The following is a 144,179-nucleotide window of genomic DNA, read 5'->3' as shown; positions in this document are numbered from 1 at the left end:
TATCACCCCCATACCCCCAGAGATGTGCAAAGATCTTGAGACAAAGGGTCTTCCAGCTACAATACTCACACCATGACAATAATGTAGAACTGAAAAAAGATTACTGAATTAAGATCACATATATCTCCCTGCTGTTAGCTAAAAGTCACTTCACATATGACATTTACCCCACAGAAGCATACAAATATATGGGATGCAAACACAACATGCATACAGTATAGTGTATCAAAACTGAGTGAGAGGATAACTGGATTTTTTTTAAAAAAAAAATCACATCCAGACTTTTGACCCAGAACAGCTTACATTTTTGAAACAAAACACATTAGCTAATATAAAACTACAAAATAAAAACACAAAGAAACGCAGCAGATTATAATAAGACCAGCATTACAATTTGTAAAAAAACCCCTTAAACTTATAAGATCACTAGGCAAAAGGCTTTCCAAAAGAAAAAAGTATTTGAAGCTTCCTGAAGGTCCAAATACATTGAACCTGGAGGTCCTGCCTAGGAAGGGAATTGCATTTGGAGAGCATCACCACAAACAAAGGCCTGCTTCTTCGACTCAAAAGCCTAAAGGAAAAGATGGAGGCACCAGGACAACCTGAATACATGAAAGACACATTTGAAAGGCAATAATCTTCGTGACACCATAGAACTCACCCCCCACCCCCACCCTGAGAATGGCATAAATTAGAATACAAAAGTGGCTTTTATGAAGTGGCCTAAATGTATACTACGGCATCAATTACCCTATTTTCTAGTATTTTTCACAGCTAAACTGCCAAGCACCTTGTTTTTGATCCCTTGGTAATCTCTAGGAAAGACAGATTTCTTCAAACTTGGAAGGATAAAAAAGAAGAATTCCAGTTTGTTTATTTATTTGTTTGTTTAAACAGAACTAGTATTTCAGGCACCAGCAACGATAAAGAAATGTCACTTCAAAAAGTCTGAGATACAAGGATGTCAGTGCACAACATCCAAGATAAATAAAACCCACCTGCAGGACGTTTTATTTCCACATCCTGCAAATCATAAGGAACTCTTCAGAGAAAAGGGTGCTAGTTGACTTTGAGTGAATCTCCATGAAACAATGTGCGATGAAGTAATGATGGCACCAGATGCTCTTTTACAGCAATGATTTTGTTATAGCTCTGCACCACAAGCCAATGAACACACAGCCATTTATCCATTTGACTGGCAGTGTCATTTACAGCAGTCAAAGAGGGATTGTGCAGTTCCCAATGTGGTTTAATACACATGCTTTTAAAACAGAGACAGTTTGTGCTTCTGATCACATAGGAAATGTGTGCAAGTCTTTCACAAATCTAAGATTGGAAGAAGGCAGGCCAGTTCTGGTAGGACTAATCTGTTGAAGTGGATGTGGGGATTGTTGTACATCTCTAGATAAGCAAAGCGAATGCAGAAATAACAGAAGCAGATTGTTGCACAGACTTAAGCTGTATTGGGCATTGCTAAGCCATTAAACAGCAGCAGCCATGTAGGGTCAATGACCACTACCTGCTGTACAAGGAACTCATTAACCATAGTTTCAGTATTTATACACTACAATTCAGTATAGTGATCTGGAAATAATCTGCAAGACTTATTGCAATGCTCTCCCTGTCTCTCAAAAATGTCTTCTGTGAAAAATCTGAGATGCTGAGCTCATGAAAACCTCCCTTATAGTGCTGTACTTAAAACAGTCCTGCAGTATGTGATCTGCACAGGGTTGCCAACCTCCAGGTCATAGCTGGAGATGGCTGTCTTGAAGGTGCAGTCTATGGTATTGCATCCCTGTTGAGGTCCCTCCTGTCCCAAACCCCTTCCTCTCCAGGCTCCACCCCCAAAATCTCCAGGAATTTTCCAACCTGGACCTGGCAACCCTATTTCTGCAGTCTTGTTTACAAAGCAAGCACCAAAAAGGACAGTCTCGCATAAGGTTGATGTTACTGCACATAGCTGCATTACACCCTGAATGGGTTATGTTTAGAGCAATCTTAAGCAGATCTACTTAAAAGTAAGTCCAATTTTATTCAACGGTGTTTCCTCCAAAGAAACTGCTCTTAGGATTGCAGCTTTCATTACCTTACCCAAGCTGCCAAAAGACTCCAGAATCCCAAATATTCAAGCAAAATTTATACAATTCTTTCCCCACTTGTTCTAGTTTGCTAACAGTTGTGCACATTTTTCCTAAGCATACAACCTTTATTTTTGATGGCAGATCCAGATCTGTAACTGCTTCCTTACCTGCCCTGTCAACTATTTCATGGGCCACAAACAACTGCTCACAGATCACACAATCCCTGACCCAAAATGGTTATGGGGCAGCCATATTTATGAGAGGCCAAAAAGTAGGGCCTCTTCTTGCTGCAAAGGTTGCCAGGTATCTGATATGCACTAGGTATTCTTACAAACAGTCCAGGAAAAATTAAATTAAAGTACTGAACACCTGGTCTGAATGGCCGGCCTTGCTCTGGCTCTCCATCTCTCAGCGAGGCTAGTCGGGCTAGAGAAGGAAATGTCGCTACAGCCTGGATCAGCCTCACTCTGGTGCTCCACCTCTCATCCTGCAGAGCCACCCAGGTGGTGGGGGTGGTGGATGATGTCACTTCCAAAAGTGATGTCATCACACTGACCTGGAAGAGTGCGCACTGTGTGTATGTGTAAAAGGTTCTAAACCGGTAAGTCCTGTGTTTTTTTTTACTGTGCTATCTGGCAACCCTAGTTACTGCCTAATTTCTGCACAGGCAATATATCTTGGATTTCTATTCAAAAGGCCTAGTGAAATTACAATATGAGAAATTACCTCTCTTATTTGCCTCCACCACTATGATCCTATACAGAGAGTGCAAAATGGATTACAACAGAGCAAACCAGAAGAAACTTCCACAACTCTAGAGCGCAACCACAGGCACTTAGGCAAAGATTCCCTCCGTGCTTCTTATATTTGGCCATTCTCACATTCAGAAGCACACACACAGGGCTGGCGCACCCATTGAGGCCAGGTAGGTGGTGGCCTCGGGCGTGACGGCACTGGAGAGGTGCCAGAGGGGGTGCCGGGGGGCAGAGGCATGCACAGCGGAGCTGGTGTGACTGGGCTGCAGCTGCTGCTGCAGCCAGCCAGCCCCGTGCTGCCGCCACACGGCCCAGCCGGGTGCAGAAGCCATGAGCCACTGCTGGGGTGGCGCGCGGAGGCTGCTCCGTGCTCCGCACGCTGCCCCAGCAGCAGCCTGATGGCTTCTGCGCCCGGCTGGGGCATGTGGCGGCGGCAGCACAGGGCTGGCTGGCTGCAGCAGCAGCTGCAGCCAGCCACGCCGGCTCTGCTGCGCGCTCCTCTTCCCCCACACACCCCAGCCGGGCGCAGAAGCCATCAGGCTGCTGCTGGGGCGGCGTGCGGAGCATGGAGCAGCTTCCGCATGCCGCCCCAGCTATCCTGCACTGCGTGATGACGTGCACGAGTGGCCGTGCGTGCACGAGTGGCCGCAGGCACCAAAAACTCTGGCACCAGCCCTGCATACACATGAGAACAAGCATGCTGCATTGACATTTTCTAGCTCTCTGCAGTCCCAAGCGACTACCTCCCTCTCTCCAGCAGTCCTAGCAGTTTCCAGGAAATTAGAGTAAATCTAGAAATCAAGGTTTCCCTGCTCCCAGCTTTGTAATTATTTTATTCTCTGGCACGAGCCTTCTGTTCTCCTCTCCCAACCTGCGCTTATCTTTTTTTTTTTGAAAAATTTTTTATTGGGTTAGAATCCATTATTTTTACATTACATTCAATTTTCCCCAATTTTCCATTTCTAACCCCCTCCCTTTCCCCCCCTTTTGCTGACTTCCAACAGCTTTCCAACCCTTTGTCCCTTTTCCCTTACTTCTATTAGATTCCTCTATCTAAAACAAATATATATTCTCCTTTATTCTAAGCAGTACATCCTTAACTACTTTTGATATTCTATACCCAAACTGTAAGTCCTTATTTCCATCTTGGATAAACAATTTATCCCAATTTCTATAATTCAAATATTTCTATAGATCATAAACCATGTAAATCATACATTCATTTAAGTCAAACAATTTAACTTATGCTCCATATATTGCTCATTCTGTCTTCTTATAATAATTCAATATAACTCTCATCATATAGTCAATCAATTTGACTCATCTTTATCTTCAGACATTCAGTTTGGTGCATTATATAGATCTTACCAAAGAAAGAAAATATTATTGGTTACTCAATCCTTATATTTAATCCTTATGGTTAGTTATTTTCTATCAATGTCTATTTATTAGCCTTCATATATCTATATATATATCCATCTATTAATCTAACTGCTTATAGATTCACTTTTATCTCTTCTCCCCCCCGGTAAAGTCACCCTCCTCTACACTTTATTATACTTCAGTAGTTCTCAAACTGCCACAGTTTTCCTCCCACCTCCCATTTCTTCTCCAAATATTGTTTCAGCTTCTCCCAGTCTGTGTTAAACTGCCCTGAGTCCAGATTTCTCAATTTTCTTGTCATCTTGTCCATTTCAGCCATATACAGCAATTTGTAAATCCAGTCTTCAATGGTTGGCACTTCTTGTACTTTCCATTTTTGCGCATACAAAAGTCTAGCCGCTGTCGTCATATAAAATATCAATGTCCTATGATGGGCTGGAATTCCCTCCATTCCCAAGTTTAGTAGCAGGAGTTCTGGGTTCTTATTAATTTGAAATTGTAAAATTTCACTCATTTCCCTTATTATTTCCCCCCAGTACTGCCTAGCTACCTCACACGACCACCACATATGATAGAGGGAGCCCTCATGCTTCCTACATTTCCAGCATTTATTGGAAGTATTCAAATTCCCTAGCGCAATCTTCTTTGGTGTCATGTACCAACGATAGATCATTTTGTAAATGTTCTCTTTAATGCTAGTACATGTCGTTGTCTTCATTGTAGTCTTCCACAAGTATTCCCATGCCTCCATTGTTATTTCTTTGTTAAAATTTATAGCCCATTTCACCATTTGTGTTTTAACTGTCTCATCCTCAGTATACCATTTCAACAGTACTTGGTATACCTTAGATATTCTTTTCTTATCTTCTTTAAGAAGGGTCTGCTCTAGTTCCGAATTCTCTATTCGTATACCTCCCTTTACAGAGTCCGAATTATATAAGTCTCTGATCTGTCTATACTGGAACCAATCGTAATAAGGTGATAATTCCTCTTGCGTCTTTATTCTGAGTTTAGATACTTCAATTCTAGTTATTTCTTTGTAAGTTAAACATTGTTGTTCATTATCAACAGCTCTCGGGTCTATCACCTCATATGGAACTACCCACAAAGGAGTTCCTTCTTGTAGATAAATTCTGTACTTCTTCCAGATTGTATATAGACTTCTCCGTATGAAATGATGCAGGAACATCGAGTTGACCTTTACTTTATCGTGCCATAGGTATGCGTGCCATCCAAATATTTTTTTGTATCCCTCTAGGGCTAGTAATTTCTTGTTCTTTAATGTCATCCACTCTTTCAGCCACACTAGGCAGATTGCATCATGATAGAGTCTCAGATTGGGCAGTTGCATTCCGCCTCTTTCCTTTGCGTCTTGTAAAACTTTCATTTTCACTCGAGGCTTCTTACCTGCCCATACAAAATCTGATAATTTCCTCTGCCATTTTTCAAATTGTTTAGAGTCTCTGATGATTGGTATTGTCTGTAGCAAAAACATTACTCTTGGTAACACATTCATCTTAACTGCTGCAATCCTACCCAACCATGACAAATTCAGCCTATTCCATTTAATCAAGTCTCTCTCTATCTGAATCCATAGTTTTTCATAATTGTTTTTAAATAAGTCTATATTCTTTGCAGTCAGTTCAATTCCCAAATATTTCACCTTGCTTGTTACTTCACAGTCCGTTATTTCCATTAACAATTGTTGTTTCTGCTTAGTCATGTTTTTACATAATATCTTTGATTTCTTTCTGTTAATATAGAAACCTGCCAAGTCTCCAAACTCCTTGATCTTATCAATCACTCTTGGCATGTTCTCCAATGGGTCCTCTACAATTAACATTATATCATCCGCAAATGCTCTGACCTTGTATGAATAGTCCTTAATTTTTATTCCTCGAATTTCCTCGTCTTGTCGTATTTGTATCATCACGATCTCCAATACTAAAATGAACAACAGTGGAGACAACGGGCAACCTTGTCTTGTTCCTTTACTAATGTTCAATTTCTTAGTCAGTTCATCATTCACCACAATTGCTGCAGTCTGGTCTCTGTAGATTTCCTTAATTGCTCTGATGAATCTTTCTCCCAGTTGTAGCTTTTCCATAGTGGCAAACATAAAGTCCCAGTTTAAATTGTCAAACGCCTTTTCAGCATCAACAAAGAAGAAACCAACCTCCTTGTCACAACGCTTGTCATAATATTCAATAGCATTAATCACTATCCTTAAATTGTCTCTGATTTGTCTGTCTGGCAAAAAGCCTGCTTGTTCCTCCTCTATGACTTCCGAGAGCCACCCCTTCAATCTCTCCGCCAATATCTTCGCAAAGATTTTATAGTCATTATTAAGTAACGATATAGGTCTGTAATTTTTCACATTAGTCAGGTCTTGGCCCTCTTTTGGGATCAATGATATGTTCGCCTCCGACCAAGTGTCTGGAATCCTTTGATCCCTTAAAACTCCATTGATCACCTCCTTTAGGAATGGTGCCAGCTCATTGGCCATTGTCTTATAAAATTTAGCCGTAAGTCCATCTGGCCCTGGCGCCTTTCCTAGATTTGCAGATTGTATTGCCTTACTTATTTCCTCATCCGTTACTTCACTGTTCAATCTATTTCTCCAAACTTCCGAGATTTCTGGAAGTTTCATTTTCTCCAAATATGACGCTATTGATTCTTTGTTTACTTCTTTCTTATTATACAGCTTAGCGTAGAATTTATAAAAGGCTCTACTAATGGTAGTCTGTTCCAAATACGTTTTATTATCTTCACAGATTTTATTTATTGTTTTCTTTTCCCTTCTCTTCTTCAATTGCCATGCCAGGTACTTCCCAGGTTTATTTGCACCCTCAAACGCTTTCTGATTCAGCCTTTTAAGGTTCCACTCCAGTTCTTTATTACTCATTGCTGTTAGCTGTTCTTGAAGTATTTTAATTTCCTGATATAATTTCTTTTTCCCTGGTCTCTTTTTTAGCTGTATTTCTTTGGCTTTTATTTTCTCCTCAATCTCTAGTCTCTTCTCCTCTTTCTTCTTTCTTGCTCTACCATTTAAGTCCATTAGTATGCCCCTTATGACCGCCTTATAAGCATCCCAAACTTTATCAGTTGGTACTTCTTTATTCACGTTGTATTGTATAAAAAACTTTGTCTCTCTTCTCAGTGTTTCCATGTTCTCTCTTTCCTGTAGCAAGTCCTCATTTATTCTCCATGCTTTCCTTTTTCTCCTTTTCCCTAATTTCCACATAATTGGATTGTGATCTGAGCCTACCATCGGCATTATTTCTACCTCCTTAGTCCATAACGCCAAGTCTTTTGAGGCCCAGATCATATCAGTTCTTGATAATGTAGAGTGCCTTGCAGAATAGAAAGTAAACTGTCTACTTTTAGGATATTCTCTTCTCCATACATCTTCAAGAGTCTCTTGTTGAATCAGCTCAAAAAAGAGCTTTGGTAGTAATCCTCTTTTCTTTTGTGCCATTGTGGTCTTTTTATCCAGTTCCAAGTCTGTCACTCCATTGAAGTCTCCAGCAAGAATTATCTGATCATTTGGAGACTTGGCAGGTTTCTTCATTAACAAAAAGAAGTCAAAGATACTATGCAAAAACATGACTAAGCAGAAACAACAATTGTTAATGGAAACAACGGATTGTGAAGTAACAAGTAAAGTGAAATATTTGGGAGTCGAATTAACTGCAAAGAACATAGACCTATTCAAAAACAATTATGAAAAACTATGGACTCAGATAGAGAGAGACTTGATTAAATGGAATAGATTGAATTTGTCATGGTTGGGCAGGATTGCAGCAGTTAAGATGAATGTGTTATCAAGAGTAATGTTTTTGCTACAGACAATACCAATCATCAGAGACTCCAAACAATTTGAAAAATGGCAGAGGAAAATATCAGATTTTGTTTGGGCAGGCAAGAAGCCTCGAGTGAAAGTGAAAGTTTTACAAGATGCAAAGGAAAGAGGCGGAATGCAACTGCCCAATCTGAGACTTTATCATGATGCAATCTGCCTAGTTTGGTTGAAAGAATGGATGACATTAAGGAACAAGAAACTATTAGCCCTAGAGGGATATAAAAAAATATTTGGATGGCACGCATATTTATGGCATGACAAAGTAAAGGTCAACTCGATGTTCCTGCATCACTTTGTTCGGAGAAGTCTATACATAATCTGGAAGAAGTACAGAATTTATCTACAAGAAGGAACTCCTTTGTGGGTGGTTCCATATGAGGTGATAGACCCGAGAGCTGTTGATAATGAACAACAATGTTTAACGTACAAAGAAATAACTAAAACTGAAGCATCCAAACTCAGAATAAAGACACAAGAGGAACTATCACCTAACTACGACTGGTTCCAGTATAGACAGATCAGAGACTTATATAATTCGGACTCTGTAAAGGGAGGTATACGAATAGAGAATTCGGAACTAGAGCAGACCCTTCTTAAAGAAGATAAGAAAAGAATATCCAAGGTATACCAAGTACTGTTGAAGTGGTATACCGAGGATGAGATAGTTAAAACACAAATGGTGAAATGGGCTATAAACTTTAATAAAGAAATAACAATGGAGGCATGGGAATACTTGTGGAAAACTACAATGAAGACAACGACATGTACTAATATCAAAGAGAACATCTACAAAATGATCTATCGTTGGTACATGACACCAAAGAAGATTGCGCTAGGGAATTTGAATACTTCTAATAAATGCTGGAAATGTAAGAAGCATGAGGGCTCCCTCTATCATATGTGGTGGTCGTGTGAGGTAGCTAGGCAGTACTGGGGGGAAATAATAAGGGAAATGAGTGAAATTTTACAATTTCAAATTAATAAGAACCCAGAACTCCTGCTACTGAACTTGGGAATGGAGGGAATTCCAGCCCAATACAGGACGTTGATATTTTATATGACAGCAGCAGCTAGACTTTTGTACGCGCAAAAATGGAAAGTACAAGAAGTGCCAACTATTGAAGATTGGATTTACAAATTGCTGTATATGGCTGAAATGGATAAGATGACAAGAAAACTGAGAGATCTGGACTCAGGGCAGTTCAACACAGACTGGGAGAAGCTGAAACAATACCTGGAGAAGAAATGGGAGGTGGGAGGAAAACTGTGGCAGTTTGAGAACTACTGAAGCATTGAAGTAGAGGGGGGAGACTTTACCGGGGGGAGAAGAGATAAATGCGAATTAATAAGCAGTCAGATTAATAGATTGATATATATATAGATATATATAGGTTAACAAACAGAACATAGAGAAAATAATTAACTATAAGGACTAAATATAAGGATTGATTAATTAACAATATTTTCCTTCTTTCTGGTACCAAACTGAATGTCTGAAGATATAGATGGGTCAAATTGATTGACTACGTGAGGAGAGATATATAGAATTATTATAAAAAGATAGGATGAGTAATATATAGAGAATAAGTCAAATTGTTTGATATAAACGAATGTATGATCTATATGGTTTATGATATATAGAAATATTTGAAATTGAAAAATGGGATAAATTGTTTATCTAAGATGGAAACAAAGACTTACAGTTTGGGCATACAATGTTAAAAATAGTTAAGGATGTACTGCTTAGAATAGTGGAGAATATATATTTGTTTTAGATAGAGGAAGCTAATAAAAGTAAGGGAAAGGGGACAAAGGGTTGGAAAGCTGTTGGAAGTCAACAAAAAGGGGGGGAAAGGGAGGGGGTTAGAGATGAAAAAATTGGGGAAAATTGAATGTAAATGTGAAAATAATTGATTCTAACCCAATAAAAATTTTTCAAAAAAAAAAAAGAATTATCTGATCATATGAAAGGTCGTCTAACTGCTTCCTCAAGTCCTCAAAGAAGCTTTCTTTTGCACCATTAGGTGCATAAATTCCGACTACCAACACTCTCTTTAAGTTCCAAGTACATTCCACTGCTACAAATCTAGCTTCCACATCTTTCATTATGAATTTTGGTTGTAGCTCCTCATTTACATACAACACCACTCCTCTTTTTTTCTTACTTGAGGCCGCTACAAAGTCCTTGCCCAATTTTCCCAATTTTAAATATTTTACATCCTGTTTTCGAATATGAGTCTCTTGCAAACAAACAATATCACATTTTTGTTTTAATAACCAGTGGAAGATATTTTTCCTCTTATTCGGTGAATTTAGTCCATTTACATTCCAAGATAATACTTTACATTCCATACTCATAATCTTGTTGGTAAGTCTTTTTCATTGTCCCTTATAAATCGCTCCATTTCCCGCTCAGATCTGATACGCTTTTTGGCACCTCCAGATTCAAAGGACAAACCCTCTGGAAGCTCCCATCTGTACCTGATTTTCATGTCCTTCAACATCTGGATTAGCGCTTTATATTTTTTCCGATCTAGTAACACTGATCTGGGTAATTCCTTCATTATAATGATTGTCTTGCCATCGATCTCCAATGGATCTTGAAACTGTTTAGTCACAATCTTCTCTTTCATGTTTCGTGTTGTAAATTGTACAATCACGTCTCTTGGTATTTTCCTCTGGGTTGCAATTCTCGAATTCACACGATATGCCACATCTAGGATAGCCACAACTTCCTCCTCCTCCTTCCCCAGGTATTCAGCTAACACCTCAGTCATCTGTTCTTGCGCTGTCTTTCCTTCCATTTCTGGCAGACCGCGAAATCTCAGCTGCTTCTCCATGTGTCTACTTTCCGCAACCGCCATCCTTCCCCTCATCAGTCTCATCTCTGTTTGTTGCGTATCTGCTAAGTTCTCCATCGCTCCTTCTACTGTTTTAACTCTCTGCTGCGTCCCTTGTAATTCGTTTTGTATTGTTTCCATACCTTTCTTCACCTCTGACAGCTCCAATTTTACTTCTGACAGCTCCGATTTTACTGTCTGTTTAACCTCTTTAATCAACTCCAATTTCATGTCTTTAAATTCCTTGATCACCTCTAAAAGTTTTTTGTCCAGGTTTTCTATTGCCGATTGCCACTCTTTTTTCGACATCGTGGGGCTTGCTTTAGCTCGCTCCCACGAGTCCGCTCTCTTCCTTAACTCCGTGGCGTTAAATTTAGTACCTTTTTTATTTCAAATGTCCCGGTCTTCTTGCGTAAATTAATTTTTAAAGGGTCCAAAATGTCGGGCGTCTTTTCTCTATGGTCTCTCTATGATTTTGTAATCCAAAATGGCCTACTTCCTTTTCCGCTGAGGCCGCGACCCTTCCCCTCTCAAAGATGGTGATTCCCTTCTTCCTGCCCGCCAGCAAGGGCCGCTTCTCTCCAGCCACTCTATTGTTGTTACGCACTTCCTGTCTCCCGTCTTCCCACAGCAGATCTCGTGATGGTGTCTTTTTCTCACAGCTCCAAAACCACAGGTATTCAAAACAATAGTCCAATTTCTTTAATAACTTCTTTAAACTTAGTCTCTTTTCAAATACAACTCCTGCCGAGTCTTCCCCTCCTTTTCACTAGTCTGTTGCAGTTTAAAAATCTACTTTTTTTCCTCTCTCTTTTTATCAATCTGTCCCGTATCGGAAGATAGTGATCTTTACCTTCCCTTCACTTTTCTCGGGTTGTAATCGCTGTTTCGATTTTAAGTTCTCCTCTCCGCTTCTTCTCCCAATCGAAGCTTGGGTATGTAGGTCTTATGCCAGCCGAATTGGCCCCAAAACTGCCGCAGAGATTGTAGCCGACCCGTCGCAGGGTGGGACCTCAAGGATCGGGAGGGGACCCGTTGCGCAGAGCCCCCCCTCGTCTGAGATCTAACTCACCCTAGGGTCTTGAGCGTTCTTTGCCTGCTCTCCGCCTGAGAGCAGTCGGCCGCGGGCTATTTTCACCCCGCCGGCCGCTTAAAACGGCAGTCCGGTCAGCTCCGCAAATGGAGCTGCGTTAGACCTCCATGGATCCCAAACCGGAAGTCCCAACCTGCGCTTATCTATCTGCATTTTGTTGTTTCTTTAAACAGCATTGAGTTCTTCAGAGCATTGTGTTTATTCAGCACTGACCACAATCAGGTCCCGCTCTACTAGGCTGAAGCTTTCAAGTTGTACAATAGTACACAAAATTAAAAAGAATTGTTGATGGGACAGGAGGAATAAACACATGGCCTGTGGCTTTACTCTAGGCAACTTGCCAACCGACTGTTTGGAAGGACCCCCCCCCCAACCCCAAGTTCATATTTGGCAGAAGCAAGCATTCAGCTTCCCTTTATCTTAGGTGAGTGCTGAACAACAGGGAAATTAAATTTAATATTTTAGTTTTAATTTTTTTTTAAGTAAGCACATTTCCAGCTTTCCTTCAGAGGCACCAGGTAGGGACAAGTTGTAATGTTTCAGAACACATGTGATTACCCACCACAAGCAGAACTCTTGTGTTCTATGTGAGATATTAAAAAGTAGTACAACAGATGCTCTTAACATACACTGCTGCTGCTTTTGCACTTTAATCTCAAATATACTCCAGACATCTGAAGTGTAGTTGTAATGTCTTGCCAACCAAGTAGTTTGTGTTTTGTTTCTGCTGGTTAACGTGGGGGGTTAAAGATTTGTTACTATGGCTTGAAATGCAGGCATCTGAAGAACAAAGGGGGGGGGCTGGGTGGGTGAATGGCGTCTGCTCTGGTTGAATGGTAGCTGTACTCAAACAGGGCAGAGAGGCCAAGTCCTTCCCCTGATGTTGCTACCTAAGACTGCTGTTCAGAGGTTTGCTGCCTCTGTAGATGGAGTCTCCCTTCAGTCACCAAAGCTAGAAGCTGTTGATGTACCTCTCTTCCATAGACCTAACCCCCTTTTAAAGCTTTCTATGCTCATGGCCTTCACTACCTCCACTGGCAATGAATACCACAATTTAACTACTTGTCAAGTAAAAAATTTCCTTTTGTTTGTCCTGAACCCACTTCCCAATAATCAAATTGGGTGCCCCCAAGTTCTAGCATTATGGTAGAAGGAGAAGAAGCATAATTTTATAAACCTCTATAGCTTCTTGTTTTTAGACTGAAAAGTCCCAGTTTCTCCACCCTTTTCTCATAGAAAGGCACTCCAACCCCCAAATCATCTCGTTTGCCTTGCTTTGTACTTTTTCCAGCTCTATAATATCCTTTTTGAGATACAGCAATCAAAGCAGCACACAGTATTCCAAACAGGCTGCCAGTTCCCCGGTGGGGGCAGGAGATCCCCCACTCCTGGCCTCTGCTGCCCCCCTCCCCCCTCTGACATGCATGCCAGCGAAGGGGAAAGGCCCTGTGGAATGGACTCAAAAGGCAAAAAACCTCATGGGCTAGCACACAGCAGGTGCATTCTAGAAGTGATGTCATCACGTCACAATGGGAGTATGCATGCGCAAGGTGTCCCCCCCACACACACACACACACTGGGAGAGTAAGGCGACTTGATGACCTTAATTCCAAATGAGGTCAGACTATGGCCATACAGCAATGTTACAATATTGGCTGTTTTATTTTCAATCCCTTCCCTAACAACTCTTAGCGTGGAGTTTGCCTTTTCACCGCTCTGCACTCTGTTTTGACATTTTCATCAGGCTTTCTATGACAACACGAAGATCTCTTTCAATCAGTTTCAGCTAGTTCGGACCTCATCAGTATATACTTAAAATCAGGATTTTTTGTACCACATTACATATATATTCTTTATTGAATAGTCATGTAATCCTCTTACAGAGTAAAACAAACATAGCAATATACATATATGCACACCCATTTAATTCCCCTAAATGTGCAAATATTAGCTAAAATAATGCCAACTTAACGGTTACGCCCAAAGAATAGTCACCCAGTGGCAAGATACTCTGATATACTATTGGTACCCCCCCCCCCCCATTCTAAATATTACATGAATTGTTATTAGGATGTATTTTAAATGGCTAGAATTCCAGTCTGGATGGAATGCCATTTGAAGATAACGCGAACACAGTTCCAACACAGTGGACAGAAGGTGACTACAAAAGAAGTAGAAGTAGTTTCATTCCCCCTGCTCTATAGTAAACAATAGAACCAAATTTCTACCTGAAAGAGGAAACAAGGGAGTGTAGTTGCCAACCTCCAGGGGGAGTCTCAGAGATCTCCCAGAATTACAACTGATCTCCAGAGATCAGTTCCCCCAGAAAAAATGGCTATTTGGAGGTTGGACTCTATGGCCTTATCCTTCACTGAGGTCCCTCCCCTCTCCAAACTCTGCCCTCCTCAGGCTCCAGCCTCCAGGAATTTCCCAATCCAGAGCTGGCAATCCTACGAGAGAGCAATTGTGTCTATTGCCCCTAAGTGCCTAGTACTCCACAGCTCCACAAGGGCCTTGGCAGAATCAGCATTAAGTTTCTCAAAATCCCCTCAAATGTTCAGTAATTCTAAGACACTCATCAATCCCCAAGGGCAAATCTTGTAACCACTTCAACAACCTCACAGAAAGGAGGTACCACAATCATTTGTACCTAGTCCTGCCATGGCATCAACTGTAAATCTAGCCTCCTCACCGTAACACCTTCTTAATACAAAAAAAGTCAATGTAGCAGCAGATTCAAAATTCTGAGGATAGTCTCTTTAGATTCCTTCTACCTGGATACTGGTCCTTCAGAATTATCATCCTGGGAGTTTCCAATGCAAGGTTAGGGGGGAAATTCTCCTCAAGTTCAGACAGGGCTAGGCAGATAGTATGCCCCCAAATGACCTGTCCCTGAAATCCATTAACACACATGCACACACTCTAGACTGGTAAAAGCTGACTCAGGGATTTGGCAAAAGAATTCACGGAGAACTAAGGCAACCCCACCCACCCCCAATTCAGAGCTGAGGAAGGACTACATATCTAGCTGTACTTAAGACAGAGTAACATTGTTTTAATCAAACATCCAGCTATCAGTCAGCATGGAAATCTTATTCCTTATGGACCTGGCAATATACAACATCCAGACTGAACTATGGAGTTGGTCACTGAGACACATCACATCTGCATACCCAAGAAAGGGGCAGAATTTATACTGAATGCCCTTATACTGTATCCATCACCAGAATGCATGACTACTGATTACTCTGATGCAGCTTCTCCCACAGGGCTGGATTCTATCAAGGCACTTTCCTACCTCTCTTTCCCCAGCAACAGAGCTCCATATTGCACAAATGGAACCATTAATGGCAGACAAGGAAAATGGGAATGATTTCACCTGAATCCCTCTGCTCACAGCATACCTGAGCTGCATAGGTTTCCCCCCCCCTACTTTTCCACAAGCTCCAGCTTCAACTTTTCTGATGTCTCAGGAGGACTCAGGAGTTGCTGGGGAAAGGGGGGTGGGTAGGAAAGATGATGATGACAATGACGATGACAACAATGACAACGACAACAAGCTTGTGTTTATATATCGCTTCTAAGGACAGATTAGGGCAACACTCAGAGCGATGTATTGTCGAAGGCTTTCACGGCCAGAGAACGATGGTAGTTGTGGATTTTCCGGGCTGTATAGCCATGGTCTTGGCATTGTAGTGCCTGATGTTTGGCCAGCAGCTGTGACTGGCATCTTCAGAGGTGTAGCACCAAAAGACAGAGATCTCTCAGTGTCACAGTATGGAAAAGAAGTTGGCAGGTAATTTATATCTACTCAGGAAGGTAGGGTTGGGCCGAGTCATCCTGTAAGAGTTTCCCAGGGTGTGGAATGCTAATGGAGGGAGGCTTCACTGTATCCTGAGGAGGTTCTTTTGCGTATGGATTGGTGCTTGATATGCTAATCTTCTCTGCAGGGCTATTGTCGGGTATAGAGGATTTTGTTAGCCTGGTGTTTTTCAGGACTGGAAACCATGCTCTATTCATTCTTAAGGTCTCTTCTTTTCTGTTGAAATTGTGCTTATGCTTATGAATTTCAATGGCTTCCCTGTGCAATCTGACGAAGTAGTTTGAAGTGTTGTCCAGTATTTTAGTGTCCTGGAATAGGATACTGTGTCCTGTTTGAGTTAGGCTATGTTCAGCCACTGCTGATTTTTCCGGATGGCCAAGTCTGCAGTGTCTTTCATGTTCTTTTATTCTTGTCTGGATGCTACACTGTATGGTCCCGATGTAAACTTGTCCACAGCTGCAGGGTATACGGTATACTCCTGCAGAGGCGAGGGGGTCTCTACTGTCTTTTGCTGATCGTAGCATCTGTTGTATTTTTCTGGTGGGTCCGAATACTGCTTGAAGGTTGTGCTTTTTCATAAGCTTTCCCATCTGATCAGTGATTCCTTTGATATACGGCAAAAATACTTTTCCTGTGGGAGATTGTTTTTCCTTGGTTGTTTGATTTATCCTTGGTTTAATTGCTATTCTGATTTCATTTCTGGAGTAGCCATTTGCTTGAAGTGCATGGTTTAGATGATTAGTTTCCTCGTTGAGAAAGTGCGGTTCACATATCCGTCTTGCACAGTCTACTAATGTTTTTATTATGCCTCTTTTCTGTTGAGGGTGGTGATTGGAGTTTTTGTGTAAGTACCGATATGTGTGAGTTGGTTTCCTGTAGACCTTGTGACCTAACTGAAAGTTTGCTTTGCGGATGACCAAGGTATCTAGAAATGGAAGTTTACCCCCGATTTTTTTCTCCATGGTGAATTGTATGTTCAGGTGGATATTGTTGAGGTGGTTTAAAAACTCCATCAATTCTTCCTCACCATGGCTCCAAATGATAAAGCTATCATCTACAAACCGGAACCAGACTGTAGGTTTGTGGGGTGCTGATTCTAGAGCTGTTTTTTCAAAATGTTCCATGTAGAAGTTTGCTATAACTGGGCTGAGAGGGCTTCCCACTCAGAGTGTTTAACCAGAGCCAGATATACAATCATCATTGCATTCACATTTTATAGGATCCACCCTACAGAACTCATGCTATTATTTTTGCAAAATTTCTGGTAATCCAGAAATCAGGGAACTTTTCTGTCAATTTAGCCAAAATAATAATAATCCAGGTATGTTTACATAAAATTACTATTAAAATGCTGAGATTTTGATCCTCTCAATAGACAAATATTAACTAGTTTTGGTTTTGCTGGTTGCAAGGGCTTTGTAATGGAAAGTGAAGAACTAAATCTATTCCTCAACTAAAATCTTTATTTGTTCTTGTGGTTTGTAACACAATCATTTCTAGTTATACTAATAGAACAGCATTTATACACACGTATATAAAGAAAGGTTAGGGTGAGCAAATATTAGATAAAATAAAGAGTAGCTTATAGTTCCACCCAAAAGTAAAGCTTGTTCGTGTGAGATCCTATTGACATTGTACTAGGCTTTGATCAAGCTTTGAAATAAAATGAGCAGCATATTAATTCAGTAAAAATAGTAATAGTTGTTCTGTACCTTTTCCCCACTGTAATAATAATAATTCAAAATAGCTCCATAACCAACATTTTTTAAAAATTCTATATAAGGATAACAAAGACCCTAAAGGATTAAATTGTGCCAGTATCACAATCCGATATCTCTAAAAATGATCTTGTTTGAAGACACTGAAAATAATACAAAATCCTACACAGATCTATTGAATGGGCCTTATTCCCAGAAAAGCATTCTTGGGATTGCACTGTTGATCTGTCAAATGGAACCTCTGAGTTCAAAAGGACATCTCCTTATCATATGCTAAAGGCAAAGAATGAGAACAGGTATCTCCAGCATGCTCTGTGAGCCTTCTGTAGGAATCTGGCTGACCATTCATAGAAAAGGGGTACGGGACTAGATATTCATCATATAATCCCCTCTCACGCATTTGTATCTCAAACAAGATGTTGAAAGTACAATATTTAATCATTACTTGTCCTAATAATTCATATAGCATTTTCATGTGCATGGTGCTTTATTGTGTTTATTTTATTTGTCTCCAATATGATGTTAGATCACTATTACTCTATTAATGATAAGATACTGAAGCTAAGAAATAGTCTTTTGCCCAAACACTATACGAGTCCACAGCAAATATAGGTCTTTAATCAATATGCCACAGATCAAAGTTCCACTAGCTAGCCATTGTTAAAGTGATTTAACTAAGGGAATTTCCACATGCCAGACACATACATACACAAATACTATTGTATTTCCAGTCCCTAAAGATCAAATCTGGGGATGTGTCAGCTGGTGTTGATCTCTATAAGACCACATGCCTGACACAATATTGATTCAGCGCCAGCCTTAGAAAATGTTGAATCTAAAATGTCAAATTATACCCGTTCTTGGCTCACTGTGGTGATGATACAAGACAGACATTATAATCAGGAAAATGGTGCCTTCTCCAGAATATGATGCCCAAATAATCTGTTATATATCATTTCATGGTAAGACCACCCTACAGTGAGCTCTGAGGAAAACTATGGGAAAGGTATCCTTGGATGGTCTCTGCCTCTCTCATACCAGTTGTGTATGGCAGTGACCAAACAGGAGAATGGATACTGCCATCTGGACATGACCACTGAACAATGAGTCCTGGGCTGCCATAGTACCTGTGCTTTGTTCCTAGGTAGTTATATAACATTCCCCATGTTATGATCAGATGGATGAACAAGGAAGCAAGAAAAGTAAAGAGTGAGCAGGAGGGAGAATGAAGATGAAGCAGATGTGTGATTGGGCAGGGGGAGCTAGAGTGGTGGGAAGGGGGCAGGGCTTTTTTTCAGCTGGAACGCGGTGGAACGGAGTTCCAGAACCTCTTGAAAATGGTCACATGGCTGGTGGCCCAGCCCCCTGATCTCCAGACAGAGGGCAATCTAAACTTCCCTCTGTCTGGAGATCAGGGGGTGGGGCCACCAGCCATTTGACCATTTTCGCCGAGGGTGATTTAAACTTTTAAAAACTCCCCCCTTGTTCCAGCTTACCCAAAGTGACATCATTGGCCCTGGGAGCATGCATGCACTTTGCGCACGCACGTGGTACCAGGGGTACCACCTCCCACCAAGAGTTGCCCCCTGTGCTGGCAACCCGCTGAGTTCCACCACCTCTTTTCCCAGAAAAAAAGCCCTGGAAGGGGGTAAGTCAAGGGAAAGTGGAACAAGAGGGATGGAGGGAGGAAAAGCAGAGCTGGAGGCAGGGTACCAAATGCCAGTATGGAAATTGAATTGCCTCTCCCCTGTGACTTCTTTCGAGCCCCCATTTTGTATTATTATATTTGTTTTCTAATTTCCATTACGCACATATACCAGGAAAGTGATATTGCTACCATCTACAGTTCAAAAGAATGCAAGACTGGAAATGTATGGGAATGTAACAACAGCAATCATGGATAACTGCTGGGAGCCAGGAAACAAGGGTGTTCCGGATATTCTGTTAATACTGAATTAATTAGCATTTGTAGAAGTTTCCATTTGTCACAGGTATTCTACTCACAGGAGCGAGTTACAATGCATTCACCAGCTGTCCCTCAAGCTGGCCAGTTCAGCGAAAAGTTAATCACATCCGCTTACCTTCCTCTGGAACTTCTATGGGTTTGTAAAAAGGCACAGACAATGAAATTTCTCCAAAGTCTTTCTAGTCCTTCTATCTGTACAAAAGCCAGTTCCCAGGATTCCAGCTCAAATTCTACAGAATGGTTGTAATGTATTCTACATGCAGCTATTACCTTTCTGCCTCCCATTCCCCATGGTTGCCCAACAAATTATCATTTTGTGAGAAATAAATGATGACAAAAAGAATAGTGCATTGTCAGCATGAAGGATTCAGCATAACCGGCCCGGTCTTTTACAACTAGTCAAGTATGCACTGTCTACAAGGAGAGTAAGTCCACTGTGTTCCAAGTAAGCTATATGATGACTGAGGGCCAAGCTACAAGTGACGAATGACACTTGAACGGCAAGTGTATTTCTCCCTGTTCACTTGCGCTCCACTCAATCCACTTGCTGTTCAAGTGTCATTCGTCACTTGTAGCTTGGCCCTCACTTTCAGTCAGCTCCAACAAAAAATCTTTTGGAAAGATTTAGTTTATATGGGGGTAAAATGGGTGGGAGATGAAAAGCATTTATAAACTTAGCATTGTTTTTTTGTTAGGGCATGTACTCAAAATATTAAGCATTAATAATGGACAAATTTAGGGACAGAAATATGAAATATGAGCTGCTGTCTCCTCATGGTTAAGTGGTTGGGCTTCAAATCTTCACTCTGCTGGTTCAGATCCACTACTGCCATGAGCTTATTAAGTGGCCTTGGATAAGCCACTCCTCTCAGCCTCAGCTCCCCAGCTGTATTGTGGGGATAATAACATTGACTTTGTTCATGGTTCTGAGGTCTTTTCTTCATGGGGCTTTTTATTGGTTCTGGCCCCTTACTGCATTGATTTCTCTCCAGACTTCTGTACACACAGTCAAATTACCTTGATTCAGTCTCCAAAATGTTTCCTAGACTTTGTGCATTCTGCACAGAGAAAGGCTGCAGCTGCAGCAGAATTTATCGTTCCCCAGCTTTCTGCAACTTTTCTCCCTGCACACATACCCCAATTTTTTCCAGCAAAGTCTAGATACAATAAGTTCAGAAAGAAAATTGAGTATATCTAAATTAGACTCACTCCTCAAGTTGTCTTCCACTTCAGGAGAACACAGGAGCTCAAGGAAGAAGAGGGTCCACAGCAGGAGCAGAGCTCAGACTTCCTACCTCTTGCAAACACACACATGCCATGTGAGGATAAGCAGGTAAGCAAAAATAAGTTCTTAGCAGAATCCTCAGTTCTGCCTCTCCTTCACTGGCCCCATTTCTCATCAATATATGTCAGGGGCTTGGAGGACACAATCTGAATATTTTCTGGCACACAGGCTTATTTCCAAATGTCCATTCAATGGTACTACTGCTAATATAACATTTGAAGACCTGCACCCATAGCTTATCAGCTAGGTCTTTCCCATGGAATCAGCAGTCTATGCCAAAAGACTCATGCCATTGGCCTTGTCCATGTTGTTGCAACCCAACATTATATTGGTACTGTGGAATGAACTTATGGAAAGCCTCTACCACAGCATTAACACAATATATAACGGGCCAATACTCATATTTCTCATGAGTATTATTTATTTTATATTCATACAACAGGAGACAATCTTCTATCAATTTATTTGACTACTTTCACCCTCAATATTTCAAAACTTTCTATACATTTCCCAATAATTGCTGTGATATGCAAAGTTATCCATACACAATGATAAAGCCTAAACATTTAATATACTAAAAATGTAGATAAAATTTCCTAACCAGACATAATCTTCACTAAATTATTTATTTATTCAGAGAGCTTAACAAAGAGAATTAACAGTTAATGTATTAGCATTAAATAGAGTTGTCTCTTCATTTTATTTCTGTCCGTCATTTTGTTTTATTGAAAGGTGCCTACTTACTTTTAGTTTTTCACCATGACCAAGTATTTAAGGGTGGACCCAAGATTGTCTCTCTGTGTTTATTTGAGGTACAGTATTTAGCACAAATCAAGCTAGAGAGGGCAGGCAATTTACCTTGGCTAAAGGTATTACTTTCCTTATGAGATACTGGAACATGTTTTCACAATGCTTATTTTAGAAATAAGATGCTCGTATACTATGTGTATCTTCATAAGCAAAAGAGAAAGGGGGCTTTTATTAACCTGTTTTTCTGGCTGACCACATTTGCAAGACCAGTATATCTAGTTTCCCATATATATTCAGGAGCATTTCCTTCATTTTTGATCTATAATTCCACATAGGGACTTTGAACAGCTCAAATGTGGAAATCTTAGGGAAAGGATCTCTTTAAGGACTTGTGTGGTTTCCTTCAACATTGCAAAGATTTTTGCCATTTGATGTACAGTATGTAACTGATCATACAGACCTAATGAAAGTTCTGTAAATTCAGAGGAAACTTAAGATTGGTTGGGTTTCTGCACACAAATCCTCAAAGGATCAGGTCCCAAGTGCACTAATAAAGACAGAATCAACCATAGAGATCAACCTGTGATATTAAAATGTCAGGGCACCTACATCCATGCTTTGGAAAGAAAGCCACTCCCTGGACTTTTGGAGAAGGCTCTCAAAGGCATCTTAACTAGAGGTGGGCATGAACAGGGAAAACCCCATGGACCACTGTCCCATGGTCCATCAATTTTCATGGACCACAGACCATGAAATTTCCATGGACCAGCCCCATTCACAGACTGGTTTATTGGTCCACGGTTCGTCACTTCAGGCAGCCTGGCTCTGCCCCTTCACATCCAGAGAGCCCAAACTTGCAGAGAATCTTCAGCAGCCTCTCCTCCAGCCACCCTCCAAGTTTGGACAAGATTGCATTTCGGATGTCTGAGTTACAGATTCCAAAGCGGCTGCCCGCAGGAAACTTCCAGTAGATACTGGAGTCACAACTCGCAAGTCGCAAATGCCAATTGACTTGCATTGGGTGGCAGCACTAAAAAGTTGCAATGAGGCAAAATCAAACTGAAAAGGGTTGAGGAAGAGCCCCTTCACTCACCACACAGACACCTTCCCAGCTGTTGCCTAGGGAATTCATTCTTGCTCCTTGCTCACATAAAGAAGAATGTGAGCTCTCTTGTTGGCAGGCAGAGCTGCCTATCAAGGTTTTGAGGGCTAAGATTGGTGTTGCCATGGCTGCAGAACATCCACCCCTCCATTGCCTAGGAAATTCATTCTTGCTCCTTGCTCGCATAGAGCAGAATGGGAGCTCTCTGCTTGGCAGGCAGAGCTGCCTATTAAGTTTTTAAGGTCTGCAAAAGGTCTGCAGACGTCCTCTCCATTGTGAAGTGAATTGATAAATCAGCACCAGGATGTCTGGACTCATGGACCACAGACCAACGGACCAGCCCAAACAGACCAAAATTTGTGAAAAAGTGAGTCCCACAAACTGTGTGTTCGCGAACCACGAACCAGGCTGGACCATGCAAAAATTTAGTTTGTTTACCAGACCGTGCCCACCTCTCATCTTAGCTTGCCAGATATCCCCTCTATTTCATAGATGCAGAAGACTTGTCAGACATTAAACAGCAAAATAAAATAATATCATGATCGGCCCTTGATTGTTCCACATGCATTATCATGTTTCTCTGCAGTGCAAGTGGCAAAGTTTTAAATTCCTCATGCAAAAAGTATCCTTTTGCCAATGCTGATACTGATAGGGACAGGAATGCTCCCACCTGCCTGGCTTTCCACAGGCTATGCAAAAATTGATTATTCAGGTGGGCTTTTTTACACAGGAAGCAGGGCTGTACTGACAGGAAATGGTTCAGAAAGTGTTGGGGGAAAGTGGGTTAGAATAGTTAAATTCAGAGTTGCAATGGATCTTGAACAAAAGAGAGTCAGACACTTGTTTGCTTTTAAGAAAACATTTACTCTAAAGGGAAAAGGGTACATGGGATTCCTACAAAAACAAAGAACTCTATTTCCTACATCTTGACTCTGTGGAGTCCACACTAGCAATATGGAGATTCTGCTTCTTCTTGAACCTTAGAGAGGAAGTCACCTGACCTATTAACCAACAGTAGTTTCTCAGTTTCCCGGGCTTTCAGATAGATAAGGCTATTGGTTCTCTGCCAGGTTTCCTTCCAGGTCATTAAAAACAGAGAGTACGCTGAAAGTACATGAAAGATCATAACTCTCAGATACTAAGGTGGTACCTCTCTTTCTTCCCTTTAGCTTTACACTTCAGCACTGCCTGAGCTGAAGACATGCAAATGTGGACTACATGTCTTGGCTCCACAAGGACAACATCAGTGGGCCGTCAATGGGTTCCGGGGGGGGAGCTTCACCCCAACCCCCACCCCCATGCCGAGATGGAGCTGGGCTAGGACACTGACCCCTGGTGAGGGAAGCAGCAATGCTGGACCACATGGCAATGCAGTGGTGATGCAGTGGCGACCTACCAAGCAGCTAGGCTCCTCGACGGCGTGGCAAGACACAGGAGAGATGAGGATGCTGAGCCGTGGCTCTCGGGCTGTCTCAACACCACCACTGGAGCCTGCGGCATGAGCGGTGGAGAAAGAGCCCAGGACAGCTACCCTTAGCTCCAAGATGGCTGCACAACCCCGGGGCCCGCCCCAGGTCGGTCGGGCTCGGCTGGGGAGAAGGGTGGGGCTGTTGGACCGGGAGACAGGACTCGGAGCTGACCAAGACGGGCAGCTGATAGGGCACTTAACACGGAGGGAGGATGGACCTAAGACAGACTGGCAAGAGCAGAGCCAGTCCACAGGAGGGAGCACAGGTGGAGGTGAAGGGAAGCACTGGGAACGGGAGAAGAAGGAGGCAGATTGGCTGCCCTGGGAGGGGGTGGGCAGTTAGGGTGCTATAAAGGAGAGGGCTCCCCGAGATGCTGGGGTGAAGAAGGCTTGAGTGACTTGAGAGAGCTTCTGAGAGTGAGAGTGAGTGCTTATCCAGCAGGCAAGGGAGGACCCAGTGACTCAATCCCCCTCCCTGCCTATTTCTGAGGCTGCAGGAAGCCCTCCCCGAGGCACCCAAAAAGATGGCTGAGGGTGGGGGCAGTGGGACAGGTGGGGCAGTGGCTCACAGCTCTCATCCCAGCTCCTTAGTTCCTTATACCCAGACTTTAATTTCAGACTTTAATATCAATAATTTTTAATCAGTCATTTCTCCTGTTTTATCTTTATAACATAATTACCAGTCATATCTCCTGTTTTATCTTTATAACATAATTACCTGTGAGCCACCGCCCTGCCTGTCCCACTGGCCCCGCCCTCAGCTGTCTTCTTGGGTGCCTCAGGGAAGGTTCCCTCAGCCTCAGAACTAGGCAGGGAGGGGGTTTAAGTCACCTGGTCCTCTCTTTGCCTGCTGGACAATTGCTTTCTCTCTCTCGAGTCACTCCAGCCTTCTTCTCCTTGGCGTCACCCCGGGATCCCTCACCTTTATAGCACCCTTATTTCCCACCCCCTCCCAGGGCAGCCAATCTGCCTCCTCACCTCCCCATTCCCAGTGCTCCCCTCCACTGCCACCTGTGACTCCTCCTGCAGACTGGCTCTGCTCCTGCCAGTCCGCCTTGTTTCTCTCCCTCCCCCAAGGCTGTCGCCCTATGGCCGGCTCACCTCGGCCGGCCCCAAGTTCTGCCTCACTACCAGGCAGCCCCGCCCTTCAACCAGCCTGAGACAAGTCACCAGATTGCGCCACTGCCTTGGGGCTAAGGGCTGCAGCCCAGGGCTCTTCCTTCACCGCTTGCCCCGGCAGCTCCAGCTGCAGCAGCGGGACTGCCTGGGAACTCCAGTTTGGCTGCCCTGCCTTCTCCAAGGTCCGCTGCACCACCGACGAGTTTCCGTCGGGCTGCTACACAGCTCAGCTGTTCTTTGGGCCCTGCCTCTCTCCCCACCGTCATCTGCTGCTCCTTCCTCGTCACCCTGTCCTCAGGTAAGGGGGTCGGGGTTGGCAGCAGAGCTCTGCTCTCTCTCGGCGTGGGTGGGGCGGGAGTTGGTGCAAAGTCTGGAGCTGCTGAGAGATACTCCAGACATTACCTTAATTTATCTTCCTTTTAACCTAAGTAATCAAAGAAATCTCAATTTTTTCCAGAATTCCACTACTGGTTTATTGTGCACGTAAGAAGTTAATTTTGCCATTGATGCATATTTTTACATCTTGTCTTTCAGCTCTGGCATGTCAGGACACAAATCTGTTGTCCATTTCGCTGCATATAGTACTCTTGCAGCTGTCACCATGAACTGGAAAAGATCTCCCTGTTCATTTGTAACATTATTCAGGAAAAGGTTTAGTAGCATATTTTTAGGGTTTAGCTTGAAAATCTTCTGCATCTCCTCATGTATCATAATATAAAATCTTTGTGCTTTCTTACATGTCCACAGCATGTGATAAAATGTTGCATCCATGCATTGTCATTTCCAGCACTGGCTACTATAGTTCTTACTAATTCTTGCGATGTCTTTGGAGGTAGTATACCATCTAAAGAACATTTTATACCAGTTCTCTCTTAACACCTGACAATCTGTAAATTTAATATATTTAGTCCATAGACTTTCCCATTGATTCATGGGGATGATTTCTCTTAAGTTTTTCATCAATTTTATCATACAGATTTTGACTTGCTCCATTTCTGTGTGGTATTGCAGTAAAATTTTGTAAATTTTCCCTATTAAATGCTTCAGGTCACCCTTTTTAATGATTCAAATTCTGTTTTTTCTCTTAATCTGCCACCTTCTTTGAAAGTTTGTTCTTTAAACCTAGATACTGATTCATGATACATCAACCATGGAATATTTTTCCCTTGAGCTTGAATTTCTTTCCAAGTTTTCACATTTCCTTGCTTGTCTATCATAGATTCATAGCTAAACTGATCAATTCTATTTCTGGTGGCAGTGCCACAGTGAGCACTTATTAGCAACATCAATGTTGGTGGGCTCAATCTATTTCTGCACTGAAACCATATTTTAAATAGTCCATCTCTTAGTATATGGATCCTGTCCTGTCGAAGGCTTTCACGGCCAGAGAACGATGGTTGTTGTGGGTTTTCCGGGCTGTATTGCCGTGGTCTTGGCATTGTAGTTCCTGACGTTTCGCCAGCAGCTGTGGCTGGCATCTTCAGAGGTGTAACACCAAAAGACAGAGATCTCTCAGTGTCACAGTGTGGAAAAGATGTTGGCAGGTCATTTGTATCTATTCAGGAGGGGTGGGGTTGACCTGAGTCATCCTGTAAGAGTTTCCCAGGGTGTGGAATGCTAATGGCGGGAGGCTTCACTGTATCCTGAGGAGGTTCTTTTGCATATGGATTGGTGCTTGATGTGCTAATCTTTTCTGCAGGGCTATTGTCGAGTATAGAGTGTTTTGTTAGCCTGGTGTTTTTCAGAACTGGAAACCATGCTCTGTTCATTCTTAAGGTTTCTTCTTTCCTGTTGAAGTTTTGCTTATGCTTGTGAATTTCTTTTTTTTTTTTAGAGTTTTTATTTTTTAATATCTAACATAAAAAACTACAGAAGACTACAAAAGTATAAAGAGGAGGGGAAAGAAAAAAAAGGGGGGAAGGGAGAACTGGGGAAAGGGAAAATCAACATACAAACAACAAACACTACACTACATGTCTTGTATTCCCTTCATACTGCAATTTTTCTTAAAAGTTAACTTTCTAATATGCTATCAGATTGGTAGGTCTTATACAATACAGATTATATTCAGGATCAGAACTTCTTCCCCCCCCCCCTTGCGTCTCGGTCTTAATTCTCTCTGCACAGCTGGAGCAGGTGTGCCCGCTCTTTCCTCCCCCCACTTTCCCCTTCGACTTCGAACTTTCTTCCTGCTGAAACTCCTGATGGTTGAACAAAAAGTCTGTCAGCTGCACGTCCGATGTAATCTTGTAAGTTTGATCTTTATATCTGAACCAGACGCCTTCTGGAAACAGCCACTTATATTTTACATCACATTTCCTCAAGAAAGCCGCAAGTCCCTTATACTTGAATCTTCTTTTACGAGCCAAAAATGGAACATCCTTCAATATTTTAACCTTATTGCCCAAATAATCCAAGTCCACATTATACGAATTGTCTAAGATGGTGTCCCGAGTCTTCTTAGATGAAAAGTCAATAATAATCTCGCGAGGCAGCTCCCGCTTCATTGCATACTTTGAAGATGTCCGCCGGACTTCCAAAATATCGTTTTTTATCTCTTCTTTAGTTGCCTTTGCGAATGGCGCCAAAAGTCCAGACACCAAATCTTTTAAATTTTCACTTTGCTCTTCTTTTACATTTTGAAGACGCAATACTGTTTGGGCACAGTCCACTTGTAATCCTATTATTTGATTCTCCAAAAGCTTCACTTCCTTACTTGTTGCTTTCATGAGTACTGCGTTCTCGTGCGCAGACTGCTCTGCTCCGGTCGCTGTTTCTTTAATGGCTTTCACCTCGCTCTCCACTGAATCAACCTTTTGCCCCATTTCATTCAGTTTCGCTACAAAGGGCTGCACAGCATCGAAAACTGCTAGTCTCACCAGCTCTTCCAAAGTTTCCCCCTTCCCCTGTAACGTCGCCATCACCGATTTACTCATTGCTGGGCTCTGCTTTCTCGTCGCCATCTTAGGGGGGGGGGGGCGCCAACTAAGTTCCGAAACTCGGTGCAGGGGAAGAAGTCTGCGCCTTTTTAGCTTCAATTCCCACCGATCCTTCGCATACACTTAAAAATCAGAAGAGATTCGCTTACTTACAGGTCTTCACCTTAAATCTGCTTATTGCCATTCTCCATGGCCCGGCAGCACATGCGGTGCTGCGCAAGTCTGCTGGCCTCCGTTGGAGCAAGCGGGCAATTTACCCCCTGCACTACTTCCAGAAGGTTCTTCCCGCGGCGCCCTGGATCCAGGCTCCCTCCCTGGGAGTCCTGGAGGTTAACCCTCGTGGGTCAACCGCCCAGTCAGCCTGCTCAGACAGTTCCCCCCGGACCTGCGGAGAGGAACGTCCGACATGGCCGGGAAAACGAAACCGAATCCTTATGCTTGTGAATTTCAATGGCTTCCCTGTGCAGTCTGACAAAGTAGTTGGAAGTGTTGTCCAGTATTTTGGTGTCCTGGAATAAGATACTTTGCCCTGTTTGAGTTAGGCTATGTTCAGCCACTGCTGATTTTTCAGGTTGTCCAAGTCTGCAGTGTCTTTCATGTTCTTTTATTCTTGTCTGGATGCTACACTTTGTGGTCCCGATGTAAACTTGTCCACAGCTGCAGGGTATGCGGTATACTCCTGCAGAGGTGAGGGGGTCTCATCTAAACCACGCACTTCAGGCAAATGGCTACTCCAGAAATGAAATCCGAAGAGCAATCAAACCCAGGATGAATCAAACAACCAAGGAAAAACAGTCTCCTACAGGAAAAGTGTTTTTGCCATATATCAAAGGAATTACTGATCAGATGGGAAAGCTTATGAAAAAGCATAACCTTCAAGCAGTATTCGGACCCACCCGAAAAATACAACAGATGCTACGATCAGCAAAAGACAGTAGAGACCCCCTCACCTCTGCAGGAGTATACCGTATACCCTGCAGCTGTGGACAAGTTTACATCGGGACCACAAAGCGTAGCATCCAGACAAGAATAAAAGAACATGAAAGACACTGCAGACTTGGACAACCTGAAAAATCAGCAGTGGCTGAACATAGCCTAACTCAAACAGGGCACAGTATCTTATTCCAGGACACCAAAATACTGGACAACACTTCCAACTACTTTGTCAGACTGCACAGGGAAGCCATTGAAATTCACAAGCATAAGCAAAACTTCAACAGGAAAGAAGAAACCTTAAGAATGAACAGAGCATGGTTTCCAGTTCTGAAAAACACCAGGCTAACAAAACACTCTATACCTGAAAATAGCCCTGCAGAGAAGATTAGCACATCAAGCACCAATCCATATGCAAAAGAACCTCCTCACGATACAGTGAAGCCTCCCGCCATTAGCATTCCACACCCTGGGAAACTCTTACAGGATGACTCAGCTCAACCCCACCCCTCCTGAGTAGATATAAATGACCTGCCAACATCTTTTCCACACTGTGACACTGAGAGATCTCTGTCTTTTGGTGTTACACCTCTGAAGATGCCAGCCACAGCTGCTGGCAAAACATCAGGAACTACAATGCCAAGACCATGGCAATACAGCCCGGAAAACCCACAACAACCATTGATCCTGTCCTGTTTTTGAATAGATTTTAGTGGTTTCTTAAGCCATAAATAATTATGAATGCCGTCTTTAGCATCCATTGTCTCCAATGTGATGTGTCTTCTATTAGGATTTATAATCCAAGAAAGTTCTGATTTGGTCTTTCATTTCTTGCTTTTTGTAGATTACTTGATTGCCATTCCTCATTCCTGGTATCCTTCTTTTCTTTCTCTCTTTTCTCAAACAGAATGCCAAACAGTACACAGTAATTCCTGGTTTGTTTGCAGCTTCAAAATGTCTTTGTTTTAAATATTTTAATTTTTTCTGAGGTTCTTCTACCTCCAATAAATCCAATTGGTTCTTTAGCTGCTTGATTTCTTTACATTTATCTTTATCCCTTGTTATTTTGTGTTCTTGTTCCAGCTCCTTCAATTTTTTTATTAGATTATCCATAACTCCAAACTTTTTTCTTTTTGGATGCTATTGTTAACAAGGTCCCTCTTACGTAGGCTTTACTAGTTTCCCAAATTGTTATTGGATTAACATCCATTGTATTTTTTATCTTAAAATAGTCAATTAATTATTTCCTACATTTTTGTTATACATTTTCCTGTAGCAATAGAGTGTTATTTAATCTCCATCTTCTTTCTTTCTTGCCTCCACTATGACAAGTTACCTCTATCAGGTTATGGTCTGCTAGTGTCCTTGGGAGAATTTCTGCTTCGTCCCCTTTTGTCAAGAAGCTTTTGGGTATCCAACACATATCTATTCTGGAATACATTTGAAGTCTGTCTAAGAAGAATGTGTAGCCACTTACTTTTGCATGCAACCATCTCCATCCCTTAGGTTCTTAACTGAGTCTGCCAGGGTCAACTGAACCCCGTCAAAGGTCAGAAGCACAATATCCTTCATTGCATACTCAGAAGCCCTTGATAATGATTGGTAATGTAGTTATAGACATAAAAACTAGTTTCTGGATTCCCTCTTGAGTAGAGGGTATGCTGATGAAAGGATGGGCTATGTATATTAAAACATATATAGTTGCCATATACTAACAAACCAGGTTGCTCAGAATTGTCTACTTGGAGGCTGTGGATCATCATGGTCTCCAGTAGAAAAGAGTATTTCCTAAAATTTGCTGATACCTTTCTATTGGAGTTAGCAGGGACTGAGCCTGTTGCCATTGATAGTGAAAGCATGAGTTTTAACACTGAGTCACTGAGCCTATTCCTAAGGAATGGATTCATACAGTCTGAAAATCCAATGTAAAGTACAATGCTCAAGAACAATCTTGCATTATGTTCTAAGGCAGAGAAAAGCCCTGAGCTGTTGTGGAGGAGCAGAGCCTGCTCCCACTGGGTAAAACAAACAAAACTTTCTCCCATATAACTGACTGTCAATTACACCTGTGGAGAAAAAGATGTAAATCACAGGGCCATTGTCTAGACTTATTGTCCCAATGTGTGTATGGGAACAAAGCCTGAGGCAAGCCCCCGAAAGGGGTACAGTACCTGTGTCCACAGTAAACTGATGCATTACATTCTACCACTTTCTATCCCAGGATTCTGAATGACTGTCAATTACACCTGTGTGTGGGGGGGGGGGAAAGATGTACATCACAGGGCCATTGTCTAGACTTACTTTCACAGTGTGTGTATGGGAACAAAGACTGAGGCAAGCTCCCAAAAGGGGTGCAGTACCTGTGTCCACAGTAAACTGATGCATTGCATTCTACCACTTTCTATCCCTGGATTCTTCCTTTTATGGGCTTTCTGTCCCTGGACCATATAACTCAGAATATTTGAGAGAACTTTCCACAGCAGATGAAAATTCCAGAAGAGTAGCTTTGTTTACAGTTGTTAGATGCCAAATATATTTTTATTTAGATTCCAGTCCCCATATCCTTTTCTTCCCACCCACCATGCAACTTACCTTTTATCTCCCCCTCATTTTCAACTGTATTATTGGATTGATGGTTTAGAAGAGGACTGTGTTCTGTGCAGTTTGGGTGCCATTAAGTGCAAAAACTGCTGTCCCAAAGATCCTAGAATGGGGCCAATTCTCAGGATATCAACCCTCCTCTCCAGTGGATTAGATCCAAGCTGGCAATTTCCCATCTGGAAAAATCCAGTAACTGTATATAGCAACTGAAATGGAAATTTGTTCAGTGCACACTTCTAATTGCCATTTGGCAGTATAATCTACAGGGCCTCTGTGGACATTTTCTGTATTACTGGTTTCATTTTATGATGAACTGTTATAAACAAAGACAATACTTTTCTTCACAGGGGTAACTGAATGGCCTTTTGCCTTAAACTGGTTCACAGAAAGCATGTATATCACTTGTTGTACACTCATACATACTTCAGTCTAAGTCATTGGGCTTAGACTTGAGTTACTCTGCATAGGCTTGCACTGCATATTACTGAGCACCTGCTTATTCATGTTGTGAACTGACAGTGCAAAGCATCAAATAATGAACAAGATGTGAAAACTGGTCTTCAGTGTCTTATTTGGGGCAGGAATGATTTTGTTGTTGTCTTGATAGAGTATAGCTTTCACTAGCTTGCTTGCTATATTAATTTGAGGTGTTTGCTCCTGGCTTTGCTACATAATGTTATTGCACACTGGCTATTTTACACTGGATTGTGTAAGTGGATCAGTGAAACTGCTTTGTGGACAACGCTTTTTGGAGGTGGAGAACATTTCACTGGTTTGGAGGTGGAGAACATTTCACTGGTTTCAGGAGTCATGCCACTGAGGCGCCAGTTGCCTATTTCGTAGGTAAAGGTATTTGCATTCCTTTTTTGGGTACTAACACAAAAGAAAATGTTGTACAGGAAGGAAGTCCAGGCTTTTTTCCTTTCTTCATTCTATTTTCCAGATCTTATGAACCGTGAAGATGTAAACTTGAGTTGTGTAAATAGCTAACTACTGATTTAGAAGAGGTAGCTTCACCAAACATCCTGGACTGCTCAATAGGGATCATATAACATTGTATAATAAGAAGGCAATTGTGTTGACCTTCTGATTAACCCTGCTGGATTCAACCATTAGTGTTAGCACAAAACGGAAACTCCCAAAATGAGGCCAATTATTATGAGGATACAGGCAGCCACAGATGGTTCTATAACAGACATAAACCTTTAGACACATCATATAGATTATCAAACACAAAATATGCCATAACTTGCTATAGTTATAATAAAAATCATATTTGTCTTGCAATGAAAACATCAACAATAAAATCAGAATTAAAATAAACTCAATTTTTAATAAGTCTACAAAGCAGGAAATAACATCAAACATATTAACTCCTTATAGAAAGATAATAACTTTCACTCCATTGTCTGCCTATCAGTTACCCAGCTCAATTCATGGTATGGGCTATCACATAAAAAGCCCTTCATGGCCTTAGGCCCCCATATCTGCAGGGCTGCCTCTTCCCCTATTCTCTGCCACTACAACTTCGCTCATCTGAGCAGGTCCTTCTGCAATTACTGCTGTGTAAATGAGATCAACAACTGCCCATACCTGTATGTTTGCTGTTGCGGCCCTATGATGACACTCTGTTTCCAGGCCTAGAAACTAGGGAGTTGGGGGACCGCTTAGTATTCTAGACCTCCATTTTGATGAAATATGTTAAGGCACAGAGTTAAAACATCACCGCCATGAGCAAGTGTTTTGGCACCGGGAAGCTGAAACTCCAATGGCAACCCCATCTCTTAATACTATGGGTTTAGGGGGTACCCGGTACATGGTACCACCTCCCACAGGGGTGCAGTGCAGCCTGGGTCCACAGACCAAGACAGAACCACACAGCAATGGAGGAACTCTGGAAGCATGGCTTCCCCTCCCCCGGGTGCAAGGAAAAGCTCCAAGCCTTGGGAACAAAGGGATTCTGTTGGTCTCACTCTCTCTATCTCCTTACTTTATGGGCACTGGAATACCTGCTGTTCAGTATAGTTAGCCAAATCACTTTTAAATCATATTAATAGGATAGGTTCCCATGCAAAACCTATACTAAACTGGTAAATCTCCATGTCTGATAAAGATTGCAGTTCCCTGCAACTAAGACAGATGTTGCATTGTAATGCTCTGATCCGTTTTGTATATAAAAGCTTTCAAAGGTAGTACTTCCTTAGAATTTGCTCAGTACCCCATATCAAATACTGTGGTTTAGCAGAACCTTGTTAGCAGCCATCCAAGGTTTACATTTAAAGGAATCTGCACCTTTCCCCATGTATTTCTAATATGCTCTCAAATTGTCTTGTGCACCTCCAGGTATCCTGTCTCCTCTCAACCACTATACTCAATCACTCACCTCTTATTACCCTCTGCGTACTCAAGTACCCCAACTTCCAATTGCAGCCTGAATTAATCCACATTGCCCAATCTGAACGTATACATGTACCAAGTGTCCATATTAATTAGCTTCATTTACAGTTTGTATAGGTGAACCCAGAGTATTAAAAACAGCATCCTAACAGGTACGTAGGGGCGTTTGCAGGGGGGGTGCTTTTCCAGCTCTTCTTAAGCATCCCAGCAGGTGTTTTTCGGGAGGATGGGGGTTGGCTCATTTCCATGCCTCTAGTATCTTTTTTATGCACTTTCCCCCATGTATTTCTAATACGTTCCCAAATTGCTGTGTGCACCCTATGTACTTGTATATCAGGCACCTTTTTCAGCTTGTGACGTGAGTGCAGCTAAATGCAGTCCCTCGCATTTACAATTTTTGGGTTATTTAGGGAACCTTCCACCATGAAACCTTCCACCATGGAGACATCATATGTTTTAATCTTGCACCCACACCTACACATACACTAAAACACTTAGGAACATCTAAACATCGTTACAATCAAGAAATCTGTAGTATCTTGTTAGCTGTGTCTGTGTATGATTTATAACTGTTTATGATATGGAGTGTGTACAAGTGAATATCTCTTTGTTTTGCTATGTTTTTTTGTTGTATTCTTCCTAGTTTGTGCCTTCATAGCTATTCCATTGTTTGTCTGTTTAGTATTATTAAAAGCCCATTACTGAACTTGAGGGCTGAGTCATTAATTCCCCACAACTGCATTAGAAGAAGACAGCCCAGCACATGTCTTCCTCTCCCCTTGTCATTGAGTTACAGTGAGAGTTACTGCCATCCACTGGACCCTGATATAGGAATATGCCCTGGTTTATATGTTAACCCTTTTGGTGCCAGTCTGCACTCTGGACATGCTCAGAGGGATGTCTTTAAGGGATAGAGGATAGCCATTTGGGTAACAGGCAATGCTTGCACTCAGGGTGCCATCCACCATTCCCCTCAGCCAACAACTTCAAGTCAGCCAAATAAATAAACTTTATTTACAAGATGGAACATAGGAGTGAATGATTTTAAACTCATAAATATACAGGGGCTAAACAGGGAATGGTTCATTGTAACAGAACAGGTTTGTAAAAGCCAGCAATATCTCTGCTGCCTGCTCTCACCAGCTCCAAAGGCCTTCTCCCTTCCTCTCAAGGCCAAACTACAAGTGACGAATGACACAGGTTGGACACTTGTCAGCTTCCCCCAAGTTTTGATGGGAAATGTAGGCAGCTTGGTGGAATGTTGGACAAGTGACAATTGAAAAGTCCATTGGACAGCAGTCGGAGAGCCAAGCTGCAAGACCAGGATGCCTACATTTCCCATCAAAACTTGAGGGAAGCTGACAAGTGTCCAACCTGTGTCATTCGTCACTTGTAGCTTGGCCCTCACTCTCTCCTATGGACTCCAACTATCACTGGCCCAGCATTCCACCTGCTCTCATTGGTTGTTTCTCAGGAAAAGTGGAGCTGGGACCAGTTCTGTCCATCACAACACGTTTTTAACTTTTAACTGTTTTTGACAGGAACACCACCCAAATTCTACCTATCTTCAAAATATGTAAAGTACCTAATGTACTCCCTGCCTAACCAGCAGCCCTCCTAACCCTTCTCCATCCAAAATCCAACAACCCTCAACTCTGTCATTTGATCAGCAGTAGGGATCCGATTTCCCTTGGGGAGAGGGATCCCCTGCTCCCAGCCTCCACCATTTAGCCCTGCTTACCTGGCCATTGGTTTGGGGGGGGGGTTGAGGAATGATGTGTGGAATGGGTCTAAGAGCACTGGAGTGCACTCCTGCACTCTCCAGAGGACTTCCTTGTCATGCCCAGAATAACTTCATATCTAATACTTATGGTTTGTTTACAGATTTCTGTAATCCTAGTCCTACTAACTTCACTTATCAGATGGCTTGTTCTATTGATTGCACTGACTTGCATTTTGTAATCTGCCTTGAGTCTCAATGAGGAAGGTAGACTATAAATTTGTAAATAAATAAATAAATCCAATTATTTCCATCCACTCAGTGAGAAGTCTTCCTCCAGAAGAAAGAAGACTCTACCTATTGGAAGAAAATTCCTCACTTAGTGGAAACTAGAAGGTCCACTGATAGAGAGAGATGGGGGACAAAATTCCAGAGGCCCAGGTTAACAAGTTCTCTGAATTTCCTGTTTTCATTTTTTAAAAAGTAAATCTTTAGCTCTTTCTATTGCAAATATATGCCTTTCCCTTTCTGTTTCTGCCATGGAAAGAATTAGGTAGTTGCTATTTAAAATGTTGGGAATTCAGAGAACCTAGTACACACATTTATAATGTTATACCAGTATAATGATATTCTGGTGCCAATTAAACAACTTAAAGCCTTCTGTGGCAAGGGGAGGAAATGACCGTTATGGTGATAATCTCAGGGAAAATCCAGGGGACTCGGCTAATATGCCTCCTCTCCATGGAGAATCCAACTGACTTTTCACATCTCCCCAATTTTCCTTCACCATTAAGCATCTTTATGTTGTTGTGGCCTTCCTTTTTTGTTTTGGGTGAGTAGAAATATTTTAAAGTATTTTTTTCAGTTGAGTACTTTTTGAGAGAGATTGAAGTCTCACTTCATTCAGTGTGGCTTATTCCCAGGTAATTTGTGTCTCATGTGCTTAATGTACAATACGTTCCAGTATTCTAGATAGGTGGCTTAGCGGGGGAGTCTGATTATGTTTACTCATTTTTTTTGCACTGTATTCTCTTGCAAGATTGAAAAGTTAAATAAATATATTCTTTAGTAATCCTCTCCCTTTTGCTTTCCTATTTACTGTTTCTTACATAATGAAAAAAATTATTCTGTTCGTGATATCAGGATGCCAAGTGATTTGGTTTGTTATGAAATTTGGTTTGAATCAGGGTCATATTGAGGGGTGTGTGTATGTGAACTCTTTGTCTGGGGCCTCATTATATCACCACCATCACCATCATTATTGTATTCCACTCTCCCTGCAGAGCAGGCTCAGAATGGATTACGTTACAATATAAAAACAGGTAGCATAATAAAACCAGATTCAGTTTATAAAATCTAGTGGCACTCACATTGTCCTTCCCTCACTAAAACCTGTAGGGCAGGTGGTGAACTGACAGATGTTATACAAACTGGGGGGCAGTGTCTTCCCCGGCAAGAGTCTATCCCTACCCTCCCTTCCTGTTTCTCCTTCCTTGGGCTGAGTAGAAGGGCTCAGCTGATTGGGTGGGAGCATGCCTATCTCCCTTGCTCCTGCCCTCCTTTAGCCTGCCCCAGCTGTTGGCTGTTGGGCTCTGTGTTGCTTCCATGTCCTGGCATCCATGGGTCTGTTGCTAGCCTGGGGCATCCCAAAAGGCCCTCTTGGCTGGCTGTGCTTAACCCAACCAGGCTGGATGGGGCCCAGTCGTTGGTACAGCTGGAGGAATTCCCGTGCATGCTGACCTTGTCCCCTTATTGCTGGCTTCCATTTTGATTGCCGAGGGAGGGGAGGCTGCCTCTACTTGCTCCCAGCATGCCACTGCTAACCCAACCATCCCTGCCGCTGCTGGCCTCTGTGCTTCCTCCTCTGCCCAAGTGAACACCATGCGGGTGAAGGGGGGTTCCTCCTGCTGCTCCACCAGTGTTGGGCAGGGCCAACGATCCAAGGGTGCAGCAGCTGTCATGGTTCCCTCTTTGCTTCTCCTTGGTAAGGGGGCCATTCCCTAGGGCGCATAGTAGGCATCTCTTTGCTGCAAGGGCTTGGGGGCATTGTCCTTGAGTTTGGGTGTCCTGGAAACTTTTCTTGCTCTCTACTGCTTTAGGCTGCAGAGAGGTTGTGTCTTTGAATGGCATCTTTTATAAAAACTCCCTGCACATAGAAAACTAGCATGTTAAGGAGGATGAATTCTTTTCTTTAACATACTCATGTGAGAAATAAGATATTTTAGCAGGGTAGTTGTCACCACGTTATCTTGGAAGCAAATTTAACATAACGGGTAAAAGGATGAGGTATGCTCAGAAAACTCCCTAGTAGAAAATCTGTCATTGCCACAGATCACTAGGTGGCCTTAAGCAAACCATTCTCTCTCAGTTTCAGTGTTTAATCTACCATATATCACTGCTGTAAGAATTACGAGGGTATCATAAGTGTGAAGCTTTTTTTTTTGAAATATAATAAATTTTATTGAAACATTTGTTGCAACAAATAGCTTACAAGCAGTAAACATCATTACAAATCTGATTAAAAGATCAGTGTACACTACATAGTTAGTCTTGTATTCTTATTAGTTGTCATAAATATATCCATGTATTTACATTATTATACTATTAATTTAGTAGAAAGAGAGATATCCATTGTTTGTTATAACTTGTAAAATTTTTGATTTAGGTTGCAAATTATTCTCTTCTATGTATTCCAGAAATGGGAGCCATTTTTCAATAAAACCAGTATTTTCTGTGAAGTGTTCTGCATTTTGTATGTCATTGCTTATTTTTTCTAATATGAAATGGTTCCAGACTTTAGAAAACCAAGACTCAATGGTTGGTAATCTTTTTGATTTCCATACTGTCGCTATGGCACTCTTAGCTGCTATAAAGAATGAGGCAACAAGTTCCTTTCTGATTTTAGGGATGTGTACATTTTCCCACAGGTCTAAAAAGATCATTTTCGGGTCGAAGGGGAGTTTATAATTAGTGATTTCTTTAATTTTCATTAGTATCTCCTCCCAAAATTGTCTAATTCCATTGCATTCCCACCAGCAGTGAGCAAAGGTTCCCTCTTCACCACAATTTTTCCAGCATTTTGGGGATGATCTAGCTGATATTTGCGCTAGTTTTTTGGGTGTCAGGTACCATCTGTGAATCACTTTAAACGTTTGTAATTTAGTTACTATGATTTTTGAGGTGAATATTCTAGACGACCATATTTTCTTCCAATTCTCCAAGGATTGTTCAATTGCACAGTCCCTGCCCCAGCTAGATTGACAGCTTAATTTCTTGTTCACAGTGGTGCTTAGTAGTAAGTTATATATTTTAGCTATCATTCCTTTTTTTTGATGTAAAGGTGAGTTTAGAATTTGTTCAAATTCTGTCAAGGGTTCTTTCATGATGTTCCTTAGCTTTATTTTTTCTGCCATGTGTGTAAGTTGTAGGTACCTAAACCAATGTAGTTTCTGTTTCATTTTATTCTCTATATCCACTTTCTCTAGGAGACCCGATTTGGTGGCGATGTCAATTAATCTAGTCATTTTTGCTTGTTGTAAAGTTGTGATAAGTGATTGGTCCCAACCTGGCTTAAACCATTCTTGGTTAATAAACGTAGAGAATCTAGATATTTTTGGAACGATTTTGGTCTTGATTTGGTCCCATGTCTTTAAGATAGATGGGATCAAGAAGCTTTTTTTGAAGTTTTGTGGCCTGTTACTTGGTTTATTCCAAACCATATCTTTTATGTCACAGAGTTGTGAAGAAGGTTGTATGATCGTAACCCAATCTGGTTGAGGGGAGTTTGAGGTCATTTGCAAGAGGTTAACCAGTCTTGCTGCTGATTGATATAGATGTAAATCTGGATAATTAAGACCACCATTTACTGATTTCCTTCTCATAGTGGTGAATGCGATTCTCGGATGCTTGTTCTGCCAAAGAAATTTATTAATTAGTATTTGCCATTGAGCTATTTGAGTTCTGTTAATAGTGAGAGGGAGTGCTCTGAACATAAAAAGAAATTTTGGTAGTACAAATGCTTTTATTAAATGGAATCTGTCATACCACGTAAATTTTATCTTATTCCAATTGATAATATCTAATTTAATTTGATTTATTAATTTGAGGTGGTTCAATTTTATCAGATCTGTCAAGTTGGGGGTGATTTGAACTCCTAAGTATGTAAGATGTGTTGGGGACCATTGGAAACTATATATTTTATTAATTTGTTGGATCATTTCGCTGTGGGTGTTAATGGCAAGATAGTAAGATTTTGTTTGGTTGATTAGTAGTCCTGATATTTCTCCAAATTTTATGAGTAAGGATGAAAGATAGGACAATGAGTTTAGCGGTTTGGTCAAATATAACATCATGTCGTCTGCGAACAAGCTAATTTTAAATTTTGTGGAGTCAACATGTATTCCTTTTATCTGGCTGTGTTCTCTAAGGGCAGTCGCGAAGGGTTCTAGAGCTATTGCAAATAAGAGAGGGGATAGGGGACAGCCTTGCCTTGTACCTCTTTTAATAAAGATGTTTTCTGAGTGCATAGCATTTATTTTGATGTTTGCTATGGGTCGGCGGTATATAGCTCTTATTATATTCAAAAAATTTTCTCCAAATTGCATATGTCTCAATGTTTTAAATAGGTATGATGTTTCTACCGAATCGAAGGCTTTTTCGACATCTAGCGATAAAAAGATGGCTTCCGTATTGTTTTGGTTGCAATGGTCTATTAAGTTTAGTGATTTGAAAATATTATCTGTAATGTCTCTTTTTGGTATAAATCCTGATTGGTCTGTGTGAATATATTTGGATATGAATGTATTTAAACGATTTATTATAATGGAGGCAAAGATTTTATAATCATGGTTAAGCAATGAAATAGGACGATATGAAGGTGTGGAGCATTTTTAACACTCTATATGAATGCTAAGTATAAAGATGATTATATCCCCCACCAGCAGCCTGGAGTGATACACTCTTAAGAAAAATTGTACTACATAACTCTGCTGAACCAAGACTTTTGCATTGATACAGCATGTTGGTTATGGGGCTGTCCATCACTTTCTGCTTTTTGTATTCTGCTCTGTTTGTCCTCATTCTTGTTGAAAGATGGGGCTTCCTGCTGTGTACTTGTCTTGTCCTCCTCTCCACACACTCTTATTGACAGATGAACACAGACAAGTGCTACTTTATTATTATCTACATGTTACCATTTGGAAACCTATTTGGAGGCCTCTCTACTACTTGTTGAACCTATTGATTGTTGTCAGCCTACCAAACTGTAAGGAGAATTTTACTCCTGCATTTTGATCCAAAGTCTGCAGAAGCAGGGGAGTTATCTAGCAAAGACATCCACCTGTTATCACATGAATATGTTAAGAACATAAGAAGAGCCCTGCAGGATTAGCACAGTGGTCCCTCTAGTCCAGCACCCTGTTTCACTCAGCAGCCAAACAGTTGCCTTGGAGGGCAAACAGGGCATAGAGGCTGTGGTCCCACCCTGCTGCTGCCTCCCAACACTGGCATTCAGAAGTGTGCTGCCTTTAGATATGGATGCTCATCAGAGGTGGACTGAGAATGGAAAACCGCCCCAAAACAGGGCCCAATCCCTGCCCCGCACTGGGCCTGGCCCCACAAATGAGGGAGGGAGGGAGGGAGGGAGGGAGGGAGAGGCAGAGAGACAGCCTGCCTAACCAGTCAGCTGGGATCTGATTCCCTCCCCTGGTGCGGGGCTCAGGCAGGCTGGGTGCCACCTCCTCTGCCCTGCACAGGGCTTTAGCGGCCCAGCACGGCCTTTGGGCTCACCCTGTCACAGGGCTGGCCCTGCCTAGATGGGAGAGTAAACTACCAACCCATGGGGAGTTATCCTGGTGAGCTTAATGGCCAACCTGCCCCTGACACTCATGTTGTGTATGTTTATAAATATATACACAAACTTCTTGGTCAGACAGACCTGTTCACATTACAGGGAATGCACATACATCATGCATATATATCATGCATGTACATGTATACCTCTGCTTGTAAGAAAAAGCCAATGCATTTTCACTTTACAAATGAAAACAGGGACCAGTACCAGGATAAATGTGCAGCTTCAATCATTCGTTCAGTTTTACATACATTGACTGTAATGCCAGAATTAGTCAATTAGTCAACTACTCAGTTGTAACATCAGAATTACTCAATGCACATACAAAGAAAAATCAAGCATATACTGTATACAGATTGTATGTGCATTCACTGTAACTTGTAAATAGGCTTGATGTTTTTCTCTTAACACCAGACCTGCATGAGATGTAGGTTCAAATCCCCACTCAGCCCACACACTCTCAGAGCCAAACTAAAAGTGATGTCTTACACATGTTGGACACTAGTCGGCTTCCCTCAAGTTTTGATGGGAAATGTAGGCATCCTGGTCTTGCAGCTGTAATGGAGAGCCGAGCTGTAAAACCAGGGCGCCTACATTTCCCATCAAAACTTGAGGGAAGCCGACTAGTGTCCAACCTGTGTAAGACGTCACTTGTAGTTTGGCTCTCAGCCTAACCTATCTCACTGGGTTATTGTGGTCAAATGAAGGAAAGGTAGGGTTGCCAGCCAGAGACAACTGGTGGGAGTCAGGGGGTCAGCATGATGGTGTTCCATCACCTCCAGGGAAAACCACCAAGTTTCAGGCAATTGCTAGAGAGACATGATATCACTTCAGACATTTCCTGGAAGCAATGCAATTTTAAATTTTATTTTCTCATGCTGGCCAACAGCACAGTGGTGGTCATCGGGGTTGTCGGTGGGAGGTTATCTGCCATGATAAAGAGAGGAGAACAACAAGGGGTCCTCATCAGGGGGAAAGACCAGGTTTAATTAAGTAAATAAATAAACCCAGACAAGTGCTATAGTAGGTTCAAGGAACCATCAAAATATTCCTGTAGTCTTCCAGAATAATATACAACATTGTAATTGAAGTTCACTTAAACTAAATAAAGCACGCTTTGATGTTGGGCTAATGTACAACTCTGCTATGTGGAGGAACAGTGAGCAAAATGCTTCCTCTCCCAAGCAATTTTTCTTCACTCCTTTTCAGCCTCACAAGGAAATTTGTGAGTCATAAAGCTAAAATATTATATTTGCTTGTTCCTCATCCCAGTAAGCCTCTTCGGAATTCATATAACCTCCCAGCTACCCCAACAAATCTGTCAGAGTCTTCCTGGGAACATGCATTGTATTCTACATTGCAAACAAATTTAGATGCACAAATGTCACCAGAGTGCTTACCTGCGTATAATGCCATTTCCTAACTAGCCTGCTGCATTCATTTCAGGAAACACATAAAGGAACACATCTGCATCACCAGAGCAAGAATACTACAAGAGCAATACTACAAGAGCAATACAAGAGCAATATGCTGCTGGTTTAACAAGACCAGAGGAAATAACATGGTCAGATGCATTACATTTTTATTTGTTGTAAAGATCGTTTTTAAAAGAAATAGATACAATTCATATTTATTTAGTACATTTTAATCCCTTTTTTCCTCCATGGAACTCAGGGCAGCATACATTGTTCTCCCCTCTTCCATTTTTATCCTGTGAGGTAGGTTAGGACAAGGGTGGATGATTGGCTCAAGGACACCTAGCAAGCTTCCATGAGAGAGTGAGGATTTGAACCTTGGTCTCCTAGATCCTAGCATGACACTTTACCCACTACACAACATTGGCTGTCTCAATATATTGTGATCTGGGACATTAATCATCATTGGCGTGGTGTTCTGCATTCACATCAACCTTCCCACTGAAACCTTTCACATGCAATCTCCCTGAAAAGTCACAGGAGCTATATACAATGTGGAGAAGAGAAATCTAGGGGTGGAGTGGGGGTGGGTGGGGATCCATGTATATGTGATAGTGATTTTGTCCCACACATGGATAGTGGGCAATTAGCTTTTAATTCAGTACACTATTTATGGTAGGCTTTCTTCTAAAAGCAGCAGTTGTAGAAATGGTAGTGCAATCAAAGCATCTGATAAAAAAAGAACAATCACAAAGAGTCAGAATCCTAACTATATTATTTAGAGGTGCCAGGTCCCCCAGGGACCAAACCAGAGGGCAGGGTACTTACCCCCCTGCATGTGCACTCCAACAACTGTCCATCATACCAGAAAATGACATCATTTTCCAGTTCAACAAGGAAGCTACAGGTTGCACTGACAGATAATTCACTATAAATCTCTCCCAAACTTGGAGAGATTTGGGAGTGATTTTCCATTAATTATTCCCAGGGGTGACCTGTAGCTTCCATGTCACACCATAATGCAATGAGGAAGCTAGGGTTGTCAGGTCCCCTTACCGTCCCAATGGGGGCTGGGAACCTGGCATTTACATTGCAGATCATCTCCTGGAGGAATGTGATGATGTTACTGTAAAGCATAGGAGCATTCCTGCACTTCACGGGCCAATTTCACAGGGGCTTCATAGGAGCATGCCCACTGCCAGGCACGATGACATCACTTAAGGAGTGATGTCATTGGCCTTGGCAGGAACACGCCTGGTGCATGTTGGCCTGGGAGGCTTTTTGCCTCCTGGGCCTGTTCTCTGGGCCTCTCCTCTACCCCGCCAGCCAGGTGAATGGTGGGGGAGGGGGAAGAAGCTGGGAGTGGGGGATCCTCCGTGCCCAGTGGGGGACCTGGCAGCCTTAGAGAAAGCACATATGCACTTTGTGTTTTTGCCTCCCCCAGGTGCCTTCCCCCACCAGCCCAGTGAGCAGAGTCAGGGGTCAGGGCTTGGGACTGGCAACACTAATATTTTTCCATATTCCTCTAATGCAGGGGCTTCCAGAGGTATCTCATGAACTACCAGTATCTCTCAGGCTGCTAGCTCATGTATTCCCTAGTAGATAGGATAAGATCACAAAAAGATCTGCTCTAGGCATTTTTATTTTTAAAAGATTTTATTTCATAGGATTTTTCTCCTTTCTGCTATATGCTTTAATTTCCAGTGTTCTCTTCCTGCTCCATATTCTATTTCTAGGACAGAACAAAACTTTGTTATGTGCCAGGGGAGTAGTTTGGGATTTTTTTTACTACTCAGAATAGCTGTCAATAAAATTTGGAGACCTCTGATAGATTGTTACATCACTTTTGTTAATAATATCGTGCTTGCATTCCTTAATGGGCCTTCTCAGTTGTGGCAAAAAACCTACAGTATTCCCTCCCCAGGAATACTGTCCTCTTCTATCATCTCTTCTATCAGCAGGTGAAGGCTTTTCAGTTTTGTTTGATGTTCCTTTGCTGACTCTCACTAATCCTCCTTTCAGTTCATACTTCTATGTATTCATGTTTTTTATTGTATTGTGTGTGTGTTTTAAGCATGTTTTAATGGTTTTGATTGTTCACCACCTTGGGGACTCTAAAATGGGTAGAAAGTGGCTTAGAGTGTTTTAAATAAATATTTACATGTGTACTTTTATCTCACATCCCAAGGTAAGTAACATTTGAAAAAAAATAATCAAAACACCTAAATAACTCTTCCAGTAGCAATAACAGATATATTTATTCTTGCAAATATTTTGTAGTTGTTTGTGTGCATGCATGTTCAATTGTGTGTAATGATGAGGAGAGTCTTGTATAATGACATTCTATGCAAAATTTCTTCAGTCTAAGCCCCAAATTAGAAGGTCTAGACTGAAGTAACTGCATTATGAGTTTTTTTTCTAGAAACACATAATAGATTTGATAAAGGTACAGAGAAGGTCAGCTAAAGTGACCAAAGGGCACAGGAGTTCCTTCTCTACAACAAAAGTCTAAGGGAGGGCTTTTTTTTAAAGGCAGTTAAGGATGGCCCTTGTAGAGGTTTATAAATTATAGTGTAGCTGGAGCAGAAAGAATTTTTTTTAATTCTCTCAGATTACCAGAAACTAGGTTTACAAAACCAATTAAGATGATTTAACAGCATGTTTAAGACAAACAAAAGAAAGTACTTTATACAACTCCTAATCAATTCATGGAATACTAGTTAAATGGCTTTGAAATTAAGGTTATTTATTTCAATGACAGATTATCAACAACCAGAGCTTGTAGCTAATAGGCATTGAGGTAGTATCCCCGGCTTTTTGGGATTCGGGGTTGGTTGTGAAGGGTAAGGCTGTTCCCTAGTATCCATGGACTATTTTGAAGGGTGAGGCTACGGTTAAGCTATGGATCGCATTGTTATATGCGTATTTGGTGAAATGGATAAAGTCTGTCCAATTATCTTGTTGATAATTGATGTAGCAGCGTAAGAATTGCTCCAGCACAGGTGTGCCACCTGCGCCAACTCTCCCCTCATAGCTGCCACCTGGGTTTCCAATGCGGCGTATTGCGCCTCTTCGGCCTGGGCGGCCCGGCACTCCTCCTCCCCGCAGCCTGGACCTCCCGCGGTTTGGAGGGCTTCATGGCGGAGTTCTTCCCAGGCGTGCTGCATCTGTCACGCACGTTCCCACTCCTCCCGGGAAAAATCGGGCTCGGTGAGGGCCCCCGAGTCCTGCATCATACCTGCCCTGACAGGTGTCCCAGAGGCATCTTGATACTCACTCGAGCTGGAGGAGTGAGTCTCCTGGGACCCCTCGATTCTGAGTATTTCTACATCTGGCAGCACTGGTTGTGCTACATCCAGGGGGACCTGAGGGGGGTGCATGGGTGCACTGGCCCCCCCTTCCCCCTCCTTGGGAGCTGCAGGGTATAATCCAGGGTCCCCGATCTCAACAAACTTGTGGGGTGCTAGGGTTCTTTGGACACTGCGAGCGCTATCCACCCAGCCCTTCATTAGGCATGTCACTGCTAGTAGGTCATAGTGCATCACCTGGACTTGTTCCATGAGAGCATCCAAACGGTCCCCCTTGCTGTTCTGTGCCCTTGGTTGGCTTGGGCGCCCCCTGCTCCAGGTACACCCGTTCCACCGTTGGAGCTCCTGTGGTGGTACCCGGCTTGGGCCGGTCAGGGGTTGGAAAGGGGACTCCAGGCCTCTGGCAGCTGAGCTCTCGCGCAAACCAGGCGCCTCCACGTAATGGCCCGCCACCTCATCCCACCAGAACTCCTGTTCGCCACTGGCTATCACTGGGCACTCCGCTTCCACGGAGAGTTGGAACGTCTCCCAAGTGTAATCCACCCTGGCCTCTCGCCCCGGCTGGGTCTCCAGGATGGCTGATAATTGGGGGTCCAGACCACTGCTGAGCCCCATTCCCATGGAGTAGCGTGCAAATAAAGCCCTGCAGCGCCGCTCCTTCTCCTCCTTCAGCTGAGGAGCCCATTGTCTCGGGGTGGGCAAGGTGGACCATGACAGATGGGTGGCCCCACTCCGGGAATCGCCCCCGTGTCCGCAGAAGTCCTCCCAGCCATCGGCCCCGAGTCCAGGGGCCAGACCGGTTGGAGGGAAAGATCCTCCGCATCCATCCCTCCCAGGTCGAGTGGCTCAGTCGACAAAAAGCCGGTAGCCATCTCTCCGGGGTACGGGTTCAGAGGTAAAGAGGATTCTTAACAATATGTCAGTCTATGGAAGACAGGATACGTTGAAGGTGACTCCCAACCCTTGCAGCAAGAAATCCAAGCTCTCTTGAGTAAATGGGTCTTTACTGAGATATCATAGGCTTCGCCATACATATGTCCATAGGTTACACAGAAGCAATTAAAGGCGTCTGGCTGTACACAGGTCTCTTGTTAAGAATGACGCATTGAGTACATGATACATTATATCAACCCTTCCACATGTCCCCCTACCCCTCCAGTTCTCCCAGCCGAATATAATCAGTAGCGGGACAGGAAGGAGCTGTCCCAAGGCCGCTGCGGTGAGCCATCTGAGATAAGGGCTCGACCATCCTGGAATCTGGAAAGCAACAAGGGAACAGGTGCACGAGGCTATTGCAACATATCTTAAGCTGGGCAACAATATGGAGGGACAGTGGGCAACAATCCTGACATCTGTCTGAACTCCTGCTGTTGCCCTGGAAACCCCAATCTAAACCCAATTTAGCTGCATAGGCAGGTCTTCCTTTCAAGTGTGGAGCTTCAAATTTGTTACAAGGGAGCAAAGAGCAGGGGGGAGGGGGCTCCCAGCTCTGGCTTAGTTTGCAGACAGTGGAGAGGGAGAGAGTTGCTGTTGGCATTTTGATAGAGTGCATTGGAGCTTGAATTTTCTTTGTGTGTGGTGGGATAGGGATCTACCCCTTCAAGTTCCAGGGCTGCTGTCAGGCTCTGGGCCAAGCTATTATTTATTATTGGTACCTTTCCTGGTGCCTGCTTAGGTCAGGTTTCTGGGAGTGGTGCAGTAGGGATCTTGACTTGGATGATGGCCAGAGGAGAGCTTGCTGGCCTCCATGAACAGCCAACCATGAACATGTTTGTGAACAGGGCCATGTTTGTGGTTGTTCGTGAGTCCTGTTCGTGGATGGCAATGAACGACGAGCATCATGTTCATTTTTTTTTCTGTTCGTGCCCATCTCTAATTGTAAGTAATCAGGAGATACCTTTACTCTTAATAATAAACTGCTGCAACATATCAAGACATATACTGTAAAATGATATCAAATATTCCCTACAGTATAAACACCACATGTAATCACAGGGACAATATCATTACAAACTGAAAAATTGCAGCATCATAGAAATATTGAGTTTGAACTAAAAAAGCACCAGCATAAGGTACTTTCCAACACGGATCTTTCCTCCTTACCACAGCAAATCTTTGGGGCCTCGGAAAATATGATGCTGGTGATTTGTAAAACCCATGTGGGCCCCACCATCTGAAGAGCTGCTCTTAGGAGAAGAGTAGGCAAAATTGGTCACACATCATTCATGCACCAGCCGAACTTGTTGCTGCAAAATCAAGTAGGGGTGGGGACAGTTTTGCCCAGGCCCGCTCTTTGCTACCATGTTCTGGGATAAGTTGCTTCTGGCTACTTGGGTTCTATAACCAGCAGTATCAGCTTTTGGAGGGCTTGTGAGTTGCTGAAGGAAGAAAGAAAGGAGAAAAGCTCTGCACCTGCAAGCACTCCTGAACATCTTCTTCACTAGATCCAGGAAGACAATGTAACTTCAAATGCAATCATCCCTATTTATTCTCTAATAATGTACAAAGTAACAATATAGTCTTACTAAAGGACTTTAGACTATGTTTTGAGCATACTTAATACTTAAATACAACCCCTGCTACAAAATCAATCAGATGTAGGGGAGTTTCCCCCTTTCTCCTGATGCCTTGGTCATCTCTCTGTCTTTCTCTCCTTTATAATTCATTTTCCATCTGTAATAGATGCTTGCTCCACAAATCTTTTACAAATTTGACTGCAGTTCTTGGAGTTTCTACTTCCTATACAGGAAATTCACCATCCAAGGATGGGGCTCTAAAGAGTTCATCCAGGGAAAGAAAACGTTTACATACTCAGAAAGTCCTTTTTGTCCTCAGCACGTGATACAGTGAAGCCCAAACTAAACCCACTGTCCACCTTTCTCTTACCCACCTTGTCCCTAGGTACTCTGTCCTACAGCTTTCTACCTTCTGGGTCTTCTTTGTACCAAAATTCTCAGTACCACTGGCTCTAACCTTTGCACATGAAGTGTACATCACTTCAGTTACCGTTTAAATGTTTAAATCTTTCAATATGCATAAACACAGTCTGTATTTTTCTGGTACCAGTCATAAATGCAAAGTTGGAATGAATGCACTTTCAGCCATGTCATACAAACATGAAACATTGGAAAGGCTCTGCTGGTCCCTATTTTAAGCAACGCTTCTTGTTATATTCTGTCAGAAGTATTTTTCCTATTCAAACTGACTCTTTATTTCCTTTGTAATAGCTGCATGTTTTTAAAAATATTGTGTTGCTTACATATTACTCTAAACAGTAAGAATGTCTATGAATAATCCTTGATGATATAGCAATTCAGCCACTGGAAAATACAATAGCGCCAACTGTAAAAAAAAAAAGTGTGCAAGGAAGGGGGCGCCTTGAAGACTGATGCCAAAGAAATCAAGGGAATGAATTCCACTCTTCAACCTACCAAAACCTCCAGCTCCTTGTTCCACCACTGGACCCAGTCCACCCCAGATCAGATGGCTTAGCAGGCTAGGTCCCAGAGTATGTACCAGCATTTTTTATTTTAAGAGCTAGCAACTTTATAGCTAATGAAATATATATCAAAATATAAATGCATATTTCGTGTGTTCCCTATATGTTATTATTCAGCACCATTCTGACACACTCAGCGCTATAAGCCTCTCTTATAGAAAATTTGCTCAAGAGCACAGTTATAGTTCTCATATTATAGTGGTTTCCCATACATGAAAAGCTTTCACTCCAGCTGCGTGCTAACAAGGAAAGACAGGTTTTAGCCAGATGAGATGGGCATCACTTAACAGCAACCAGAATCCTAAACAGTGGCCTATCTGTCATTCAAAAAACCACATACTGACTCAAAAGATCCTTGATGGGTTTTTTGTTCCAGGATCTTTATTGCTTTAGATGGGGAAGAAATCTTACCTTTTTGTTATTCATTTCTAGTTTCCTTTATTAGATGGAACCTTGACAAAAAATAATATGCCTCCCAAAAGGCAAACATGCTTGGTCAGTCACCAAAGAACTGGAAGAGCATCCTCTGTTTACCTCTGCATCTACTAAGATCCTCACAGCCCCACCTTGTTAGGCCCTGTCAAACTAACTAGGACAGTTGCCAAAATTGTCTGCTATATAAGGCTTGGAGAGTACAGGTGAGGTAGTCTTTCTGACCAGAGGCTGTGTAAGTATCTTCCTGCCGAACTCCAGTCAAGATGGGGTTTGGTAGGGGGCTCCCATTATGGGCCCTAATGCTTATGATCTGCTGTATCCAACAAAAAGGTAAAAACTCTTTTGCTTTTTATTTCCTATTTAAAACACAACTGCAGTTAGACAGCATTATTAGTAACAGAATTATAACTCATTTTATTTTGTAAACCATATACGTTTGAATTTAAATTGGGGTTTTCCTCTAATATTATTTTAATTAAACATTTAATGCTTGTGTGCTAGCTGGGTATTTAATTCTATACTGCCTGCCTACAATGTTGCATGAAATCTTGATGAAAACAGCTTTGGGGACTAAATTTTAAAAGTATAATTGCCCCTTTCCTTGAAAAGTTGCTATTTCGCTATTAATATAAGCTTCTTAAAACATTTTAATTCTGTTACATTTCACATTATGAAAATACATGTCTCCTACTTAGAAGTCTGTAAGAATTTTAATAGACCAGATTAATTCAATTTTTTTTCAGTTCATTTGGATATAAAATCCCATCCTATGACAATAAGTAAACATATAGAAAAAACCACAAACGCCTCAGTCTAAAGCTTCACTGAAAAGGAACACGCAACCTGGCACCTCAAACTAGCAAGGCTAGGTGCCAGATGAACCTCCACTAGGAGGAAGTTCCCTTCACCCTCTTCTTGGTGACCATTCACCAGCAGGTACAAAAAGGGCCATTCACCAGCAGGTACAAAAAGGGCCTGTCTCGAAGATCCTACCTGACAGTTAAGATGATCCTTTAAGTATCCTGTTCTGCAGCAATTTAGGGCTTCAAAGGTACTAACTAGCACCTTGAGTTATGCCTGGAAGCAAATAGACAGCCGGTGGCATTTTTTCATGATGGGCATGGTATGACTGTAGCCAGCTTTGCACAGTAAAAATGGTTACAGCAATTTGTACCTACAGTAACTTCCAAACCAATTTAAAGAGCAGCTCCTCATAAAATGCAGTCCCTGATTGAGGGACTGTCTCTTTTGGGTGGTGGTGGTGGTCTATGTTTAATTACTACATCATAAATTAAAGCCCCTTTGACATCAGTGTGGATAAGGCACAACTATTTTTAGATCATGTTCTGCATCTTTTTGCTGAGCATATAGAGGGAAGAGCATTATTTCTTTTAAGTGTGAGATCACTTACAATTTAATGAGCAACAATTAACACTGATTATGAAATGGAAGGACCAGGTTAGGGTAAAAAGACCATGAGCAGAGTGGAACAGGGTTTTTTGAGCTGTCCTTTCCCACTACAGCCTCCCATATCCCCTGAAAAGCAGTTTCTGGAGGTCAAGGGACCCTCAGGAGCAGAGTGGAGTATGACACTACAGTCTGCAGTAGAAAAATTGGCATGAGTAAAAGTACTCTTCTCATGAAAGAGGGACTTTAGATATCACCTGATACCTTCATATTTCCTTTTTCATCTATTTTTAAATTTAAAACATAGAACAACATCTACTGTAGTAACCCACCACAATCAAATATGTTGATTTCCGTCAGTATCTTGGAAATTTCATACTTAAAAAATTGACACTGCCTGTTTAAGTCACCTCTCATATTCAGTGATAAAAAAAACCATGGTAATTAATACAGTCATAATCTATCCTGAGGGCACAGCTATGCTACAAGCTCAAATTAGTACATTTCTGCATTCCAAGAAACTTTACAAATTGTAGTTCCATAAGGGGTATAGGGAATCTTTAATGCACATTTCTCAGCATTTTACCAAAGTATAATTCCGAGAATGCTTTGGGGAGATGCTATGCTAGTTAGTGCTATAAATCTGATGTAAGTTTGTAGTGGTAACAAATCCTTCAAGTTAAACCCTATAAAATATCCTTGATTTCAACAGGATAGCTGAAACATGCTCTTAAATCAACAGGATTTTAAAACTTCCGCTGAACTGCACCCATTCAAAATAGATCTTAGTTTGAGATACAGACTAGAAGGAAAAGGCATCTCTGCATTTTTTGTGAAATCAAGAGGAGAGTTCCAAAGCTTCTCAGCAACTTGCATACTAGAATGCCCACCAGGCTGTGAGGCTTGATTGCTCGCAGCCTCTTACACTCTGAGAAGTGGGTAGCATGCTCCTGTATGGGCTTTGAGGAGCACCAACTGCCTTGGACTGCTATTTTTCTAAAAATCATTCCATGCGTGAGAACATGCACATGTTTGCCTCCTGGTCCCTAGGAGGCTGGATTGTGTTCACAACGTGCAATAAAAGCATCAGTTGATTTATCTACTAATTTAAAATATATACCCTGTCTTTCTTCTTTGGTAGCTTCTGGCACAGAAAGTCCTGAACCAGTTACCATCATCCCACCACAGACAGTGGCACCTGTTATAACTTGTAAGTTAGCAAATTAAGTCTCTCAATATACTCTTGTGGAGCAGATACGTTTATAAGTATGGCAGAACAAATAAGGAAGCAGGTTAGGCTGGTGATTCAACAAATTAGTAATAGGACAATTGCCATGGTAAATTTGGAATGCAACATGTTTGTTGATAAGCAGAGGGACAGAGGACATTATGGGAAGTCATTCTGGGTAGACATACAATAAATGAAATGGAAACCAGTTAATACAGTTGAATGTAGAAATTAAATAAATGGGCAAATGTACATATTAAAAGGCTGTGTGATCAAAGGTCATACTGAATACCCATATGCTAAACCATAGTGATTCCTCCAATGGCTATCATGAAGTGAGGCACCATTAGAAAGCTGGTCCACAGAGGTGCTACTACAGATTACTTGCATGAAGAGCTACAGGATAGTGAAGGGGATGAAAGCCTGCTCCTCACCAATCTGGGGGCGGGAGGATGAGTACCCTGGAGTAAGGGTTGCCAGCTTCCAGGTGGGGCATGGAGTTCTTGCAAAATTACAATTGATCTCCAGACTACAGAGATCAGTGTCCCTGGAGGACATGACAGCTTCGGGTGGAGTGGGGAGTCTATGGCATCACAGCCCTGCTGAGCTCCTTCCCCAAGCACCACTCCCAAATCTCCAGGAATTTCCCAAGATGGAGCTGGCAACCTGAATCTGGAGTTATTTCAGCTGCTTAACTAGAGGATTCTTTTCTGCATTTTCGCTGTTCAGCTAGTCTTGATCCCAAGTTCCCAACTCCTTCATATTACCAGAGCAGAGATAGGCTGATATTGCTACCAATATATACCAATATTGCTACCAATAATTCATGCCAAATGGAGAGAGGGGACATTGTACACCATCAAGAAGTACCCTACCCAACCTCTATTCTTATCTTGCATGCTCAACATGGAAAGGAGGTTGATTGGCATTTCTGCGAGACCTACTCTGGTCCATGCTGAGCAAGGGAGAATTGAGCCTTACCATTCTGTCCAATATCCTGGTGGACCATAGGCCTTCCTCTGTTTCCTCCACACACTTAGCTTGGATTAGAGATGGATAAATGGTAATATCAGCATGCCTCTGCTCTTAGTTGAGCACAAATGTCTATCTCTGGCCAGGCCAAAAGCGTGTTACCAGAACTGCTCTTTATTATAATGGGGAATTAGCTATAGCAGTCTGTAACTTAAAATTAAGCGCGGATCATAACCTATGTATACGGAGGTCCCGATCCCAGACACTCTAGTGACAAAGAGGCAGACTACAAATAAGTTCCAAACACGTGTATTTAGTGTGGCGTAAGCCTAAACTTGCACAAGCATACAAGAGAACATACAAGATCTAAGAAATACAGAGTATGAAATACAGAGACGTTCGCATTAGCTGGTTCCCAACGATGGTAGGGGGAATACTCACTTATCCTGAAGCGAAGCAGAGACACAACAGCGAGGGGGGTGGCCCAATGCCAGCACTGGAACCACAGACGGACAGCAAGGAGGTCTGGATGGGGAATGGCCTGAGCCACGGACAGCAAGGGGGGGGGGTCTGGATAGGGAATGGCCTGAGCACCGAGTGGTCTGGGAGACCAGCTTAAATACCCCAAAACGTACCCTGGGGCTGGTGCTGTACTTGGTGGTTCTCACAGATTAAAACAAAGGGTCTAATGGGCTACTGAATGGCTTGGATGGGCCACTTTGGTAATCTGATTGTGATAAGTGACACCTCAGGAAGAGGGGACAAAAGAGGGAGGGAGAAATCCAAGTGGGCTGAAAGGATGTTCCAGCGGACAGGGCTTGTCCTGATGTCATCAGCTTCTGGAATGCGGAGGTTTCTTTGAGATGCATTCTCTAAGTGCTTGGGATGGTCGGCACTTAGTTCTTCTCCGGGGCGGCTCCTAAGATATGCAGAGCGGGGCGAGGGGCTCTCGCTGCGGACGTGGTGTGCCCGCTTCGCCGAAATGGCTTCCCAAAGCAGTCTTCTTCCCAGGGTCTTCTGGCTGCCTGAGAACATGGATGCCGGCGGGGCATAGCTGGGGCTGGTTTGCAGGCTGCCCGGTAGCGAGGGCAAGCTCGGGGACCGGCCCGCGGGAGGCTCCAGGCGGGAACTGACCAGGGAGCGCCTAGCCAGGCTCGCTGGAGGTTTCCCCGGCAGGCGCCCGGCTGCTAGCAGAGCTTGGGCCCATATGAGGCAGGCTTCCATGGGGGCAGCGGGAACAACACTTTAAAACACAGTCCAAGGCAGGGAACAGGCACGGTCCGTGGCAGATGGCAATGCAGGCACGGGGCACACTTGTAATAAAGTCCAAACACACACTAGGAAGTCCAGATACAGGTCAGGGCAGGGCTGCCCAGAAATAGAGTCCTTTGTGCAGTTATCCAAACATGGAGTCAGTAAACTACACAGTCTATTGCAGCAGCAAGGTAATTGACACGCAGGCAGGAAACTGACACGTGCATTAACACACACACGTGTAAAGCAATCTTTGTGCAGCAGTGAAACAGTAACGCAGGAAACTTTAACACAGTTCATGGCAGGCCTTAAAGCAGGGGAGGGGGCCTGCTTGGCAACAAGCGGGCAAAGAAAAGAGAGCCCATTTTAGTATATGAAATGTTACTTACATATAACCAGAGGCATGAAATGAGTATAAGGAAGCAAAACATGGGTTAAAATGTAGATAATGATTTTTATGACACAGGAAGTATATAATTTTCCTTTACAACCTCTTGTGAATTCACAGCCTTCAATCCAGCTCACAATGGACGTGTATGTAGCACATGGGGCAACTTCTACTACAAGACGTTTGATGGTGACATCTATCATTTCCCTGGAGTCTGCAACTATGTCTTTGCCTCCCACTGCAATACCCCCTTTGAGGATTTCAACATCCAGATCAGGCACATTAGTGAGGAAAGGACTATCCACCAGATCACCATAATACTTGATGGGGTGCACATTGAAATGGAAATGGATGGCATTTCAGTTAACAATGAAAGGTAGAAACATATTCTTTTGCACCAAACAAAGCTGTTTCCTTAAACAGATTCATTCAAAGATATCAACAACTTTATCTAAGGGTTAATCCTTGTGATCCCCTAAACTCATGATAACTACTAGCAAACCCTGCATAAGTTAGTTTCCTGCTTGAAATATAAGACTGAAGTATAACTTTGGAAAACACTTCCTCATATTTTCCCATATCCCTGCATATGTCGTCTTCTTACTTGCAACAGCAGAATTAACACCTCTTCTAAAACCTGAAGAGGGTAACATGTGAGGCAATCTTCTGTTTCTTAGTAGAATATCTTTGCCCTTCTTTCCCACCCGAAGTGTCATGATGTAAGGTTCACAATGAAGCAAATCATACAAGAAGAAATGCCCTAATCTGTCAATGCAAATTGAAGACCTGCAAGGAATCATGGGGGGGGGGAGGGTTGGAAACCTCCCCTCCAGGATTCTGAGCTCTCAGCAGGTTGCAGGATGTTTTCTTTACCCTTCCTCATTGGTCCTTTTTGATTGACACTCTGCCAGTCTCAACAAATTTCTGTTCCTTCTGGATCATAGTCTTCATTTTTACCAAATTTTTCTTTTGGCTAGAATACAGAGTCCTATTTCTCTGAGTATCTGGAGTACCCTCTGAGTAGGAAAGGGCCTGCTGCCTTAACTATGGGTGGCCCAGATCTGCTATGTCTATAATTCACACAGGGACTTTACTATTAGATATAGTGACAAGATGAATATCCACTAAGATTCATAGGAAGAGGGAATAATGTGGAACTCCCTCCCTCTAAAAAACCTCTTCCATCAGATTCCTAAGAGCTTTCAGAGGATTGATTTCTTCCTCTCTTTTTAAGTTCAGTTTTTTAAATTTGAAATTGTAACACATGTACAACTGAAGGTGCTGAAATAAAGGAACATGACCTATTACATAAAGACATGGATCTTTTGCAATATTATTGTAAAGATGGAATGCAAGATCTTCAGTATTTGTCACTTTCAGGTGGGTATCCATGTTGATCTGCAGCAGATGAGCAAGATTTAGGTTCAGTAGCACCTTAAAGACTAGCTAGATTTCCAGTGTATGCGCTTTCAAGAGTCAAAATTATCTTTTTCAGATATATTAAGAAGTAGAAATATGTAGAATTTTATACAGCCAGAAGGTGTGAGGTATATTTAAAGTAAGGGTACAAGGTATAATAATCCTGTAATTAGCTTGATAGAGTTGGGGTTTGAAAAGCAGAAAATTAGCATTGGTAGCGCAAGCAGAATCCAATGTCCCTAGTAAGCTCTCTCTCTCTCTCTCTCTCTCTCTCTCTCTCTCTCTCTCTCTCTCTCTCTCTCTCTCTCTCTCTCTCTCTCTCTCTCTCTCTCTCTCGCTCTCGCTCTCGCTCTGTGTGTGTGTGTGTGTGTGTGTGTGTGTGTGTGTGTGTGTGTGTGTGTGTGTGTGAGAATTTGCAAATAAACTCAATTTCAGCAATCTTGTGTTATAATTTTCCTCTCTGCTTGAGAACTGCTACTCTTAGGCCAGCAACAGAATGTCCTGGAAGATCAAAATGTTCTTCCACCAGTTTTTGAATGCTGTTTGTTATCAGATTTATGCCTATATATTCTTTTGCAGAGACTGATGTGTTTGTCCAATATAGAGAGTTGAAGGGTATTGCTGACACTTGCTGATGGCATATATAACATTGGAAGATAAACAAGTGAATGAGCCTGAAATGGTATAGCTGGTGTTGTTAAGTCCAGTGATAATGTTGTTAGAATGAATATAGGAACAGAGTTGGTATCTTGGTTTATTGCAGGTCCTGGTTCCAGAGTTCGTGTCGGGAAGTGCACTGTTGTGAATGAGTTGTTGTTTAAGGTTGGGAGTAGACATGGGCACGAACCACAAAAAACCTGAACCATGCAGTTCGTGGTTCGTGGGGCTTCCACGAACCAGGAACCAGGAACTCCCACGAACTGGGGCAAATTCGCAAACCAGTTCATGGTTTGTGGCGTTTAAATGCCCCTTTCTGGCTGCTTAGCAGAGGTAGGAAAGGGGGCATTTAATCGTTTAAAGAGCCCTTTCCTGCCACTTGCAAGCGGCAGGGCCCTTTAAACGGCCCAAACTCCACAAACCCCAGCCCCAGCTTTGCAGCAGCAGGGAAAGGGGCATTGCCCTTTAATACAAACCAAGCGGAACCAGCAGACCAGTTCCGTGGAAGTTCATGGAAATGAGCTTCCACGAACCACTGGTTCCCGACCCATGAACCGGGCTGGTTCGTGGGGTTTTTTGGTTCGTATTCTGGTTTGTGCTCATCTCTAGTTGGGAGGCTTTCTGTGGGCAAGAACAGCTTTGCTTCCTAATGGCTGTGAGAGAGCAGTATCATTGCTGATAAAATCCACATACTTCTACTTTTGAATGAATATGAAGATGGGAGCTTTGACTTTTGAAAGCTCACACTCTCAAAATCCAGCTGGTCTTTAAGATGCTACTGGACCAGAATCTTGCTCCAGTATTTATCAGTTAATGAAACTCCTCTCCCTTTTATAAACTGACATTAAGCTGCTCTCAACATTCCACCGCTTTTGCAACATTTTCAGTCTTCAACAGGCTGGCTTCAAAATACTTTTTAAAGTTATCATTTTGATTATTTTAGTTAATTATTTCTTGTTATTAATCTTCTTTGCTAGTGTAAATATTATTCTGCATACCCAGGGACTCCCGTATGACCTGCTATGCAGCTTTCATCATCCACACAGGAGCCAATCATTTTATTAACTGATCTACAATAACAATAACAATAACAATAACAATAACAATAACAATAACAATAACAATAACAATAACAATAACAATAACAATAACAATAACAATAACAATAACAATAACAATAACAATAACAATAACAATAATAGCATTTGATTTATATACTGCCCTTCAGAACAACTTAATGCCTACTCAGATTGGTTTACAAAGTGTGTTGTTATTACCCCCACAACAAACACCCTGTGAGGTGGGTGGGGCTGAGAGAGCTCCGAGAAGCTGTGACTGACCCAAGGTCACCCAGCTGGCTTCAAGTGGAGGAGTGGGAAATCAAACCCGGCTCTCCAGATTAAAGAACTCTTAACCACTACACCAAATTGGCTCTCTAGTGATTAGAACAGTTTGAAAAAATCATGCAAAGAACCTGATGACTCAGAAGCACAGGCATTTTGCACTGCTTACACTTCATTTCTGAATGAAGATGGCAATAAGTACTACTGGTGCTTTTTCATCAGGGTTCAGCTGCCTTACAGTGGATCTGGATTTAGGATTGAAACAGCTGGCAACTACATGATGATGTCTGCCAAGATCCTACAATTCATGTGGAATAAAAAAGACAACATAATGGTAAGTATAAGCGCTAGAGGCAGGACTGGTATCATCCAGACACAGTGGCATATAAACCTCTGAAATAAAGTATTCTACAACTCTACCACTTGCAGGAGTAGACCAGTATATTCCTCATGGACTCACGTTTTGTATACACGTTCACTCAGTCCAAGTACAATACAGAAACTACCTAAATAACATTTGCTAATTTAAAGGCCCCAAGTGGGGCTTGAAATGAGTTAATTTGGGCCAGCACTGCAGACTTTAACACAGGCCAATGTGGGGATTTTCAAGGTCATATTAACGACATGTTCTTTGGTATGCTTGTGCCTGTTACTGGGTGTATATACATACCTATTATGTTTTTCTATTTGCAAGCAGTTCTCATTTTCCCTAGAAACATTTGCAGTCAGTACATACTTGAAGATAGCTACCAAAAGGATTATCAGTCTCCATGTGGTGGCTGGAGATCTCCTGGAATTACAACTGATTTCCAGGCCACTGAAATCAGTCCCCCTGGAGAAAATGGCTGCTTGGGAGAGTGAACTCTTATGACTTTAAAACCTGCTGAGATCCTGCCACTCCCCAAACCCCATCCTCTCCAGCTCCACCCCAAAATCTACAGGAATTTCCCAGCCTGGAACTGGCAACAGTAGTGACCAAGGTGTGTTTACATTTGACAGCTAATCTCCATTGCTAAAGGGGAGGGGAACACATTTGATTTCCAAATTTATCATACAAACTCCTTTGCTGGTTACACTTGTTACCCCAGATTTCCTTTCCTAATAAAATTTTACTTTGATAGGCAATAACTTGACTTGTAGGTTTTGGAGGAAGGGGGGCTCCAAATAAAAAGTGTGCAATGGGAAGAAAGAGAACAGCTTTTGTTACAGATCTTACAATGAAATTTAGATTTTAATGAATAGTATAGAGCTTCTGAATCACAAATGAAACCCAAATTTTCTGTCCACTAAATCTGAATTAGCTTCTTGAACCATTTACGTAACGTTGATGAAGTCTATTTTGGTGCATCCAATGCAGCTGCTTTCATTCAGTTTCAATACATATATCTGTGGAGGGAGGGTCTGTCTATCAATTAACTTTTATCAACTTTCTCCAATATACTTTCAGCTGGAACTAGACCCAAAATACGCCAATCAGACCTGTGGACTTTGTGGGGATTTTAATGGCATTCCAACTTACAATGAATTCTATTCAAACAGTAAGTATCAACCCTAGCTGTTTATTAGGGTTTTTTTTACACTGTATTGTTAAACTACAACCTCTTTAATGGCTTTGCTTTTTATCCTTTTTGAAATAAAAGAAGTGGCACATTAAGCTTCAGTATTAAAGTGCTGGTTTTTCCTCAAGCATATTACTCTTCAGTTTTTATTTCATTTAGTAAACATTTAAATGTGAGATGGATTTCAGTCTAAAATGTTTCAAATAAACAAGAAGCAATTTTTCAAATTCAAATATTGTTTCTGAAATGAAAGTGGAAGATTTTGAGTTGCCTTATACTCTATGGTCCATCTTGCTAGTGTAGTATAGTGGTTAATAGTGTCAGGCTAATGTCCTGGAGACCCAGGTTCAAATCTCTACCCTGCCAAAGATGTTTAGCAGGTGACTTTAGGTCACTCACAAATTCTTAGCCTAACCTACTTCACCAGCAGGGATCCCGTTCTCTCAGGGGGGGGGATCCCCCGCTCCCAGCTTCTGCCCCCTGCCACTTCTTTCCTGGCTGGCGGGGGCAGGGGAGGGCAGGGAATAGAACTGGGAGCTTCAGAGCGTGCTCCAGCACACTCCAGAGGATTTCCTTGTTGCATCGGGAATGACATCATTCCCAGTGTGACAAGGAACCAAAGGTCCCTGCATGGGGCTGATTTGATAAGCTCCCAAACTAGAGTTGGGGGGCTAATTTTTATCAAATCAGCCCCGCATGGGGACCTTCACTTTCTTGTTGTGTGGCGAGTGTGGCGAGGAAGTCCTCCAGGGGGAATTTCCCTCCGTGCACCCCCCCCCCAGAACTCCCTTGTCCCTGGTTTGGGCCTCAGGGTACCTGGCAACCCTAAAGGATTTGTGAGGATAAAATGGAGGAGAGGAGAACAATGTAAGCCACTTGGGGTCTTCCCTGAGGAAAATGGTAGCCTGTAAATGAAGTAAATAAATAAAATATATTGCAGGAACTATCCAATATGACTGGCAGCAACTCTATGAGTTCTTGGGGAAAATACTTCTCAGCCCTTTCTTTTATAGCTGGAATCTATTATATGCTCTGCCTTCCTATCCCATCTATCTCATATAAAGATATAAAAAATTCTGGAAAGTTTGAAGCCATAGAAGAATTTTTTTAAAAACTAACCGAACCTTGGGTAAAAACTGAGATATATAAAATGCTTATCAATCCTGAACTTGAAATATATAAATGCTTATCAACCCTAAACTTTTTTTACTGTGTTCACAATCTAAAAAGCACCATTTATAATTCAGTTAGCATATAAAATTGTACTATTTGGCATATTTATGCAACTGTATAAACAAAACTGCAAATATATCTACTATGAGAGGCACACCTACCAACTCCTGCAGTCTATGTTAGGAGTCCCCAGTGTTCTGTCCATGGACACCATATTGCCCGCCGACACTATTCCTGGCACCCACCACCAAGTGCTTTTAGAAAGTGGGCAGGGCTAGGTGGTGCTTTTGCCCAGCAGGGTTCTGATTGGCTATGCAGATTAAAAGACATCCTGTTAAACAGAGCTTCTAACTGAAATGGTGAAGAGTAACATTTTTGTGGTTGGCCCTGCCTCCTGTGGCAGCCATTTCATGCTTGCATCACCATCCTGTGTCGAATTCCAAAGGCGCCCAGAGGCTCAAAACCCTTGCTCTATGCTATTTGAGCATGGGTATTTTAGTTTTTGTCATCTGATAAGCAGGAAAAATAAAAACATAAAATATACTAAATAATTTTTGTAATAAACAAAATACAGTGTATAATTTAGGACAGAAATGGTCTTATGTAGTCACAATTTCACTAGCAGCATATCTTGATGTAGTATTAAACTTTACAAAAATGGAAAAACTTTCATTAATGTATTATACATATTATAGCATATTAATTGTGGACAAAATAACTCAGGTCTAAACAATAAATATATCTTCGAAAAATCTGTTGTATATGTCTACAGTTTATATAGGAATTATTCTCTAATATTGTCTCACATAACAATGTTCATATTATTCATTCTAAGTGAATAAATTTTTGATGTATTGTCGAAGGCTTTCACGGCCGGAGAACAATGGTTGTTGTGGGTTTTCCGGGCTGTATTGCCATGGTCTTGGTATTGTCGTTCCTGACGTTTCACCAGCAGCTGTGGCTGGCATCTTCAGAGGTGTAGCACCAAAAGACAGAGTTCTCTGAGAGAACTCTGTCTTTTGGTGCTACACCTCTGAAGATGCCAGCCACAGCTGCTGGCGAAACGTCAGGAACGACAATGCCAAGACCACGGCAATACAGCCCGGAAAACCCACAACAACCATCGAATAAATTTTTATCTAAAAAACATTTCACTCTTACAAAACAGAACATATTTAACTAGGGTTTTTTTTTTTAATCCCTCCCCAAATTTTCAATTTCTCCACTATTTTTTTTAAAGTACTTAGGGAAATGTTTTCTGTTTTACCCTGGTCCTTCACAGGCCTAATCTTATACAAACACATGGTACCATTTTTCATATATAGAAATGTTGCTTGTTTAAGAGCTCCCCAATACACACACACCTTCAAAATCAAGTGCCATATGAAAAGTTACATGTGAGAGAAACAGTTAGCTTTCTCAGATGAGGTACCCTAACCCTTGTACAGCACTTGATTATCTAGAACACTCAGGGCCAAGCTACAAGTGATGAATGACACAGGTTGGACACTTGTCAGCTTCCCTCAAGTTTTGATGGGAAATGTAGGCATCCTGGTCTTGCAGCTTGGCTCTCTGACTGCTGTCCAATGGACTTTTCAACTGTCATTTGTCCAACATTCCGCCAAGCTGCCTACATTTCCCATCAAAACTTGAGCGAAGCTGACAAGTGTCCAACCTGTGTCATTTGTCACTTGTAGTTTGGCCCTCAGTTAACTGTCATAGCAGAGAGGGTCAAGCTCATCCTCCACCATTGTGAGGGTTGTCAGGTCCCCTTACCCTTGAGGGGAAGGACTACCTAGCAGGGTGGGGGGACTACTTCTTTTCAGTCTTGCATGTGCCTGCTCCAGAGCCTCCACAGTGATGTCACTTTGGCTTAAATCAGAAGCCCGGCAGGAGATTGGCAACGGGTTTGCCTGGCTAAATTGTCCTGTTTCGCAAGGCTCACAGCTTCATCAAAAGCCACAAATGAATTCTTAGTGTAAAGCATATTCCTTTACTACAAAGTAACCTGCTGGACAAGAGTCAAGTTTCTTCTTAGTTTTAGTTCAACAATATTTCCTCTCTTGTTCCTCTTGGGAGGAAGAGAGGAAATATTGTTGAACTAAAACTAAGAAGAAACGTGACTCTTGTCCAGCAGGTTACTTTGTAGTAAAGGAATACGCTTTACACTAAGAATTCATTTGTGGCTTTTGATGAAGCTGTGAGCCTTGCGAAACGGGCCAATTTAGCCAGGCAAACCCGTTGCCAATCTCCTGCCGGGAGCAGCCGGAGAGAGTGGGCGCTCCCCCTTCCTTTTGATTTTGACCCTCGGCATTTATGAATAAAGCCTTGGATTGCAGCAGCGGTCTTTTGGCGTGTCCTTAGTGTGCCTTTGCTTTGGAGTTTGGGACCGTTCCCCCTGTCCTTTGTCTTAAATCAGAAGCAACAGAGTCTCAGTGTCTCAAAACAGCATTTTCACTGGTTTTGGCTGATTCCTAAAGAAATGGCCTGCTGAGACTCTGTCACTTCTAGTTTAAACTGGAAGCAATGTCATGGAGGGAGGACATGTAGTGTGAGCGCCCCATTTTGTCACACACTACTGTGGCTGGCAACCTAGCCACCATATACCCCTGAATTTTCTGACTGTACAAAGTCTGGGACTTATTTAATTTTTGCAGGTTCATGTTGTAGTGCTGATTTCTTCAGCCACCTGAGATGAAGGAGGTGGTGCTTTTATTTTAAAACCTTAATTCCCCCCTCCCTTTATATATTGACCTTTTCCTGTTATAATTAGGGCTGTGCACTTCAGTATTCGCGGAGCCGATCCAGAAAGATTCTGGATATCCGAGTCAAAGCTTTCTGAAACTTTTGGAAAGCTTCGGAAAACTTCGTGACTGAGTTTAAAGGGCCCCGCTGCTGCTTGCAAGCAGCAGCGGGGCCCTTTAAACATCATCCCACCCCCACTGACCCACCCACCTAGTTTGCAGCAGCTGCCGCCTGACCCTGCGGGGCATTGGAGAACACTGGAGCTGCCTCCTCCAGCCCTTCCTGCCCCTCAAATGGCCGCAGCGCCGGTGCCACAGCGGCCATTTGAGGGGCAGGAAGGGCCGAAGGAGGCAGAGAAAGCTCCTCCTGCCCCTGAAATGGCCTCTGCGGCGCCGGTGCACCATGGCCATTTGAGGGGCAGGAAGGGCCAGAGGAGGCAGCTCCTGCCTTCCCCAATGCCCCGGAGGCTCAGGTGGCGGCACGAGGTTGCGACAGCCTGGAACCTCCAGACTGTTGCAGCAGCCTCATGCTGCCACGGTGGCGGCAGCACAAGGCTGCTGTGATGGCCTGGAACTTCCAGGCCATTGCAGCCTTGTGCTGCTGCGGCGGCGGCGGCAGTGGCCCAAAGCACAGCTGACCCTCCTGCCAGGTAAGGTAAGTGGAGGGGAGGTGGAGGGGTTGCCCCAGGGGGGGTAGGAGTGGGGGAGTTGCCCCCCTCACTTCAGTATGCTCCAAATATTTATGGAGCATACCGAAGCGAGTAAATTTCCTTAATTCCGAAGCGGCAAGAATTAAGGTATTTCTGAATTCCCCCCCCCCCCGCTTCTGGTAAACCTGAAGCGGGAAACCCAAATCAACCCCCTCCTGCACACTCCTACTTATAATCCCACCTAACAATGGGGAGACATGAGTCTTTCATTTCTAATTTCAATTGCAGTTTGTATGTTCAAAAACACAGTACTTTAAGCTATTTGAGCACCAGCAACAAAGTATGTGTACCTTGTCTTCTGCTTTGATAAACTTCTATAATACCCAGTGGGACAATGTGCAAACTGTCCCTGCGTCTTAAATGCATTTATCTTCCATTAATTAATTCATTAATGGAAAAAATCAAAAGTTTAAGGCACATCTATTTGTAAATGCTTTTTCTAACCTCTGAAGTCAATTTCAGGAAGAAAAATCATTCTGTTACTCATACAGCATATGACTAATGCTATTCCAGGTTAATGGAAAAGCAGCAGCAGGTATTAAACATTCATTCAGGGGAAGTAGAGATGTTACCTATTCCTGTAGGAGCCACTTCACTGAGAGTGGCTGTTGCACAGCTATGATAACATCAGAATGGTCCCACCACATGAGCAGGAACCAATCATATAAGTCATTCTCAAGAACAATCCCCACAAGGATGCTAGTGTCATATTCAGGATCCACATGCACAGCCCCTGTCCATGTTATCAGGCCATTTTAAATTTCCCTTGGCCATAGGGAAGTTATTCATGGAAAAATACTTCCCACGCAGGTACAAAAATGTTTTGAGGGCTGAATGACAGAATTGAATTCAGGAGCATGTACTATTTCTATACATCTAGTATGCCCCCCTTCACTCCTGACACTGCATCATCCTGTGTTAATTTTCTACAGCCTGGGTGGTTTATAGGGATTCCCAACAGGAAAGTACCTACTTTTCAACAAGACATTTACTGCATTCCTAGTTTGTTGCAATGCTGTACAGAGAGCAGGGAAGCAGCTGTGTAGACATTCCTAAGAGTAACAGCACCCTTCTAAGAAAATTCCTGAAAGGAAATGTCTGTAACAGGTATTTTTCTTTCTATAAATCCCTTATGCCATATGGCTTTATTTATTGCAGATGCCAAGATAACTCCATTGCTGTTTGGGAATATGCAAAAGATGAATGGGCCAACAGAAGACTGTGAGGATCCTACATCATCATCCCTGATAAACTGCGCCAATGTTTCTGTAAGGATTTTTAAAATTCTTTTCATTAGTCTTATTTTCAAAAGCATATTCAGTGCTTTATTTTTTTAAAAAAAGGTGCAAGTACTCTCATATAAGTTTGGACCGATTCCCATCAACTCCCCTTTTAGGACTTGGGAGAATCCTGAGAAAAGGTGATAAAACTCAGTTCCTCCCTCACCAGAACCCCCATCCAACCTTCTGCCATCCTGCTGGCTTCCCAAGTAGGGTTGCCGGCTCTGGATTGGGAAATTCCTGGAGACTTGAGGGTGGAGCCTGGAGAGGGTGGGGTTTGAGAAGAGGAGGGCCCTCAGTGAGGCATAATGCCAGAGAGTCCATCCTCCAAAGCAGTCATTTTCTCCAGGGGAACTGATCTCTGTAGCCTGGAAATTAATTGTAATTCTGGGAGATCTTCAGCCACCCAAGACACCTCTCCTCCACCCTCACAGGAACATGTTTTTAAAGGATTCCCCCTTTCCCACCTTTCTGGGTTTCCTCCCAGTTCTCACCCAACCTCCCTGAGTGGTCCTTCTCACATTCTATCCATTGGGAGGGCTGGGTAGACTCTGCAATCTCCTGGACTTTCCTACTCCCTCTCAGCCCAGGGTGGACATTTACTCTGCTCTCTGCCTGGGCTGCACCTGCTGCTTCTGAACTTCTCCAGTGACTCCCTTGGCAGCCTCAGGCCTGTGCTTGCTCTCCTCAGGCTGCCAACAGCCTCCTATGAGCCTGGCTGATATTGAGCTGCCTGGGCTGCTGCAGGAGAAAGATGAGTTGGCTGCATGGCTGGGGGTTGCTGCCTAGGGGTGGACATGGGTGTTTACCGCTGCATTCCAATTGGAAAGGATATCTATAGAGGTGCCTGCCATTGAGGTGCTGACAGAGGAGACACTGGAGGGACAGTGTCTGCTGCTGCAAAGCCGGGGAGGGGGTAGAAATGAAGACAGCATTGCCAGACATATCCCAAATGTATTTATCAGAATTAAAACATGCTTTCTTGAAGTTGCAGACTATGTTGGTTTAATAAAGTATTTTTGTTTTTCTTTTCCATCTAGACTATTTGCCAGGAAATACTGATGGGCCCTGCATTCTCAGATTGTAATGATCTCGTGGGGGTGAATGAATACATTGAGTCTTGTGGGCAGGACTTATGCTTCTGTGACAAAAACACAACATTCTCCTGTCTCTGTGACACTTTTGCTGAATACTCCCGGCAATGTGCTCATGCTGGTGGGCACCCTCAGAACTGGAGAACCCCAGATTTATGCCGTAAGTATTTATCTAGTATAACTCATACCTAGTCAGTGATGAAAATGGTACGTTGTGATGTTTAATCTTTGTTTTTACTTCAATGGGTCATTTGATACCATTCCTCATGGTATTCAGTAATTAACCTGGAAGAATATGAATCAGAAGGTGCTATGAAAATGAGAGTTCACGCATAGGGTGTAGAGTTGCAAAATTGTAAAGGAGTAAACTAATGGATCATTGTCAAGCTGGCAGGTGGAGATATGTTCCATATGCCAGTAGCTGGAAACCATCAAGAATCTGGTGGGCCAGGGACATGGTGAGTGCCATCAGGGCGAGGTTATTACATCATTTCTGGGGAAAACCTGGAAGTGACATTGTGTCTTTCTAGGAATTTCTGGAAATTCAATGGCATTATGTTACTTCCAGGTTTTCCCCAAAAGTGACATAAAATGGCACACCAACAGCAATTTTTTCTTCATTTTCTTCCCACCAACCAACAGAGCAGTGGCAGGCTGTGGAGATTGCCAGTGGGTGGTTCCCTGCCATAGCGGGAGGCCTGGCAACCCTGGTAGTGGCATATGGTTATGTAGCAAGGCTGATAACATCTGAGAGTTGCGTTATCTGAAGCATTTGGTCTAATAGGTGGCACATAACAGTACTATTCTATTAATATTAATGCATGATCAGGCTTTTAATTTTTAAGAAGGGTATAGTATAAACCAAAAGCAGAAATTTGAATTCATATCCTTTCTTCCAGCAATGACATGCCCCTTCAACATGCAATATCAAGAATGTGGATCACCTTGTGCTGACACTTGCACCAACTCTGAAAGATCGCAGCTCTGTGAAGATCATTGTTTGGATGGCTGCTTCTGTCCTCCAGGTAAGCTTCCATCTTCACACTATCTCCAAAGAACCATTCTGGTTCTTTAAGATTACAGTGGCTGAAATGTCTTGCACACTTGCTCTTGTGAAGTGTCATTGATCTTAACAGGACTTAATCCCTTTATGGCTTTCACTATGCAGGTAATAAGATCTTCTTAAATTCAATAATTGCTTTCAAAGAATAATTAAAATATTAGTACAAACTTCTTTTCTCTAGGGAAGCAAACCATATTTTACATTAGTTGCAAATCTTGCCCTAGGACTGATTCATGTAGCTCAGTATAATTTCTTCAGTTGTGTTAAATATCCATTATACTTTATATATTATTTATTCTTATAGGAACAGTATATGATGACATCAACAACTCTGGCTGTGTCCCCATTCAGGAGTGTTCCTGTATTTACAATGGCAAAGCCTATGCTCCAGGAACAACTTATTCAGACCACTGCCGATCCTGGTAATTTACATCCTTTGATTGAATGAACTTGTATTTAGTACAGAAAAATAGCTTTTATTCATTATTTCAACATCAAAATGTTGTAGCATTTTTGCTGAACTTACTAAATTGCAAAATGCTGACACTTTTAACAACAAGCATCCATTCTTATGCTTTTGACATGTTTATTTCTGCATAAGACAATACAGTCTAATGCCAGTGGCAGATCACCTTTTCTAAAAACAGATACATCTTCACTTGGATTCCCTTTCTCTCCTTCCAGTTCTTGTAGTGGAGGCCAGTGGAGCTGCACAGAGATGCCATGCCCAGGTATTTGCTCAGTAGAAGGTGGATCACACATCTCCACTTATGATGAAAAACATTATAACGTGCATGGAGACTGTAGTTATGTTCTCTCTAAGGCAAGTATCCAGGATAAATCTTAGTAGAAATTAGTAAAATATTTGTTTTCTCCATTCTAAGCTTTTCTTTCTGGGATTATAAAACCACAGCAATTGTTCCTGAAGCAAATCTTTTGCTTTGGATATCATATCACAGCATTTTGTCCAGTTCCTGATTCTAAGTTTTAAATCTTTCTCACGTCTTCTTTGTTTTAGCAATACTGCACCGTTTCTCATGATGAATCAGTCTTCTTATAAATGTGTATAAAAGCAAGCTTACAAGAAACAACTTTGGTGGGAAAGAACACACAAATTCTCCTCTGCAGGAATATTAACAATTTTCTCTAATTTAATAAAATACTACACAAATATGTTGTGACACCACACAATCTGATATTTCAGAGACTCATCAAGAACCATTTATATCTAGAAATAATCTAGAAGATCAGGAAATCACAAATGAGTACAAACATACATCTATTATTTCTCAACTTTGCCTCTGGTCCTACCTCATTTCCAACTGAATCCTTCAGATGATTATAGCAATAGCAATAGCCCACCCTGAAGCTGCATAATTTGCTAAACTATAGTGCCGCAAATCTGCTGTAAAGCATGCTGCTGAAAAATGCTGTAAGACATAGCAGATGGTTTTAAAAGGAGCAGGAGACCCCACTTTAGTTGTAACACATTTTCAGTAGCACTGATTTCACAGTGGAGTTGTTTGAGGCGGAAACTATCAAAATAAAGGTTTGTATTACCTGAAGGAATCCAAAGGGTTCCTTGTGGGGCAGGGTTGTGTAAATAGCTTGTCACTTTCAAAATTTAGATATTTCAGTACACAGAATTATTTTACAAAACAAATAGTGGGTATTAAAGGGAGAAATTAAACAAATATTTGAAATGGATCTTTCTCTATAGTTGATGATTCATTTTTTTAAAAATCCATTTCAACAGATAAATCACACTCACTGTAAGATTAGCTAAATCCTAGGTCTAAGCTGTCTTCCAATGTAAAGAAAGTCAGATTGTACCTCAGCAAGCTTCTGAGTAGAGATGGGCACGATCCAAAATAAATTAACGATCCAGCCGATCGTGGATCAGTGCCGGCGACGATCCCCAATAAATGATCCACACCGATCATCTCCCGTTCCCGATCTGTGAATCGTGGAAGCCAAAGCAGGGCGCACTGCTATTCCTAGCTATGTGGGAAGGTGGGTGCTGGTGGCGGCCGCCGGGCCCAGCGGGCACGGGGAGATGGCGATGAGCCGCTTCCCCTCAGGGGGCAGGGGGGTCTGGCCTGTGTTTGGCTGTCAGAGCTGCCTATCAGGGTTTGCAAGGATGAGATTGGAGTGCCCATGGCTACAGAACACCGCCTTCCCCCTCCCTCCCCTGGCTGTCTTCTCCCAACTGGTGACTGTTTTGCTGCTCTGTGGTTGGAAGGAAGCCCTGCTGATCAAGGAAAGCTGGGCTTCCATTTGGGTTTCCAGGGTGACAGAAGGAGGGCAAAAACAGCTCAGGCATTCCCCTGGCTCCGTTGCCAGGGGAATAGATTGCTGGTGCCTGAGTGTCTGGCTTCCCGATCCAAGCACGATCGCCCCGATCCAGCCCCCCCCCCCCCATCGCTGCATCGTTGGCCTTGGCTGAGCACGATCCGCCGGGTCCTGATCGCGCAATTGCCATTATCGTGGGTTTTTTTTGATCGTAATGCGGATCGTGCCCAACTCTACTTCTGAGCACAGTATTCAATTCTAGGCATTACTGTTGTAAGTTTAAGTACATATTAATTATGTCTCCTCCCCTCAGGTCTGTGATGAAGAAACATTTACTGTTTTGGGAGAACTCCGAAAATGTGGCCTAACAGACACTGAAACATGTTTAAAGATGGTAGCCCTCAGCATCAATGGAGGCCTAACTGTAAGTATCCAAAATGTGTTTGGTAGAGTTGTTTTCTGCTTTGATTTGTCCCAGTTCAATAGAATTCAATATATGCTTGACATATGTTTTTTTTAAATGTTAAATTAGAAATTTTCACTGCAAGCAGTGTTTAACAGATAATGAACTTGGTCCGGCAAATAGGGTTGCCAACCTCCAGGTGAGGCCTTAAGTTCTCCTGAATTAGAACTGATCTACAAACTACAGAGAACAGTTCCCCTAGAGAAAATGGCAGCTTCAGGGGGGCAAACTCTATGGTATGCCATAGTTCCTAGATGAATTCACTCCACAGCCCCCCCCCCTTTCATGGGCAGCACCCCAAAATCTCCAGGAAATTTCCCAGGCCAGAGTTGACAACCTTGTCTAGAACCACTACTATATGAGAGGGACTAATCATGCCCAGGTCATTTTTCTCATCACATCTCCAATGTGCATTTGCCCACAGAGGTCACAGCATCAGTTTTTCAGTGGTCAGAGGGAAATGCTTTGGGAAGACAGGGAACATCTACCTTTCACTCACAATTCATATGATTCATAGGATTCCCTATGTTCAATACAGGGCGACACAGTATCCTAGCAGTATTTCTTGTTCGGCTAAATCTATAAGGAGACAATGGCATAATTGATTCATTCCAAAAATTCAGTATGTCCAAGAAAACATAAGGACAGTTTTTGCAGTGCATAATTAATAAGAGAATGAAGTCAAAATAGGCCTTAAATGGGTTGAAGGAATGAGTAAACAAAACAATTTGTTGTAAGAAGAAACAAGGGGAAAAGCTAAGATTTTAAATCATAAAAGCAAACATCTCCCAAGGGATTTTTCAGAACTAAAGTGAGGATATCAGCTTTCTATTTTGACCAGTTTCTGACCTGATGACATGATTAGTTGTTTCACTAATTGTCAGAACTTTGCTTTTTTCCCACTAGACTGTTGTGGTGAAACCTGGTGGTGCTGTGTTTGTTAACTGGATCTACACTCAGCTTCCTATCTCAGCAGGTACGTTGCATATCAGAAACTCCTGGCTAACAGTGCAGCCTTAAACATTTCAAAGAGGAGTCCAGCAGAATGATTGCTCTCCTACAAGTCAGGAAGATTATATTTACTAGTTACTGTTTATTTTTTCTAACTACACAGTCTCATCTGTGGAGAAAAAACATGAGAATACTTCATAATAAGTCACAGTTTTGGCATTCAATTCACTGCCAATTCATATGAGCATAATACTATAAATATGAAATGAGCATATCTTTGCAATATTTGACATGCTTACATCACTTCAGGTCATCAGAAGTGGATCAGAGATTGGGCATGTGCTTGAAGTAATCAAACAACGATTTAAGCGTGTATCAAACTTTGGACATACCCACTTAGCTTGCACTCATCCACTCAACCAACATTCTTAACATGCCAGTTTCATTGAGTGAATTGGTGTTTGTAAATATTTGATTCTTCCTATACTGAAGAAATAATGATGGTTGTAGCCATGCATCTCATGAGAATGGTTCCACTGTATTCTTTATCCGCAGCTAATGTAACCATCTTCAGACCTTCATCCTCCTTCATTCTCATGGAAACAAACTTTGGTCTTCAGTTGGAAATCCAGCTCATCCCCATCATGCAACTCTCTGTTCATTTGGATCCCTCTTTTAAAGGGAAGACCTGCGGTAAGAAGTAAAAATAGAAACAATGATATGTCTCAGTTCCGAGTGCCATTAGCAACTTCCAGAGAAATTCAAACTCATTTTTTTTTTCTTAAAAGGCCTCTGTGGAAACTTTGACAGCCGTCAGATAGATGACTTCAGAGCCATAAGTGGTGTGGTGGAAGGAACAGCACCTGCATTTGCTAACACCTGGAAAACTCAGGCTATATGTCCCAACATCAAACAGAATTTTGAGGATCCTTGCTCACTTAGTATTGAAAATGGTAGGAATATTTTAAGAATTATAAGTAAGACACACAAACTTTTCTACACTAATTTTGAAAGAACGGTTGAAAAATAATAAACATTCCAAATAAAGATCATGTGACTACAATCCCAAAAGTGCATACTTAAATCCTTCAGAATACATGAATTTAAGCAGGGGTGATTATATATTGGATTGTCATTTGCAAGTTTTGGAATTAATTTAGAAATTCTCAGCCTCATGTAGAACTGTGGATCTATGTACACACACATTTGTATCTGTGTAGCATATAAACATCCAAGACTTTGATTAATTCTTTTCTTGGCATTGGCAGCTTTAGCAAATATTGAGTCAAACAAGCACTGTTGTAATAGCAACAAGTTGGATCCATATTCACATGAGTGGAAGGAGATCTCTCCCTCCTTCCCCTTCTCACAATAGACCCGTTTGTGACTCCAAATTCTTGTGCTGAGAATCATAAGCAAATTTCACCATGGCAGTAGGTTGCAGTGAGAAGGGGGGATTTTGTGAATTGCTCTCCCTTGCATTTAGCACAAGCACAGTAAGCTTGACTCAAGATAAAGGGAGATAATTTCACTCAATTCCACTTCCTCACTGCTGCGTCCTGTGCTGCAGTGCATTTTGTTTGCTATGGCCCCTGAGCTTCAGCAGAGACTTTGATGAGCACATGATCATGGGTGGAGGGACTACTTGGAGAAGATAAGGAAGATCCACATGTATTAGGGTTCCATCCTCCAGGTAGTGGCTGGAGAGCTCCCGGAATTACAACTGGTCTCCAGGCCACAGAGATCAGTTCACCTGGAGAAAATGGCTACATTTGGGGTGGACTCTATAGAATTATGCCATGCCAAGGTCCTTTCCCTCCCCAAACCCCACTTTCTCCAGGTTTCATCCCCCCCCCCCCAGATCTCCAGGAATTTCCCAACTTGAAGCTGGCAATCCTAACATGTATCCTTACATAAATTTGAATCCAACACATATCCCAGAAGTGTTAAGAGATGTAAGCTGTGCTAAGAGTATCCCTTTGCACCTAAAACAATGCTCAAAGTGATATTCAGTCCTTTCCTCTCTTTGTAGAAAAATATGCCCATCACTGGTGTGGATTGTTGACTGATTCTGAAGGACCTTTTGGAAAATGCCATTCTTCACTGAATCCAGCTACTTATCATGAGGTACTTTGGTAACTGTTACCTGTTCTTTTAAAAATCAAATTAGGCTAGGCCTTAAAAGTTATCTATGAGGAAAGAGATTCTTAGGCCTACTTAGCTAAAGTACTGCAGAGGCTGCCCTCCATTTATCTGGAAAAACTGAGCCCAAGATTGAAGTGAAGTGGAAGAATTCAAATAGATGATCTGAAGGCTGGGCTAAGAGCCTGCCCAATAACACAGAAGAGGAAAGAAAGTTCTTGGTTTTCTCGTTTGTTTGTTTGTTTATGTCATTTATAGTCCACCTTTCTCTCTGAGACGCAAGGTGGATTACATAGCGTGAGATTAGTACAATCCGTATCAAGGACATTTCTATACAGTATCAAGGACATTTCCATATACAATGACATGGGGTAAATAAATACAAGTTTACAAAGTCATAGCATTAGCAAGGATTCAATACAGAGTTGAAGAAATGCTGAAACAGAACATAATCAATTCTAGGATTGACATTAGACAACATGAAGCACAGGTATTACATAGGAGTACAAATGTATAGCAACAGATAATACGTAAGGCAACATAATGGTAAAGTCTAAAGGCCCTAACTTATTAGCAAGGCATCTGAGATCCTTCCCTACAATATAGCCCACCTAGTGGAGTAAAAATCCTTTTAGAAGAATTTGATTTTGCATCATTTGTGGAAAGCCAGGAAAGTGGGGGCTCTCCTGATCTCCTCAGGCAGGCCGTTCCACAGAATAGAGGCCACCACAGAGAAAGCCCATGTACAGGCTGCTGTTGATTTCGCCCATGTGCAGGGTGGCACCTGTAGAAGACTCCGTTCAGGTGAGCAAAGCTGCCATGAAGGAACATAGGGAGGGAGGCAGTCCCGTAGGTATGCTGGACCAAAGCCATAAAGAGCTTTGTATGTAATAACCAATACTTTGAACTGAGCATGATAACTGATAGGTAGTCAATGGAGTGACTGTAGGATGGGAGTGATGTTCATGCTCCTACTCGCTCCTGATAATAGTCGAGCCACAGTATTTTGCACCAATTGGAGCCTTCTAGTTAACTTAGATGGGAGACCTAGGTATAGTGCATTACAGTAGTCAAGTTTTGAGAGTACCATAGCATGGATCCAGGTGGCCAGGTCAGTCATATTGAGGAAAGAAGCCATCTTCCAGGTAGAGTGAGGTTGTAGAAAGCATTTTTTGTGGTTGTCTTAACTTATATGTTGGTTGCTTGATAAGTGCAGAATCAAATACTGACTTGCATGAATGAATGAGCTATTGTAGATCAGAGAAGAACATTAATGCTCCATATCACCTAGACAAAATGGTATTCAGGGGTGCCAGTTTATACATTCATCTGTGAATCATCAGTTGATGAGAAATAAAGTCAAACATATGCATTGGCCCCATGACTTCCCAAATGGAGTTCTGTGCCTCCCAGGCACGTATGCCCTGTGCATGGGAGAGAGAATGCTTAAAGCCCCACTCCTGTGCCAATTTCTCAACCAGAAACAGCCCCAGGGAGCCACTGTTCGCCCATCTGGGAAAACTTTTATGTTCCAATGATGTCAGATGTATCTTTCCTCAACCGGGCAAATAGTACCTTACTCCTGCAATCATTTCAGGTAGGGTAAAGGGTGCAGAGGGGGAATGCTTAAGCACCCTTTCTCTGAGCACCACAGTCCCAATCCAAATCTGGTCTGTATGCACCTGGGAGGCACAGAACTTCAGAATATCTCTTTGGAACATGTATCTCAGCCCTCTGAATGTCTTTGCTTATAGACCTGAATATAAATCCACTTTTTCTGTTACTGGCTATACAGCAACTGATACCTCCTATAGTTATTCAAATGAAACACAACCCTGAATGTAAGACCACTACCACCCTAAAGAAATGTTATACACACAAAAAGGTTATTACTGGACTTAACTGTAATTTATATGCAGATGAAAGATTACTCCTCCCCCCTTTTTTGATGGCATACCTGAAAAAAAATCTAGTTTTACATTTGGTAAATATAGTCATTCATTTTGCTTTTAATCCTAATGTTTCTAAGTTTGCCTTGCTTTTAAACATCAAGCTCTTTAAGGAAGAAATGCCATTTCCCTTTCCAGTAATAAACCTAAATGCAAGATGGTGTGTTATTAGGATAAGCATAAAATCAAATATGGACCAATAACAGTTGTATCACCAAAAAGGTCTGAAGACACATGATGCAGTCCTGCTGCTGAAGTCAAACACACCTGGCCCTATAAGGTGCTTTGATGGAACATTGCTTGGGACCCATGTGCAAGCTATCTGAATAGTGAATAACATAGATGAAAATGGAATCCCACTAGGTGAAGAAATGGAGACATTATAGGAAAAGTTGAAAAGGAATTGGCTTTATATACATGTATTCATATCTGGGTACTTCCCCTTTTCCTAGAACTGCATGTTTGACACCTGCAACTGTGAGAGAAGTGAGGACTGCATGTGTGCTGCTCTCTCTGCCTATGTCAGAGCTTGTGCAGCCAAAGGAGTTGAACTTCCTGGATGGAGGACCAATGTCTGTGGTAAGTAATCTGAGCAACCATTCTAGAAAGTAAATGAAAGAACTTTTCTGCCAAGGAATTCTACCAATTTTTAAAGACTTTTTCATAAAAATGAGAAAATTACTATATTTTGTTTTACTATATTTTGTTTAATTATTTTCATAGAGATAGTCTCTATGGATTGAATCCAAAGATTTAGTTCTGTTTAGTGAGTCCTGTGCTTGTACAAGGAGCCTTGCATCAACTGGAGAGCCAGTTTGGTGTAGTGGTTAAGACCAACTGAACTCTAATCTGGAGATCTGAGTTTGATTCTCCACTCCTCTTCTTGAAGCCAGCTGGGTGACCTTGGGTCAGTCACTGCTTCTAGGAGCTCTCTTAGTCCCACCCATCTCACAGGATGTTTGTTGTGGGGATAATAATAACATACTTTGTAAACAGCTCTGAGTGGGTGTTAAATTGCCCTGAAAGGCAGAATATAAATTGAATGTTGTTGTTGTTACTAACATTGGGCATTGCCAGTGGAAGGCTACCTGCATCAGGAAAAGGCTCTGCTGTTATCAAAATGGAATCTTTGGAGCCAATCCGTTATGTCTTTTTCCTAATTAACAAACCACTAATGCCATTTCATTTTGTTTTCCTACTTCAAGCCAAATACATGACGTGCCCCAAATCCCTGGATTACAGCTATACCATCAGTTCCTGTACACCTACCTGCAGGTCCCTGAGTGAACCTGATGTTACCTGCCAAATCGAATTTGTCCCAGTTGATGGATGTACATGTACAAATGGAACCTACATGAATGACGATGGAAAATGTGTGCCTGCCAACCAATGTCCCTGTTATTACAGAGGAACGGCTGTACTCCCCGGTGAAGTTCTTCATGATACTGGCGCTGTCTGGTATGAAGAGTCAAAGTTTCAGTCTAAATGTTATCCGTATCAAAACAGGAAGGTTTGAGTCCAGCAGCACGCTTAAAGGCCAACAAGATTTCCAGGGTATAAGGGTATAAGTTTTCAAGAGTATCTGAGAAAGGGAGCTTGACTTTTGAAAGCTTATCTCCTGGAAATTTTGTTGGTCTTTAAGGTGCCACTGACTTGAATCTTGGGCCTTTTCTGTGCAGGCAATTTACTCCTCTCTTTTTGAGTGTTCGCTCCTCAAGGATCGGATTTGTTTTGCCCACCTACCTTTCCTCATGTTGATTTTGATCCCACTGTGGGTGCTGTCTTTTTTGGCAATGCTGCCATGAAATAAAGAGGGTTATGTGATGAGGTGTGGATGGCATCATTGGCATCACTGTCTGCATCACCGGTGCCATCACATCTCCACCACCCCTTTTTAAAATTTTTGTGTATCCCCAATCATACTATTACGTTATGACATTAGGACATTAGGACAACCAAAGGCATCCAGCACTAAGGTGATAGCAGTGGGAAAAAAACAAAAAAACAGAAACAAAAGCAAAAGCAAACCAAACCTAGCACGTGTGCAATATTGGTGTAGAGTAATCCCAAACACAGAACTTTTTACCCCAAAAGCATAGATAGGTAATCTTTGAAAACCTAAAAAAGATCCATGTAACCACAACACAAACTAGGCTTGTCATGATATTGTTATGAAGTGCCTTTGAGGGGGGAAGAAAATGTAATGATGTTATATCATCACAATGTAATTATTGCATTGTGTCAATTTGCCCCGTTGGTGCTGGCCTCTGCCTCCTATCTCTGGGTCAGCCCGGGCAGGCTCTCCAGTTTGGATTGTGAGAGGAGGGGGCAGGGTCATAAATTCCAAATCAAAAATGTCTACTTGGAACATGGCTGTCATGTATCAGGGATTTTTTTTTTTAAGCCAAGCATAATGACGTTATAACCCGGAGCTGGGAGTCAGAGGCTGGCACCGGGGTGAGGAGGTAGGGCAGACTGACACAAAGCAATAACAATGACGTTATGACGCCATTACATTTTCTTCACACAAAAATGGTGCATCTTGGGAAAGGAGGGGGAGGGGGGAAGATGGAGGGGGTAGGGGGAAGGGGGAGGGGAATGGAGACACCAGTTAGGGAGAAGTGGCCTGCAGAGAGGTGGGGAGGGTGGAACAGAGGGCAGAAGGAAAAAAACTGAAAGGAAAATTCTGCTTAATTGAAATAGCCAACTCAAAACCAGATAGAAAAAAAAATGGGGAATAAGTGCAGGCCAAAAATTTGACAAGAACCCTTGAAAGGCTGCATTGAAATCTGAAGGGAGAGTTAAGCATGTGAAATTCAGAAGAAAACCCAAAGCATTATGGGGCCTGAACTGGAGAAGATCGTCCATGCAGAAAAGGCCATTCTGTTATATTTCCACTTAATTCACACAGGAGGCTATTGTTGCAATTATAAGAAGAGTTACTCCAGTCTAAGCCCATTGATTTTAATGGGCTTAGACTGAAGTAACTCTTCTTAGGATTGCACTGTATATTTTCCATTTTCCTTAGCTGCAGAGATGCCTAGATGAATAGAGTAACAGAATTTTGAAATGACCCAAGCATCAATGGCAAGCATGATCCCATTTTCAAATCCTAATTTTTCCTAACAAATGACATTTTTCCCTGTTACATAAAATACTCCTGGTTACTGGGTTCTTTGTGCTGATTTTCAACAAGAGATTATAGAATTGTGATTTCCAGGCCCAGAGTTCTGAAACCTAGGAAGAAAGATAAGCCAATCAATTTCTAGGTGATATAAATTCCATATAATTGTCTTTCTATTCACATAGCACTTGTGCTCAAGGGAAGCTGAACTGTATTGGAGATGGGGACTTGAAGCCAGGTAAGGAAAATAACTATATTGACTGTCCAGCTGTTGTTTTGCTTTGAACAAGTTCAGTCAGGGCTGTAACAAAATAAGTTTGAAGTATGCAAGAAAGTCAGTAGTGCCTGTGGGTTTTTTAAAAAATAGATTGTAATTCCTTAGTTTAGGGTTGCCAGGTTTCCCTAGCTCCCCAGTGGGAGATGTAGGACCCAGCCTCGACCTTGTACTTTGCCCTGTCATGCATGCGTGCTCCTGCCTTGCATGATGATGTCACTTCTGGGAAGGGACATTATTGCGTGGGTCACGGGCTGCCCTGGGAGTGTTCCTGTGCATCCGAGGGGGCCAATTCAGTCCGGTTCAGCTTGATTTGGGCTGAATCAGGCCACTGTGGAGCATGGTGGCATTCCCATGCTTCACAGCAGCCCAAATCGGGCTGAATCGGGCTGCTGCAGAGTGTGGAAGCGCTCCTGTGCTATGCAGCAGCCTGATTTGGCCCAATTCAGCCCAAATCTGTGCCAAATTGGCCTGAATCTGGCTACTGCGAAGCATAAGAGTGTTCCCAGACCCCACAGTGGCCCAATTCATGCTGAATTGGACCCCACCATCTAGGTAAGCGGAGGCAGGGTGGGGGTGGCGGGTGGGGGTGGGGGATTCCCTGCTCCCAGAGTGGGACTAGCATCCCTAACTCAGTTACTTGTAAGCCACTAAACAAAATGGAACTTTCCACACACCCTTAAAGGGACAGCCCACTCACTGAATGCTGGCAGCTTTTCCCCTTGACTCCAGATGTCTCCATTTTCAAAACGGTGCCAAAATATGGAAGCCAAACAGTCTGCAACCATTTTGAAAAAGGAGATGTCTGGAATCAAAGGGGAAAGCTGCCAGCGTTCAGTGAGTAGGCCATCCCTTTAAGGACATGTGGAAATGACCTTAGTTTGAGTAAAAAACTAAGTATGAAATTGTTATTTGTTCAAATCATCATTCTATGGGGGGGGTAAAATCAAAAAGAGTCCAGTAGCACCTTTAAGACTAACCAATTTTATTGTAGCATAAGCTTTCCAGAATCAAGTTCTCTTCATCAGATGCATGATCCGAACTGGTCAAATACAGAAGAGGAGGGATGAGAGGGGAGAAAGAAGGGGACATATATCACAAGGAGCCAGAATGCAATTAGCGTGGAGGCAGTCAAAACATTCCTTTGCTTGGAAATGTAAACATCTCCTTTTGGTGTGCAGTCAGTTTGCCGTATTCATTTGTAGCAGTGAAAGTATCCAATTCCTATGTAGTATAAGCCTTCGATGACCACAGCTCTCCCTGCCAGCTGCATCTGACAAAGAGAACTGTGATCCCCGAAAGCCCACACCATGGGGGAGTAGTTAGTTTGTTTTTTTTTAAAGACACCTCTCCCCATACAAGTAGCGGATTTATTATATTGTCACTAGGTCATATATAAGAAAAGCTGTGCATTGATACAGACTTTATAGCATCCTATTAAGAATAAGTTGAGAAACCCCATTTGAGCTCAAACAGTTCCTCCTCATTCTCATGCTGTGGCATCCATACCTGTACTTACATATATACCACCCTTTCTCTGTCTCTTTCTCTATGCTAGTCTGTATTGCTCCCATGGTCTACTTTGACTGCAAAAATGCCACCACAGGCAACACGGGAGCTGAATGTCAGAAGAGCTGTCAGACTCTAGATATGCAGTGTGTGAGTATTCAAGAGCTGGAGCAGTGCAATTGCTATATTGTGAATCGCCTCTGCTTTTAACTAATTGAGAAAGCTATTCTTTATTAACCTCAGCCCCTTCCCGTCTGCAATATAATAGTGTTACGGCCCTACATTATAGAATTATTATAAGGATTCTGTGATTTTTGTATAAAATGAACACTTTAAAGAACTATGAAAATGCTGGCTAATGATAATATATCACATCTGATATGGTCGTACAGATACAAGCTTAGATCCCCCAAAAGATTTTAGACCCCTCGAAGGTTTTCCATTGGTAGATGGAGAGCAACTTTCTTACCTTTCCCCTCCTGCAGCTGCCTTAAATGCCTCCCAAAATCCTGTTCCTGGAGAGTCTTGGGAACAAGATTATGGATTGGGGTGGATTTCAGGCTGCTGCAGGACAGGAAAGGTGAGAAAGTTGCACTCCATGAGTGCAAATCATTCCATCCGTAGTATACCTCTGATGGATCTAAACTACAGCATGAAGGGATTATGATTCATATATGTACTGTGTACATCCCAGAGGAACTGACCAATCAATCTGCAAGAACTACTAATCCATTGCAGTAATAAAATGGGACTTACTTTTGAGCAGACCTCCTTATAATTACTCCCTAAATGTATTGAATCAACATCAATATATCTGAGTCATCAAGCTCTGTGGAGCTCTGCATAGGCCAGGATTGTTCCATTCACTTCAGTACTGAGGAACACATACATAACCTGTACTGCAGTCAGTGGGACAGGTCTTTGCTTGTTCAGAGCTCTGTGTATGTGCTGGAAACCTGTAGATTAATTGGGACTCCTGAATGTTCATTGAAGCTGCTGCATCAAGTGATAATTCACGGTTTAACAAAAGCAAGCTTTCACTCAGTTGATTTATCCCAGCCCACAGTCCTTTGAGTCACCCGTTTTAACTGGACTAGAGAAAGAAGCAGATTCTATGACTAACAGTGTCATTTGCTCTCTTCTGAAATGATTTTTTTCCCCTTTGGCTCTTATAGTACAGCACACAGTGTATGTCTGGCTGTATGTGCCCCACTGGGCTAGTGTCAGATGGCAAAGGTAAATGCATTGCTATGGAAGAGTGTCCATGTATTCATAATGATGTCACATATAATCCAGGAGAAAAGATCAAAGTTGATTGTAACACCTGGTAAGTACTTGATAAAGAGCATGCCTCTTGTTTCCATTAACTCTCTCATTCCTAAAATAGTCAGCATGAACAGAACAATGGGTTGGCATGTAGACTGTGATTGCTTTGTATATTACATTTTAAGTGTGCAGTTAAACATTTTGTTCAGTATACTCCTAACTGTATAATGTGATATGACAAACGTATATATCATAAAGATATCTTCATCAGAGATCCACAATTGCCAGCAGTCTTCTGTTGAGAATACATATACTAGTTAACTCCAGTTTCTGCCATGCAGAATGGCTTTATCATTTCATAGCATGTCAGAAAAGCATTTTTAGGGAGATCTGGCTTTCAGGTATTCTACAGTCAGTATATAGACCCTGCATTTGTAATATAATTTAGTGGCCAAAATTTTATGAAACTTACAAAATAAGCCATTTTTTTTTCATTTCTTATTTCTGACTTTGTGATTTTATTTCACATTATAAATAATGGTGTTTCCTGTGTTGTTTCCTGGGCTGCATTCAGACCTTCCAAACAAAACAAAGGTTTGTTTGTGATGGGCACAAACCTGGCTTATTGCCATATTTGCATACTGTCTCCACTCCGCTCACACACAGAGCATAATCAATGGCTTCTTTGTTTCAGAATCCTTTAATCAAACTTCGATTCACCAAGACAATCCAAATGCAGGAACATGTGCACTTTAATGCTTGTTTGCTCTAAACAAACTGCTCTTCCCCCTCTCCATATATTAGCAGCAGTTGGTTCAAGAGATATTTGCAAGAGCTACAACATCTTCTACAAAATGGATGTCTCATTTCACAGTGCTATTTTTTAAAATATTTTTAGTGTATGCAAGGACAGAATGTGGAAATGCACCAAAGACAAATGCCTAGGTACCTGTGCTGTTTATGGAGATGGGCATTATATCACCTTTGATGACAAGCGGTACAATTTCAATGGGAAGTGTGAATACACTCTAGTTCAGGTATCAAGCAATTTTCTTGGCATTATTAACATAGGAATCACCTGTGTCTGCCATAGAGAAAAATAATGTCACTTCACCCCTCTCCTTAGGATCACTGTGGACAGAACAACTTCACCCAGGGAACATTCCGAATCATCACAGAAAACATTCCTTGTGGCTCGACTGGGACCACTTGCTCAAAATCTATTAAAGTCTTCTTAGAAGTGAGTAGCATTGCTGGTGCTTTTATGGAACAGTAACAAGGTTTAGGTTTTACAAGTAAATGTTGGCAATTGTAGATAGCTATATTTTGGTGCTTGTAGACTTTATTACCATTAGTTGCTAAGGGATCATCATACAAAGCACCACAGGAATATTTCATTTTTCCTTAAATATGCATCAAGATTTTTGTCAAGTCATGCTAGCTAAACAAAATATTCATGGTTATAACTATTCTTGTGTATTTCCTGGTGATAAAATTGCAAGATTTCTCAAGATAAAAATCTCAAGATTTCTTTATTCCCTGTTCTTTATTTTGTTTCCCCAGAACTATGAACTGATACTCAGTGAGGAGCAGTCTAAAGTAATAACCAGAGGTGGTGGTGGAGATGAGCTGCCATACAGAATCCGCTACATGGGCATCTATTTGGTTATTGAGACCATCAATAGGATGATCATCTTATGGGACAAGAAAACAAGCATATTTATCAAAATTAGTCCTGATTTCAAGGTGAGAAGTTCTTTACAAACTAAGTACATGTTGCTATTGGCACAGGTACAAGTATATTTCTTTCTCACCTTCATTTTAAAAGCATATTACTTGGAAGTAAAGGTCACTGGTTTTAGTGGTAATTAGGGATGTGCAATTCAGGTTCAGAATTCGGCAAAACCCCTGATTTTTACCAGCTTCAGGAAGTGCAGCAGTGCTGTTCCTTGCTGTTCCTTTGCTAAGGAACAGCAAAGAAACGCTGCTTCCTGCCCTTTTTTTACCAGATGGGAGGGGGGAGAAGGGAAGGGGAGTGAGTCGGAGACAGAAGGGAGGTTGGGGAGGGGGAAGGAAGAAGGGAGGAATGAGTGTGAGCGGCCAGTCCTTGCAGCAGCTCTCCTTCTCTGGCCAATGGATTCTCAAGAAGGAGAGTGCCTTTTTTTAAACTGCTGCAAGGAGTTAAATTAAGAGGCTTGCCTCAGTCAGCCTCCATTTTGCTCTGGCCTGGAGATTGAAAAATATTGCCTGCTTGCTGATGCTGGCTGTTGGCTTTCTCTTCTGGCCTTTGGACTGTGACTGGATCCTGCTGCCAAGTGAGTGGAGTGAATTCCTGGCTGCTGCCGGGTTTTTTTCCCCCTTCTCTTTGGAGGGAGGAGGTTGGCCAAGTTTCTGGGAGGGATGTGGAGGAGGGAAAAGGGTTTTTAAGTTTGCATTTTAAAAACAACTTTTTTTTGCTGGGGGGGTTGGTTGGGCTTTTGTGTAGGGGTCTTTGATTTCTGGCTTTTGAAGTATGTTATATAGTTATATTTTCTGTTCATTTTGCTGCTTGTTGTTCGGGGGGGGGGGTTCCTCTATTGTTGGGCATTCTTTACAGAAGTTTAGTTGGTGATTTTTGCTGGGTTCTGTTTTCTGTTGGCATAGAATTTTGGTTTGATCAGGTGTTCAATTGTTTTTTATTGTTCTTCTTCGGGGGGGGGGTTGTTAGGGTGCTTGGTTCAGTTTCTTAACTTAACTAAGTGGTATTTGGGTGTACTTTTTGGGTATCCTGAGAGAGTTGTGAAGAGTGAACTTTTAAAAAGTGTTTTTAAGATAGGCTATTTGTAGGTTTTCCCCTTAGGGAATAATGGAGATTTGAGGTGACTGGGGGCACCTTCTTTGGGGGCCATAAAATGGCCCTGCAGGGTCCAATCTTCGTGAAACTTAGGAGGTAGTTAGAGGACAGTTAGGAGTAGGTCCCCTGAACATTTGGTGAAATTCGGTCCAAAAATGACCACTCCTGGCCACTGGAATTTTCCAAATTGAGTTTCCCATAGGAAACAATGGCCAGATTTCACCGAATTTGCTCTGTGTTACTGAACCAAACTGGAGAATAAATTTGTGGAATACTGAATTTATTTTCCAGTTGGTAGTACTGAACCAAATCAACCATTTTTTTTTTCTAGTGCACACCCCCTAGTGGTAATTACTTCCATGGAAATGTGCTTAGCCTGAAATATATTTTCAATACAAATTTACTAATCTGCTTAATCAATTTCTGCCCATTTTTTATCAATATGATACAAGATTTAAAAAGAACAAGGTGTATAAAAAGGCAGAAGTGAGCTGTTAACCTAAATCACCGTGAAATGGAATGCAATACAAAAGTTCCACTTTTTGCTTTTAAAATAATCTTCATTGAAGTAAACTAAAAATCTACCTCTAGGCACATAAACGTATTATTATCTCACTAAAAAGAAGGAAAAAATGAACTCACTGTGTCCTTTGGTAAAAGATTTTTAGAGTTGGTAGGCTGCTGATTAACAAACTGGGAGAAGCAAAGAAGCTCATGCCAAGTCTCCATCAATCAGTTATCGTTTTATTTGATTCTCTCTGCAGGGTCAAGTCTGCGGCTTATGTGGGAACTATGATGGCAATGGAATTAATGACTTTACAACTCGGAGTCAGTCTATAGTAGGTGATGTGCTAGAGTTTGGAAACAGTTGGAAGGTGTCTCCCACATGTCCTGATGCCAAATGCATAAAGGATCCTTGCTCTAAGAATCCTTACCGAAAATCCTGGTCACAGAAACAGTGCAGTATCATCAACAGTAAAGTCTTCGCTGCCTGCCACTCTCAGGTATAGCAAATTATCAATGCAGAATTTTCCTGAACACTAGAATGCTTTCAGAGACCTGCTGCTGGCCCTAGAAACTGAGGCACCGCACCTAATGAACATAGATTAGTTGCAGTTCTGTACATGAAGAGGTTCCACTGATTTTAGCAGAATATTATATACACAAGTATCACCCCATGGAATGACTAACCAACATAAGGGTTGTATTGTCGAAGGCTTTCACGGCCGGAGAACGATGGTTGTTGTGGGTTTTCCGGGCTGTATTGCCGTGGTCTTGGCATTGTAGTTCCTGACGTTTCGCCAGCAGCTGTGGCTGGCATCTTCAGAGGTGTAGCACCAAAAAAAAGAGAGTGCTACACCTCTGAAGATGCCAGCCACAGCTGCTGGCGAAACGTCAGGAACTACAATGCCAAGACCACGGCAATACAGCCCGGAAAACCCACAACAACCAACATAAGGGTTGTTTGTTAGCATACTTACTAAAGGGCCTTTTGCATTACCCATCCATGGTTACATTCTAGTTTTTGGTGCTTATATGCAATTTTAGATTTCAGAAGTAGGTCCAATTTCTGATATATAAGGTTGGATCCAGCAAACCATCAATGGAAGGCAGTGGCAGATGTGGATTTTTGCTATATTCCTCTTCCTCCAACAGCCCTTCCAGCATCCAGAAAGTTGATTCCGAGATTTGTGGGGATTGCTTTTACTAATTGCCATACAAGTCAGAGGGATGCATTGAAGAGGGGGAAAGTGACTATATTGTCCCCTCCTCTCTTTTCTGCAAGCATGGGCCTCCTTCCTCCTCCTCATTGCAGCTCCCCAACCCATGTAGCTCAGTGCAGCCCCCAACCCATATAAGCTCAGGGATCAGTTTTCTGAAAGATAGGACTCCTGGGAGAAGAGGAATACAGGTCAAATCCAGAAAGATCTTTGTTCATGTTAATTACCTTGCTCAGTGAAAAAAAGAAATGCCTTGGTGACTCTTCTGACACAAACAACAAATATGCATTTCTATACAATCAGATGCCAAACAATTCTGGATGAAAATATTCAACAATTCATCAACTTGATACAGCAATTAATTTTTTTTTAAAAAGATACAGCAAGATCAGAGCAGTGGCTGTAAACAGCTCTTTGCTGTTTAAACAGCTCTTTGCAAAAAGGTACTAACACAGCTGCCTTTAAAAGAGTCAGAGCATTGTCTACTCCTACTGACAGCAGCTATTCAGGGTCTCAGAGCTAAAATAACACGAGGCGAATTACACGAGGATGCTCAAGTGAAGGGAGATGCAATGATAGCCAGGAAGTATAGTTTGAATTTCACCTTTCTCTACAGAGCCGTTAAAAATCACTCCTCAGAGGGTTTATTAATTTAACCTCTCTACAGAGACAGCAAAGATAGCTTCTCAGAGGGTTTGTTAATAATTGACAGGATCTTGGGTGAGACAAAGAAGAAATTAACAAACCCTCTGAGGAGCAATCTTTGCCAGTTCTGTAGAGAAGGTGAAATTAACAAACCCTCTAAAGAGCGATCTTTGCCTGCTCTGTAGAGAGAGGTGAAATTTAGACTGCACTTCTAACTAACACTGCATCTCCATTCACTTGAGCGTCCTCATGTAATTCGGCTCATGTAGTTTAGTTCTCGGGTAATGCTCTTTAGGGAAAGGGCCATGGCTTAGAGGTAGAGCTTCTGCTTGGCATAGTGAAGAGCCCAACATTTCAATTCCCAACATCTCCAGTTAATAGGATCAGGGAGTAGGTGATGTGAATTACCTCAGCGTGATACCCTGGAGAGCTGCTGCCAGTTTAAGCAGACAATATTAGCCTTGATGGATTGATGGTTTGATTCAGTATAAGGCAGCTGCATGTGTTTATGCATCCACATCGCCTACTAGCTGACTATTTTAACTGGGGACTGTGCTGGGGACTGAACCTGGGACTTCCTGCATGCAAAGCAGGTGTTCTGCCTCTCAGCCTCAGCCCCTCCTCTGTTGTGGGTGGGGATCCAGGTTTATGCTTGTGTTTTTCCTGCACATCGCTGAACAGATTATTCCTTGTCAGTTTTGATCACCCCTCTGGGAAAAGAGTAGGAACTGGATAAAGCAATGTCTAATTTAACAGACCTGATCATTCAACAAAAACATACATGTGCATGCTAGCAGATCCACAGCCTTGTTCTGAATCAGATCTCTCTCTCTCTCTCTCTCTCTCTCTCTCTCTCTCTCTCTCTCTCTCTCTCTCTCGCTGTTCATTCACCTAGGATCTTTTATTTGACTTCAGGTAGCCTAATGTCTCCTTAAGCAGTTGAAAATACAACGAAAAATCCTAGTTTTATTTTTACATATTTTTAAAAAAAATTAAATTGTGCGCAGCATGTGAAATGTTATTTTTGCATAACTTCAGTTGCTATTGGTGAAACATGATTAGAAAACACCAGGACTCATAGCTGTTGTTTTAATTTTCTTAATAGGTTGAACCAACTAAATACTATGAATCTTGTGTGACTGATGCCTGTGCCTGTGACACTGGGGGAGATTGTGAATGTTTCTGCACAGCTGTGGCTGCCTATGCTCAGGCATGTAGTGAATTTGGTGTGTGTGTATCCTGGAGAACACCATCAGTTTGTCGTGAGTATCAGCCCACACTTCAAATGAAAATGACATTAGCAGTAATATGAATCCATACAGAAGTATTTAGTTCTAAACACGTTTTTCCCTGGTTCCTTTTAGCTATGTTCTGTGACTATTACAATGCTGAAAGAGAATGTGATTGGCATTACAAGCCCTGTGGAGCTCCATGCATGAAGACTTGTAGGAACCCCAGTGGCAGATGCCTTTATCAATTACCTGGCTTGGAAGGTAAGATAATCTTTTATTGGTTTTTTGTTCTTATTTTATTTTTTATTTATTTTTTATTTTATCGTATTTGTATTCCGCCCTCCCCGCAAGCACGCTCAGGGCGGATAACAGCATTAAGAACATTTAAAACGTTCCATATAAAACATTTAAAACCATCATACAAAAATACAAAAATAGCAGCACTCTTTTTTCAGCTACTGTGCAATAACTGGTTCTCAGAAACTTATTTTCTTTGGCTTCCAACAGAGGAGGGGCCACGGCTCAGTGGCAGAGCACATGCTTTGCAACCTAGTAGGAGGTGTTGGGGAAAACTAGCTGTGTAAGGAAGCTTTATGTGTTCTAATATCTTTTTTTAAGCTAAAAAGTAACACATTAGATTACTACTTATGAAAGAAAAGTGGAATCTTGATCATGAGCCTGATAATCTGGCAACTCTTCCAAATGTTATAGGCAAGTTCTCAGTTTTGTTTGACTGTATTAGTTGCTATAGCTACTGTTGATTGTTAAATTAGGAACCATTGAAAACATGTAAGAATCCAGTTTTCACTCCAACAAAGTACCAAATAACCTCATTCTTTTCCTTTGCATGGAAATATCCCACTTAGAAGCAAATTGAAAAGGAGGAAATCCCAACATTCACAGAAAAAAGTCAGGATCACTTTTTAAAAGTATATCAGAAATTAAAGGAACTGCATTTTTGCTTCTGCTCTGTTTTATACCTTATTGTGTACATGTGTGTATGTCCCAATTTGTAGGCTGCTACCCACACTGTCCAGCAGATAAGCCTTATTTCAATGAGGAGGAGATGAAATGTGTTGACCAGTGTGGCTGCTATGATGCTGAGGATAACTATTATCCACTTGGAACACACTTCGACTTAAGAGACACATGTCAATCATGGTATGTGTGTACAGTCTAATAATATCAAGACAAACTAATACAACAGTTTTGTTATTAGCTCTATGTTCCCAGTTTTCATTCTGATTATTCTAAAATGACCAGCTATTATCAGATATTGACCAAAACATTGGGGATTGGGCAGAAATTAATTGGTGAAAGCAATATTTTAAATTTGATTTTACTTGAACAATAAAACTTGAAGACCAACATTAATAAAATGCACATCTATTCTCCATTACATTTCTGTACCTAAGTTGTAGACAATTTTTTTTACAGCTTGTTGATCAAGCATACTAAGTGATGGTAAATAATATTTGTGAGTCACTTGTAATGAGTTCCTCTGGTAAATAAAGAAATATGTGAATTCAAAAAATAATGCATTGCCTTCCTATAAATTGCTATTTGCAAGAGACTATAGAACAAGAAACAAGTATTCAAATTGTTCAAGATTAGGAGGCTATTCTCTTAAATTGTCAAGACCAGATAATATAATAACAATATTTTGTAAGGATTAACCCCTGCAATCCATTCTAAATCCATTGAAATCAATGGGCTTAGACTGGAGTAACTCTGCATAGGATTGCAATATGAAAGTTGGATCTAGCCAACTATTTCTTTCAGAAAATAAGCAGTATTTACGGAGCACCACTCTCACAGGCCTCCCTATTTTTTCTTACAGTATGTGTACCAGTGAAGGTATAATGTGCAACTATGATGGTCAAGGTAAGTGGCAGAGATTTATGAATGGCAACCTAAGGAACTGTATCATAAGATTTCTAACTAAAGCCATTCTTCCTCTTCTAAATTTCAGCATGCTATTGCCATTATGAAGGAAAAGAATATATCTACAAGGAAGTCATTTACAACACCACAGATGGCATGGGTTGGTGCATGACCGCAACTTGTGATGTCAATGGAACAATCCACAGAGACACCTACAGATGTGTAGGAACTACCACGCTACCACCATTTACATTTACTACCATTCCATCTACAAGCGGAGCAGGTATTTGTGCAAAGAAATATTTTTCAAAGTTTGCATGTTGTAGAATAGTGATGATATCACATTCATGTCAGAATTGAGATAAATGAAAAAATAATAATTCTGAAGTTGCTCTGTGTAATTGGAATTCAATTATTGTAACTCTTAGTGTATTATATGGTCCTAAAATAATTGTGAGGAGAGATGAACTTTTTCCCCGCTTGCTATTTTCCTGCCCCCAAATCCCACCTCCACCACCCTGCTACTATAAGCCCAAGTAGAAGAGAAAAAAACCCAAGCAAAATATCTGCATATTTTCTCTACTGTACCTAAAAGTAGCCAGGTTGGGGGGAGTTCAGTTTTCAGATGGAGAAATAATGCAGGGGAGAAAGAGTTAAATGCTGTCTTTTCCTGTGCTGCAGGAGACCTCCAAGATTTTCAGGGTATAAGCTTTCAACAGTCAGAGCTCCCTTCTTCAGGTACCTTCAGATATTAGGTATCTGAAGAAGGGAGCTCTCACTCTCAAAAGCTTATATTTTGAAAATCTTGGTGGTCTCAAGCGGAACTACAAGTGACAAAAGGCACAGGTTGGACACTTGTCAGCTTCCTTCAAATTTTGATGGGAAATGTAGGCAGCTTGGTGGAATGTTGGACAAGTGACAGTTGAAAAGTCCATTGGACAGCAGTCAGAGAGCCAAGCTGCAAGACTAGGATGCCTACATTTCCCATCAAAACTTGCGGGAAGCTGACAAGTGTCCAACCTGTGCCTTCCGCTCTAAAAGATACCCCTGGGTACAAATCCTGCTGTTCTACTGCAGCGCAGCCTGGCTATCTACCTTAAACTTAAATAATCAGGAATTCAACCCCTGAATAAATCCTGGATTGTCTTACTCTTGACCCTTTCACAAACCACTACCAGAAGACAGTGTCTCAAATGATTTTCCCCTTATAAAATATCATGTTTGCAGCCGTTGGACCCTGAACTGGGTTCAAGCCTATTCAAGCAATCTCTCTGGAAAACAACTTTCCGCAAGAGCTGTCCCTCAGACTTACAAACAAGTTTTTGCTTTGGCAGACCGAATGCTTAATTCTTGTAAAACTTTTATAGTTATATTACTTTAAAAATATTTAATTTAAAATATTGATTTAGAATTGAAATCTTTCAGTTTCCTCCTTACCAAAACTGGCCCTTTGCCTAATCTGCTTTCAGATGTTCTTTGTTTGCTGGCTGTTGACCATCCCAGCACCCAGGGCTCTTTGCCCAAGCCTCTAGATAAAGAGGTGTCAGGAATTCTACTCATGGAATCCACATGTCACATGTAATTTGGCCTGAAGAGAGTTTTTAAAAGCATAGGTATCAGTTGACAGATGCTGTCACATTATCTTGTTAAACTAATTAGCACATACTAAATTGTTGGGAAACAGCTCCCTCTTGAAGAGGACAACAGTGTAACACTGAATACTGCAGGGCCTTAGGGGAAGCTCTCTTCATATAGGGCAGGGGTGGGCAAATTGCGGCCCGCGGGCCACATGCGGCCCGCTACAGAGTTTTTTGTGGCCCACCAAGACAGTCAGAAAAATCCACCTTGAACCGAGATTAAACTGATTCTAAAATTAAATGTGCTTGCAGCTATAGATGATATGAAATTAGCACAATAAATAAATTGAATAAAACTACCACTATTTTATTTAATTTATATTTATTGATTTTTATGATACAATTTATACCTTTTCTGAAATGCAAAGTTAACTAATGAATGCAATCATTTTAAAAAGTGCGGCCCTCCGCTAACCTCCGCTGCCACAAAGTGGCCCCCGAGCCAAAACAATTGCCCACCCCTGATATAGGGTAAGGTTTTTAAACTAAAGGTCCCTGAAAGAAAACAAAAGCTGGACATTATTCACACCTCAGAGAAATTGTTCCAGAGAGTGCTAGCAGAAAGGAAATGTTATGTACTTCCTTTCATCTATTTATAAAGCAACAAAACATAAGACTCTTAAAAAATATGAGATGCTTTTAGGCTTTAGGAAAGGAAGAGGTCCATTAAGGCGCTATCAGGATGTCATATTATATTATTATAGTTATCCTATAAGTGCAAAGAAATTATGATTTCAGGTGAACATGGCATTTGATGGATGATCTTTGACAGGTAGTATGAAGCCACTGTTTTTATCCATTGGCAGTAGGGGTGGACTGCACATGGCCCAAGGAATGTGGTGCATGACTCAAGCGAACTGTGCATAGGCTAAGGGAGGCAGTACTCTGACCTGGACAGCCACTTGTGGCCTGGAGAAGGTGGCACCCTGGCCCAGGTGAGGTAGCATCCAGCCCAGGCAAGCCACATGTGACCTAGGTGAGGCAGCACCTTGCCCAGGCAAGCCAAGTATGGTCTGGGGAAGGCAGCTCCTGACTCAAATTAAAATTTTGCAAATGGGGAAATCCCAGCAGAGCTGGGCACAGCATCAAGACAGATGCATCTGGGCCTAGCAGAGCCACAGAAGGTGCTGGCTGCCACTTCCTTCCTTCCTTCCTCTCTCATTTGGGGCAAGGACTGGGTCAGGCCAGCGGACAGAGCCCTTTTCCAGGGCCTTTTTCTCTTCCCAGTCTGTCACTGAGTGGAAGAGTGACTATTATACAGAATTTCCCCAGATTAAATATGGATAAACCAAGCAACCATCTGGGGGCGGGGGGATTCCATCAGTTATTCATCAGTTATTTAATCTGTATCAAACTTTATCAAATTAAAAGTGGAGGATTAAAACAAAAATGTAAAGAACAATGTAGTTACTATCATAAAAGGTCCTCAACAAGTCTTGTAGCAGATATAGCAGAAGCAACAGCAAGGTCTATAAACTGTAGTTCTTTCCTAAAATATAGACCTATGTATGAGGCTGGTGGTCTGGAGTCAGGTACATAGTCAAGCAGGGATGAGTAATGCAAGTAAAGCTCAATCTGTGCCTCCCAGGCAACTTGTTCAGAGTCAGGCCAGAGTCATCAGTTTTGTACTGTCAGATAGGATACTATTGGTCCTTCATTTTACCTGATACCTATGAGTTAGTAGCAACAATACCCCAACTGGCCATTTGTATTAGTGGCATTGCAGCCAGAGAACCAGTGCACAGAATGGCAGCATTTTCCTGCATTAAGCTACTATGGTACAAAAGATGGTTTCTTGGTTTTAAAGTAATGCCAATTCAGTTTTGCCAAACTGGTTTGCAAACAAACTTGAAAACACACTTTGAGATTCTTATTTGGTGGCCACACTCAAACCACAGTCCGTTAGTTTGGATGAAATGACAAGTCATGGTTGAATTTCACAAACCATAGTTTGCTGATGGGATGGGTTGAAGCTCAGGCGGAGGGCCTGTGCTTTGCATATAGAATGCCCCAAGTTGAATCCTTGACATTTCAAGTTGAAAAGGACCAGGCCTCTGCCTAAGACCCTGGAGAGCTAGTGCCAGTCTGAGGAGAAAACATCGACCTTGATGGACTGATGGTCTGATTTAGCATAAGGCAGCTTGATGTGTTATGTCTGAACTGTCATATAAAATGCCTGTAATCTGCCTACTATCATCTGCTGATGCCAAATAATAATATAAAAATACACACCTTGCATTTTAAAATATATGAAACTTCTCAGATAACTACATAGGTTTATTTTGTAATTTATCTTAATTTAATGCATTAAATTACACATAATTCAGTATTTTCATGACAAAAAAAATTTACATATGCTTTGGAGGTGAGAAGCCATTACTGTCTAAGACTTAAATTAGCTAAGATGCTGGAAGATCCAATATGGGATCGTAGGTGAATGGTAGCCTTTGCGTGGGAGGTTATAATTCAGACTAGGGATGCACAGCAGGAAAATCAAAATGTTAAGTCTTTTCCCTGCAGCATTTTCTCTCCCTTCAATTCTCCCCAGAAATGCTGCTTAGTGAATCAATCCAGCGAGGGCTTTCTTTCTGCCCTCCAGCACCTCTTTGGGAACCTTTTTTTAAAACAAAAAAACAATGCAACTAGTTATTCTGGCCATGCCTCACAGCGTTTCCAATGGTGGGGGGAGAGATATGCCATGAGCACAGTGCAGCTTCGAGCCCTCCCAACCAGACCACCTTGCCTCCCACCGCTAGGGAGCTCTGCCTCTCTTGACCTGGGAGGGAGTGTGGAAGAGGAGGAGGTGGAAGAGCCACCACTGGGGGAGTCAAGATGGGGCCTGCAGCACTGCCACCACCTCCTAAGCAGCTCATTGGTCCAACACTTGCCATGAAGAATAGTCCCAAAGAGGAGACAGAGCAGCCTGCAAGTTGGTGAAGAGCCAGAGGGAACATGGCAAGAGGCTTGCAGAGCATGCACTGACCACCTAGTCCGCCTGTGCTCTGCATCAAAGTGGTAAAAAAACTCTTAGGAGAGATCCTCCACCCCCTGGCTCAGGCACCATGCAAGAAGCCCCTGCCCCTTCCACATTTGCTCTGGAGAAAAATGTGCAGAATGGCACATAATGTGCGCATAGTACAGGATGGGGGGGGGGGAGATCTTCCCTCTGCTCCTGCTTGCCAGGAGCCTCCTGCTCCCTTTTACCACTTGGTGGCATTGTGCTCAGCAGAGATGTCATGCCACAAGACCTGCCCAAGGCTGGTTGTGTTCCTGGACTTCACCACAGGAGGAGGCCTTGGTGACCCAGTGAAAGGCTTGGAGGAAGCACTTTCCATCCAGTCTGTGAACTTGCTTCAAAGCTTCCAGTTTCTTCTTTCCACCAGGGTATTAGTCCCAGTTTGAATGTGACACTGAGCAGGCAATAGATATTCCCTGTGTGATTTTCGCATGAACTCATCACCCTGCATTAATGGGGCAATATGCACTTAGTTTGCACATCCATGGCCCTTGCTGGTATTAAGCAGGCATGCCAATTACACACATGTAAGTACTTTGCTCCAAGCCCATGTATGGTAAAGCTCTTTGCCTTGCCAGACTCGCCCTTAAGTAGGTCTTAAACTGGGACTTATGATGCACTACAGGCCCAATAAGGTCAGTTGATTATTTACAGTTTGTTTCTCTCACTTAGTTCTGTTAAAAGATATCTTTGTTTATTGTCTGCATATCTCACTAAAATGGAATATGAACCATTTACTCCTTAACTTATCCCAGGGGTTTCTAGTAATGTAATTAAGTATATATTTATTTATACAAGGGTATTTACAGTATAAAAAGAAATATGTGTGTGTCTATAAGTCTGAAAAACATTTCTATGCCACCTACCATGAAAATATGTTCTTCAAGTCAGCAAACATAACAAGAACAGGAACTCCTTAAAAAAAAACCCTACAGATTATCAACATGTTGCCAATGTTTTCTCAGAGAAAATACCAACTTCAGCACAATATATGAGGTCAGTAAAATGGAGTGCAAGAAAATCCTCATATCAGTTACTGAAATCACAAAGATAATATCAGATACTCAGATACAAAATTTGCATACAATTAATTACACCATGCAAAGGGAAATGATTTCTCAAAATCATGTCAAAAATATTGCCGTTTGCATCCTTAAAGATACAAAACATAGCAGAAATAGTAGTTGTTCTAAAAAAAATTGAACAAATACATTGCTAGACTACAGAAACAATAACTGAAACAAATTAAAAATCTTTTCTTAATTACAGAGTCAACTACACCAGCAACAACAACATGTGTTCATAAACAATGTCAATGGTCAGAATGGTATGATGTCAGCTATCCAAGGGCTGGAGAGAACAATGGAGACTATGAAACACCAGATACGATTAGAGCCAAAGGACACAATATATGTAAATTTCCGGATGAAGTAGAATGCAGAGCTGAACACTACACCAATGTAAAAATAGAAGATCTTAATCAAAATATACAGTGCACAAAAGACACTGGACTAATATGCAATAACAAAGATCAGATGCCACCAATCTGCTACAACTATCAGATAAAGTTTTTGTGCTGCATCTATACACCATGTGAGATATCATCACCAACAACACCTTATGTCCCAATTTCCACTACATTACAAGTCACTAAACTTACTCCAGAGGGGACCATGACTCATGTTTCCAGCACCGTTGTCGGCACAACCACTATTGTCACACCGGTCGGCACCACGACATCCTCCATGACTGAATCCATCTCCACTGTTTGCCAGCCTGAATGTACCTGGACCGCTTGGTTTGATGTGTCTGACCCAGAGAATGGTGAAGGCGATATGGAGACCCCTGAGGAGATCCGAAAAGCTGGGAAACAGTTATGCGATAATCCTCAAAACATCGAGTGCCGAGCACAACTCTACCATAATGTTCCGATCTCTCAGCTTCAACAGAAAGTTCTGTGCAACATCAAAGATGGCCTGCAGTGTAGGGACAGGGAGCAGATGGGGAAGATGAAAAAGTGTTTGAACTACGAGGCCAGATTCTACTGCTGTGATTATGCACACTGTCGAACAACATCAACGCAAGGGACCATGACGATTGCTACTTCCACAAGCACGGAAGCCAGCACGCCCAGTACCACCCTAGGCCAGACAAGCGCTTCTCCTTCCTCCTCTGCCGGTTCCACGCCTGGTCCCACCTTGCGGCCAAGCACTCAAGGAACCACTGTGGCCACCACAAGCCCAGGAAAGGAAACAACCACAACCCTTTCAACTTCTCTTTCCACCGCCCAAGCCACATCACCTGGCGCAGTCAGCACACCTTCAGTCACCTCTGCAACCGCTTCAACCGCAACTGCCACTTCCCTGCAGTCAACTCCTGTATCCAAACCCACGGGATCGATACCGACAGAGGGGACCACGCCTCAAATTTCCAGCACTGCCATTGGCACAACCACTATTGTCACACCGATCGGCAGCACGACATCCTCTGTCACTGAAGCCATCTCCACAATTTGCCAGCCTGAATGTACCTGGACTGCTTGGTTTGATGTGTCTGACCCAGAGAACGGTGAAGGCGATATGGAGACCCCGGAAGAGATCCGAAAAGCTGGGAAACAGTTATGCGATAATCCTCAAAACATCGAGTGCCGAGCACAACTCTACCATGACGTTCCGATCTCTCAGCTTCAACAGAAAGTTCTGTGCAACATCAAAGATGGCCTGCAGTGTAGGGACAGGGAGCAGATGGGGAAGATGAAAAAGTGTTTGAACTACGAGGCCAGATTCTACTGCTGTGATTATGCACACTGTCGAACAACATCAACGCAAGGGACCATGACGATTGCTACTTCCTCAAGCACGGAAGCCAGCACGCCCAGTACCACCCTAGGCCAGACAAGCGCTTCTCCTTCCTCCTCTGCCGGTTCCACAACTGGTCCCACCTTGCGGCCAAGCACGCCAGGAACCACTTTGGTTGCCACAAGCCCAGGAAAGGAAACGACCACAACCCTTTCAACTTCGCTTTCCACCGCCCAACCCACATCACCCGGTGCGGTCAGCACACCTTCAGTCACCTCTGCAACCGCTTCAACCGCAACTGCCACTTCCCTGCAGTCAACTCCTGTATCCAAACCTACGGGATCGATACCGACAGAGGGGACCACGCCTCAAGTTTCCAGCACAGCCGTTGGCACAACCACTGTTGTCACACCGATCGGCAGCACGACATCCTCTGTCACTGAAGCCATCTCCACAATTTGCCAGCCTGAATGTACCTGGACTGCTTGGTTTGATGTGTCTGACCCAGAGAACGGTGAAGGCGATATGGAGACCCCGGAAGAGATCCGAAAAGCTGGGAAACAGTTATGCGATAATCCTCAAAACATCGAGTGCCGAGCACAACTCTACCATGACGTTCCGATCTCTCAGCTTCAACAGAAAGTTCTGTGCAACATCAAAGATGGCCTGCAGTGCAGGGACTGGGAGCAGATGGGGAAGATGAAAAAGTGTTTGAACTACGAGGCCAGATTCTATTGCTGTGATTATGCACACTGTCGAACAACATCAACGCAAGGGACCATGACGACTGCCACTTCCACAAGCACGGAAGCCAGCACGCACGGTACCACCCTAGGCCAGACAAGCGCTTCTCCTTCCTCCTCTGCCGGTTCCACAACTGGTCCCACCTTGCGGCCAAGCACGCCAGGAACCACTTTGGTTGCCACAAGCCCAGGAAAGGAAACGACCACAACCCTTTCAACTTCGCTTTCCACCGCCCAACCCACATCACCCGGCGCGGTCAGCACACCTTCAGTCACCTCTGCAACCGCTTCAACCGCAACTGCCACTTCCCTGCAGTCAACTCCTGTATCCAAACCCACGGGATCGATACCGACAGAGGGGACCACGCCTCAAATTTCCAGCACTGCCATTGGCACAACCACTATTGTCACACCGATCGGCAGCACGACATCCTCTGTCACTGAAGCCATCTCCACAATTTGCCAGCCTGAATGTACCTGGACTGCTTGGTTTGATGTGTCTGACCCAGAGAACGGTGAAGGCGATATGGAGACCCCGGAAGAGATCCGAAAAGCTGGGAAACAGTTATGCGATAATCCTCAAAACATCGAGTGCCGAGCACAACTCTACCATGACGTTCCGATCTCTCAGCTTCAACAGAAAGTTCTGTGCAACATCAAAGATGGCCTGCAGTGTAGGGACAGGGAGCAGATGGGGAAGATGAAAAAGTGTTTGAACTACGAGGCCAGATTCTACTGCTGTGATTATGCACACTGTCGAACAACATCAACGCAAGGGACCATGACGATTGCTACTTCCTCAAGCACGGAAGCCAGCACGCCCAGTACCACCCTAGGCCAGACAAGCGCTTCTCCTTCCTCCTCTGCCGGTTCCACAACTGGTCCCACCTTGCGGCCAAGCACGCCAGGAACCACTTTGGTTGCCACAAGCCCAGGAAAGGAAACGACCACAACCCTTTCAACTTCGCTTTCCACCACCCAACCCACATCACCCGGTGTGGTCAGCACACCTTCAGTCACCTCTGCAACCGCTTCAACCGCAACTGCCACTTCCCTGCAGTCAACTCCTGTATCCAAACCTACGGAATCGATACCGACAGAGGGGACCACGCCTCAAGTTTCCAGCACAGCCGTTGGCACAACCACTGTTGTCACACCGATCGGCAGCACGACATCCTCTGTCACTGAAGCCATCTCCACAATTTGCCAGCCTGAATGTACCTGGACTGCTTGGTTTGATGTGTCTGACCCAGAGAACGGTGAAGGCGATATGGAGACCCCGGAAGAGATCCGAAAAGCTGGGAAACAGTTATGCGATAATCCTCAAAACATCGAGTGCCGAGCACAACTCTACCATGACGTTCCGATCTCTCAGCTTCAACAGAAAGTTCTGTGCAACATCAAAGATGGCCTGCAGTGCAGGGACTGGGAGCAGATGGGGAAGATGAAAAAGTGTTTGAACTACGAGGCCAGATTCTATTGCTGTGATTATGCACACTGTCGAACAACATCAACGCAAGGGACCATGACGACTGCCACTTCCACAAGCACGGAAGCCAGCACGCACGGTACCACCCTAGGCCAGACAAGCGCTTCTCCTTCCTCCTCTGCCGGTTCCACAACTGGTCCCACCTTGCGGCCAAGCACGCCAGGAACCACTTTGGTTGCCACAAGCCCAGGAAAGGAAACGACCACAACCCTTTCAACTTCGCTTTCCACCGCCCAACCCACATCACCCGGCGCGGTCAGCACACCTTCAGTCACCTCTGCAACCGCTTCAACCGCAACTGCCACTTCCCTGCAGTCAACTCCTGTATCCAAACCCACGGGATCGATACCGACAGAGGGGACCACGCCTCAAATTTCCAGCACTGCCGTTGGCACAACCACTATTGTCACACCGATCGGCAGCACGACATCCTCTGTCACTGAAGCCATCTCCACAATTTGCCAGCCTGAATGTACCTGGACCGTTTGGTTTGATGTGTCTGACCCAGAGAACGGTGAAGGCGATATGGAGACCCCGGAAGAGATCCGAAAAGCTGGGAAACAGTTATGCGATAATCCTCAAAACATCGAGTGCCGAGCACAACTCTACCATGACGTTCCGATCTCTCAGCTTCAACAGAAAGTTCTGTGCAACATCAAAGATGGCCTGCAGTGTAGGGACAGGGAGCAGATGGGGAAGATGAAAAAGTGTTTGAACTACGAGGCCAGATTCTACTGCTGTGATTATGCACACTGTCGAACAACATCAACGCAAGGGACCATGACGATTGCTACTTCCTCAAGCACGGAAGCCAGCACGCCCGGTACCACCCTAGGCCAGACAAGCGCTTCTCCTTCCTCCTCTGCCGGTTCCACGCCTGGTCCCACCTTGCGGCCAAGCACTCAAGGAACCACTGTGGCCACCACAAGCCCAGGAAAGGAAACGACCACAACCCTTTCAACTTCTCTTTCCACCGCCCAAGCCACATCACCTGGCGCAGTCAGCACACCTTCAGTCACCTCTGCAACCGCTTCAACCGCAACTGCCACTTCCCTGCAGTCAACTCCTGTATCCAAACCTACGGGATCGATACCGACAGAGGGGACCACGCCTCAAGTTTCCAGCACAGCCGTTGGCACAACCACTGTTGTCACACCGATCGGCAGCACGACATCCTCTGTCACTGAAGCCATCTCCACAATTTGCCAGCCTGAATGTACCTGGACCGCTTGGTTTGATGTGTCTGACCCAGAGAACGGTGAAGGCGATATGGAGACCCCGGAAGAGATCCGAAAAGCTGGGAAACAGTTATGCGATAATCCTCAAAACATCGAGTGCCGAGCACAACTCTACCATGACGTTCCGATCTCTCAGCTTCAACAGAAAGTTCTGTGCAACATCAAAGATGGCCTGCAGTGTAGGGACAGGGAGCAGATGGGGAAGATGAAAAAGTGTTTGAACTACGAGGCCAGATTCTACTGCTGTGATTATGCACACTGTCGAACAACATCAACGCAAGGGACCATGACGATTGCTACTTCCTCAAGCACGGAAGCCAGCACGCACGGTACCACCCTAGGCCAGACAAGCGCTTCTCCTTCCTCCTCTGCCGGTTCCACGCCTGGTCCCACCTTGCGGCCAAGCACTCAAGGAACCACTGTGGCCACCACAAGCCCAGGAAAGGAAACGACCACAACCCTTTCAACTTCTCTTTCCACCGCCCAAGCCACATCACCTGGCGCAGTCAGCACACCTTCAGTCACCTCTGCAACCGCTTCAACCGCAACTGCCACTTCCCTGCAGTCAACTCCTGTATCCAAACCCACGGGATCGATACCGACAGAGGGGACCACGCCTCAAATTTCCAGCACTGCCATTGGCACAACCACTATTATCACACCGATCGGCAGCACGACATCCTCTGTCACTGAAGCCATCTCCACAATTTGCCAGCCTGAATGTACCTGGACTGCTTGGTTTGATGTGTCTGACCCAGAGAACGGTGAAGGCGATATGGAGACCCCGGAAGAGATCCGAAAAGCTGGGAAACAGTTATGCGATAATCCTCAAAACATCGAGTGCCGAGCACAACTCTACCATGATGTTCCGATCTCTCAGCTTCAACAGAAAGTTCTGTGCAACATCAAAGATGGCCTGCAGTGTAGGGACAGGGAGCAGATGGGGAAGATGAAAAAGTGTTTGAACTACGAGGCCAGATTCTACTGCTGTGATTATGCACACTGTCGAACAACATCAACGCAAGGGACCATGACGATTGCTACTTCCTCAAGCACGGAAGCCAGCACGCCCAGTACCACCCTAGGCCAGACAAGCGCTTCTCCTTCCTCCTCTTCCGGTTCCACGCCTGGTCCCACCTTGCGGCCAAGCACTCAAGGAACCACTGTGGCCACCACAAGCCCAGGAAAGGAAACGACCACAACCCTTTCAACTTCTCTTTCCACCGCCCAAGCCACATCACCTGGCGCAGTCAGCACACCTTCAGTCACCTCTGCAACCGCTTCAACCGCAACTGCCACTTCCCTGCAGTCAACTCCTGTATCCAAACCCACGGGATCGATACCGACAGAGGGGACCACGCCTCAAATTTCCAGCACTGCCATTGGCACAACCACTATTATCACACCGATCGGCAGCACGACATCCTCTGTCACTGAAGCCATCTCCACAGTTTGCCAGCCTGAATGTACATGGACCGCTTGGTTTGATGTGTCTGACCCAGAGAACGGTGAAGGCGATATGGAGACCCCGGAAGAGATCCGAAAAGCTGGGAAACAGTTATGCGATAATCCTCAAAACATCGAGTGCCGAGCACAACTCTACCATGATGTTCCGATCTCTCAGCTTCAACAGAAAGTTCTGTGCAACATCAAAGATGGCCTGCAGTGTAGGGACAGGGAGCAGATGGGGAAGATGAAAAAGTGTTTGAACTACGAGGCCAGATTCTACTGCTGTGATTATGCACACTGTCGAACAACATCAACGCAAGGGACCATGACGATTGCTACTTCCTCAAGCACGGAAGCCAGCACGCCCAGTACCACCCTAGGCCAGACAAGCGCTTCTCCTTCCTCCTCTGCCGGTTCCACGCCTGGTCCCACCTTGCGGCCAAGCACTCAAGGAACCACTGTGGCCACCACAAGCCCAGGAAAGGAAACGACCACAACCCTTTCAACTTCGCTTTCCAACGCCCAACCCACATCACCCGGCGCGGTCAGCACACCTTCAGTCACCTCTGCAACCGCTTCAACCGCAACTGCCACTTCCCTGCAGTCAACTCCTGTATCCAAACCCACGGGATCGATACCGACAGAGGGGACCACGCCTCAAGTTTCCAGCACAGCCGTTGGCACAACCACTGTTGTCACACCGATCGGCAGCACGACATCCTCTGTCACTGAAGCCATCTCCACAATTTGCCAGCCTGAATGTACCTGGACCGCTTGGTTTGATGTGTCTGACCCAGAGAACGGTGAAGGCGATATGGAGACCCCGGAAGAGATCCGAAAAGCTGGGAAACAGTTATGCGATAATCCTCAAAACATCGAGTGCCGAGCACAACTCTACCGTGACGTTCCGATCTCTCAACTTCAACAGAAACTTTTGTGCAACATCAAAGATGGCCTGCAGTGCAGGGACTGGGAGCAGATGGGGAAGATGAAAAAGTGTTTGAACTATGAGGCCAGATTCTACTGCTGTGATTATGCACACTGTCGAACAACATCAACGCAAGGGACCATGACGATTGCCACTTCCACAAGCACGGAAGCCAGCACGCCCGGTACCACCCTAGGCCAGACAAGCGCTTCTCCTTCCTCCTCTGCCGGTTCCACACCTGGTCCCACCTTGCGGCCAAGCACTCAAGGAACCACTGTGGCCACCACAAGCCCAGGAAAGGAAACGACCACAACCCTTTCAACTTCTCTTTCCACCGCCCAAGCCACATCACCTGGCGCAGTCAGCACACCTTCAGTCACCTCTGCAACCGCTTCAACCGCAACTGCCACTTCCCTGCAGTCAACTCCTGTATCCAAACCCACGGGATCGATACCGACAGAGGGGACCACGCCTCAAGTTTCCAGCACCACTATTGTCACACCGATCGGCAGCACGACATCCTCTGTCACTGAAGCCATCTCCACAGTTTGCCAGCCTGAATGTACCTGGACCGCTTGGTTTGATGTGTCTGACCCAGAGAACGGTGAAGGCGATATGGAGACCCCGGAAGAGATCCGAAAAGCTGGGAAACAGTTATGCGATAATCCTCAAGACATCGAGTGCCGAGCACAACTCTACCATGACGTTCCGATCTCTCAACTTCAACAGAAAGTTTTGTGCAACATCAAAGATGGCCTGCAGTGCAGGGACAGGGAGCAGATGGGGAAGATGAAAAAGTGTTTGAACTATGAGGCCAGATTCTACTGCTGTGATTATGCACACTGTCAAACAACATCAACGCAAGGGACCATGACGATTGCCACTTCCTCAAGCACGGAAGCCAGCACGCATGGTACCACCCTAGGCCAGACAAGCTCTTCTCCTTCCTCCTCTGCCGGTTCCACGCCTGGTCCCACCTTGCGGCCAAGCACTACAGGAACCACTTTGGTTGCCACAAGCCCAGGAAAGGAAACGACCACAACCCTTTCAACTTCGCTTTCCACCGCCCAAGCTACATCACCCGGCGCGGTCAGCACACCTTCAGTCACCTCTGCAACCGCTTCAACCGCAACTGCCACTTCCCTGCAGTCAACTCCTGTATCCAAACCCACGGGATCGATACCGACAGAGGGGACCACGCCTCAAGTTTCCAGCACTGCCGTTGGCACAACCACTATTGTCACACCGATCGGCAGCACGACATCCTCTGTCACTGAAGCCATCTCCACAGTTTGCCACCCTGAATGTACCTGGACTGCTTGGTTTGATGTGTCTGACCCAGAGAATGGTGAAGGCGATATGGAGACCCCTGAAGAGATCCGAAAAGCTGGGAAACAGTTATGCGATAATCCTCAAAACATCGAGTGCCGAGCACAACTCTACCATGACGTTCCGATCTCTCATCTTCAACAGAAAGTTTTGTGCAACATCAAAGATGGCCTGCAGTGCAGGGACTGGGAGCAGATGGGGAAGATGAAAAAGTGTTTGAACTACGAGGCCAGATTCTACTGCTGTGATTATGCACACTGTCGAACAACATCAACGCAAGGGACCATGACAATTGCCACTTCCACAAGCACAGAAGCCAGCACGCCCGGTACCACCCTAGGCCAGACAAGCGCTTCTCCTTCCTCCTCTGCAGGTTCCACGCCTGGTCCCACCTTGCAGCCAAGCACTCAAGGAACCACTGTGGCCACCACAAGCCCAGGTATTCCTGTGATAGCCGCATCTCTTCTATTGACACTTTTTCCAAATCTAATGGTTTCCATCCTAACCGAGGAAACCACCTCTCCTTTTGTCGAAATACTTCTCCTCTACCACTGTTTCCTACTACACTGTGAGCCATTGAAACTTTATCTTGCCTTTCCTCTGCATATACTTCATCTACTGGTTTTCTGTCTTCTTCTCTCTGTTCTTGGTTTAGTACAAGCGGTGGGATATATGTTCCTGCTTTGACATCTGTAACTTCTGAAACAGTTTCCACCTGTCTTGGTATTGTATAAATATTTACTCTAATGTTTCCCAATTTCTTGTTCAGGAAATGATGTAGTAGTCATAGGAATATTCAGTCCTTTTAAAAATTCTGTTGTGTAAATATCTTGTTTTTGACATCACTTTTATCGTTATCAGGCAGTTACGTATAATATGGATATTATAGTCCATATTGATCATCTTGGAGGTTTTTTTTATCAGTAAATGTATAATTTGGGACATTATTTTTCTAAACAGTTTCCAGGTCATTTGTTTGTCATTTCTTGTCCAGAAAATTTAAGTTTTTTATAGCTTTTTTTTTAGTTTATTTCCCTGATATCTGATCGTTTCAGAGCATTTTTTATGAGCAGTATAGTTTCATACTTGGTGTCCTTTGTGTGGCCAATAAATGTTTTAAATACTATATTTATTGAATAGAAACATCTTATTAGTTTTTTTCATTTGTCACATTGTTTTGTATAGATCTTCTACATTTTCTCATATTGTGGTTGTAGAGATAGTTCAAAGCATTTTATGCCTATACATTTTTATGTATCCTTAGCAGGTTATCAGCGGTACTTCAGTTTTCTAACAGGAGAAGGTTAATAGATATTGGTAAAATTAATAAAGTAGATATTTTATTTAATTGTTAGCTTAAATTTAAATATATCTGAAGTTAACAGATAGTAATAGATAACAGATTTTAGGTTAATAATAATAGATCTGAAGCTAACAGATAGATCTTAGCTTAACAAAGTAGAATGTAAACACGATATAATGAGTTATAGAAAAAGGGGATAGATTAGGAATAGATTAAGATGTAGGGTTGGAAAGCTTTTGGAAGTCCTGAAAAAGGGGGGAGGGAAAGGGTGGGGGAAAATGATATTGAGATGTTATTTGAAAGTTGTATGTATTAATATTCTCACCTAATAAATTTTAAAAAAAAAGTTTTCTAACGGGAAGAAATACTGATTCCAGGCTGTTATGTTATTCATGGTTAATTGAATGCACAGCACCCATGGTTTTCTCTGACAGCTTTGCTTATAAGAGCAAAACTGGTAAAATCAGCAACTGCTTGTTCACTCACATTCTCTGTAGCGACTCCCATATTATGGAACTGTCTGTCTGAGGTTATCAGGAAGGCTCTACTGCTTCTATCATTTCCCAAAATGTGCAAAACAGAATTGTTCAGGAGGGCATTCTTATAGAGGGAGTAGAGCTGTTGTGTAATGATTCAGCTCAGGAGGTGACTTCTTTTAGGGATAATGTATTTTTCTTCTAGTTCTTCAATCCCAGTTGCACTGCATTTTATTGTTTTACTAGGAATCTTTGCTTTTAGAATAAATGTTACCATTTAACTGTTATCGTATTTTTTAATCAGTTCACTGATTGACTGAATAGTTTGACCATCCTTGTAATCTACCTAGAGTCCTAGAGAAAAATGCAGACCATAAATGAAAATAAATAATAAAATCTAGCTAGAGATTCATGTGCAGAAGTTTGTGGCCTTTATTTGAATGGCTATGATTACATTTAACAAAACTATGAATTTCATATCTGGAATAATTTCATATCTGGAATATATGCCAATATGTGTAATTATCAGTCCTGTTGTAATATAAAATGAATAAATAATATTGCAAGATTACATATCTAGAACATTCAACACTACTTCAATCACTAGTATTAGAGCTTTGGTTGGCAACATTCCCACAGTCATGACTGTCTTTATTTTACATATACTCTGTTATCTATCTTCTCTGTAGCCTCAGCAACAAAAACTGCAACTGCTAGTTCTACACTCACTTCAAGCAGAATAACTCCATGTTTCTGCCATGTGTCTGGGGCTGCTGGTGGTTTATTTTCTCCTGGTGAGTTCATCTCCATGTGTTTGTTAATTGCACATTTTGATTCACATATTGCCTTGATTGTATACAGGTGTTCAGAGGAGGTTCTTCTTAAAAGCTGAATTCCAAGTATATGCAGCTCGACTCAAGCAAGCCTGTCACGGTGGCTTGGCTGTATAATTTGAACTGTCTTGCATAGATTATTTTATTTGTCCCTTTTTATTTCACTTCTGGTAGTTTGTGACTACCGTTTTAATACCTGTTTTGCTCCCATACCTAAAAATGAAGTCACAAGACAAAATCCATGGGTTAAACTAAGGTATTTTTACTAACGATATAAAGTGCACAGTAAATTCACTCATAGAATCATAGAGCTGGAAAGGGCTTTATAGACTATCCAGTCCAACCACCTGCTGAATGTTGGAACAGCCTAAAGCATCCCTGACAAGTATTTGTCCAGCAGCTCTTTGAAGATTGCCAATGAGGGGGAACACCTCTTATGTGGGCAAAAAGGCTGCCCATTTGATTTGCTGGCATTGGGCAATCCACACTGGCTCCAAGCCCAGCATGGCCACAAGTCACGGCTGCTTTTCCTTGACTGCCCCAAACTCAGGCAGAAAGATGTCGCCCATCAACCCCATCCTCCACACCATGCAGGGTAAAGGTTCAAGCTCTGTTTATTTTTTTAACTGCTTCTCTTCAATTAAGAGCTCGAAGTGGTTCATAACAATTACATCAGTTAAAAACCAACACCAAGCATAATATATTCAATAAAATAACAATGCATAGCACTGATGAATAGCTCTGATGTGTAGCCCTGATGGATTTATCCTCACCACCTCTCTAGGACCATGCAGCCATCAGTGGCTGGTTTGGATCCCTTCCTCTATCCTTGGATGCCTCATATTTGCCAGGCTAATTAAGCAACACGCACCTCATCTGCATAAATCTTGCTAACCCCAGTTAGGGCCTCACCAGCCTCTCAGGATCAGGCCTATGTATATGAAACCTAACCCCACAACAACAAATATGAAGCAGGCAAAAATGGTCCCTTATCTTTGCCAGTCAGATATCATTGTCTTCCATCAGTGGATGAAAACTTTTTTCTTTTGTTTGGCATTACCTCACTAACTCTCTCTAGCGCTTCCCCATGTGTGTGTTTTTATTTAATTATTTTACATGTTTTATATAATTTTGTACTTTAAATCTTGTTTTAATGTTTGAAATGTTTTAAAGTTTTTAATAGGAACCTCAAAACTCCTGCTTGACCCTGAAGTGACTGGCTAATCCTACATTGATACCAGTGGTGGGGATACCAAGGGCAGGATCTCCACAGTAAAAAAAAAGTGCGCCAGACACTGAGGGAACAGCTTTAAATATTCTCAGCTTTCTCATTGGCTGCACTGCATGAGGCAGCCTTTCCTGTTTCCCCACCCACAAAGTCTAGTGCCTCCAGTTCTCTGAGGGGTGTGGGTACAAAACTACCCCTGCCACTACTTGGGCCAGATCATTTTTATTGATACTTAATAGTTTCATTGTTTTGTTGTGTGTTGCTTTGAGTATTTTATAGAAATCTGGCATTAAAATTTCAGACATAATACAACCCATAGTCTTAACAGGCAAATCTGCATTTGTGGGAGGAGAGCAGTATGGAACTTCTCTTTCCTTGTTGTTCCTTAGCTGTATGCACCAAATGGTGTATGCCAACCATTACTCCAAATAGAAAGTCCATATGCAGTCATCTCCTTCCACCCCCTATGATTATACAGATGATCTTTTCCTTGCCAATCTCCCAGACCACAAGTTATACATGAATAACTAGCTGAGGGAGAGCTGTGGGGGGTGGGGGGTGGAGTGTGCCTCAATGCTGATCCCATCCACTTTGAATAGTCATCATAAGTAAGTCAAATATGAGGACAGTATGCATATTCATACATTATTACATTGTTTAGTTTATAGCTTTCGTACATGTTGTTTATCTGTTCATTTCATTTTTCTTGTTAAATAGGGGAAGTAATATATAACAAAACTGATAGTTCTGGATGTCGTTTTTATGCCATTTGTGACAACAATTGTGAAGTCAAGAGATCCCAGGAACCATGTCCTTCAACAACTCCTTCCCATCCACCAACTCCATCAGTTACAACTGTAGGAACATCATCTATTCCATCAGCCCCCACACCCACAATTTTAATACCATCAACTATAGAACGCACCTCTTTGGCTCCATCAACTGGACCAGTAGTAAAACCAACAACACCTGTACAAGATTGCCCTAATGTTGATCCACCTAGAAAGGTAATTCAGTTTTAGTGTTGTTTTTCATATATGTATTACTGCCACCGTTTATCCAAAGCAGGGTCAATAACTTGTAAAGAATTTTCTGGATGTATCTAGTAAATTTTGAACACCGCTATAGTAGTTTCAGTATTCCTGTTCTTGCTGTATGATGGCTCACTGATACCACATTGTACCTACCTCCATTTACATGCTCTGGCATTTATATGTATTCTGTTATTATTTGATGTGATTAGGAAAAAATGTAATTTTTAAAAAGTGTGAACAGTGCTAAAATAACAGTATTCTGAAGTTATCAAATGCAAATAAATATATCCATCCATTTAATGGTAATAATATGGGATCAGTTATATATTAATCCAGCTCTTGTTTTCCTTCAGAAAGGTATTTACATATCACTAGCAACTGCATCAAAATATGAATGAGGATGTGCATTTGAATATACATTAAAATCCCATTGAAAGCAGTGCAGTGAGGACAGTTGAGGACAGAGAGAATCCATAATTGGATGTCTCCAATATACATCTGTGGCTTCTGATCCAGCAAGTGATAAACCTGCAGGATCTCCTTAGCAGATCAGGGCATGAGAACCCCACATTTGATTTTACTTGATAAATACTATCAAGTTACAACCAACTTATTGCAACCCAAACAGGGGGCTTGCAAGTTAGGTGAGATGCAGAGGCCATTTGCCAATGCATTCCTCGGCAGAGTCTTCCTTGATGGTCTCCTATCCAAGTACCAACCTTGCTTAGCTTTCAAGATCTGATGAGATCAAGCTATACCATGCTGCCTTCCTTTCCATTTCACAAGGTACATGTGCAGAAATAGTAAGGACATAAAAAGAGTCTTGCTAAGGTAAACCAGTGGTCCATTTAGCCCAACATCCAGTCTCACACAGTGGCCAATCAGATTCTCTGGAGGACTAACAACAGGGCATAGAGGCCAGTGCTATCCTGGAAGTTGCCTCCTAGCTCTTATTTTCAGAGGTTTACTGCCACTGAATGTGGAAGTTCCCTTTAGTCACCATGATGCAGCTTCAGTAATTTGTCTAATCCTCTTTTAAAGCCATCTGTGGTTGAGGCCATTACTGCATCCTCTGGTATGTTATGCAGTCTGTCTAGCACACTTTTCAAGTTTGGTCTGCAAAGCAAACAATCATTTTAAGATCAAAGCATCGTGTGTGTCTGCACTATCACCTTAGGTAAACAAGTTTGCAGGTTTGTATAGTGTGTCAAAAAACTGTAAAACCTGTTTGACCAGAGATGACAGCTACATAAAAACAGTAACGAGGGCAATGAAGTCATTTCTTTATCCCATTCAACTCCTATCTCGTTGCAAGAATATCTCAGTAGAAAAGATAACTGGCTTTTCTAGGCATGCTTTTCACAGTTCCTTTTGTCTCAGCTGCATTGGGAGCACGAGTAACTCCCATGTGAATGCTCCATCTCAAAAATCTCTTTAAGGATCTTAATTTTTGCCATTGGCTCCCACAGAGGCACATATGGAGAAATCCCCATTTCCAAATATTACTGCTTTTCTAAAACATCGAAAAAGGACTTCTTACTATAAGCATAATAATTTAGAATAAATTTCCTGCATTTCTCTTCCAGATAAATGAAACTTGGATGCTTAACAATTGCAGTATGGCAACTTGTGAAGGAAACAATAGAATTGTTGTTGTGCTTCCCCCACCTGTAGACAAGATAACATGTGTAAATAGGCTCCCACCAGTAAAAATAAATCATGATGATGGCTGTACCTACCACTATGACTGCACATGTAAGTATAATAAATGTGCAATAAGAGAAATTATATATATTTTAATATTGCAAAAAAAGAGGTTTTGATAATTTGCTTACAAGTTTACAGAAGATTACTAATGGAATGGAACAGTGCTTCTGGGAATGGAGCAAGTTCACAGAAGCAATTCTTCACACCCTCCTCTTTCAACAGCAGTCCCGTGTGCTTCCTCAAGGGATACTGCTGAGGGCCAGGGAAACCTCCAGAGCAGTATGCCATTTGAAATGGAAGGCTGCAATAAGAAGAGGGATTTGAGAAGAATCAGCTGCACTTACTCTTGCTCAAGCAGTCCTCCAAAAATCGTTAGCTATATTTGAGAGTACAGGGTGGGGGGCAGCTGTTAAATATTACTGTCGTGAAATGTTTTCATTCATGGAATCATTGGATTCAACTCTATATTTTCCTTCACTTAGTAAATAGGCTTTCTCCTTGAATAGTAATAGATAGAGCAACTTTATGACTCTTAATGATTTCACAAAATTAATTTCCATTGACTTTAAGTATGGTCAGAACTGCACTCCAGGGCTTGAATCGAGACCTGGGCTGTTTCCACACTACTCACCTTCATCCGGAATGCTGTGGAGCGTCATGAAAAAAACCGTGGAAGATAGTGTCTTCTCGCGCAAGTTTTGTGCAACATTGTGCAAAACTCGCGAGAGAAGACTCTATCTTCCACGGGTTTTTTGCGACATTCTGCAGCGTTCCGGATGAAGGTGAGTAGTGTGGAAACGGCCTTACTCTTCTACAAGCAGAAAAGGCTGCTTGCACAAGTAGGGAAGCAAGTTCTACTGATTCAGCCTTCCTTCTATGGGATGTCCACACACATCCCATACTGTTGCAGAGGGTCCACTATCCCTCAGAGATGGTTTTCAGGAGGCACCAAGGGCTACATCAAGATAGGGATGGTGAAAAAATCATGTTCTGCAAACTCACATCTTGGTAGATTTGAACATAGGTGAATGATGTTTGATCTTTTGGTTTCTCTGTTACAGGTGTTTGCAGTGGTTGGGACAATTCACACTATGAGACTTTTGATGGTACTGATTACACTTTCCATGATAATTGCACCTATGTCCTGGTGCAAGAGATTGTGAAGAAACATGGAAATTTCAGTGTGTTGGTGGACAACTATTACTGTGATCCAGCTAATAATCAGTCATGTTCCAGATCCATTATTATACACTACAACCATGTAGAAGTAGTACTAAGCAGCCAAATGTACAATGGAATGAGAACCAATAAGGTAACACATAGATTTTCAATCTGTGGGCCCTTCTGCAATACAAGGGCTTCTGCAAAAATTGTAATTTCACTATTAGATTTTTTTGTCCAACCCTTCATCTAAGGAGATCAGGGTAGACTTTTTGGTCTGTCTCTCCTAATATCTCTTCGCAACAACCTGTGAGATAGGTTTGGTTGAAAGAGAACAACTGGCCCAAGGTTCCCTGGTGAACTTCAGGCAAGAGTGGGGACTTGAGCCTGGATTTAGCTAGTTCTGCTCTGATACTCTAACTACTCTATCACACAAAAACCAAATCCTACCCTAATCCCTTTGACTTGGTTCTCAATCTCTGTTTGCACTTTTTACTTGCTGGTTGCACTATTTATTTCCTCTAAGGAAGAGGGAGGAGGAAATTTTTGCCAGTTCCCCCCTCTCACTGCAGCCCCTATTTTTACCCTTACAGTGTTCCTGGGGATTTAGTGACTGTGGAGGGGATACAGTTGAAGGGATCAAAGTGGAAGGGGGAGGTAGGAAATTTACAGTTAATGTAGCAGAGCTCTGCTTGTGCTGCATGATCCATGCCATTGTATAAAACATGTACAGGAATAAGGTGCTGTTCCTTTAAGTCATCTGAACTAGTAACACAGTCATTGTCTTAAGTCTGTGTATACAGATTTACATAGTAACCCAGTTTATTTTTTAAAGGTTATTTTCAACAAAGAGACAGTCCATGCAAGTTTCTCCAAGGATGGCATTATAGTTGCTGATACTGGAACTAGTATGAGTGTTGAAATCCTTGAAATCCATGCTTTCATTAACTTCAATGGATTCACTTTCTCAATAAAAGTACCATTTGACCTGTTTGCATTCAATACAGAAGGCCAATGTGGTAAGTAGAGGGAGTAAGCATCCCAGAGCTTCAAATACTTTTTCCCAAAGGGCATCCCTGGAGACCATTTTCTTTATAGAACAAAAACAATATTGAGGATCAATAGCAAGGGAGCGGCCAGAGAAACACCATAGTCACCAGGGCACTTGCTTTGCATACAGAAACTCTTTAGTTCAACTTATCACCAGTCAAAGAATCTCAAGATTGGAGAAGAGTTTGGAAAGCTGCTGCTAGCCATAGTAAACAGCACTGAACTAGATGGGCCAATGGCCAATGTCAGTATAAGGCGGTTACTTAAATTCAAGACAGAGAAATATGTCTTGCAAATTTATGACATATTTAGACAATAACGATCATACAGTTTTTCATTTAGGAAATCACTGCCATGATTTCAGTGCCGTTCTAGATGAGCCTGTTTAATTGTCCATTGTATATTCATCAGAGCTATGATGTGACTCTTTCCCCTAACCAGGTACTTGTTCAAATGACCGGTCAGATGATTGCCGCCTGCCCAATGGTCACAAAGCTTCCTCCTGCTCAGAAATGGCTCCTCACTGGAAGGTTAATGATAGCTGTGTAAAACCAACTCCAACACCAGAACCCACTGGAGCAACACCTACCCCATCAGAAATAACCTGCACTACTCCATCTCCCCTGTGTGAGCTGATTGTGAGCGAGTAAGTTAAACATACCTTTTACAAGCTTTTCATCTGTTACCTTTCTCAGAACAACCTGGTGGATTTAATAAAAATCTTGACTACATACAAAAGTTAAAATAATACCTCCCCATCATTTTAGCAATTATTTAGTGCCAAGTCGGTATGTGTTATTTTTTGTTTTTAAGACATCTTTTTCATTTCTTGTCCTTGTGAAATATCACAAATTGAATATTAAGCATGACTAGGGATGTGAAAGCCCCACCCCCCACCCCCAAAAAGGAAACAGAAAAAAATAGGGGGGGAAGATTTTTTTCTCCAAAGTCTTTTAGGAAATTGGACAAAATATCAAAAAGAATCTTAAACACCTTCTTATGAAAATGTTTTCTCTTTCAGATTGATTGAAATGCTTTTTAAAATAAGGTTTCACTCTCTCTCAAAATGTTTTCTACAAACTGTGTAGTAAGACTATCTACAGCATTAAATAATGATAATTAATGTATTCAATGTAGACATAGACCTGAATCCCATGGATCATTTCCAGTGTTGAAAGCACTGGAGTAGATTTTCCTACCCCCACCCCTCCATGGCAACTCATAATACTCCCCGAAATGCTGCTTCTGGGAGGAGACTCCTAGCAGCAAACTAGATGTGATGGTTTCGCCAAATCATAGAATCATAGAGTTGAAAGGAACCTCCAGGGTCATCTAGTCCAACCCCCTGCACAATGCAGGAAATTCACAACTTCCTCCCCCTCCCCACCCCCGCCAATGACCCCTGCTCCATGCCCAGAAGATGGCAAAACACCTTCAGGATCCCTAACCAAACTAGCCTAGTTCAAAATACTGTGACTGTACAAAGTTCAAGTAACAACTTGAACTTGATTTAGAAATACTGTGAGGCCTGGTGAGTGGGATGAAGCACTGACCACGCAGATGGACTGAAGAAGCATGTTGGCCTGTGAGCCAACATGAGGCTGAGGACTGCACCTCCCCTCGAGCCATCAAGTCACTACTTGCCTGATTGCTGCAAGATATGTGAGAAGCAAACGCTATTGTGAGTAGATGGAGAAACTCTGATGCAGGACAGAGAAAAAGCAGACAGGCTTAATGACTTTTTTGCCTCTGTTTTCTCCCTGAAGAACTCAGGCACATCTAGAGATAGTAGAAAACTAATTGACATTGACAGAGAGGTTGTGGAGAGGCATCTGGCTGCACTGGATGAATACAAATCCCCTGGGCCAAATGGGGTGCACCCAAGAGTGCTGAAAGAACTTTCTAGAGAACTTGCAGAACCCCTGTCCATCATCTTCAAGGCCTCCTGGAGGACTGGGGATGTGCCACAAGATTGGAGAAGAGCGAATGTTATCCCAGTCTTTAAGAAAGGGAAGAAGGATGACCCGGGAAACTACAGGCCAGTCAGTCTGAATTCTGTTGCTGGGAAGATATTAGAACAGATTTTAAAGGGATCAATGTGTAAGCATCTGAAGGACCACTCAGTGATCCAGGGAAGTCAGCATGGTTTTGTCCCTAACAGATCTTGCCAGAGTAACCTGGTTTCCTTCTTTGATCGAGTGACCAGCTTACTGGATCGGGGAAACTCTGTTGACGTGATTTATCTGGATTTCAGTAAAGCTTTTGATAAGGTCTCCCATGCCATTCTGATGTGCAAACTGGAAGACTGTGGACTGGACTATAGGACAGTTTGGAGGATAGGGAACTGGTTAGAGGACCGCACCCAAAGAGTGGTGGTCAATGGCGTTTCATCAGATTAGAGGGAGGTGTCCAGTGGGGTGCCGCAGGACTCGGTTTTGGGCCCAGTACTTTTCAATATTTTTATCAATGATCTGGATGAAGGAGTGGAAGGGCTGCTCGTTAAATTTGCTGACGATACCAAATTGGGAGGAGTAGCAAACACCCAAGAAGATAGAATTAAAATTCAACAAGACCTGAATACTCTGGAGAAGTGGGCAGCTGTGAATAGGATGCAATTCAACAAAGACAAGTGCACAGTATTACATCTGGGCCACAAAAATGGGAAGCACAAATACTGGATGGGGGATACACTTCTGGGCAGTAGTACATGTGAAAGGGATCTTGAGGTAAGAGTGGACTGTAAACTAAATATGAGCAGTCAGTGTGATGCGGTGGCAAAAAAGGCTAATTCAATCTTGGGTTGTATCAAAGGGGCCATAGCATCAAAATCGAAGGAGGTCATAGCCCCTCTCTATACTGCCTTGGTCAGGCCGCACCTGGAGTATTGTGTGCAGTTCTGGAGGCCTCACTTCAAAAAGGATGTGGACAAAATTGAGAGGGTGCAGAGGAGAGCGACGAGGATGATCAGGGTTCTGGAGACTGAACTATACGAGGAAAGGCTGAGGGCCTTGGGAATGTTTAGTTTGGAGAAGAGGAGGTTGAGGGGGGACATGATTGCTCTCTTTAAATATTTAAAAGGCTGTCATTTGGAGGAGGGCAAGGAGCTGTTCCAGTTGGCAGCAGAGGGTAGGACACGAAGCAATGGGCTTAAATTACATGCACAAAGGCACCAGCTGGATATTAGGAAAAACTTTTTTAGGGTCAGAGTAGTTCAAAAGTGGAATCAGCTGCCTCGGGAGATGGTGAGCTCCCCCTCACTGGCAGTTTTCAAGAAGAGGCTGGATGAATATTTGTCAGAGATGCTATAGGCTGATCCTGCACTGGGCAGGGGGTTGGACTAGATGGTCTGTATGGCCCCTTCCAACTCTATGATTCTATGATCCTATACGTCTGTGTGAGCCTGTAAGGAAAGGGACATGCTTGGTGAACCAAGGTAATTACCACCAGGACATGAGGCAGAGGACCACACCTCCCCTCGAGCTATTAGGCCACTACTTTCCTGGGTGCTGCAAGTCTGAGTGAGCCTGTAAGGAAAGGACCCTGCCCTGTGAGCCAAGGTCATACCACCCAAGTGAATGACCAGAATGTGAGGTGGAGGACGGCATCTCCCCTCGAGCCATTAGGCTACTACTTGCCTGGGTGCTGCGAGTGAGCCTGTAAGGAAAGAGTCATGGCCTGTGAGCCAACATGAGGCTGAGGACTGCACCTCCCCTCGAGCCATCAGGTCACTACTTGCCTGGGTGCTGCAAGTCTGTGTGAGCCTGTAAGGAAAGGACCCTGCCCTGTGAGCCAAGGTCATACCACCCAGGTGAATTACCAGGACATGAGGCAGAGGACTGCTCCTCCCCTCCAGCGCACCAGGCAACCTTGCCTATGAATGCAAGTTTGTGTGAGCCTGTATCAGAAGGGTCATGCCCTACAGCCAAGGTCATTACCTCCCAGGCTAATGACCAGAACATGAGACGGAGGACTGCTCCTCCCCTCCAGTGCACCAGGCAACCTTGCTGATGAATGCAAGTCTGTATGAGCCTGTATCAGAAGGGCCATGCCCTACAGCCAAGGTCATTACCTCCCAGGCTAATGACCAGAACATGAGGGGGAGGACTGCTCCTCCCCTCCAGTGCACCAGGCAACCTTGCCTATGAATGTAAGTTTGTGTGAGCCTGTATCAGAAGGGCCATGCCCTACAGCCAAGGTCATTACCTCCCAGGCTAATGACCAGAATGTGAGGTGGAGGACTGCTCCTCCCCTCTAGTGCACCAGGCCATCTTGCCTATGCATGCATGTTTGTGGGGCCTGTAACAGAAGGGGCCATACACTTGGGAAGCTCAGCTCATTACCCCCAGGTAAATGACCAGAAGTGAGGCAAAGGACCCCATCTCCCATCAAACAGTAGTAGCAGCCCAGCCTTCACTGGCCCTATGTGATAACACCTTTCCTTAAGGGCTTGGGCCATCACTGCACTAACCCTCAGGATCTAACTCTCGTGCCAACAGTTAATGTCGTGCAACCCCGGAAGTCTCCCGGGCTTACATCAAACCGGGAGGTTTACTGGCAAACCTAAAGGCAGCTAAGCCGCCTAATGGCTGCCATTGGATATGCATTAGATATGAAGCAAGCCCCTTAACTTTCCATTCCCCCATAACTGTGGCAGAGATCCACCAGCTCAGCCATAACTCCTACAGAATGACCTGCGCCCCAGCCTAACAACACCTCAGCCCAGCCGGCCACTTGGTCATAGGTTCACTTTGTGCTGGGGGTGATGCCGTCTGGTTGCCGAGCAACCACGGCCCTCCCTGCAGGCATAGCTCAGAAGGAATCCAAGAGACAAGTAAACAGGAGGCAATCAGGCCACACAGATGCCACTCTCAAAATGGCCACAACCAACTGAATAAACTGCCAAGTCCTCCTGCTAAATTGCCCCAGCTGCCTGAAGGCCTTAGGCCAAACAGGGGCTGGCTGCAAGCCATTCCTGTAGCCTCCAGCAAGGACTTTGCTATTGCTGCTATTGCTATTGCTGCTGGAAATACTCCTTCTCAATTAAGTGTAAACGAGGGTGGAGGGAAAAGCCTAGACAGGGAGGGGGGGCCTACCAGCATCTACCCTGGGAATGTGGACCCCTGCTAGGCCAGTAGCAATAATGTGTGAAGCAATCCACCCCTGCGGCCTACAGCTGCTGGAAGTACTGTCTCCCAACAAAGTGAAAACAGTAGAGGGGGTGGAGAGAAGCCTAGGTATTCCAGAGGCTTGTGGGGCTGGGTCTAACCCTGCTTTAGCCTTTCCAATTGATAGACAACACACCCCAAATGTAAATAAGAAAAAAGTTTCTGCCAATCCACTGAGCCTGGCGTTGGGCTCTGGCTCTCATCCTAGAGTTTGAAAGTATCAACCAGGAGAATAGCACGGCTTCTCCAAAGCAGCTGCTGCCACGTAGTTCTGAGGAACTTCAGTAAAACCAGCCTCGCTCAGATGACAAGGCAAACTGCTGAGGAAGGCTTGGGCAGAGCCACCTCTCAAACACTTGGCTCCACCCCATCCCCAGATCCCTAGATGTCAGGAAGAGCATGCTGCATCTCTTTCTCTGCCGGGGGGGGGGGGGGAGGCAGCCCCGAGCCCAAAGCAGCTATGCTGCTGGCCGGGAGGGCCGAATTCTCCCCTTCTCCATGAACCTTTTCAAATATGCACACCCATGGCTGTTTTGGCACTTGACAAGGAATGTGGGGAGGGGAAACAAGAGTGCCTTGTCCTGCTGTGCTGTGGGCCTGATCAGGATAAGGCTCTTACGGCATTTTTAATCCACCCATTTAAAATGGAAATGGTATTCCTGTGTTGGGCACAACGAAACTGTCACAGCTGGTTGGGCTCTTTGAATGAAATGAAGGCATTTATACTTTTAATTTTCAAAAGTATAGTAAAAAGTACAACTTTACATGCAGACAAAGTAACAAATTATGTCTTTTATGTTTTTAAAGTAGTAAAAATAAATTTAGGTTTAATAAATAATTAGTGCATTGTTTTAATTATCTTTCCAAGTTGTTTTTTTTTTTTTGAGAGGGAAAAAATATTTTTTCCCTATGGCTTTAAAATGTCTAGAAAATGTTCATTTCTCGCTATGCAGTCCTGAGCAGATCTATACCCTTCTAAATCCATTTACTGCATTGCACTTAGAATTGCACTGTAATTCAATTTGCATCTTTTAGGAACGCAAACTGCAAACTACTCTCAAACAATTTTGCATCATAAAGAATCGTAATATTGCAAGAATCTAGAACTATGACGAGTAAGAACTTAATGACTTTTCTAGGATGAATGACATTGCACAATTTAAATCTTTGACAAAAAGATTCTTCTTTCTTTGACTGTTTCACTTTGGAAAAAATCTGGGCTTGTAAAATGATATGAAGTATAGTTTAACTAAATGTTCTTTTGTGTTTAAAGTATCTTTGCAGATTGCCATAAAGTTCTTCCTCCCAAAGTATTTTATGACCACTGCCTCTCTGAAGCATGTCAGAATGCCAATGATTCCCTCACTTGTTACAGCATAGAGATGTATGCTTCCCTCTGTATAGATAAAGGTTTTTGTAGTGACTGGAGGAGCAAGACAAAAGGAAAATGTCGTAAGTAGAATCAGACTTTTTTTTTTTTTGCTTAGGGAACAAGAATTATCTCTATCAAAACTGTGCCTACAGACCAGCAAAAAGGTGTTCAAAGCACTACAATCCTGAGTAGACTCATAACACTTTACAAGTTTTATTCTGATTTTAGTTAGCAGTAACAGTGCTTGTCATTGTTTGCATTAATTAGGGAGGTAGAGGAGAAGACAAAGAGGAAAGTAACTAACTGAGAACAGAAGGTTCTTTGGCGTTAGAGTCCATAGGAAGGACACACGCTGCAGCTGGTGTTCTGGCTTTTAGAAGTCTCTCCTCAGCCACATTCAGATTTTTCTCTCTGCAATTATAAAGGCTAGAAACTTACTTTAAAAATAAAAGCAAAAATTATTTTGATCCCTGCTTTTGCACTTCCTATACAGTGCAATCCAAAGTACAGTTAAACATTCTAACGCAAAGGCCAATCAAAGGAGGTCCATATATACTGGGCCTCAAACTCAATGGGGACCTCCAGTTTAGAGACATTATTTTTTTGATATTTGATAAGTTTCATAACTTGTTTTTGTGCACATCCTTAACAGATCAAATTCCATCTCTTTTTCTGGTGCCTTATGTTTGTTTAAATGATTAATTTATTTTAATGATAAATTACATTTAACGTAAATTTAACATATGTTACTCTGCCTCGTGGCGCAGAGTGGTAAGCTGCAGTACTGCAGTCCAAGCTCTGCTGACGACTTGAGTTTGATCCCGGCGGAAGCCGGGTTCAGATAGCTGGCTCAAGGTTGACTCAGCCTTCCATCCTTCCGAGGTCGGTAAAATGAGTACCCAGTTTTCTGGGGGTAAAAGTGTAAATGACTGGGGAAGACAATGGCAAACCACCCTGTAAAAAGTCTTCTAAGAAGATGTCATGATGCAACATCCCCCCATGGGTCAGTAATGACTCGGTGCTTGTACAGGGTACTGCCTTTATCTTTTACCTACACAGGTATACCGCAAACAACACTAGTAATTATTGGTATGGATACTGAATATCCATACCAAGTTGACAAGTGATATCTACAAATTATTACATCAGTGAACTGTCTGAAATATTCCTTAAACTGTAAATATAAGATTTAGTTTCCCCTTATGTTTATCAAGTATTTATCAAATTGAAGTATGATAAAATAGGAAACTATTTCTCTGGAAATGTACATATATCCTTGATGTAACCCGCCCTGAGCCTTCTCGTGGGGAGAGCGAGATAAAAATCGAATCATAAAAAAAATTAAAATTAATAATTAGGATTTTCCATTCCTTTTATTTGGGAAGACATTTTATGTGCCACCATAACGGTAAAGGTAAGGGTAATCCCCTGTGCAAGCACTGAGTCATTACTGACCCATGGGGGGACATTGCATCACAATATTCTCTTGGCAGACTTTTTGTTACAGGGTGGTTTGCCATTGCCTTCCCCAGTCATCTACACTTTTACCCTCAGGAAACTGGGTACTCATTTTACCGACCTTGGAAGGATGGAAGGCTGAGTCAACCTTGAGCTGATTATTTGAACCCGGCTTCCGCCAAGATCAAACTCAGGTCATGAGCAGAGCTTGGGCTGCAGTACTGCAGCTTACCTCTCTGTACCACGGGGCTCCTCCCATCTTGTTCTCTTTTACGAAGGTGTTTATACTGGCTTTAGGAACTTAAACATTTGTAGAGGGTAAAAATCACTTTTGAAAAAAGGAGGGAAGGGGTATCCATCTTTCAAAATCAGTTCATTCCATACTGATTTGTTTCTTAAGGTATGTGGTGCTGAACAGATGTTGCATTTTAAAATATTGAAACCATGGAGACTTTTTACTTGCAGGGCTTATCTTATTAATAAAATTCCATGTTTAGATATATTATGAATTCCATGTAATTTGTGTAGTTTTCATGATTCATATGATTTTTGTGTTATACCAGGTGAAGAATTTTTTTTGGCCTAAAAAGGGTAGCACAGAAGAAATGTCAGGAGCTAATTTGTAGTGCTATTTATTCCACATTTTAAGAATGTTGTCCAGAAATGGATTGTTTAGTAAATCTTTTGGGCCATGTTTATTTTGTATCCATGCATTTTTTCCAATGTATAACAGCTGTATGTTACTTGCTGTATGTTTATTGCCAGTGGAGATAGAGATTGGGAAGTAGATGACCACTATTCACAGGTGACATCATTTCCCCCTCATTTTGTTTTTAATGCAGCATCATTTTTAATTTTTATTACAACTACAGGCATCAAATGGTGGAACCCCCAGGCCATTTTGAACCCCTAAGGGGACATGTTAATGTCTGTGGAAGTTAATAGAGTTAGAAAGGTTACAGAGATAGTTTATCATATAGAAAACTTTGAATATATACATTTGTAGGCTGGAATGCTGTGTGCGTAGGTTTTTCAAGCTCCTTTATGCTCTCACAAAATCACTTCATTAAAGTCAAGGAACACTTCAGAGCAATATTTGATACAAGTAGAAACAGTCAGAAGAAATAACTGGCTCCTCCATCACATATGTAGGAAATTACTTCATATACAAGTGAGTTGTTTTTAAAGTCCACCTTTTAATTTAAACTGGGCTTAATTTCTTTTTAAACTTGTAGAAAAACAATACTACTTACTGAATCACCCAAATGTTATCTGTTTGCACAAAATGTACTTCCAATGAATGGAAAATTTCCAAAAATATTTTAGAAGAATTTGCTGAAAACTGATTGTGCTGGAAAATGTACTGTTTCAGAATTGTAAATATTCTGAGAACGTCCTAAAACAATTTCAAAGATATTCTCTGTCCTGCTTTGAGAAATACCAAAGCAAACCACAACACATCCTTTCCCCCTAAAATACAACTCCTATGTTTTTCTTTTACAGTTAAAAGCAATTCATCAACAAAAGCCATTTTTATAGGAGACTATTTCGATTGTCAAAGAAATTGACAGCATAAGAGAGTTTTCATATTTATGACTCAGACATCAAAACTGAATTATGAACAGTCTGAAGGGTTCATACTGGAGTAATTTTCTTTTGCTTCTTTATGATGTACTTTATTTTATTTTCTACAGCCTACCATTGCCCCAAAGGCAAGGTGTATGAAGCATGTGGTCCTGTTTATCCTGCTACCTGTGATAATAGGTATGAATAAACCAAATAATTCATTCTGTTCTGATACAAATAAATAAGTTCACTTTGTCTGCCTCTGAACATAAAACCAGTAAGGAAAATATATACACTTAACAGAATATTGTGGATGTGCTTATTCTTTGATTTCCTAAGTTTAATGCCAAGTATGTCGGCACAGGGCAGTGTCAGTTTGCATTTGTTAGGAAAGGAAGATTTTGTTTTATTGGTGTGGATAACAAAGTGATCTCTTACCTACTTATAGTTATTGATTACCTGTAATTTAAAGTAACCATGAAAGCCAGGTTTTTGGCCAATTTAAATTTTTGAACAATTACATTATTTGTGGGGAGATCTTTCAGGCCTACCTTATATTAAGCGGAAGCTGCTAAACCATTGATTGTAAAGACTATCATGTCTCTTATTCCAGCTCCATAGAACATAACAACTGTTCCTTATTTCTGAGACACAGTTCCAGAGTACTATCTACAATTCAAGTGCCACTATTTCACAAAAATAGAATCTTGGAATTAGAAAAGACTTCAGGGTCTGGCATAGACTTGGATAACACATTAGTCTGGCACCTCTAAACCAATTAAGGTTTCTAGGTCTCCCACTACAGCAGGTGATCTCTTGACAGCAATGCCCACTTCCCACTGCTGCTTTGTCAGCTGGCAGGAGAAAGATAAACTTTAAAAATTGCCATCAGCATGATGGCATTATGTCACTTCCAGGGAAAAGCCAGAAGTAATGTAATGTTTTTCTAGGAATCATCACTGGCCTGGCAACCGTAAAACCAGTGGTTCAATGTACTGAAACTGTCAAAGGAGTCAGAGTTAAAGAAATTGCTAATATGAATAACGGCAAAGAACAGTAGTGCTTCTAGGTTTTTCCCAACAATTCAGTGAAGAGGACTAAAATAAAGTAACTGCCACTTAGACATCCTTTTATGATTAAAAAGTGTTAAATGGTCAGAGTCCTTTACCCCACACACACATTCACAGATACCCTTTCACGCATAACAAGTTGACTATTTCATCTGGAATAACGGCATATTATATCTATACATTCCTTGTACAAACACCTGTCAATGAGGTGAGGAACTCTAGTACTGCTAGGCATAGGACCACCAGGCTTCCTGCTATGGGGGAAGGCCTCCTGCAGGCAGCCCTAGCTGCCCACCACCATTCAAAATAGCAGTAGGAAAAATGTCCTTTTTAAATGACAACGTCTTCTGCACTTCTTTATCACTTTGGGGGAAAACACAAAAGCAATGTAAGATGGTTGTAGGAATCTCCAGAAGCCCTTATCGTTTTACCATAGAGTTTTGGGCATTCCTAGAGGTACCCTACATCACTTCTGGGTTTTCCCCAAAAGTGATGTAACAATACAGATGACATTGCCCCCCTCCCCATCCTCACTGCCAACCCTCCCACTGGCTGCTTGGCAACTGTAGTCAGGTAGAATTCTGATGTCATGCAACCAGGAGGCCCCATCAGGGCTCAGGCTTTCTGAGACTTAACTGTTCTCATTGGATAACTTCATAAAATAGGTGAAGACAACCCTTTCAAAGGTGTTTCCCCCCTCCCCTCATAATTCTCTTCCCATTCTCAACCTCATCGGAGTGGCTTGATAGGCTATCTTTATTTGTTTGAATGACTTATCTATGAAATTCCACTTTTTGTCTGCAGAGAAACTTACAGCATGCTCATTTGAAGTTCAAGCTTGTTCTGCTCCTTAATATTTCATCCCCCCTCCAAATTTTAACCATAACACGAGCTGTTACTGTCTAAACTAGTTGCCAATGCTTCTTCAGCAGTGGGAAATAAGCTGCTTTGTATTTTTATGGGAGTAATTCAAGAACAGATCCCAGGTGTGTAGTTGTGTTAGTCTGTTGTAACAAAAATAAAATGGAGTTTTATGGCACCTTTAAGTCTAACAAAATTTTATTCCTGCATAAGCTTTCACGAACTCAAGAAGTGGGCTCTGGTCCATAAAAGCTTATTCTGGAATAAAATTTTGTTAGACTTAAAGGTGCCATAAGACTCCTGTTTATTTAGGAACTGGAAAAAACATTTTCTGGAAAAGCCTGTTTTCTTTTGTTTAGACAGAATGCTTTGTAAAAATGTGGTTTTCTTTATATTTGACTTAAAATGTTGCTACAAAAGCTCTTGATTATACACATGGAAACATCTATACCTCCTTTTCTTACAGAAAAGCTAATGATATTACTGAGCATGTTGCTGAAGGATGCTTCTGCCCTGCGGACCAAATCCTGGTTAATTCATACTCTGACACCTGTGTTCCAGATTGCAATTGTAATTAAAGCTCTAATCTTGCATTTTCCAGACTGGTACTTTTATAATTTAGATAAACCATTTTATGACATTGCATACAAGGACAGAGTTGTGCCTCCCTAAGAATCCATTTCCTTGTATTTTTCTGGTCTTACTCATAAACATACCTCCATGTGATCAAATCCAGTGTTACTATTATGGGAAATTTGTAATCTAAGAATGCATTTGTGTGCTTGTATCTTGATCTCATCGTTTTATTCTGTATATCACATTGTTCTGGATAGATAGATAGATAGATAGATAGATAGATAGATAGATAGATAGATAGATAGATAGATAGATAGATAGATAGATAGATAGATAGATAGATAGATAGACAACACACACAGAATAATATAAACCGCATTATGTGCTGGATCCAGTAGATATTCCTTGGCTTCCTTTTCCTACCTGTCCTGAAAAAATTGCAGAAAGGGGTTGTCTGGAGTTGGGTGACTGCTGAGGAGAAAAGGCCACATGGCACAGAGGGCTTCAGGGATGAGGGAGAATCGGACACAATCATCTCTCCCCCTTCCTGTCGTGCCTATTGATGTTTCTCCTGTGGAAGAGGTAGGAGAGGAGAGGGAATTCCCCGTCCTTATGCTCCATGCTTTTTTTTGTCCATAACCCCTGCAAGTGCCATTTCACAGTCTCCTGCAGGCAGAGTAAGGAATGGAAAAATCTACTTCCACACTTTTAGGATCCAAACCCTTACACATACGTTCGCTTTGTGGTAATATCCCCCATTTAAGTTGCTCCTTCAGTTTAAAACAATAAATCTGATATCAAATAAATCAAGTAAACCAGCACTTTGCTGTTTCAAATCCCTCTAGTGCCATGAGCTCAGCAGATGGCCTTGGATAAGCCTCTTGGCCCCAGCTCCCCAGCTGTATTGTAGGGATAATAATAACACTGACTCTGTTTACCACTCTGAGTGGGGCATTAATCTGTCTAGAAGAGGGGTATACAAGCACACTGTTATTATTGTTAAATCTGTGCACAACATGCTTCACTGAAATAGAGCAAGACAGTGAGAGGATTACAAAAAGCTACTGGGAACAAAAACATATACTAATTTTACTTCTGTGACACTGGGGACTAAAAGGAGAAGCAATGTTAAACATTTTAAAGTTCATATTATAAAGTTAAATCAACTTACATTTATAAGTGCAATTAGAGCCAGTGTGAATTCTTAATCTTATCCCTTTATTTCTTTCAGTCTGCATTGGACCAGAGGGACTTCCCAAAATGGTGAGTATTTCACTATTATTCCTAGGCCATTGAAATATATGGCCAATGCAGACAATCATATGGGAGTCCAAAATAGACCATTTACTGATCCCAGTATGGGTCTGCCCTTCTGCAACTTCATGTTATATACTTTTTACTACCTCACAATAGCTGTTATCAACACAGGACATGGATCCAGGTATATCAGTAGTGTGCACAGACTAAATATATTTATGAGCTTCTGAGGAATAAACATGTTTTGAAAAAAGTATCCCGTAGCCATAGGCAAATGGAGGAGATGGAAGTTCCAGCACACTTTTAGCCCTTTCTGGATTGGAGCTTGTGTCAGTGCTTTAGCCACTGGAGTTTACCAGAACTGTACATGGTCAACAGAGACAGGCTGTGCATAGAAGTGATGTAAATGGTAGCATCATGAAAACTATATTCTTTAAGCTTTCAGAGGAAGACAAATAAGCTGTGCAGGGCACCTGTGGAAATTCCTGCTTATAGTCTGTGTAAATTAGTACATATGTATACCAGACAAAAGCCAGAAAGAATTGTGAAGCTGAGAATGATCTGTATCATATAATGTGAGGAAATTTTGTGCAGCCATTTTAAAAAGCTGGACTACTTAAAAAACAAACCAACCAGGATTTGAGTCCAGTGGCACCTCAGAGACCAACAAGATTTTCAGAGTGTAAGCTTTCAAGATTCAGAGCTCCCATATTCAGACTCCTCTGACTCTCGAAAGCTTACACTCTGAAAATCTTGTTGGTCTCTAAGGCCCCTTTCAGCACTCATGTTTAAAAGCGACGGATCTGAGCAGTCAACTCTATAGCTGTCGCACTTGCTTGGAACCGCCCCGTTTTACACTCTCTGCTCCTGATTTGGTCTCACATTCTCTGCTGCATTTTATATTCACTTGTTCTACTGCGAGCTTTGTGGGCTACTGAATACACATCACTTTTTTAAAAAGTTTGAGCATGTGTGGTAAGACTAATAATCTCCGCTGTCTCTGTGCTGCCATTTCTAACCCTAAGTGTTGAAAGTTTGAGTCTTTTTACTTAGAAGACAGCACAAGATCAGCTGCACTGAGATTAACACCAATCCTTTCACCCCCCACTGCCTACTATTCACGGAATGATCTTCCTTCCTCCCCCTGCCTTTTACACTGTTCTCTGCAACCAGAGAAGAGCAATAAAAGAAAGCTGCAGGACGGAAATGGGTGCATGTGAGAGAGAGAGAAGGGGAACCACTCCATTTAGCCAGGTCCCAACTGAACGCTTTAAAGAAAATAATCTTCTTAGGTGTGTGTTGGGGAAAGCTTCCGTCTCCACGAAGCCGTTGTTCTGCTTGTTTTGTACTAGCTCATCCACTCATCAGAAGGGACTGTTAAATGCCCACAATTAAGTGCTTAATGCCGCAATGATACTGCCCTTCAGGAGCAGTAAAAAAAATCAGATGGGAAGATGAGAAAGGAAGGGGGCAGAACCTGCACCTCCTCTGCTCATCTGGGAAGGAAGCAGAGGAGGTGAGCGATGAGCACAGCTGAGCTGCTGCTTGACACAACAGTTGCTGCCCGATGGAGAAAGAAGCGTTAGGGGAGCTGATGAGAGTGGGCATGATTAAATCTGCTCTGGCCAATCAACTTGCGATAGGAAAGGAAAAGGGGAGGGGAGAGAGGCAAACATTTTACACTTACTTTCACCGGCCCAAGTGCGAGTCAGCATCTGAGGCAAAAAAGGGTATGTCCCCGGGGTATGTCCGTAGTCAGATACCCCAGGGAAAACCTAACATAGCCCGGAGCTGCATCACATGACTAGCTCGGAAGTGTAAAAGGCAGAAAAAATGGGATGTGAAACGGTAATGAATGCACTGTAAAGACCGAGTGCGAAAGACTTCTAAGATGCCACTGGACTCAAATCCTGATGTTCTACTGCAGACTATTATTGCTACCCACCTAAACTTTTAAAAAAGAACCCTTCAAGTTAGAGCTTAGCTGTGATCAGTTATGTTTGATACTTTGAGCAATTATGTTTGATATTACAGAAGGTATAAGACCAAATAAGCAGTCCTTCTTAAGAAAGCTAAAGGGCAAAAAAGTGGGCGAATGACATCATTGTTGTAATAAAAAAGTTACCAAGTCTAATTTTCTTTCAAAGCCTGGTACCAAATGGAAGAGCAATTGTGAAGAATGTATCTGCCACCAATTGTCTGTGACTGTACAGTGTAAGCGACAGCCATGTCCAACACCAGTAATGCCTGCTTGTGAGAAAGAAGGATTCATGCCTGTCTCTGTGTTGACCCCAGAAGATCCATGCTGTTCAGAAATTCAGTGCCGTATGTATTCTCATTTATAATCAATATCCCATTGATCAAGTTTTGCATTCCATTATTCCTGCACATACCTACAATCAAGTTAAATAAAACATGACACATTAGTAGCTAAAGTCAGAGACAACTGTAGGTCAGCATGAAAGCAGAATTCATGAATACTACTAAAATAATTCAAGATGGGTAGCCACGTTAGTCTGTTGCGCCCACTTGCAGGGATGGCAGGATCTAAATATAATAAATAATAATATTTTTTTTTAAAAAACGGGCAGCTGGTTGCACTTGAGACTGACAAAATTTATTCCATCATAAGTTTTTGTGAGTCGGACCTTACTTCATCTATAATGAAATTATTTGGGTTGTTATGGTCACACCAGCTCTTTCCCCCCTCTGCAATAGCCTGTGATATGTATCTTGCCATTTCGCTCAGCAAAGTCCGAAGCTCTCTTCCAGCCCAAGGAGCCATCCTCGAACTTAAGTGGCTGTTGCTGCTTTGAAAGAACCAGTTCTGCCAGAGAAAGATTCCTTAGGCTACAAGAAGGCTTCACATTTTGCTGAGCAGATTAGTAGGATACATGCTAATGTCCCCGGAGGCATAGCTTCTATAAACAAAAGTTTTTGCCATAGCTTTTGGTTGAGGGCAACCACAGGCTCTCAACCCTATGTACAAATAGGTAGCATTAGCTACCATTGTATCAAGTGGATTTCTATAATATTTTAAAAAACAACAAGAACATTACTCTAACTCACTTTTAGAACTGAAAACAGGATCAAGGAGGAAAATGCTAAATCTTGAAAACTATGATTGGCTATTATTTTCTCTGGATGAAATACCTGTAACAACTGCATTAGGATTGTACCTCCTTGGTGCCAAATAAGCAGAGTTGCTGGCTGAACTACTGGTTTCCAATGACCAATCACTGCATTTTCTTGCTAGCAATTGGAAGCTAGGTAATTGTAGGTGGTAGCAGATGTGTAAACTTATACCCTTCAAAAGTAGGAGAGGCCAATTCCACCCCCTTACCTTGAGGTAGAGAGTCCATGTCCCCACTCCTAGAAAATTTAGAGGGCTTCGTTTTCATGTTAGCTAGATGGGTGGAAGGAGGACTTGCCATCTGCCTTTGCAAAATACTCAGACCCCCTGGAATACCTTCACGAAACCCAGGATCCCAATTTGAGAATCACCTCATCAGAAGACCAGATTTGCCTTGTAAACATTAAATATGATCCAAGCATTGTATGTAATAATGGTCATAGTTGATATGTGTCTGACACATGACAGAAAACAACCCTACTAAGGGCAGCTGAACAACCTGGCCAAAATTTCCACATACAGAGACTGAAGCAACCCTGATCTCTCTGGATTCATGCATTATGCTCACCACATCTCAAGGAGCTTAATCATAATAAGTCTGAAAGGAAATTTGAAAGCCTTTTCCTTGTTGATTCTGAAATTAGCTGGCCAGCACCTAACTGCTCTGGATGGAGCACTTACCCAGGAACCAGTGCAATCAAGACATAATACCAGTTTGGAGTGATGTTGTGCTAGCATCACAGGAAGATATGCTGACCCAAAATGTTTAGGATTTGGGTGCTAGGCTTCTTATTCAGCTTTTTTTCTTAATTATTCCACAGTATGCAATGTTAGTGCCTGCTCCAACGACAAGAAGTCATGTGAAGCTGGATACCGTTTAGCCTCAGTGCTTTTTGAAGGAGACTGCTGTGTTACCTTCTTGTGTGGTAAGCTCTGATCCTTCTGATTTACATTTTTATAGGGAAGATAGAGTACATGTGCCAAAAATCATACAGAATTAAAGAGAGGAAAACATATGAGAAGCGTAAAAATAATAAATGTATGGTGAAAGGATATGTAATAATCTAATGTTGCCATCCTGTTTTCTCTGACTTGGACAAAAGTCTCATTAAAGGACTTATTTTTGTAGTAAATATAGGCGGCGTTACATATGTGGTAGAAGTGAAACGCATTATAGAAACTGAAACCACATTCCATACTGTGGAATGTGGTTTACTGTCTTTAAAATGCAATGTCTACCTTCACTAGGGTTTCCAACCTCCAAGTGGGCCTGGAGATCTCCCAGAATTACAACTGATCTCCAGACTACACACATCAGTTCTCCTGAGAAAATGGCGGCTTTAGAGGATGGCTCTGTGGCATTATACTCCACTGAGGTCCCTTCTCTCTACAAACTCCACCCTCTCCTGGTTATGCTCCCAAATATCCAGGAATTTTCCAACCCAGAGTTGGCATCTCTAATCTTTACCATCAATATAAAGTAATCACTTCCTCATTTTGCTTAAATATAAGAGGGTTATTTTTTTAAAGAAAAAACCACCAGTAGTTGTGTGTGAGAAAATTATTTTTGTAACCTTCTTTCTCCAATGTTGTTAAATGACTGGCTATTTCTGTTTTCAGAACCAATACCAGATATCTGTTTGGTCAATGGAACAGTATATACAGTAAGAATACAAGCATTTCTATTTGCATGTTTTTTTAAAAAAACTTATTTTCAGTGCCTTCTTCAAAAGACATATATGAAATTTGAGATATATTTTATCAAGTTAAAACTGTGTTTTGTATGAGGTTCCCTTTGTTATAGAAATTGTATAAAGCACATGGTGAGTGCTTTCAGAGAAATTGATTTTGTAACTCACAAGTATGCCACACATGGGCTTTGGCCTGCTTGTATTCCTAGCTGAAATTTAAACTCTCAAGTCAAGGTCATTTTTGAACACTATGGTTGAAAAGTCTTTTTATGTAGGCAACAATGAGTAGAAATGCAAATGATAACTATTTAAACCACCTACACCAATGGGCAGATGATTAAATAACCATTTAAAAGGGATGATTGCTTCATCAACTCTGGGAAATGATTAATTATAGGCAACCTCTTCTGCCACATGCAGTAAAACACTAAGGAAATTTAGATTCCTGTTTTCTTTATTCTTAGCTTTGGAAATTTAAGTCTTTCTTGCTACATTTCCTTAATGGCAATGTGGGGTAGGGGTGTTTTACACATTTTGGACTTTTGTCTAAGTTCTGCATCTATTATAGATGTCTGTAATCATTCATAGAATATGATTGACAAAACACTTTGCAGCCTAATCCTAAACATATTAACACAGGTGTAAATCCCACAGAGTTAAATTAAATTTATTTTTATATAAATACAAGCGGGGGACCCTCAAGGATTTGAGTGGGGCATCTCATTTTCCCTTCCTGTACTATTTCTTTTATCCCTTCCCTGGCAGCTCCCATAGCCTCTTCCCTTTTCCTGCTCCTTTCTTTCCTCCCCACCAACCTGCCAATCTACCTTTATCTGCTTTCCTTCAGCTTTCCTTCCTTCCCCTGCCCTGACAGCATCTGTCCAGGAAAACGATGGCCCTGTTGCACAATAGCAGCTGCTGGGATGGGCCTAGCTGTATGGCCGGGAACACGTAAGAACTTGTGGGACACACATCACCTTACCCTGTATCTAGGGATGCCGGGTCCTCAGGGCTTGAAACCAGAATATGGGGGTCACGCTGGGAGGACTTACCAGATATGCAGCATGCACACACTCCAAACCACTTCTGTGTGGCGCCAGGAATGATGTCATTCCTGGTGCGACCTGGAAGTGACAGGTTCTTCAAGGGGCCAATTTGATAAAAAAATCAGCTCCCAATCTAGAGTCTGGGGGCGATATTTATCGAATCAGCCCCACACGTGACTCGGCCCTTCTGCATTGTGCTGGGAATGACATCATTCCCGGTGTAACATGGAAGTGCTTTGGAGCATGGAGGAGCATGCTGCAGGGCTCCTGGGCCAGTTCCCATGCTTTCCCTCCCTGTGGCCAGGTGAGAGGTGGTGGAGGCTGGGAGCAGGGGATCCCCCGCTCCCATCAAGGGAATGTGATCCTCACCTGTATCCCCCTTCCCATACTACTTCCTATTTTCCTCTTCCTAGCGCCCACCTTTTCCTGCCTCCTTATATATATTATTATATATAATACCAGTCACTAAGAAAAATATTTCACAATCTATTGATTCACTATATAGCAGAAAAAGTCCTTTTAAACCATTCTTTAAAGTGACAGTGCAAATATAGCCCATTCGTAAATAGTTCATGTGAAGTTGTAGACTGTCCTTCTATACTTTAAGTAATCCAAATTGGTCCTTGATTCTTTCTTAGTGAATACATTTCCAGCTGTGCCTATGACGGGTAATCCAATTCATTTTCTCTGTTTCCAAACTTCTTTTTCAGTGTAGTCACAAATAATTTCTAAATCATACATATAAAAAATATCAGAACCAAACATGATAGATATACAATTGCAAGGAAAAAAAACAAATAAATTTCTGAGTATTCACAATGAGATTGTCACTTTATCAAGAATATTGCATCCTCACACTTCTCACTTAAAAGACTCATAATACTGTGAAAGCCTGTCAGACATTTAATAGACATTGTTTGCAGCTGTTACCACCCTGCCTCATACTTTTAAAGGGATATACCTACTGAGCAATATGCCAACCACACTAGTTACAGAAAGCAGTTTAGCCATAAACAGATTGACAATATTGGGTGCTGCTGTGTAGCCCATCACAATCTTCTTGGTCTGCAAAAAAAATTGTTTCTTGAATCTGATTTTTTTCCTAATATGATCTTAAGTAAAGATACCAGGAACAGGGTGGGTGGGTCTCATCACAGTTGAAAATTTGATGCCTGTTCCATCACCATGCAAGCATCCTCATGGAGTATGCTGGTGTGAAGCGACGCAACGTTCCTGGTTAGGAACACTGCTTCTATATGTAATAACAAGCCCTCAAATAACAAAATGAAGTCTCTGGTATCTTGCAAAAAGGGAGATGTTTGACAAATGGTTGAAGAAGAAAAAAACTAAATATCTGGAAAGTGGCTCTAGGATAGAATTTGTGCCTGAAACTATGGATCATCCTGGAGGAAGAAAACTGAGTTTATGAATTTTAGGTAAAACATAAAAAACTGGGGTGTGTGGGAAGGGATTAAGCAGTGCTTTATGTGTGGAGTCATTTATATAACCCGTAAGTAAAGCCTCATCAACAGTGACCTTGATGAGATAAGAAAAGTGCTTAGTGAGGGCTTCTCTGACAGCAGTATAATTATGGGTATCTGCAAGATTCTCCTCTCCTCCATTTTATCCTCACAACAACCTTTGAGTTAAGTTGGGCTCAGAATGTGTAACTGGCCCAAGGTCACCCTGTGAGTTTCCATGGCTGACTGGGAATTCAAACCTGGGTCTCCCAAATCCTAGTCCAGAAAACTCCAGCCGCTACACCACACTGACTTTCATGGGGGAGGGGGGGTCTGCTGTTGAACAGTAACAAAGAACCAGACTTGGATGAGTCATGCATGTCACTTGGTAGCAAGTTACCCAGTGGTTACTAGTGGGCCTGGCCCCAATGAATCTTCAAAAGGCCAAACAGCACTGGGAAAGTCCCTTCCCCATTCCCATTACTGAGAGAAACTAAGAGCTAAACCACATGAGACAAATTACACAAGGATGCTCAAGTGAAGGGAGACTCAATGTTAGCCAGGAAGCGTAGTTGGAACTTCACCTCTCTCTACAGAGCTGGCTAGATTGCTCCTTAGAGGGCTTGTTAATTTCCTCTTTGCTTCCCTGAAGTTATTAACCAATCCTCTGAGGAATTATCTTTGCCGGCTCTCTGCACTAATCGAAGCTTCCAAACACTTCACAAAAGGCACATTATAGTAGTCTAGTCAAGATGTCACCAGGGCATGCACCACAGTGGCAAGATTTTTTCTGACCAGCAAATGCTGCAGCTGAAGCTGGTAAAAGATACCCTGTCAACAGCAGACACCTGCTTATCCAGCTAGCAGGTCCAAGAGCACCCTCCACACACTATGGACCTGTTCCTTTTCCTTCAAGGGGCATGCAACCCCATCCAGCATGAGTGACACCATAAGTCCTGGATCAGACCTTCCACTTACTAGTAGCACCTCTTTCTAGTCAAGATTAGCTTAAGAATAAGCTTCAATTTATTATATCTTATATCTGCTCCAAAACTGCATCCAGGCACTGATTCAAGGTTTCTACAGCCTCCCTGGGATCCGCCAGAAATATGAGGGCCGTCGTCACACGGGCTTCTATTTAGCGCGAAAATGGCGCAATTTCCTGGCAAACACCCACCTTATTCCAACACTGATGCGATTTTCTCTCTTTTGCTTTGTGCTTGATAGTCGTGATATTTTGCGCCTCAGTGTGAATGCCTCACATCGATGTTTTTCGCCTCGCCACGCCATAGGCCCACCCTTTTTTTCTCTCCTCAATCCCAGAATCCATTTCTCCCACGACTCCCCTTTTTTTGGTAATAATGTCCTTATATCGCTATAACGACATCACACAATGAAAATTTTCTGCTGAAGAAAACAAGTAAAAATGACTGAATTGCCATTAGAGAAATTTTTATTTTAACCCAAAACCACACCTCACTAAAAATGGCCGTGTTCAGTCATTTTCCGTTTTTATTTTTAACATTATGGTTGGGCTACCGGCATGTTTATCTAATGTTATTCCGTTATAGCGGAATTAAATGCCAAAAAATTTTTTTAAAAAAGGGAGAGGAGCTGCTTCTGCGCCCATTAGAGAGAACAGAACAGAGCGCTTAGGTGTGGACAGCTGGGAGCGCGAAGAAACGCGAGGTGACCCAAAGAAACGTTACTGTGCCGATATCAGCGATGATGCTATATGCTGTAAATTTAATGGAACAGATGCCCGTGTGACGACGGCCGAGATAAAGCTGAGTCATCCACATATTGGTGACATTCCAGCCCCAATCTCCATATGACCTCACCTTTACAACAGCAGCTTGATCTGCAAAAATCAGCATGTGATGTTTTTCACAACATGGAGATAAGCATAATCACCTGCTAGTATCTGTGAATAGGGGGTGCTGCTCAAGGCCCAGCAAGAATGCCTCTTTAAATCAGCTCTTACCAAGTGATGATACAAGTTGATTTAAAATTAGGAATGCTTCCCTGATCTTCTCACTTCCCATGTGGATTGTGAGAAACTTCAGTATAATCCTATTATAGTTTTGGCAATCACAAGTGCTGCATAATGTGTGAAGCAGCCCTCAGTATGGAAACCAAGAGTGGTTCTACAAATAGTACCCAGGATGTAAGGTGGGAAGATACAAACTTTTGCTCAGTTCTAAATTGACTGAGTGATGTTGGACAACCCAATATGATTCAGCCATCCAGTCTCTGTTTGTGTATCACTGTATCTGATACCAAAGGATTGATTCTCATGCGATTGTCAAAATCTGGGGCTATCATTTAGAATACTACAAATCCAGGGGAAACACTAGGTATGCAGATAAATCTTAGTCTTAAAATAAAAATTAATTTGGGGTTTCTTAAAGTTAATGACAAAAAACCCTTTGCTGGAATTGGATGGCTTTGTAGATTGCAACCCAGAATGACACATGAAAATGTGTTAATTCCTGAGGAGTAGCAGTGTTAGTAATGACAAGATGTTTTGGGTGACATTACACACAGAGTTGCTGTAAGTTGGAAGTGACTTGATGGCACATAACACACACAGCAGTGTTAGCATTGTAGCAAAATTACACAGAAACAGCATTTTACAGACTAAAATAATTTATTTCAGCATGAACTTGTATGAGTCAGAACTCATTTCTTCAGATGAACAGAAGTGTACATCTGTTAGTCATGATTAAATACCCAGTGTTGGGGGGTGGGGAGAATTGCAAAGAGAACCAGATGTAAAATAAGATCCAATCACAAGGAAAACTAATTTATCCAGCGTGGATGTGAGATTGGTTGGTTGGGAGTGTCTCACACCCATTTTGGGAGAACTAGTTTCTCTTGTGGTTGGATCTTGCTTTGCACAAGTCTCTCTTTGTAATCCCTCCCCCTCCCCCTGGCCTTTGCTATTTTACCACAGCTAATGATGGACGATTCTGTGCATCTCATGAAAGTTCCTACTTAAATAATGTTAGTTCTTAAAGTGCAGTCAGGAGTCAGACAACAAGGGAGTGGCAGCAGAGGTGTCTGTAACAGGAGTCAAGGAGAGTTGGATGGGGAGACAAGTCAGAGCTGGCAAACCAGAGCTCTAGAAAGGGGAATTGGTTCTCCTCTTTTTCAAAATATTATGGCATTCTCATAAAGTTAATGTAATCATTGCAAAGTAATGTTTAAAAACAATTGGCAATAATTTAATCGACTGTTCATAACATTTCTTACATGATTTGTTTATAACAAACCATTCCTTGACTTCTCTCAGCCTGGAGTATCCATTCCAAGTGAAAATTGTGAAGCATGTGTCTGTGGTAATGAAACAGACCCAAGCTCCAAGAGAAATCTTGTGGAGTGTGAGCCAATTCCATGTGATACTGCATGCTCAGTGGTAAGTCAGATCCTTTAGTTTTCTGTAACTGGTTGTTTTTGAATTAAACCATTACATACGGCTGCCTCTCTCACAGATCCAATGCACTGTTAACTATTGCTGTTTACCAACAGGGTTATGAGTACCAGGTAAAGACTGGAGAGTGCTGTGGAACATGTGTCCAGGTGACTTGTACCATCAACATTAATGGCACCACTCAGATGCTCAAGGTAATCATGTTTTGCACAACCAACCATATTGAATAAGACCTACAAGCAACTTCTGTAGCTGAGCCATAAGTGAAACCTAGTCAGAATTTCTTCATATTTGGTACACTAGAAATAGTTTTTTAAATGTTACAATTTGCTATGCTAGAGCTCGAAAATAAACAAAACAATGCTGTCTTATTCATATCAACAGCCTGGTGATGTTTGGCAACCAGAAGGCAATAATTGCAGCCAGTATGAATGCGAGAAAGAGGACAATGAATTAGTTTTGGTCAATACTAGAAGGACATGCCCCATCTTTGACCCACAGGAGTGTGGTCCTGTAAGTTTAATTCTTTATTCATAACCGTGTTTGATCTTACTCTGTTGAAACTCAAGGATGAATGTGATCTCAAGTTTACAGTAAGAGACTGAGAAATAGCATCATTATTCAAAGACGAGACTTTGACCAATCTCTCAAGAGCAGCCATTTTGAAGTCTTGTTACACATATGTGTTTTCTTCTAAACGGTTCAACTGCCATTTGTGGTAGCAAATGATGTTCAGCAAATGATGCTCAGTAAATGACACTGCACTGGAAATACAACTACTAGCAACAGTGCCATTTTTAGGCAACAAGGCAGACAACTTCTAGTTTGATTGGTGAGACTTGATAACATGGCACAAAAATGATTCAGAAAGAGGCACGCTGATGCCTCCAGTTGACTGAAGTGCATTTACAGGAAATGCTTCTAGTGTTTTGAAGTAGGGAATGGCAGTTTGCTTCCACATGTCTTAGCATTTAGAAGACTTCAGTAATTGTCAATGATTAAGCAGCCCTTTTTAAAACAGACCATATTAAGCAAAGTCTGCAATCCATGCATTCATTTCATGTCTGTTGCAGAGCAGGTTTGAGGCTAAGGATACAATGCAAACACAGCATGAGAAAGTTTCTCCCTCCTTTTTGAAGTGATAGTGATCTGATGAAGGGAGCTTTCACTCTCGGAAGCTTATACCTTGGAAATCTAGTTGATCTTTAAGGTGCTATTGGACCTTGATCTTGTTTTTGACTGCAGACCAACACTGCTACCCACCTGAAACTGATTCACGTTTGTTTTTGCTCCATAGGATGAAACTGAGCTGACTCCTGATGGCTGCTGTAAAATATGCAAGCCCCAAAGTAAGTGAAACTTTGCATCTCTCCTACAAACAGCAGTGGTTGTGCCATTTTTTTAAACAAGTTTTAGCCCAGTTCCAGTCTGCTAAGAATGTGAATTTTTCAGCTATTCCTCATAAATAATAGAATCCAGGATGCCCTTTTACTCATAAGAGGAGATCTATTTTAAAATATGAAAGGGCAATTTTTGGCCCAACCCCTTGTTTGGGATGAAGAAAAATACCTTTGGAGTGATCTCCAAAACACCTTTGAACTCTTCATGTGGACAGTTGCTCAAAAAGCTTCCTTTTCACTAAGTTAATTGAGGAACAGTGTAATTTGTTACTGAAGATATGAGGATCAAGGCTGCAGTGCAATTCCATGTACCTTTATATCTTCTCACATAAGGCTTGTGTGTTAATATGAAGACAAGAGAGGATGTATATTGATCTGTTTTCCTCACCCTCTTTTTTAAAAGCAGATTGTAAAGTTCAAAGGAACCAAATTCTTATCCGTCAAAATGAATGTGTATCTTCTGAACTAGTAGAACTCACCTACTGTGAAGGCACTTGTCCAAGTTCTTCAATGTAAGTGTTAGCAAGTCTGTTAATGCTCTCTTGCTATTCATCTAAACATTTCCTATTGTAATAGTCAAGTGGTTCTTCACACAGACTTATCTGTGCCCTTAAGCTTCTTCATATGCATTTGGGAGCATGAGTACTTCCCTCAAGTACGTTGACTTGACTCTTAGATCTGAACCTAAGTATAGATTCAAAGAGACAAAGTACATAAGGAGTAATTCATTCTGCAATGTAAACAAGGTTATCAAAAGCAAGTGATACACACTATGGTTCCATTTCTACTTTTTCACACTAACAAATACTGAGAATATCAACATAGCAGTACTTCAGTCATTGGATCTAATGCAAGTATGTGTGTATGTATATGAGATCAGTCTTCTAGTTTAGGCACTTCAGCATTTAATGGTGCTAATTTCATACATCCAGAACCACAAGCTACTTAGCTTTCATGCACTTATCACTCTGATCTCCCATCCATCCACATAGCAGACATGAGAGATCATGGACTGTGCATGGAACATGTTTATGCATGGGGAGGCATGATAATAGAATGATGAACAGAAACTGAATTGTACCTTTATTTTCCTAAATAATCTCCCCTGCACCTGGTCTTGTGTTAAAATATAAACCTTCTTTAAAGTTACTGTGTGAATGTATCCCTCTTTCCCTCCCAGTTGCTTTAGATTCCTTGATGTGGTAATGTGTTATGAACTAAATTTCTCATAAAACTGAAACCATGACTGGATGATATGAAACATATCAACAGCCTCAGTGCCGTCTTTGAAATTAATCTATTACCCAACCCTCTTTCTTCCAGAATTTAGAACAGTTTTTGCTTTCAGTAGCCAAACCAGACACTACTTTTTACACAGGTTTGCCACAGAGTGGGCCCAATATTGATCAGGACTGTAGAGCACAGGGAGGAAGGGCTCCTGCTCCCTCCCCATGTTGTTTTCAGTACCTGAAACAATCTAGTCAGGGTGTGTTATTCACTCAGTTGGGAAGTTGATGGGGACAGACAACATTCATTCCTGCAACCTCCGAGTTGTTTTGGCTGCCTAAAATGGCATGGAGGGAAACAGGAGGCCCTCCTCTCCCCATGCTGTGGTCCCAATCGGAATCGGGCCCGTCTGCACTTTTTGCACAGGAGTTGCCATTGGGATTTGCAGTTGCAGTATGGCTGCAAGTCCTACGGTGAATTCATGTAAAAAGTAACTTTTGGTTTGGCCTGAGGTGCAGTAAATCTAAGTGAGATGCAGCAGTGAACCTTTGTAGCTCAAATCCTTTTTTGGCAGGTATCTAACTGTATTCTTTCACTGGACAGGTATTCTACTGAGGCAAGGGCAATGCAGCACAAGTGTACCTGCTGCCAGGAACTCAAGAGCCATAAGAAAGAGGTGTCTTTGACTTGTCAGGATGGCAGAACTATCAATTACGACTATATCTACGTGGATGAGTGCCAATGCATGACTGCTTGCATCCCAGAAACCACAACCCGACATTAACAAAGGAAAGAGAAGACAACTCTATCCTGTGATAAAGAACCTAATGCAAACCAAAGCAGCTACACACGACATAGGGGATACAACTTATACATCTGCTTACATTTGTCTGTGTTTCTTTAACTTTCAATTGTTTTTCATTCAAAACAGAGATCCAGGATTTCCACAATAATTAAATTTTCATTTAAAAATTCTCAAAACAATATTACTTCATAATTGGGATAATTGGTACATTCTCAGCCCTCATTCACCGGTGTAAAGTTCTTGACATGTCTAATAATGTCTTCTGCTTCTCCTTTCTGAATTTTTGAGACCACTTTTTTAAAAAGTGAATTTGCCTTTAATTATCCAATGGTATTTAATATCTCCTGCTTTGCCCTTGGAACAATCAATAGCAGCTTTGTTTAACCAAATTCATATCTCTTTACTGTACAAGAATTTACAAGCACCCTAGTTTGATGTTCACAAAATTAATGTATTCATAGGATCCTTAAAAAGTCAATAATGATATGTAACTATTTTTATTTATAAAATAGAACTCAGATTTTTTTAGTGCTTTACTGTTGCTATGGCTATATATTATCAAGCAATGTTCAGTATAGTGCCTACAGACCACTAACTGGCAAAATAAAATTGCTTCCCGTTTCTTCTTGACAACTGCAGTTTTTATTCTCTGATTGTTCACATTGCTGACGTCATTTCACACTGGACTACATTTTGATTATGAGAACCAGAAGGGATAGAAGCCTACTTGCAGTTCCTCAGGCTGCTTTGTGTTTCAAATGGATGTGTTGCTTTTTAGTTGAAAGGTTTTAATGGAGTGACACCTTTTATGCTTTGAACAGCAAATGAAGATCCTCTTGCCAGGTTTTTTTTCCTCTTGGGTTCATGTTCTGACTTCAGTCTTACCATGTTCTGCAATGCTTAACATGCCATGTGTAATACTTATGCTTTGTTCAGACGACAGCCCCATTTCACATTTCTGCAATTCGTACTCCAATTACTTTTATTATATGAACCGTCCTATTGATCACATTGATTTATGTTGGGTAATTTACCTCTAATCTCAGAGAGAAAGGCAGACTATAAATAAATAAATCCATGGCATGACGACACCTTTAAACCCACTGTCCACTCCTTTTTTCAATGGAGTTTTTGGATCCGTTTGGGTTTAAGAGCAGCATATAATAGCTCCTTACAGATGAACTTCTCAATTTCTAATTCTAATTCTTCTGATTTTTGTCCCAAAATCCTTTATCTGAAAAACAAGAGCTATTATACAGCACAGAGAACAGGATTCCTGTACTGTTAGCTGTGGAGAGAAAGAAAACTTCAACAGACAGCATTTGCCATGCCAAAGAAAAAGTACAAGTCTCAAAAGTCTCTTTTTCTGCCAAACTATTAGAGGTGAAGAGTCCTCTACTGCACCCAGGGAGTAAAACTTTTTTGGTTTCTTTGCACCCAGGTTAGATTCAGTCGTGACTGTAATTGTTGTAATTTAGTTCTAATTCAAACCAATGAGAAATTAGCAACTGGTTGGCCATCCCAGAGTGTATAGGAAGATTTAAGCATCTGTCACCTCAGGATGCTGCTTTAGACAGAAGGTGGGGCAGTCAAGGACTGGAAATCCTTTAACACATCTGGTTGTCATGAAAATAACAACGCTGAAAATCAAGTGTATTCTGGGCTGCTTCCAGACTACCGTGATTTTCCTTGGTAGTCTAATTGCTGATGAGATTCTAAGTGAAATCTCCCTTGGAACAGAGATTCCAGACAGCCCAGTTTTCTCTCCATTTTTAGCAGTGATTTACCTTTCCCACTTGATGTTCATTGGAGCCCTCCCCTGCTATACGATCACATGGCCCTCATAATTCGCCACCCATCCTGTTTTAATTTTTTATTTTGAGCATGCGTAACATGCACAGCATAGAAATAATACACCTTTTTAAAAAACACCTCCACGTATTAGCAGACACCTCCAATGATCCCGTCCTCCATCGCTCCCTTCCTAAACAGCAGGCTGGGCTGTGGGTGATTCTCTTTTTTTAAAGGCTAAGTAATGTTGAATAGGAATAACATAATATCTTTAACAACCTTTAAGAAACTCATCATATCTGTAGTGCCTTCGATGATCCCCTCCTGTGTCTAAGGCCAGCAATTGCCAGAGTCAGGCTCCTTGCAGTCATCAACAAATGAAAAGAGTAATTGTCACATAATTGCTTAGCTTGTCACCAAAGTCCTGCAATTGCACTGTTTCCCCTTCAGACACAATAAACTGCTTGTGCAGATAATATCCTGCCCAGGAACTACCATTCTTAAAAGGTTTAGAATAAAGCAGATTTTTG

General features: G+C 42.3%; 1 protein-coding gene across 2 annotated transcripts; it reads left to right on the top strand.

Annotated features, from left to right (window-relative positions):
* The first annotated feature begins 50,583 nt into the window (after window positions 1-50,583).
* On the top strand, window positions 50,584-142,491 carry LOC129325271 (mucin-5B-like). Of its 2 annotated transcripts, XM_054972916.1 has the most exons (49): window positions 50,584-50,673; window positions 52,892-52,960; window positions 55,713-55,968; window positions 59,234-59,345; window positions 60,459-60,549; window positions 66,356-66,465; window positions 67,518-67,731; window positions 68,471-68,596; window positions 68,939-69,056; window positions 69,319-69,457; window positions 71,240-71,350; window positions 72,296-72,365; window positions 72,896-73,033; window positions 73,129-73,293; window positions 74,373-74,467; window positions 76,884-77,010; window positions 77,637-77,889; window positions 79,741-79,793; window positions 81,388-81,488; window positions 82,514-82,665; window positions 83,503-83,641; window positions 83,731-83,844; window positions 84,168-84,350; window positions 86,202-86,441; window positions 88,909-89,065; window positions 89,168-89,296; window positions 90,052-90,196; window positions 90,876-90,919; window positions 91,008-91,202; window positions 96,842-105,985; window positions 108,015-108,119; window positions 110,104-110,393; window positions 112,007-112,175; window positions 113,189-113,439; window positions 114,124-114,307; window positions 114,780-114,984; window positions 120,777-120,955; window positions 124,028-124,097; window positions 126,297-126,400; window positions 127,638-127,669; window positions 129,811-129,988; window positions 131,618-131,722; window positions 132,417-132,460; window positions 138,289-138,411; window positions 138,525-138,620; window positions 138,811-138,939; window positions 139,724-139,775; window positions 140,230-140,338; window positions 141,657-142,491. In XM_054972916.1, the coding sequence occupies exons 1-49, from the start codon at window positions 50,607-50,609 to the stop codon at window positions 141,835-141,837; spliced, it is 15,663 nt and encodes a 5,220-aa protein (XP_054828891.1). In that variant the 5' UTR covers window positions 50,584-50,606; the 3' UTR covers window positions 141,838-142,491. The 2 variants fall into 2 exon arrangements, with proteins under 2 accessions (XP_054828891.1, XP_054828890.1); XM_054972915.1 differs by lacking the exons at window positions 50,584-50,673; window positions 52,892-52,960; window positions 55,713-55,968; ... (5 more) ...; window positions 68,939-69,056; window positions 69,319-69,457 and having other exon boundaries at window positions 71,265-71,350; window positions 140,233-140,338.
* The last annotated feature ends 1,688 nt before the right edge of the window (window positions 142,492-144,179 follow it).

Source organism: Eublepharis macularius, chromosome 2 (genome assembly GCF_028583425.1).
Source record: "Eublepharis macularius isolate TG4126 chromosome 2, MPM_Emac_v1.0, whole genome shotgun sequence".
In the NCBI taxonomy this organism is placed as follows: domain Eukaryota; kingdom Metazoa; phylum Chordata; class Lepidosauria; order Squamata; family Eublepharidae; genus Eublepharis; species Eublepharis macularius.
This window is presented reverse-complemented; position numbering and strand designations above follow the sequence as displayed.

Bases quoted from the DNA above. Each gene is read 5' to 3' on its own strand.
- LOC129325271 (XM_054972916.1), top strand. From the start codon at position 50,607: ATGGGGTTTGGTAGGGGGCTCCCATTATGGGCCCTAATGCTTATGATC. The intron at 72,366-72,895 runs GTACGTTGCATA...CTTTATCCGCAG, and splicing joins TCAGCTTCCTATCTCAGCAG to CTAATGTAACCATCTTCAGA. The intron at 120,956-124,027 runs GTAAGTAGAATC...TATTTTCTACAG, and splicing joins CAAGACAAAAGGAAAATGTC to CCTACCATTGCCCCAAAGGC.